Source organism: Crinia signifera, chromosome 4 (genome assembly GCF_055691185.1).
Source record: "Crinia signifera chromosome 4, ASM5569118v1, whole genome shotgun sequence".
In the NCBI taxonomy this organism is placed as follows: Eukaryota; Metazoa; Chordata; class Amphibia; order Anura; family Myobatrachidae; genus Crinia; species Crinia signifera.
This window is the reverse complement of record NC_139220.1, coordinates 51,548,431-51,692,609: the sequence shown is the minus strand read 5'-3', so window position 1 is coordinate 51,692,609 and position 144,179 is coordinate 51,548,431. Positions and strand designations below refer to the sequence as shown.

Genomic DNA, 144,179 nt, shown 5'->3' with positions numbered 1-144,179 from the left:
CCGGGAACCAGAGATACCGCCAGGCAAACCTGGAACGTTGTCCCCATAGGATAACATGGGACCCGCTAATTCCGACCTCCACCCGGTTCCAACGGCTGTCAGTTCCCACTCCGGCATTACAGAAGCTCGAGGTTGATCTCAGTCGAACCCAAATCGCTGGGCCTTCAATCTGATACCTGGTCCATATGGGTTCATTGGTTCTAGAGATATTGTGGGTAAATCAATTTTTTTTTTCATTTCTAAAATGAAATTTCATGGCTGTTCATGTTGTTTGAGGTCAGAATTCTCTGGAACCAAACGGCCCAGTTTCACGGGACCAAAATACTTTGAAGCCTACATTTAAATGGGTCAGTTGGTTCCGAAGATATAGCTGTTTGTTTAAAGGGGGCGGCAGTGGTTTTCTCTCCCCCTCACACCAGAAAATGCAGGGATTAGGCTGGTGTAAAAGGGGCCAGTCCAAGAATGTCCTTGCATGATCCTGGGATCATATTCCCGGGTAAGTCCCTGCATTTTCTGGTGTGAAAAGGGTATTATTTCAAATAGCCGGGACATGCAGTGCTCTGAATACAGCCGGGCAGCCCCCTGCTCTCTGCCCGGCTGTCAATCGGTGCCAGATTAAGCCTTCGGGGGGCCCGGGGCACTTTAGACAGGGGGACCCCCTTGCACTTGTCATTACTGGCCACAAAGTGCATGAGAGAATATTATACTGTCAAAACACAGAGTAAAGACAGTATAAACTTGGTCAATGGGTAACTGCTTACTCTGTAGGACTGTAGGAGACCTCACAGTGGCCCTTATTCTGGTTGGTGCGGCCAGAGCCGCACACGGGGCTCCGGCCGCACAAACCAATCCCCGCCCACGAGACGGATCGCCACGGCCGTCCGTACACGGACGGCTGGCGATCCGCATAAAAATGGTGGGGCGTACGCCTCCACCATGGTGGGAGCTGCCCCCTGCATTCGATGGTCGTCGACCATCGAAGGCAGGGCCGCACGCCACAGCAGCTCCCGCAAGCTGAGACCACACGGACAATCGTCCGTGTGATAGCTTGTATGGGGGCTGAGAGCTGACATCCGGCGACGTCAGCTTTCCGCCCCCATCAGTGGCGTCATAGCCTCATTACCATGCATACGCCCCGCGTTTGCATGGGAACGCCCATGAAACGCGGGGCGTATACATAGGGAAATGAGGGTATGAAGCCCCTCACGCCCCTATACGCCCCCTTTGCGGCGGACGAAATACGTCTGCGGCGAATGGGGCTGCACATGCGCAGATTGACCTCTGCGCATGTGCAGACTAAAAACATCGGCGGTACGGCCGCACGCGGGCCGTACCGCACGATGCAGAATAAGGGCCAGTGTCAGTGCCTCTGATTAAAAACCCTCCCATGACTAGGCTGCTGCTGCTGTCCTCCATAGGCCTGAGAAGCATGTAATGAGCTCCACCAATTAGAGCTCAGCATAAACCTCTCAGCCTCTGCCTTCTTGTACAAAGTGTCATGGGACTTAGTCAACTCCCAGTAATGCACTGCACACTTGTGCAGTCAGTGTGCCTTGGCTCCCGATGCTCAGCACCATTAATCAATGTCACATTGGCAGATAGGTGAAGCTGCAGCACTACCCCACTCCCATGCACAAAACCTTTAGCTAAAAAAAATAATAATAATGTTTTTGTTAAAAATACATGCCAACCACAGGGGGCCCCTAGCTAGAGGGGGCCCATGGGTACTGACCCCTTTTGCCCCTGCTTTAATCTGGCCCTGCTGTCAATGGCTGTCATTTCTGCCCCGCGGTGGCTGTCCCCCAGTTACCGCGAGCATGTATTCCCCCTTGGCAATGAGCATGTAATCCCACATGGCAACGAGCATGGAACCCCTGGCAATGAGCATCGAACCCCTGGCAATGAACATGTAGGTAAGCAACACTTATGTAGCATCATTTTTAATAGGCATTATGGTGTTTGGCATAATACCTAATGGACATTATGGTGTGTGGCTTAACATGTAATGGGCATTATGGTGTCAATTTTTAATGCGCGCCAAATGCCCCTGTTTATGGAGCATATTGTGCATTTTTGCTCAATCTGTTTGGTATAGTGCAGGCATGTCCAAACTATGGCCCTCTAGCTGTTGTGAAACTACAAGTCCCACCATGCATTTCCACAGTTTTGCTATTAGGGAATGCTAAAACTATGTCAAGGCATGCTGGGACGTGTAGTTTCACAACAGCAGGAGGGCCACTGTTTGGACATGCCTGGTATAGTGTGCATTTTGGCTCAATCCATGTGGCAAAATGTGAATTTTGCCTTAATCTGTGTGGCATAACGTGAATTTTGACTCAATCTGTTTGCCAGTGTGAATTTTGGCTCAATCGGTGTGAATTTTGGCTCATTCCATATGTCATAATATGTAAGAGGCAAGTACAGTATAAGGGGGTTACTATTGTGTTACATGATTTGTATAAGGGGTATACGGTGTGGTAACTTTAGGTGACCACATAAAAGGTGCTGAAATGTTGTCTACCAAGTTTCGGCTTTCAGTATTTTTGTTATGACTGCAGTGCCGCCTCACCCCACAAGTATCTTAGGACATTGGCATCCTGCGGGTGCACCTTTGGAGAGCACCTGCCAATATATCTCCATGCATTTTTCTTATGCCAGCCCCCTGCCTTTTCCAGGCATATATAATTAGTTGAAAGCATTTACACAAATAAAGACAAACCCATGAGCAGACCACCCAACCAGAACACTGGTCACACCCCCCACATTATTGCGCATAATAGGCCCTTGATCATTTTCAGCTCCAGGCCCATCTAGACCTTAATCTGGCTCTGTGTATGCTCATCATCATTCTGCACCCCACCAGGTCCTTGCCGCCAATACCACAGAGTACACACATCTGCTAGCGTGTACCCGGCTTTTTGACTCTTCGCTCTTCGTTTTATTCAGAAGTGACTTCATGTTCTAAGAACTATGTATTAGCTGGGGGTGAGATAAGGAAACTCTTTTGTCTAATACAATGATTCATTTCTTTGGTCTGGTCTGGGCCTACACAACACACTTGGACAAGGCTATGGGTCAGTTTTAAACAGAAGATGGGTTCCGGCCAGCTCGGTCCATGCCAGGAGTCTTTCAGCCTTCCTGCCAGCTTTCTACTTTCTCCGCGGTTGCTAGTATTGCAGCTTATTTGTTAGCAGTGAAGAACCATTTAAATGCAGACCAGACAGGATGGCAATTGCAGTACTGATGCGTTAGGTATTCTGCTCTGGGCAAATAGCCCTGGTTTCAGTTACATAGTTGATTAACTTTAAACAATTGGTTTTATTTCTGAAAGGTTCGGCACCATTGTGGCAGGATTAGACTTTGCATGGCTAAGCAAATAGATGGCTCTATAAAATTCATATTGACCAACATTTGGTGACTTATGAGGACACCTACACCTTATATAAAATCAAGTACTCTTGATTTAATTTAATGACATGTACAAGTATCTCAGATGCCTATGTATAATATGGCCCAATTCAGAGTCTGATATATAAATGACGATAATAATAATACCCTTTTATATAATGAAATATATATATATATATATATATATATATATATATATATATAATGAAGTGCTTGATATTGCTTTGATTTTAATACATTCAATCCCCCTGCCGCTATTTATTTTTCATAAAACAACCTGGTGAGTGGTAAAGCAAACTATATATTTGCCTTTTTAAACTGTTCAGTGTGTATACACTATATTGTTCATTCAAGGGGAATCGTTATCAATATCATTAGCTGCATTTGTCGCATAGTGTGTGTATATGCAGCTTTAGGCCAAGTGGAATTATTTTTAAACATTTTACCCAACTAATACCCCTTTTACACCAAAACACCGGATTTTTGAACCCAGCTTCAACCTGGGTGCGACCCAGCGTTTGTTACCTTTTACAGTGGCGTTTGCTACTGGAGGCTTTGCTGGTGGAGGGGGTTCCTGAGCCACCACTTGGAGATGACATCATCTCCAAGCGCTGGTACCACCAATCTTAAGCTGCTGGGCTGCCTCCAGCCCCCGGGCCCCAGCCCCCGTCTGCGAGGTGAATGGATGCCACACTCAGGCATCCATTCACCTCCTCCCTGCCTCCACTGCTGTCTACACAGTACAGGTTGTGTGCGCCACCTCCCACCATCCAATCTGCGGCCGCTGCGGTCCGGAGGTTGGGCTTCCCCCTTAGATGTAAACGGGAGCTGGGTCAGATCACCCGGCGTACCCATTTTCACTGCCCTCTACCCATGTCTTTCCCATGTTCCACCCTGGTCAGAACCTTTAAAGGGACACGGGTTAACCCCATTTACACCATCGCTGACCTAGGTCCAGGAGGGAAAAACACAGGTTTTTGTGGCGGTGTAAAAGGGGTATAATAGAGACTGTGAAATCAGACATTTCAGTAAACGGACAGTTTCTTGCACGACCAAACAGCGTAGAAGCAGTAAATGTACTACCTGGTCATAAATAAGCCCAAAATATTTCAAAATCTGATAACTTTTGGAGTATGCACATCAGATCCTCAATTCAAAAAGGACTCTCCATTGTTTTATATGTAAGAAGAAACTATAGGAATATTTATGATTTATTTCAGTCTACACTGTAAAGCAAGTGACAAAGTGCAGTTTCTGTGAATTAAAAATATAAAGAAGAGACATTTTTGAATCTTTTATTCTTTATGGAACCTCTGTTTCGATTAACTTACTCCAAATGGTTTAAACCAAAATCAACATTCCAGGTGATAACCCTCTAGTGCCCGGGTCAGACAGGACCTCACCCACAGCCAACTCTAAAATAATCTCCTCGGTCACATATCCAAACCCACCACCTGCCCAACCCCTGCATACCAGTCAGGGGTTAACCCCTTCATTGCTAGAGTTTCTATACAATACTTAGGGCGCTACTCTAGCAGGGAAGGGGTTAAAGTCCTGCTTTAACACTCGCATCCCATTTTTGGGTAGCCATGGAATAGAATGAGAGACTACGCAACAAGAGGGGTGAAAAGGAAAGCTTCTACCTTTTTTTATAGCTTGGAAGCTGGAGATTTAAGCCACTCTATTACATTTTTGTTGTTCTAGAAAGTGTGAAAGAAGTTGGAAGTCAGGAGTTGGACAGTTGGAGAAAGAAGAGAGCTAGACGTTTGAACTGGCCAAACAATGGATTTCCGAGCTAGTGGTGAAATGCGTTATCTCCTCCATCGCTAATGCGTCTTGCTGCGTTGCGTCTTGTTCTCCGCACCATTAATAGAATCTGTTCTAAGTTAGCACCTTTTTGTTTTTGTTTTGCCGCCCAACCCCGAGAGACAAACCTTACAAACTAGAATGTGAAAGAGGAGATACAAAATAAAATATTACACAAATAAATTCCGTTGAGACAAAAATCCACTGTGTTCACTTAGACGATCATGTTTTGGTCCACGTCCTCTGCAAAGAAAGAAAGAATAATAATATGTGTTAGTATCGTTTTATGATCTTAATAGTATGACTTGTAGCTTTCCAAATAGGCATGTTTAAACTTAGTATCCAAGTAGTTCTAGAGCCATAAGTGGCTCAACACCAAAAAAAAAAAAAAAAAAAACATTTTACAGAGTTGCAAAATCAAACCAAACCCAAAAGCTGTATAAGAGAGTAAATATGTATTATGACCTTTAATATTAACAAAAGACTAGTACGGTCAATTACAATCTTATGTACCACACCTCTAACCTTTCTCTGTGTAGATAGGACAACCTACATTCTTGGGGAGTGGTCCAGAATATCCAAGCATCCTGCAAGGTTAGTCTGACTGCTGGAAACCCATGGTTGTGTATCCTGTCTACTAGTGTATTTATAATGGGTGCAGTGTGTGCATCCAAGGTCCAGGGGGGCGCAAGCCACCCACCCTGCTCCCCTTTTTTCTAAAACTTACCCTCTGAAATCCTATGGCAGTAATGTTACAGAAATCCCCAGGAAAATGATGCGGCAGACATTTTTCCTGGTATTTTGTGCATGTGCAGTAAGACAATCACTGGAAAAATGTCTGCCTTGCAACTTTCCTGTAGACCCTCGTATGTACAGTAGACTCTTGGACAGCACTAGGGTCCTCTAGTGATGGGTGTTGGGGGTGGCCAATAGATGGGTGTTGGGGGTAACCCTATGCTTCAAAAGCATACAGTAGCTACTCCCTGGAGTGTGACTACACCCATTATGGTGCCATTAAACATAGCAACCAATCAGTTGTATGTACAAAATGTATGTATGTACAAAAATAATATTTATACATATATAGGAAATGGGCCTTGACAGTAGTCATTTTATGAAGTCATATCCATCTAATGATCTAATACTATGCACTACAACTTTGTTTAACTGACAGTAATCTCTACTTACGGTCCTTAATTCCAAAGCACTTGGCCCATTCGTCCAAGCCAATGTATTTGTCATTGTCGAAATCGCATTCCTCAAAGAAACGGGTTGTGCAGTGTTCCATGGGTATCAGAGGAGCACGGAGAGGAGACAGCTCAGTGTGGGAGAGGTATCTGTGGATAGAATATGTTACATAAAGATTCACTATATGTACAGAATACATATAACACAATCCAGACTGAAGACAGAACCTATGACTTTGAGTTTTTATTGCGTAATTTAATATTAATGCAATTATCATTGTGAGTCTTATGTTTATGGGCTTGGCCTTTAATGGGAGCTCTGCATATTTTTTAAAATTTTCACAACTCGATTTGATAGTAAGATGATTAACAAATTATTTTAATTAGCTTTTCTGCAGAACAATAAGTTTTCAAATCAATCATATAATCATTGGTTAAATTATATAGGTTGTAAACAGGACAGGCTTTAATGCTCAGCGAGATGCAAAAGCCAATCTGTGCCTGCTATAAACTAAATGCACTTCTTCTCTCTAACTTCTATTGGTCCCAAGGTTTTGTAGAGGTTCCTTATGGTCTATTATATGATAGCAAATTAAAAAATATATATGTAATTGATCTGTACTCAATAAACACATAAATGTTATTCAAATTAGCCATTTATTTAATATGATTTTTTTTTAAATCACTAAACTCCAGTATATAATATATGTCACATGCAAAGAAACACAGTTTCTTAATTTCACAAATTGTCATACCAAAATATCTGCAAATAAAATAGCTGTTCATAGATTATCTTGTTAAGTCACAGGCAACAAAGAGAACAAAAAATAAAATTCTGTATTATAATTCAATTTTATCTTGTATTATATTTTGACCCAAATTATTTTTTGGCTATAAAATTAATTTTGTAAAAAAATAAATAAATTGTTATATATATATATACACATTGCAGCCCTTGGCGATGGGCTGCAAGCTTAAATGCATTGATCAGTTCATGAACTAAAACCCCATTATTTATTTGATTAATTGTATACTAAGGTGAGTTAGTTCATTATGGAGAGTGTTGAGTCCCTGTATTTGTATATATATATATATATATATATATATATATATATACATATATATATATATATATATTCCAGGAGTCCAGATCAATATATAATCCAAACTGAAGGCACCCACCAATCAAGTCTCAAAGAAGCTTTTTAATACATCACCATCATATTCAAATGTTGACGTTTCGAACCAACAGGTCCTTTGTCAAGACAGAAATCCACACATCTATACATAGCTATCTTTCACGCTGATGTACAGATGTGTGGATTTCTCTCTCTCTCTCTCTCTCTCTCTCTCTCTCTCTCTATATATATATAAATGTATTATTATCATAATTATTATTTTTATTATTATTATTATTTTTTTGCTTAGGTAAAAGTTAGATTTTGTGTAACAAATGTTTTATTATCTTGTTTTAATTTTTATATCACATTCGCAAAATGAAAAGACTTTTGTGGTCCAACTGCAAGGTTTTGTACATTTAGCAAGTAATAAAGATATTTGAGTGTACAAAGCCTCATTTATGTAGCCTGCCAAATTATGTTTTGTACATATAATCAGTTCAGCAGATAAGTTTTGCCGGTACTTATGTATTATCTGGACTCCCATGTTAAATGCACCCCATTTTTTCATACCCCTACTATCCAACTACGCATGGAGTTGATTTTATATAGTGTGGCGAGCGCAGCGAGCCACCGTGCCGGAAGCGTGGCGAGGGGACGCGGTCTCATAAGAAAAACGGGAGCCCAGATATTACATAAGTACCGTTTTGCCCAATGCACATGCACAAACATTGTTTCACACAAACTACTGTACCTAGATAATGGGTGGTAATAACCAAGGTACCATAATTGACAGACCTAGAATTTAGAATTACCTCAAAAATATTGTACATACCCATCAATGGGATGCTGATCCAGTTGTCCAAACTGCCAGTGCACAGGGAAGATGTACATATTGTAATTCTTCTCAAAGTCGCGTGCCAGCAGCTCCATGGAGTGGTCTCCTGCTTCCAGGCGCTTCTCATTTTCGTGGATCTTCTTCACCTGGTATATAAAGATACATAATTTTGCAGGGGAGCTAAATTGTAGGATGAAATCTCACATGGGATATCTTGTTTACATTTTTTGGACGGCACCGTGTTCTACGGTTTTCTACGGGGTATTCAACGTGGATACTGGGGGTATGACGTGGATTGTGGGGATATTAACCATTGTGTAGCTTCAGGGCTCCAGAAGCACTTACGTAGTTTACGTAGGCAGCATAGTGCTGTATTGGTATTCTCAATACAGCACTACGTAAACTACGTAACTGCCGCCGTGAAACTAAACAAATTCCAAAGTAAATTTGCTTAACAACAAAAATACAGCAACACTTTCATGTTAGCAACATTGTACAAAATCTGTCTATACCTGTATGGGGGAGATTTAGCAAAGACTGGAGACATAAGTTATCAAACAATTAGCTTCTGTCCTTTTTCCAAGCAATGCGTGCAAATGACAGTTAAGAGCTAATTGGTTAGTACTTAATCTCTCTCCCCAATCCCTATAACTTAAACCTCTTTAGAGATGTTCATATTTCAGAGGGTTGAATTCACCCACTGGCAGCTATAGTTTATAATGTGGAAGTTAAGAATGGATTTTTTTGGTTCTTGGTTTATGAGTTAGAGGTAAGCACTTGGAACATAATGTTCACCTTGTGGCTTTGGTATCCAGCCAACCTGAATGCTTTGCTATGGAATAAGTCAAAAATATCCAGCTAGTCCTAGCACTATATGAACTACACGAAAGTTCCACCACATCTAGTGCATAGCAGGAGGACATTTATTTACTAAGAACCACTTATTATGTGGTCCATGGGCACATTACTAGTGAATTAAGCATTAATGAGGCATCTGGAGCATGGTTTGCCTCGTTCCCTTGTCAAATGTTTACATCCTCTTCCAACATAAAAAATATAAAAAAGCTGGCCCAGATTGGGTCCCTGCCATATTCCGCATTCTCATGATGTTTCAGGATACAAATGTTTCAGGATACAGTTTAGTTGGTGGCAGTTGATGAGTCCAAGAACATCTCCATCAAACTGCAGCAAGTGATCATGGAAGCATCATTGAACTGCATGTTTTGGGCAAATGACTAGTCAACTACTCTTACCCTCAGCTTCTGCTTCTCATTGAGTAAATTGTTGTTCTCATCGCGCTCATACAGACTGACCAGGACGTTCTTGAGCCAGTCACGCATACGTAGAGGGAACTCGTTGAGCTCAGCATCCACACAGGGTTCAATGACTGTAAGAAAAAACCACAGAAGAAGAATTTAAAATGTGGCTAAAGATGTATGCTAAGAAGTCACCTTAAGAAAGCTTTCCATTGTATATGAAATGTAACCCAAATGGACACCAATGACACCAAGAGTGGTGGAGTCTTAGTAGCTGGTTCTCGGCCAGATCCCATCCCTTTGTCCTCAAACATATCAAATAATGTCATCAAGATGGCCATTGAAGTAATACACTTTTGCACACATCCGTATTTGGCAATGTTTAGGTCCTCACAATCTCCCTGAAAGACAGATTTACAGGGCCGCCTTTGTTGCGGCAAAGTCTGTAGCCTGAGGTTCTGATACTTCACAGAGCTTTCTTTGTCCAAGAAGGAATGTCTATTATTCCCACTCTTGTTACTGACATACTAACAGGGGAAGAACCTCCTTTAAAACCGAGCTCTTGTTTCCCATCTGCACTTATGAAAGTGGGGTAGAGTATCAGGTTTTTTTAAGAATTAGACTGGTGTCCAATCAGAGGCTGAATGATGTAACATTGGGGAAAAAACTAACACAAGAGCTAACTTTTCTATACCTACTGAAGCTCTGTTAACAGTACAGATAAACTAGGCTCATACCTACAGTAGGCAGAATGGAACTGGTTTCCTGTTAAGTCTCTCTCTCTTACAATAAAACTCTGTGTGTGCATGTGTGTGTATGTATATACAGTATATATATATAAGGATTAAACTCACTTTTTGCTTTCACAAATCCGAGAGTGCCGCCTGATTCCTACACCCTGCATTGGGGCCGCAAGGTCCGTACTGGAAGGCACCGGGTCAGTATACGACTGGACCTATCATTGGCAGTGCCGGCCACCACGCAAAATATATATATATATATATATATATATATATATATAATGTCGACTACATGGAATGGTTTGGTCCAAAAAAGTAAGATTGTACCATGTTAATGGAATATTATTAAAGACGCATTGATTTACATTGGTGAGTACCCTCATTGGACCCTAATTAGGATCCTAGCTAACTTCTACATATAAATAAATATATATATATATATATATATATATATAAATATATATATATATATGGCAAACAGTTCAAAAACGGACGCACTCACCGGTCTTCTTTTTCTCTGCACTTTTAATCAACATGAATAATTCATCAAACCATGACAGTGGGTATGGTCAACGTTTCGCTGATGGAGACAGGAGAAGGGGTCTTGACAAAGGTCTGGGAGGGACCAAAACGTTGACCATACCCACTGTCATGGTTTGATGAATTATTCATGTTGATTAAAAGTGCAGAGAAAAAGAAGACCGGTGAGTGCGTCCGTTTTTGAACTGTTTGCCATATTATATGAAGCACCTATTGGATTAGGGCTTCTGGACTGACACCCCGGCTGGTGTGCTTAAAGGTGGAGAGTGCTATCCAAAACGGATGGATATATATATATATATATATATACAGTATATACGCATATATTATACAGCTGAGTGCCGCACCACCTTCTCTGTCTACCCTGCTTGTTGCAAGCTGTGAGGGCACCAGTGCCATTACAATCCATCAGCTTGGAGTGCCGGTCCCATCCAAAGATTATACACACATATATATATATATATATATTTTATTTTATTTTTGTCCCCCTTTTCACTTTTTGGGGGTTATTCTGGTTGATTCACAAGGCCCCCCCTTCCACCACAGGTTCGCACGCAAGGCATGCAAATGGATGTTTTACATGCAGACCAGGGTTAACCTCTACAAAGGTGCTCAAGAACAGTGTCTCGCACGGTGCACCATATTCCGGTAGTGTCAGCGTTATGAGGCGGGATGCGAACGCATCAAGGACTTGCCACGGCCCGGGCAGGCACACGTTGTCACCAACCCCACCAAAATTTCAGCTGTGGAGCATCTCCTCCATCAGAATTGTCGGGTCACCACATGTCGGATTACCAAGCACATTAACCTACTGTGATTAGATACAATGCCGCTACAGAAAGTTTCCTTTTCATCTGGGCACACCTTATATTATTCCTTTAATAGTAATATAAGGAATTAAATACTTGGCGCACATTTGCCAGATCCAAAGCAACAAGCAGAATGTTCTACTTTGCACTTTGCAGGCTCAGACACATCTATGTACTTTAGGAATTAATCCCTAAGGGAAGCCTTGGTTCTCATTGGCTCTAATGGTTATAGCGCTGAGCCAGCAGGAAACTGACAGCTGACTCCTTACAGTTGGATATCTTATCTTACCTCATGGGAGCTGAACACGCTCTAACTGGCAACCAAAAATACAATAGCCTGGGGCCCAGTTGAAAAATAGCAGTGGAAAATTGAGTATGGAGCTTAAGTCACTCAAACTATAAATTATACTTTATTCTTTTATTGCCATAATCAGAAAGCATGAGACTACCGATGTTGTACATTTTGTTTTATAGATAAGATAAGTGATGTCTCAGCTATGTTCCCAATAAAATAATCACCTTGTTTATTTGATCAGGTTTTTCTCTCTGTTAACATCTATGTAACTAGCTGATCAGTAGGTTTACACTAGATAAGGGGCATTAAGGCTAAACCATTGGCACGTGTGTCCAGACAAAATCATGTAGATATATCAGTACATCTAGGAAATAGATGGTGTAGACTGCCGTGCGCACCAGCTGCTAGGGAGAGCATATCAGTACATTTGCCTACCATGCTACTTCCTATTACTTAGAGCAGTGTTCCCCCATATCTAGAGATGCCCAAACCAGTTTACAGCCACCACCAGCTCAACTGTTATTTACTGGTCTCTTCTTTTCATGTAAAGGGCTAATGTTTTTATTTGTGTAACCTGTGGGGACCAGTGTGATTGTTTTTTTTATATGGGGGCCAATAAGTTTGTTTTTTTCCTGTGGGGGCCAATGTGTTTTGCCCTGTGGGGATCTCATGGTGTGCCTCGACATTTTAAAAATCTTATTTAGTGTGCCGCAAGGTAAAAAAGGTTGAAAATCACTGACTTAGAGCATAGCTACTGTAGGTAGCTTTGTTTAATAAATTGTTCATTTTTTTAGCCAAATAACTTTAAATACATTATAGGGGCCCCATAAAGAGTAACTGTCACTGACCAATCAAAATTACAATTTTGCCAAATGCATTTAGTTCCAATAAACGGTGTGAGGAAGTAGTTCAGGGACCACTGAACTAATCTATAGGCGAATGGTTAGATAATTCACTGGGTATATAATAACTCACATTTGCATGGTCCAATGTAGTCCAGATGCAGTTTGTGTCCCTTCTTGGTTCCTTCCAGGGTACATTTGGTGGCAAAGAAATGGCAGGAAGAGTCGTATGTCTTGTTGTCAGTACCACAGACCTTTAAGAGACACAGAAGCAGAAAGAAGTTACCCCATTTTATAGAAAAATGCTCTCTTTCTCTTGATTATGATATTTTCAAAGCAGAATCAAATATATTTTTTTAAATTTAAGTTTATGTCCTTTTTTAATAATAATAATAATAATAATAATAATAATAATAATAATAATAATAATAATAAGCAGCTATAATTTACTACTAAATTGTACCTGCAAAAGACCCATTTTATCTGTACAGTACCTACAGTATAGTGGGACTCAATCTGCATGTACCTACAACTGTACATATAACCAGACATAAGATTCCTGTATGAACAATCAGACATCAATTGCCTGTACCTTCAATGGGACCCAATCTGCCTGTACCTGTACCTGCAACCAGGCAAAACAAAACCAGCCTGTATCTACAAACAAACCCGATTTACCTGTACCTTCAAGCGAACACAACCAGCCTGTACCTAAGACCAAAACCAACTTACCTGCACCTGCATCCGAACAGTTAACCTTTAAACCTGCATCCATTTTTACATTGATTTGTTTGCCAAATCTAGCATAGCTTGTACTGCAATTCTCACCTACGGTAACTCTCCCGCCACAATTACTCTTACTAAGATACTGTACTATAGTTTGTAATATTTATGTCTTTCAAATATATCAAAAGGTTTAAAGCCACTCAAACCATTGTATTTACTCTGATCTCTGCTATTGTGATAGCCTAGCAACCAAGTACATTATTCTATTGATATTCAAACTATTTAAACTCTTGGCTGTAGTATCATAGATAGTATAATGTTTGTAATACAAATGGGTACCTATCTACGCAGAGTCCCTTTATTCTAATTGAAATCTTACCCCCCTCAATGTTTACTTTAACGAAAAGTGTCTGTGGACCCAAATTAGCAAGTTCTGAATTCTTTATCTGTTTTACTTTAAGTGGGACATAAAAGGAAATATGAGCACTAGACTTAATACTGTATATATTTGTCCAGTGCTAAGTATGGGGATTATTCAGTCCAGATTGCTGTGCGCGATTTAGTAGCACCCTGCAATCACACTTTCATACCTCCCAACTTTGGCAGTTCAGCAGGCGGGACGTTGCTGCTGCGCGCCAGAGTCGCGCCGAAATTTCAGGGGCGTGACCTAATTTGGGGGCGTGGCCTATACTCGTGGCTCTCCCGCGAGGCCACGCCCCCATTTTGCCGCTATGGGGGCAGGACCCAGAGGCTCTGTGAGCCTCTAGCCATGCCCCCAGCCCCCTGACTGCGGGAATAGACTCTGTGCGCATGCGCACAGCGTTTATTCCCCGCTGCTTAGCAGCTGACAGGGGGGACTCCCAACAGCCCCCCCACACCGTGGGACACTGCCGCCCGCGTGTGGGACAGCGGGACAGGCCCTGACAATCGGGACTGTCCCAATAAAATCGGGACTGTTGGGAGGTATGCACTTTAGATAGCCGTTGCCCAGTCTGATTAAAAGCCTGACCCGTGCAATCCTGTGAATTGCTTAGCAAGGCTTGTAAAATATAGCACATGCGCAGCCGGGTGATTAGGTCTGAATAATCCGCTATAAGAGGACTTTATATCCACCAAATGTCTCCATTTTTATGGGGCAGTCTTGATACCTTCCAGAGAAAAGGTTGCAGCCTACCTGTGTGTTGACATGGCTGCAACTTAGTTGGTTGCTAGTGTGCTAGTTGGGTTGGAAGTGGCCTTGATGCATCAGAGTCATGGCCTACTGTATACTGCCCCTTTATTATTTATATAGTATTGGGAGGAATAGGACAAACATGGAAATCAGTGTGAAGGAATAATGGGTTAAACACTAGACCGTGATTAGACTTTTTTATTTATTACTTGAATATTATTAGAAGGGTAAATTTATCAGAAGCCTTTCTAATAGCTCCGATAGTAGTGTCTAATTGTCATTGAGTGGAGTGGTTACATGGTTACATTCATGCCTGTGCAGAGCTTCTCTTACCTTCTCAAACTCTCCTACGCTCTCGGGGCAGGTGGATGGGTCTTGGCAGACACACATTGGAGTATTGCTTTCATCTACTTCACACACCTTCCCGTGTTTGCAGTGGTGGTTCAGGCAAGGATCTATGGAAAAACAGTGTTTTATGAGATAATGTTAGTGTAATGTTCTCCAACAGTGAGTCATTAAGTTATCAATTAATGACATAAATATAGGTTTAAAGAATTCGAAAGACCACAGAAGTCCAAGTCTGACACGTACAAGCTGTATGCCATATTTACCATCTTACCAGTTACCTTATGCACGACTAAAAGCTTTAGCTCAAACTTTGACCTCTCTAACAATTGTTTTTACAGAGAATAGTGGTGGAATTTGTGTGAAAGATGTGAAAGCAACCACAGTTATTATGAGCATTAAAAAAAAAGAATTAATTATATCCTTGTTAACTTTTGAAAACCAACAGTCAAGACAGGTATCCTTCAAGTAAACAAGACAGGTATCCTACAAGTAAACAACAAAGGTATCCTTCAAGTAAACAAGACAGGTGTCCTTCAAATAAACATTTTAACAGCTATTCAATCTGTTCAAGATGATGGAAGGAAGCTATTGGCCAGTGACTTAATGGGTCCCTCAAATGATCGGCTAGTTCATGACTTATGTCAAATCATTTTAGGTGGAGACAACTACAGTACACACTGCAACTCTTTCCTATTAAATGAACACACGCCGTTTTTGAAAATGACATTTAGAAATCATCTGAATGGTACTTTATCTTTCTCCATTTTATCGCTTGCCAAGCTAAATATATCTCCCCCTGGGGCACGTTGACAGCACTGGATGTGTGTAATGGGCCTAGGCAGGTGGGGTATTTTGTCTCTTGATTAATCATCTTCATCTTAAATTGATTGTCTTATGCATGTCTGCCAACACAAACTGATCTGTGGTCTGTTTGATCCTCAGGAAAGTGGTAAATGAAGTGTAACTTCAATAGAGAAAGAAATACATTGAATGTGGTATGCTTCTAAATATTCTTACAGTGGCAAACGCAGGATTTTTAGAGGGGGGTTTCCAAATGTAATCCACAATCTCGCACTCTTGGAGTAAGTACGGGAGTCTGGGGGAGGGTAACAGCCCTGAATATTGGTCTTTTTATACAGTGTATACTGTACTATTAATATTAGGAATTAATATTCAACTTTACAGATGGGCTGTTTCGAACATTTAAATAAGATAAGTGGTCAGGAAAAGTCTAAAAATATCATAAAAAATACACAAACAGAATAGAACCAGTACTGCACTTTCTAAATTCACAATATCCCACTTCATGGTCAGGCTCCTGTCTCTTCCTCCTGGCAGCTGCTCTCTGGTCCATTGCGATGTTTGATGGCACTGGTACGCACATACAGTAAATGTTCTTTGAAAAGCTGTTACACTAGGCATGTGCAGCAGTCTCTTAAACTGTATGATGTGGTGACAGCTCTACTGATCATATTATATACCAGTGCTATTGTTGTCATAATTTAAGGCACTTGCCAACCCCCCCCCCAACCCCCCCCCCCCCCCCCCGCCCGGGTTGGCCTATGCCTTGCAGAAGTAAGAGACACAGGGTGGGATGTTCTAACATCCGCTGCCCTGTATTGCCGGGAACCGCATTCTTAATAACCGCATATGCTCTAACATATGCGGTTATTAACGCAAGGGACAGCTCTTGCAATAAGAGCTGTCCCTTGTGATGCGGCAATGGCGCTGGACTTCCGTGTCTGAGACCCGGGCATGCGCAGTGCACGGCGCCGGCCGCGGGGGCATGCTGGGAGGGATCCATGATGTAGAGAGCCACCGTGCCCACAAGGGGCTTAGTTGCGTTCACCATGCTGTCTGGGTCCGGCCAGTCGGGATCCCGACGTCAGGCTAATGACTGAGTGTTAACCAGTACAGCAGGGCAGGCCAAAATGGTCCTGAAGGTCTACCAACAGTACATGTTTTCCAGACCACCTAGCTGCTGCACAGTTGTAGTGATTACTAACTTACATTTTCCAACTTGTGCTGCAGTGATTACTAACTGACATGTTCTACAGATCCACAGGTGGTCTGGAAAACATGAACTGTTGGTAGCTCTCGAGGACTGGTTTGGCCACCCTTGCAGTACAGTATAGTCACCTGGTTATATGCTGTTACATCATCATACCTGTGCATATGGGTCTTAAATATTTTATATGGCGGTTTTAGGAATTAACCATACTTACTCTCAGATGTGGCTTCCTCTTCCTCCTCTTCAATGGCTGGTTCATCAAACTCTCCAACCTCTACCTGCACTGGATTTGCTCCCACCACTGTCTCCTAAGAGGATATCAAATACAATTGTAACATACAGTAGTCCAAAGTGACGCTTGGTTAACAAAGAGAGAGATTGAATGAATGCAGTCTTACCTCTGTGACCACATCTTCTATTACCTCTTCCTCTTCTGGCAAAGCATCCTGTTGCTGATTAAAGATAGGAGAACTTGATTATTGAATCAGGAGATACTGTACCAGCACTATTACCTTTCATTACAGCAAAACAGCAACTTACAGGTGCAGCTAGTGCTTTACCGGCCAGGCAGAGGACGAAGAAGACCCAGACCCTCATTGTGTAGACAAACCTAGAGAAGGAAGAAACACAACTAAGTATATCTTGTAAGTACAGAAAACCAAAATCTGTCAGAGATCTCATTCTAGGGCTATTATTCCTCAATGAGGGCCAGTGTTTACATGAAGCTTTAGTGCCTTAGCTGGTGTGTCAAAAACTTACACTCGGCTTCGTCTCAATAAGAGCACATTGTAAAGAGCCATAAAAGGCGGTTAAAAAGCATTTACATTTCAGTTTCAAGTTCAGCATGATTCTGTATGGTACAAAGTGACTTCCTGTTTTGTCAGGGACCCATAGATAAAAAGTTGAACAACATTTAAACCAAGGTTAGCTACTTTTCAGCTGCACTCTCTAGGAGAGGACAGCCAGCTAGCTGAAGAAGGGGGTGGGGCCGATGGTCATGCCGTAAAGGGGGAGGGCCAGATGTGGGCTGAATATCTGTGCTATATTTGGGGAGTGGCCAGTGCAATCTTGTCATCGTGGCCACACCCCCCACATTGCAATGCCAGTATTTCAGGCATTGCAGAGGGGGGCCGAGGCTAAAATTATGCAATTTGGGTCATCGGGTCCCCGCGGACCCCTGCCGAGTGGGAATTGCAGGAGGCTTGGAGGATTCCGGGAGGCTTGCTCGCCTTCTCTTGGGGCTGGGAGGCGGACCCGATTTCCGGGAGCCTACCGGCCATTCCAGTAGGGTAGGCAACCCTGATTTAAACCATTGGTTTCCAAACTGTGGGGTAGATTTATTATATGGCGATCAGGGGAATCTGCGCTATCCCTGTGCGTTATAGCCCCTGATCTATCACACCCGCTGAGCGTTTACTCTAACGCCGGCGGTGTGGGCAGGAGGCATAGCGCAGGGGCGATATTTTGAACTGCCCTCTGCCTCCTGCCAGATTTATGAACGGTCAGCATCGCTGACCGTTCCACCGCCTGCAGCTGTCGACTTCCCCAGCTGCAGGTGGCGATGCCCTATACCTAACAGCAGGGACAGCTCTGTCCCTGCTGCTGGCGCTGAGCTGCGCTGGGATCTCGCAAGACTAGCGAGATCCCGCGCATGCGCAGTGAGCCGGCCGGGGGGAAAGGAGATGGCGCATCAGTATTAACTGATGCGCTGTCTCCAGGAGGGACATCGCCGGAGGGGGGAGTTAGCGCTCCCCCACTCCGGCGGCAAGATCTTGATAGATCTTGTCAGTGTCCCCTCCTGCTTCGCCTCGCTAATGAGGCGAAGCAGGAACTGTTATAGCGGCGCGATAGGCGCCGCTATAATAAATCTACCCCTGTGTGTCATAGCTCACTAGGGTTCCTCAGGTCACTTGCAGGGGTGCCATGGGTTGGTGGTCCAGGACCACTTCAAATAATGGTCAATGTAACAAGCAAAACTAGTGGACATAACAAAGTGAATCCTGTCCCTCACCACATAACTGAATCTTCTTGATTGAATACATTTATTAATAAAAAACTATTGGACTCGGGGTCCCGTGTAAAAAAAATCTCATACTCTGGGCTGGGCAATGGGCAGCGCTAAGCCGCTCGGTAGGCAGCAAACAACCACTGCTTAGCAAGCTGTACTAAATCAGATCCTTTGTCCTTTTTCTCTTTCATCTGAAAAATCTGTGACCTCAGGCAAATGGTAAAATATGAGTTTCGTTATACTCAGAGATTTTAATTAAATGAGCTGTGTGGCTGTCGAATTAACTGAATGGTGGATACCTGGATGCTAATGAATGGTGAATGTTCCAAGAGGCCGTAGTAGTATCCATCAATCACAGTATTGTACTTTTCTCAGTGATATAACAGAGCACACAGGGAACTGTATACATCTTATAACGCTTTCAGACCGGCACGGGACTTTGAAACGGTTCAGTCCCGGTGCGACCCTGCATGTGCAGTCTGTTAAGATCGCACAAGCAAACCACCAATATTGCCGGTTCGCTAACGTCATGTGGGGGCGCGTCAAAGTGTCATCGAGGCTGGGGGAGGAGGCAGCGCTTAGAGCTGGCGCTGCTCCAAGCACTGCCTCCTCCATAGTGTGAACTGGAAATGGTTAGCTCAACCCGTTTAACTCGTTCACACTGTACAGCAACAAGGCAATGAACCAGTAAGAAGTTAGAACCCTTCATTTGACCTGGTTCATATTGCCGTGGTGCTACCGGTTAGAGGTAACCCCTTTCACATCGCACAAATTACCATGTCGTACCGGCATGAACCGGGTCATTTTGCGCGATGTGAAAGGGGTATTAGTATTTCTTAGTAAGCACAATAACTAATAAGTACCTCGACTGCTGGTGTTAATTGTGTCACTGAGCACCAGATAGGGGGTTTATCTACTCTCCCCGGAGTTTGATACTCCCAGACATTCATGGAGAGTAGACAAGTATGATACTTACAGCTTACACAATAAATGTAGAAATTACATAAATAGGTGAATGTACTATGGCTGCAAAATAACATGTGCGAGCACGTGGGGATCACCCCTTAGATTTGCCTATGTTGGTGAGTATATATTAATAAATATCATTAAAAAGTGCAATTAGTACAACTTACCCCAAAACAATGGAAAATAGTCAGAGATGCAATTCCAAAATTAGGAGGGACCGTAGTGCAGAATATTGTTCAAGATTTCGATTTTTGCTGTTAGCAGGGGCACCAAGTAGAGGGGGGGGGGGGGATTTTCCCAAGCCCTGGTCTGGTGGAGGGGCCCGGAAGGGGCTCTGGTCCTACCCCATTACCTTTTTTTAATTTATTTATTTATTTATTAGTAGTTTCTTATACAGTAGCGCAGCATATTCCGTTTCGCTTTACAATAGGAGACACTGATACAACACACTGTGAATTTACAGTCAATAAGTAAGAGGGCCCTGCTCGCAATCTGAAGCAGGAACTGCTCTGTGCTGGGCTGCAGTGTGGCCAGGGAGGTGCCTTAAGAACTATTTTTTGTATTTTATTTAGGGTGTGAATGGCCATGCCTCTCATAATTAGTACACCCCCCAGATAAATACCTGGGCCAGGCCAGGCTCCCTACTGCACTTGCTGTTAGGAATGGTACAGGCCAAATAGGGCTTTCTGCAACAAACATATACTGTATATACAGTGTATATATATATATATATATAATCCAAAGAAGGGCACACAGTTGCTGTAACGTTGTAAGAGACGCTGTGGTGCACAGAAAGCAAAGGAGGTCATCCACTTGATATAACAGATGAGAGGTACAGGCACTCTGCGGGCTTGCAGAGTGCCTGTCTTCGAGCCTGAAGACGAGCAATAAATGCTTGAAACGTTGCTTTAAAACCAATGCTGACTTAAGTGTAATTTGTTAATAAGACTACTCAAGCCCGCAGAGTGCCTGTACTCTCATCTGTTTTATATATATATATATAAATCCCAATACTTCTCACGCGCTTATATGCTAATGTTACCATTCAATTCAATTTTAGGCTGCTGAACCACAAAGTTTCCTGAGGGCTAGGAAACGAAAAACAACAAATATCTCCCCAATAGTGGTATAGCGCCTGTTACTCTAAAATGTCCACAAGTTCCATATAGATCAACAAAATAAATGAAGGTACTTTTCCAAGAATACATTCTTCTTGGAAAAGTATCTTCATTTATTTTTTTGATCTATATGGAACTTGTGGACATTTTAGAGTAACAGGCGCTATACCACTATTGGGGAGATATATATATATATGGTACTTGTTTCCTAGCACGGCCACAACGATCATAATCGCGGTCATCGGGGGTAAAATCGGGGGTAAAATCGGGGCCATCGCGGGCATCGCATGCGCAAAAAAATTGGGTGCGATGTGCCAGACGCGATGCCCGCGATTTCCCCATAGAGAACAATGTTAAATGCCTCAATTTACCCGCGATGACCACGATTTCCCATAGGAAACAATGTGAAATGGCTCAATTTACCCAAATTATCATAGGAACAATGGGAAATGGGCCAAAAACACCCCTGAACATTGAAATGTCCCCCCAAAAGTAGTTTACGACACCACGTGATCAACGTGAACCCGAAGCGTGGCGAGCGCAGCGAGCCCGCGAGGGGCGGCGGTACGCGTCCACCGACCTTTTCATACTCCTACTATCCACTAGGGCGTGGAGTTGAGAATAGAATAGTGTGGCGAGCCCGAAGCGTGGCAAGCGCAGCGAGCCCCGCGAGGGGACGCGGATACCTGTGAAGCCCGCGAAGGGACGCGTTTACCTGTGAAGGTATCCGCGTCCCCTCGCGGGGCTCGCTGCGCTCGCCACACTTCGGGCTCGGTGGCTCGCTGCGCTCTCCACACTATTCGATTCTCACTCCACGCCCTAGTGGATAGTGTGGGTATGAAAAGGTCGGAGGACGCGTACCGCCGCCCCTCGCGGACTCGCTGCGCTCGCCACGCTTCGGGTTCACGTTCATCGCGGGGTGGCGTGAACTACTTTTGGGGGGACATTTCACTGGTCAGGGGGTTTTTTGGCCCATTTCCCATTGTTCCTATGATAATTTGGGTAAATTGAGCCATTTCACATTGTTTCCTATGGGAAATTGGGGTCATCGCGGGTAAATTGAGGCATTTAACATCGCAGGCCACTAAAATTACCCCCGATGGCCAAGATTTGTGGCCGTGCTAGGAAACAAGTACCATATATATATATATATATATATATATATATATAATTTACAGCCGATGCCCCATATATCCCAAGTGATCTGCAGATGTATGCTCTAGTGAGTACCCAGCTTTGCTCTTTTCAGAGGTGCATTGATTTGCACAAAAAAAATGTCCATCTTAAAGCAATCTTTATTTGTATACAATTGAATCCTGAGGAATATAGCAGTTTATTATTAAGTAATATAGGGGCAGATTTATCAACTCTTGGAGAGTGATAACGTGGAGAGAGATGAAGTACCAACCAATTAGCTCCAAGCTGTGATTTTTGAAACACGTCTTGTGGCAGTTAGGAGCTGAATGGTTGGTACTTTATCTCTTCCCCCAAGCTTTCTGCCCCATAATGTTCATCTATTCTCATGGACAAGTGGTCAGACATATACAGCCAGCAAACTTTCTTTCATGCTATTGACTCTGGCCCATGGCTTTTCCTTATGCTCTGTCTCAAGATGAGATGACTTCATTTTCTGTTTTCATGTTGTCTGGGTGGAAATTTCCTGCCACCACTGGCAACACTCTGTACCCTTCCCATCCCTCCCTTTTCCCTGACAGACTATGCACAGGCTGGGTCACCCTGTTTTATTTGGACACTTACTGGCACTAAATACATTTCACTGAGAGTACATTCCGTATGTCCACAGCTGCAGAATAAACACTTTAATCACATTTCAGATCAGAGCGTGAAAACAAGTTTACTGCCCAAAAGCAACAGCAAGTCAGGACTGACTGTGTTACCCCCCTATATATGCAAGCACCGTGTTGAAAGGCCCCTCTGCTAGTTCTACAAGCCTCTCCATGGGGGGGATTTATCAAAGCTACAAGAGAGATACAATTGTGAGAGATAAAGTACCAACCAACAAGCCCCTAACTGTCATTTTTCCAAACAGAGGGGCAGATATATTAAGCCTGGCGATAAAGAGGAGATAAAGTGAAAGGAGATAAAGCACCAGCCAATGAACTGTGTTTGAAAATGACAGTTGGGAGTTGACTGGCTGGTGCTTTGTCTCCTTTCACTTTATCTCCAGTTTATCTCAAGGTTATCTCTTCTTCAGGCTTAATACATCTGCCCCAGGGAGCTCCCAACTGTCATTTTTCAAACACAGCAGATTGGCTGGTGCTTTATCACCTTCCACTTTATCTCTTCACCAGGCTTAATACGACAGACCCAATGTTATCTCTCTCAAAGCATTGATACATAATCCAGAGCAGAAGTTATCCAACATATGTCTTTATTAAGTGCTGTCTATGTTTTAGCTTTATATATATATATATATTAATATTAATATTTTCTAAATTGTGTGTTCAAGTAGTGTTTTCCCAGTGTAACTGAAAAATTGCATTTTACATTGGCAGCACTGAAAGCCGGCCCACATATGCACATCTGCAGACTGGACAGGCCTGGCAAAGTGGTAAGGTAACCTTTACTGCTCTGTGCCAGTATTATTTGTGTATCTTATTATAAGAGCAGTATAGTGTTATTAACTTGTCCTTTTGTAATGGTTTCTTATGTAATTTCTGGATGGGCTCTTTAGTCTTGGTTGCCCCCAATGAACGGTTCTCGAGACAGATGTACTAAGCTTCAAAAGTGATAAAATAGAGAGTGATATACAGCCAGCCAATCAGCTCCTACCTGATGTCACAGACTGTGTTTGAAAAATGTCAGGCAGAAGCTGATTGGTCGGTTGTTTATCACTCTCCATTTTATCACTTTTGAAGCCTAGCGCATCTGGCCCACCATCTGTTAAATCCATTGACAGAACCTCAGCACAGGACTTTATGTGTTTTGGTTGGAGGACTGTGAAGAGAAACCATGTCCTGTTGCAAACAAACCTCAGCTCTTCGTGATCTCAGTGCAAGGAAAAAACAAGTTTATTTCAGAAGAGTAAACCCAATTTATGAAAAGAGACTTATTTTTTAGCCTAGTCTATGACTGGAAATATTTAACTTTGTAAACTTCTGAGAAATACACATTGGCCATATTCATCATGGAAGATGGAGCTAAGGTTCTCGTTAACCCGTTCAGTTAATTGGCTACTTGTGCCTTCACTTCAAAGGGTGGAGATGGATTTTTCTTGAAGAAAAACTTCTTGGCCATGAATATATGAGCTTGCTTTTGGAGCCTCGCTAACACAGACTTTCATCTAGGAATATCACACCTAGAACTTTGGTACTTACCGTATTGTATATAGCTCCACTTACTGGCACCGCCTCCTCTATCAATTGGAGGCTGGTTTCAGATTACCATACACAGTAAGTAGGTACTTATGTAGTATCTGGGCGTCCGATTTTGTGATTGTATGCCTTACCTTAAGGCATACAATGAGATGCGATGCGATGCGATTCGATGCGATTTTGCATAGGATTCAATGTTAAGAAGGTCCTGTTCACTTCCCCACTATCCAAGTGGGCATAGAGTTGATTTTATATAGCGTGGCGAGCGCAGCGAGCCACCGAGCCCGAAGCGTGGCGAGCGAAGCGAGCCCCGCGAGGGGACGCATATTTATTAAAAAGTATTCTGTGTCCCCTCGCGGGGCTCGCTACGCTCGCCACGCTTCGGGCTCGGTGGCTCGCTACGCTCGCCACAGGTTTATATCCAACTCCATGCCCACTTGGATAGTGGGGAAAGGAAAAGGACCCCTTTTTCCCATTGAATTCTATGTTAAAATGGACTCAGACCATTTTAACATTGAATCCTATGGAAAAATCTTGACCATCGCATCGCATACGATTTGGTCGCATGCGATGCGATGCGATCCGATTTCTAAATCGGACGCCCAGATACTACATAAGTACCCAGTAAGTATTTAATCCTCTCCCTATACTTACGTGACAAAGAATGTGACAGAGGTGGATATGTACTAAGCCCTGAAGAGTGATAGAGTGGAGAGAGATCAACTGGCAACTATTCAGATCATGTCATTTTTCAAACACAGCCTGTAACATGGCAGTTAGGAGCTCCACTTTATCAATCAGCAAGGCTTAGTCCATCTCCACCTCAGTCATATAAGTATAGGAAGAGGAATAAATAGTGGAAGGGACCCAAAAGAGCCACATGAGAAAACCTTATGGTCAAGAACCACAAGAACATGGCTGCTCAGAGTCCATTTTCTGAGAACCACTGAAAATGTTCCTCACACTGCAAAAATGCATAAATTACCAAACCAACCCAATCAGAGCTAAAGACCATGTTATGAATAATCATTTATTAGAAAAAAATCAATAAATAATAAATAGGCCCCATAAAGTACTAGAGTTTAATGGGCTCATATGACACCATCTTAATGGCAGTGAACAGAGGAAAGCTAAAAAGATAAACTGGCTGTTGTCTATTGGGGAAAAGGAATTTTTTTTACCCTTTTGAGTACCAAGTGAATTTGTCAAAATCGGTGTGAAAATTGTCAAGCAAGAATTTTTATTCATCACAATGACCTGTAATGTTTACCTTATATAAGAAATATAATTTTTTTTTTTACACATTTTTTATTTGAATTTATATAACAAATGTGAGCGATGCCAGCATTTTGAGCAGATCTTTTCATATCTGTAACAGAGATGCTGGCATTCAAAGGGTTAACTTTGCACACCTCCTCTGTGCCGCGCACTACACGAACCTTTAAAGCCAATGTTAGAATAATATAAGAATTGAAAGAATGATTTTACAAGAGCCTCCATTTTATCTGTTGTACCAGAGAAGTGCTAACTTTTCCTTGGTGAAAAACACCAAAAAATTCTCGAGCAAGGATTTAAGCTGCAGGAAATTTATTTTGGTCTGTGGCCCAAATAAATTCCACCTGTAAAAAAAAGCTGTGTGTGCTAAAGGCTCATCGCACTCACGTCATTGCTTGGTGTACAAGTCATAAAACAAGTCACATGGGAGAAATGACTGCGGACTGAGATTTTGGGAGAAGTACCACAGAAAAAAGTTATGTTTAGAGAAATGTCTTAAAGTAACGTCATTTATTTTTGCCATGTTAATTTGCCGCTTATCCACACTATCTGCCTGAACATAAGAAACAGGGCCAATTTCCTGTCACAGTTGCAGTTATGTTGTATGTAATTCTTATGTAACAGGACCTTGATGGTTATGTATGAAATATAAAATGGCCGCTCGCCAGTGTAAAAGCATCTTTAAAAATAACATGTCCTTCAGTTTGTCTAATTGCATCTTATTGCCACCATGGTGCAAATGTTTGAAAAGGAAAATAATTGTACTGGCCGAGTGAGTGACATTCTTTATGTAATTAAATACTTCACACACAGTGTTTTGCTCTCTATTTTAAAGGCCAGGGTTTGATGTGTAAAAATGGGCCTGGCATATATTGGCATGGATGTGGCATAACTTGCGACTTTATGATCTTGGAAATCAGGAAAATAATGTGTACAGTATGTATATATGAGAAGGGGGCAAGGTCAATCGCTAGTCTCCATCTCTATGGTCTGGCTCCACCCTTAAAAAAATACTGCGGTATAATAAGGGTACTTCTTATTGTACTGGACTCAGATATGAGCTCCTGATATGCAGAGACTTGGCTAGTCTATTGATGTTACTTGACTACATCATTATTTTTGGTTTTATTTAAAAATAAAATGTCAGGTTAATTTTAAACAAGTGCTGAATTACAACCATGTTTTTAAATATATAGCAAGAGGACACAGTGAATGTTGGGATTGTGGAAGACATCACTAAGCCCCGCCCCCAGGGCTAAAATTATGCGACTGAGCCATTTTCGCTCCACCCCCTCCTCTGAGACCCGCGGATTGCGGCATTTAAATCCGGGAGGGTTGCCCACCTTTCCGGGGGGGCGGGAGGGGGACCCGATTTTCGGGAGACTCACGGACATTACGGAGGGTAGGCAAGCCTTATTTAAATTCATAGTAAAGGAGCCTGTATAAGGCCTCTGTCAAAATCCCTGGATGTCCTGCTAATATAAGAGGTATTTTATTTAAAACAAGTCCATATTTCAAACAATGTGCTATATGCTTTGATAGAATAATGTTGTGGTGGTAATAATACATTAAAGAGTAAAATTAGATTTTAATTGTAGAGTAAAATCACTGTACTAATAAGTATTAGTACAACTATAAATGAGCATTTTTCTGAAGTTTATGAAAATGTGCTGCACAAGTCTGTCCCCGAATTGAGTATCCTGAATTGTCGCAGTATAACCCTCTATAATTATGCACATTGCAAGGCAGCAAAGGTTGTAATATTACATCTGTCAGCACAGAGTGACCCTTGTTCAATGTTATGGGCACAAAAGCAATCTATTTTAATAAACTGAATCCTCACTCTAATGTTCAAAGGTTCAAAGATTTCTACCTACTAAAGTGGTTCCTCCGTAAACTCAAGGAGGTGTGGCCTAATAACAAGATGCATGGTCACGCCCTCTTCAAAAAAAAGTTGATCATTGTGTGCGATCAGTGTGTCACAGCATCAGACAGAGGTTTAGCAGCACAGCGTGTACTGTGCCGACAGAATAAAAGCCCATGCTGTGTGTAGTGGACTAGGGCCCCCATCAGACCCCTCCATCAGGCCTGGGCCCTCTCCCCCTTCCTTTCAGTGACCATGATTGTACCTGACATCACATCTTGCGCTGTCAATCAACACTGGCTTGTGCATGGAGTGTATGGGCTGTTAATGAATAGCCTGCGCACATCACTATGCACCAATATACTTTTATACATATCAGCCGTTGGCTGTGCTAAACCGCCTACAAAATATTGGCCAGTGTGTACCCAGCTTAGGTTGCTACACAAAGGGTTAGATACATGCACTGCAGGTGGGGCAAAGTAGCATGTGCACACAGATTTAGACTTGGGTGCAGAGTAAATACTGTATGCTTTTGCATGAATCTCACAAATGCTGGACAATTTTAAATGATAAAATCCCTTCGGCGACATGAGGTGGCAATTAATAAAGCTATGGGGTACAATCCAGTTAGGTCAAGTTGGATCATGCACGCTATTCATATGGCGAGGTCGTACAGCGACTGTACTTGCAAACGAATTCCAAACATTCATTTTATTTTTAGAGGATCTAAAGTTTTTTTTTTATTTTCTTTTTCATTTTGTTTGAAAAAATTAAAAGTGGCCTCAAATCACCTCAAAATCAATTTTTTGCATTTTCATTTGATTGAAATTTAAAGGAAATGAATTTACTTTTTACCAATTTTTTTACTTTTACCAAAAAATACACAAATCTGCCATTTAAGAGTGTCCAGTATTTATGTTTATGCCCAACAGCCTTCTATATGATTCTGCTAATGTCTGGGAAGGTCTCCCCACTTTTTGATGCACTTCTCTCAGGTCGCACACCCTCAATGCGGCTATCCTGAATTGGATCTGGCGTTCATGGGATACGTGCATTTATGTAACGTTGCAAGTTTCATAAAACAGACTCACACCTAATAGGATTGGGCTTGGGACGGTTTAAGAGAGGAGGGGTCCCATGTGCACACTCTGAGCAGACCCCTCCTCTCTCCAGCACAGTAGACTGTGCATATGTGCAGGTCCCTGAAATAATGGTACCGCCATGTTCCCAGCAACTACTCTCTATTGCACTCATGCATTATATATGCTGCACTTGATCAAAACCCCGGAGATATGGCCAACACACCATTTTCCGAGTGATTTTTGTAGTGGGAGCACCAATGTGGGACTCCAGATAGGTACATAATTAAACATTGGTGTAGAATGTGCGTTGTGGGGCCCCCTGAACCAGGGGCCCTGGTGTACTGCACTTACTGCACCCATTACAGATATAGCTATGGACTGAGGGGTAGATGAATGAAGCAGTGATAAGGGAGGAGAAGTGATAAAGTGCCTGATAACTTTATCACCGGCCAATCAGCTCCTGACTGTTAAGTTACAGGCTGGGCTTAAAAAGGAACAGTTAGGAGCTGATTGGCCGGTGATAAAGTACCAGACACTTTGGGCCAGATGTGCTAAGCTTCAAAAGTGCTAAAATGGAGAGGGATAACCCACCAGCCAATCAGCTCCTGATTGCCATGCTACAGGCTGGGTTTGAAAAATGTCAGGCAGGAGCTGATTGGTTGGTGGTTTATCATTCTCCATTTTAGCACTTTTCAAGGCTTAGTACAGTACATCTCGCCCTCTATCACTTCTTCTCCCTTATCACTGCTTCATACATATACCTGTGAGTCCTATGACTGGACACTGCACAGCTGAGGCAATAGTAAACAGGAGAAAATGAAGTGCTTAGCTAATATGTGTTCCCTCTGACAGCTCATTTGTTGGGAACATCCCAGACAATGATGATGGGACTGTGAAGGAGGACCTGACTATGTTTCCCTAACAACCAGCATTCCTCTGTGCCTGAGTAATGTGAGAGGAGAGCCTGCCAGGGTGGAGCTGGGCTTACAGCAACTCCGAAAAGTTGTTCCTCTCTTCCACACAACATCACCCCCCCTCCTCCTTTCTTTTCTCACATCCCACCCATCCCCCCTTTTCTGCCTATGTGGCAGACAATGGCTGAATTAACCCTTCTCCTTCTCATAGCAGGACCTGCCACGCACTAACAATTAAAAGTATATTTCAATTGTGTGCTGTCTGTCACCCATATTGTTCTATTAAGAACGATAAATATATATTTGTCTTATATAGACTGTCACTGTCAGTATACATACCCATTGTTATGTACAGTTCAGGCAAACTCCCAAGATGAACAATTAAATGAAATATAAACAAATCAAGTACAATTATTGGTCATTCATTTATTATACACTATGATGTCAGATATACCAAGATCAATTTCTCTGATCAATATTTAGGTTTTTAGCTTTAACTAACATCTATATTTATTATTTTTCTAGTTCTATTATAGTAGTATATACACTGATTTTATATATATATATATATATATATATAGATAGATAGATAGATAGATAGATAGATAGATAGATAGATATAAATATAGATATCTATCTATATATGTGTATAAATATATATATATATATATATATATATATATATATATATACACATATACACATACACACACAAGCAAAAGTTATTTTTCTGCTATACTCTATTGACTTATTGTGCTGCAAGTGGATACTTAAAATACCTAATTGCATTCCTGAGATGAGATAAAATGGGATCTGCAGATTTACACCCCCCCCCCCCCCAACCTATTATCGAACACACAAGACATATAATTCCAATCCTCTCCCAATTGCACCCTTTGTAATTAATATGATACATATTTTTTCCCCACTTGCTTGGAACTGATACATTGTTTCAAATACACAGTTACAGTATGCATCAAAACATTCCAATAGCACATTTGTATTTTGCGTTAATTGTCCATTTCAAACACTCTTCAAAATAAATGGTTTAATGTACAATGACTAACTGCTGCTGTAACCTTGCAGGTAACAATGTAATACTTATTGTTAGGGTAGAGCTTGCGGAATCTCTGTCTCTGTCTGTCTGTCTGTCTGTGTCTCTCTCTCTCTCTCTCTCTCTCTCTCTCTCTCTCTCTCTCTAGAAGTCATATACAGTATAGCTGGCACAAAAGGGAAACTAACTCTGTTGCTATATAAGATATAACAGTACATATGCAATAATACTATTCAGCATCATATCAATGCTAATTGTTACACTCAGTTAATGAACAAAATGTTTTTAGAGTAAGTAGCGAATTTATATAAATTATATATATATATATATATATATATATATATATATATATATATGCATTTATTCTCTGAACTATAATTACTGCATAATCCTTAATACTTTACTGTTCAAATGTGTTCACCTGAAATCACACATAATCTTTTCATGCTAATAGTAAGATACAACAAGCTGCAACAATTTCCTATCTACTGTACCTGCTATACTTCTATTCCTGTGACAGGACCTTATCTTGCAGTGCTAGAGGACAGATAGGGAGCCCAATAGTAATACAGGTAAATGCAATCTGTGCAGTTAGTTATTCCATACCTTGGGACAAATGAGGAGAGTGCCTCAGTCTCTGGTACAGTCTGAAGTAATCTGAAGGGTGCAGGACAAGTTAGCAGAATGCAGAAATAGGGTGGGTGGGACTCTGCTGTCTGTCCCAGTTTCCCTGTTTTTTTTTTTTTTAATGGAAGGCTGTGCTAGCCCCATCCTGCCCCCCTTTCAGTCTTATTCTAAGGACACAGCCAAAAGTGCAAATAATAATAAAAAAATAAAACTTGTCCAGACCAGAGCAATCTGCAGAGACTCTAAACTTCAAGAGGAAGAGGCTGCTAAGCCTTATTCGTGTACAGTATCTGCCTGGACTGGTAGTAATAACATATCAGGGCGAAGAAACACCTTGTAAGGAAAGTTATTAAGAGTTAACAGATTACAAATATTGTGACGTCTTTTAAGTGAACAAAGAAAGGAGTAAGATAAGGGCCCTATTTATCATAAAGGCTGTGTTATGTATTGCTGCATATAGAAGCATACTATAGGGATACATAATGCAGTTGTGCAGGTATTTATCTGTAAGGTTCTCCTCGAAGCCATGATGATACTCTACTAAGTGATAAGAACATTCATTGTGCATGCATTGGAATGCGGCCATGAATTATATATAGCGCAATATATCGTTCGGTGTGTACAAGACGGACGATGTATTGCTACATCTCCCATCCCATTGGCTGGACACTTACATCGCTATGTGCTTAAAGCAGGATAAGTTATGGGGTGAACAGGGGCCATGTTGCATTCCGCAGTATGGGTTTTGCTAGCGATATCCTCCTCCTTTGCAGGGCCTGATTAACCAAAAGGCTGATAGGCTGCAGCCTAGGGCACCAGGAGAGGGCGAGCGCCTTGCAGGTGCCAGCTGAGGAATAAAATTATTCCATCCTTATTAGCGATCACCAGTCCCGATGAACCGTGGGGGGGGGGGGTAAAGTTCAAAAAGGGGACTGCCAGATGGCTGTTCCAATGTAACTTACTGATGGAACCATTACTTTAAATACATTGTGCTTCATTGCACAAGCATTAGATCATACATGACCAAATTATATTTTTGCACCTGGGCTCGCCACCCACAACTTCCGCCACTGGGTTACCCCCATACACGTGTGTTTACCAGCATGTGTATTAGCCTAGAGCACCATATACCTTTTATCAGGCCCTGGTCCTCACTCCTCTACTGGTGGGCTCGGCAAACTGGATTCTGAAGGGGCTGTACTGCTACTGCTGTGCTCGGCACACTTTACCATCCCTAATCGGAATCCACATAGATAGTAAAGCATGAAAAAGTCCCCCAAAATGTAAAATATTGTGTAAAACTCAAGTCAACTTTTCCATTTGTTGACCATTGCCATGTTGACATTTTGCTTGTGTCGACCTGTGTCGATGCCGACCTTGTGCATGTCGTTCTTTTAGGGTAAAGCTATTGACTGTTGACCTAGACATTGTCTGCCAGCCATCCAGATACCCTAATGAACTATGAACTCATCTCTTCAGAAACCACCCATTAAAGTTGTGGCTTATACCTGATACATATTTGCCCATTCTAAGGGCTTTGCAACCCATAAAATGGATTTATTTTCTTTTTTATTTGCCAATAATACTATTTAAACCATTATCATACTGCATAAGACCAAGGTGGAAGTTTTAAAGTTCTTGGTTTCATTTTGATATTCATTAATTAAAAGTAACATTTGAAAATGAATAATAGGTTGACATTCTTATTCATGAAACCCCATTTTTCAGAAACATACAAAAACATCAAAAGGTTAAGAAAGAGGGTACAAAGTACCATGGCCTGTGTTGAGGCCCAGGTTGCCAAGGAGGCTCATCCATGCCCCCCGATATTGTTGAAGATAAAATAAAATATATGTCACAAAATTCATAAGATAATTGCAAACAATGACAAATCATATGGTGGTAGCCCATTGTAGCCCATGGGCTACTTACTGCAGCTCTGGCCAGGCAACGAGGACTGAACGGTCAGGCAGGGGGTCAGCGCTGATTGCATATGCGCTGAACCCCCGGCAGCCAGTAAAGCAGATGGAAGGGATGGGTTCCTTTCAGAGCCCCTGTCCTTGTGTCTGCTGTCTCCCACCAATAATATCTTATATTGCAATGCGATCCTGGGTGGTAGATCACAGATCGCATTGTATATGTGATCTTATAGTAAATGGGCCCCTTAGAGTACTCGCCAGCAATCTTTCAGTACTTATCAGGCAGGTGACAGCCAAGGAATAAAATTAAGGACTAATTGATTTCATGCTTCTTAGCTATCACCTGTTCCGATGTACTGTGAGAGGTAAAGTTCTTACGGTGACTGCCAGGTGGCTGTACTAATGTAACTTACTGATGGTGCCATTACTTTATGCACATTGTGCTACAGCGCCAGCCGGGCAGCCTAAAGCCAAAGTCTCCTTCATAAAGCACAAGCATTAGATCCTACATGCAAGTTGTATACCGTTCGTTACATGCACATGGGCCATATGAATGACACATTAGCGGAACTTGCGAGTGGTTGGCCCCTCCTCCGCTCCAGACCAAGTTCACAATATACCACACAGCAGTGGGTGGCAGCAGTGGGCTCCTTAGTCCTTAAGGGCCCCAGTGCACTGCAACTGCTGCCCCAATGGTAGTTCTGCCTCTGGAATGGGCACCCACACACTGGTGTTTAGCAACATTACAAGGGGAGCTACGTTTGTATTAGCCTAGGGCACCTGGAACCTTAAATCAGGCCCTGGTCCACATCCTCTAAATACAAGGGTGCTATAGATCTCTCATACCCCTTTCACACCAACCACCCGGCAATTACCCAGCATTTTTGAGTGCTGGGTCATTTTGCCAGGTGCAGCCTGACCCCAGTTCACACCACCCACAAATTACCGGGTTCAAGCTTTTGAACCCGGGAATTTGCTGAAAAACCAGGGTTTTTCTGTGGTGTGAAAGGGTCAACACAGGTCTTAAATCCTGACTCACCGACCCTGGTCAAGAGCAGGGTTGGAGTGCCGGGAGTTAAGACCCATGCTGAACCTTTCACACCACAGAAAAACCCGGGTTTTTCAGCAAATTCCCAGGTTGAAAAGCTTTAACCCAATAATTTCCTTCTTGTGTGAAAGGGGCATTAGAGGCCTTACAAGAGTGTTCTTATGGCAAATGTACTTGTGACACATACTGTATACTGAATAGGTCAGTGTCTGATGGTTTGGTACTGGGTACATGGGATATTTTGTCACATTTTTCCAAATGGGCTTGTTTGTCGGAAAGTATGTTTTTGGGTTTGACTAATCAGGGGAATTCTCAGTTTAAGAAGCTTCATATTTTTAAAACTTTTTCAATTGCTTTTGATATGTTTTAAATGAATTATGAAAAAATTAAGTAGATATACATTTAGTTATCACACCATATAGGAGACGTATGGCATAATGGTTAGTATGGGTGCATTGGGGTTTCTGTACTGTAGAACTCTAAGTTTCTCTGGGTTTCCTCTGGGTACAACAATAGTCCAACAAGTCCAACAATAAAGATGCATGCACTGGTCGCAGATTCTCAAACCAGCGTAGAAAAATTGATTTTGAAGTACTTCTCCCTAGTGCCAAGCCCTTATAGATCAATTACCAGAGGCAATGGAGTCATCTACCGCGGGGCTCCTACTTCCAAGGGGGCACCTCTCCTCCCCTGCAAGTTTGAATCATTTCATTGAAAGCTGTCCTGGCGTAAGTTGATTCCGGGCAACTGGGAGGAACTACTTAAGACCACACTCACAAATAGATATGCACAGCACTTTTTAGCTACCTCAAATGGGAACACTTTGACCGAAGTCCGAAATATTAGTTTGCATACATCAGGTCAACCAAACAAAATTCACTCTAAGGATACTAAAAACATTGGAATAGCAAATTGTTTCCAAAACACTTTACAGTTTAAGGGTCATTTGTGTGCTGAACCATTGCTAACAAGAATGCAGTGAGTGAATTAATTAATTAGGAACCAGTGACATATCTCTGTGTATTATTTGTCGGGTGCCGGACAGTTTCCCAAAAGTCGGGATCCCGACAGTCAAAACCCCGACATCGGGATCCCGACAGTCAAAACCCCGACACTCAGGGTCCTGGCAGCCACCAGCTATTCTCCCTTGTGGGGGTCCATGACCCCCATAGAGGGAGAATAGAATAGGTGGCAAGCGTAGCGAGCCACCGTTCCCGCAGCATGGCGAGTGCAGCGAGCCCGCAAGGGGCTTTGTTGCGCTTGCCCCGCTGTCTGAGTCTGGCCAGTAGGGATCCCGACGTCGGGCTAATGACTGTCAGGATCCCGAATGTCGGGACCATATACCACACCCCATTTGTCAGTTATATTACAAAGACTAGAAAAGCGAGGCAAAAACTCGTCAGCGTCAGTGTAAGAGGGGTAGCTGAAAAACAAAAAGCCACATCCATTTCCTCACTAAACCTACCCCGGTCCTGACCAGAGTGGAACACGGGGAGGACCCAGGTGGGGGGAGGTGTAAATGGGTATGCCGGGTTATACGTCTTGTGGTCAATAAGGAGATTGGGAAGGTGGCGCACACAGCCTCCGCTGCTGCCTGCTGTAATGTGCAGAAAGGAGCGGAGGCAGGGAGGAGGTGAATGGATGTCTGTGTGTGGCACCCATTCACCTCGCAGACGAGGGCTAGGGGGGGTCACAGAGGCTGAGGGCAGGCCAGCAGCTTACCTTGGTGCTGGGCTTGCTCCCAGTGCGGTGGACCCGGCGCTTGGAGATGATAATGTTTATAAAATAGTATAAAATATGACTGCACTGATTACTCTAATTCTCTAGGAGCTATTCTTTCTATTGTGGTAACATAGACCACACCCTACTATTAAGAACACCACCTGTTATTGCTGATTGCGAGAAAATATTGTCTCCTTCAATAAGACCCATATAGGGGCTAAACCTTCCACCTCTGTGGTTACATTTACCACACCCAGCCATGATTGTGAGAAAATATTGTCTCCTTCAATATTATCCATATAGATTCCTACTACCCCTGATGTAGTCCATGTTTGGACGAAACGCAAAGGGTTTCTCTAATGAAATGAAGCCATACAGGTGTTGGATCTAAATTCTGTGAAAATAGAAAATTTTATTGTGCTGTAAAATGGAATAAATCATTTTTGTTTTATTTGTTTTCATTTTTATCTATTATTTTATTAATTATTATATTATATTTATATTATATTTTATTAATTATAATGTGGTAAACATTGTATAGAGCGCACTTCTATATATTTTTTATATATATATATATATATATATATATATATATATATATATATATATATATATATATATATATATATATAGACTTTGTTTGTATGCCGGGCACACCTCCGAGAATTAGTAGCTTTGCAGGTGCCTTCGTCCAAGGGTAGATATAGACTTCGAAATGACGCGGCACTCCAGACCATACAATCGGTGCAAACAGACTTTATTTTCAAGCAACGTTTCAATACGTGGGTATTTTCTTCAGGCTTAACACACAAGTGACTAGAACCATACTTATAGCAAACAGGTGTATCCTGCGTCAGTGGGACCACCCACCAGCGCAGCAACGTGCAGGTGAAACTCCACCTCTTCTCCCGCCTCAATGCGGCAGATTGGTTGGGGTCTCACCTGAAGGTGTCATACAAGCAATCAGTAGCAAAAAATACTATACAAAAATAAAGTGCTAACATAGACTAAATAATAAAAAAAGGAAAAACAAGAATACATTGTTATAAAATATCTGGAACAAATATCAAAGAATTTGTTTACTTATTATCTATCCATCACCCCTACCTGACAATTATTAAAAAAAATATATAAAAGGAAAAACATATATATATAATCATATGATATACATATAGATATGTATAATCTGGGGGTGTGTGGTAAACACATGGTGGTTTTGATGATGTCTGCATGCTCGGCAGACTAGTGTGAGTATAAAGAAGAGAGAAAAAAGGTTTATATATATATAAGGCTATACAAAAAAAGGGGGAACCTACAACCAAGTGAAAAGCAAAGAATGGAAAGATACTATTTATCAATATGACTAACTGCCATCTAGTCATAGGGTATTTCATTATTATACAATAAAAACGTTTTTTAGAAATCAAATACCTCACTCATTTATTTATAAAAGAACATTAATACCTGAATACTCATTAAGTCCACGTGGGGATACCGTGCCCAGTCTGGCTATCCAGCGTGCCTCACACTTCAATAATGATAGTCCCCTATTCCCACCTCGAATTGAGGCCGGAATATGGTCTATCATTCTATATTTCAGAGAGGACAGATTATGTTTTGCTTCAATAAAATGACGGGGGACCGGCTGGTCACTTGACCCTTTATTGAGTGCAATGCGTATCGATGATCGATGTGCTGTCATTCTTTCCTTAAAGGGTCTTTCAGTTTACCCTATATAAGAAAGCCCACAAGGGCAAATAATTTGATATACAGTGTGTGTGGTATTACATGTCAACAGATGTCGAATGGGTATCGCTTTCCCAGTTTGGGGATGATTGAATGAGGCTCCTGGAATCATAAAGCTGCATGTGGTGCAAGTGCATCGTATGCAGCCCAATTTGTTGGATGTTTTTTTTACACATTTGGGTGAAGCATCAGATTTTACTAAAATATCTCTAATATTTTTAGATCGTTTAAAGCTAGGCAACAAGGATGTCTCTTTAAGCCCCAATTGTGTGTCAGCCTGGAGTAATGGCCAATGTTGGCGCACTATTTTTACAGTTTCAGGACTATGATGGGTGTATGTGGTCACCCATGGTAACCGTTTTTTAATGTCAGGTCCCTCCTGTTTAGGATTTAATAAATCACTACGATTAATAGCCAACACCCTCTCTTTGGTCGCTTGTAATTCTACAGATGGATAGCCCCGTTCTGAAAACCGGCCAATCATCTCATCCATTTGTGTGTTAGTCATTATAGGGTCGGATACTATCCTCCTAACTCTCAAAAGCTGAGAGTAGGGGAGGCTCCTAATGGTGGATCTAGGATGACAGCTATTAAATGCCAACAGATTATTTCTATCTGTGGGTTTGGAATAAAGGCTAGTACAGATTTCACCTCCCTTGATAGTAATGCAAACATCCAAAAAGTGTATCACTTCTTTGCTAAAAGAGAAGGTGAATTTTACGGGACTCTCTCCTAGGTTATGGGACTCGATCAGTGATATCATATCTTCTGGTGCCCCCCGCCAAAAGATTAATAAATCATCGATGTATCGATTATATTGAACGATTCTTCCTGCAACTGAGGGGGTATCAAAAAATAAAGATTGTTCGAGCTCAAACATGTAAATGTTGGCATATGAGGGGGCTACCGCCGCCCCCATAGCCACGCCCATCAGCTGCAGGAAGAATCGCTCGCCATAGATAAAAAAAAATTTTGTAAGTATCATTGACATCAAATCAATTACTAGTCCGATGTTAGGACCCTGGTACAACGTATTGTTAGTTAGAAACCGTCTCAGTGCCGATAGTCCCATATCATGGGGAATAGACGTATATAATGCTGTTACGTCTATCGAAAACATCGATACATCGGACATATCACTTGGTAAATTCTGCAAATTCCTAAGAAGTGCGGTGGTATCAAGGAGATATCGGGGGTGTCCTCGAATACATGGTTGCAGTATACTATCGATAAAAATCGATGTAGGCTGCATCAGTGAATTCCTGGCCGCCACAATCGGCCTGCCAGGTGGATCCACTATCGCCTTATGAATTTTAGGGATGCAATAAAATTGAGGTATCAAGGGGTATTCAGGAAGTAAAGCTTTTTTTAAAGACTCCGAGATAGCTCCTGAATCCACCGCACTTTGCAAAATATTCTGTAATTCGATTCTAAACATGTTAGAAGGGTCACCTCTCAAGCAGCGATAAGTGGATACATCATCCAAATGTTGCATGACCTGTACATGGTATTTATCAATATCCATGATCACTAATGCCCCGCCCTTATCCGCAGGACGGAACACCAGTGATCTATCATTAGACAGAGACTTAAGTGCATTGCGTTCATTTTTACTCAGGTTAACGTGCACAGGAACATGTTCATTCACCATTTGACATACTTCAAAATTGGTCACAGTAGAAAAGGATTGTATTGACACATTCTGGGATTGGGGGTCAAAGTTCGATTTGGGCATGACTTTACGTAATTGTTTAGGAATATCACCAGTATGTAACTGGTCAGTACTCACAGTCTCATCAGGTTTATTACGAGGTTTGTTGAAGTATTCCTTTAAACGTAGCTGGCGTGACAAGCGATGCTGTTCGAGTGTCCATTCAAGTTCATTGTGACAAGTAGAAGGAATAAAGGAAAGTCCTTTGGAGAGAACTTGTGTTTCAATAGGCGATAATGTATGTGATGACAAATTCACAACTAAATTCGCCTGCCCTTCGGTGCTCGATTTCCCCTTCTGCCGCCGGCTTTGTCCTCTCCTCCTGGTGAAGCGTCTGAGCCTCCGAGTTGGGCCCGTGTTCTCACCGCTAAAGGGATTGGGGCTTTGCGATTTCTAGCGGTCTTAGGATTGTGTGCACCACTCTCACTGCTGGACGAGTTAAACTCCGTGGAGCTCTGTTGGTGTTCTATTCTGTTACGTCCTCGTCGGAAGAAGGGTTTTTGTTGAGCCCGATCACAATGGGGGCTGGTCCAATGATAGACTGTTTGGCGTTCATAGTCCTTCTCCACTTTGAACTTTTTCTCCTTCTTAAATTTTATAAGATCACGTTTGTATATTTGTATCTGGGTACTAAGTTTGTCGTACCATAATGTAGACGGATCATTAAGCAAGTTAGCTTTATGGACAGCTTCGAAAGCCACAATTTTCTCTTAACAGTCCTTGACCTCTTTTGATGAGTGGTCAATGATTAGTAACATCCAGTCCAATGCACATTTATTAGCGATGGCCACCCATTTTCTGCAAAAATCGGCATCATACTTGCCAATAGTAGGTGCGTTTTTTACCCGCAAACCGCGCGGTATCATTTTTGCACGGTGGTATTCGCTTAACGATAAGGCATGGTAAAAATAGTCAGTCTCACGTTTCTTTAGTCTCACCAGGTCACGGAAAGCGTCTTCCAGGGGCATAGCTTCTTCGAGCTCACATAGCTGGCTTTGTAGACGTATAGTCTCCGCCTCGGTATCAGTGTAGCTGAAGGTTTCACCTGTTGGATAGGTGATTCGGGAAAAACCCGTAGCAGCAGGTTGTGACATATTGCAGTATCTCACCAGTGCGGTGCAGGGGCTGTATTGTGCTGGAAACAGACGGCTTCTTTATATCAGCTGTGTAAGACAACAGGAACGTGAAACACCTGATTCTGTGTACAGATGAGGGTGCCAACAGCAGGAGTCGAGCGGGGTCAGCGATCTTCTCCAAATATAGACTTTGTTTGTATGCCGGGCACACCTCCGAGAATTAGTAGCTTTGCAGGTGCCTTCGTCCAAGGGTAGATATAGACTTCGAAATGACGCGGCACTCCAGACCATACAATCGGTGCAAACAGACTTTATTTTCAAGCAACGTTTCAATACGTGGGTATTTTCTTCAGGCTTAACACACAAGTGACTAGAACCATACTTATAGCAAACAGGTGTATCCTGCGTCAGTGGGACCACCCACCAACGCAGCAACGTGCAGGTGAAACTCCACCTCTTCTCCCGCCTCAATGCGGCAGATTGGTTGGGGTCTCACCTGAAGGTGTCATACAAGCAATCAGTAGCAAAAAATACTATACAAAAATAAAGTGCTAACATAGACTAAATAATAAAAAAAGGAAAAACAAGAATACATTGTTATAAAATATCTGGAACAAATATCAAAGAATTTGTTTACTTATTATCTATCCATCACCCCTACCTGACAATTATTTAAAAAAAATATATAAAAGGAAAAACATATATAATCATATGATATACATATAGATATGTATAATCTGGGGGTGTGTGGTAAACACATGGTGGTTTTGATGATGTCTGCATGCTCGGCAGACTAGTGTGAGTATAAAGAAGAGAGAAAAAAGGTTTATATATATAAGGCTATACAAAAAAAGGGGGAACCTACAACCAAGTGAAAAGCAAAGAATGGAAAGATACTATTTATCAATATGACTAACTGCCATCTAGTCATAGGGTATTTCATTATTATACAATAAAAACGTTTTTTAGAAATCAAATACCTCACTCATTTATTTATAAAAGAACATTAATACCTGAATACTCATTAAGTCCCCGTGGGGATACCGTGCCCAGTCTGGCTATCCAGCGTGCCTCACAGTGCGAGTGCAGCGAGCCCGCAAGGGGCTTTGTTGCGCTTGCCCCGCTGTCTGAGTCTGGCCAGTAGGGATCCCGACGTCGGGCTAATGACTGTCAGGATCCCGAATGTCGGGACCATATACCACACCCCATTTGTCAGTTATATTACAAAGACTAGAAAAGCGAGGCAAAAACTCGTCAGCGTCAGTGTAAGAGGGGTAGCTGAAAAACAAAAAGCCACATCCATTTTCTCACTAAACCTACCCCGGTCCTGACCAGAGTGGAACACGGGGAGGACCCAGGTGGGGGGAGGTGTAAATGGGTATGCCGGGTTATACGTCTTGTGGTCAATAAGGAGATTGGGAAGGTGGCGCACACAGCCTCCGCTGCTGCCTGCTGTAATGTGCAGAAAGGAGCGGAGGCAGGGAGGAGGTGAATGGATGTCTGTGTGTGGCAACCATTCACCTCGCAGACGAGGGCTAGGGGGGGTCACAGAGGCTGAGGGCAGGCCAGCAGCTTACCTTGGTGCTGGGCTTGCTCCCAGTGCGGTGGACCCGGCGCTTGGAGATGATAATGTTTATAAAATAGTATAAAATATGACTGCACTGATTACTCTAATTCTCTAGGAGCTATTCTTTCTATTGTGGTAACATAGACCACACCCTACTATTAAGAACACCACCTGTTATTGCTGATTGCGAGAAAATATTGTCTCCTTCAATAAGACCCATATAGGGGCTAAACCTTCCACCTCTGTGGTTACATTTACCACACCCAGCCATGATTGTGAGAAAATATTGTCTCCTTCAATATTATCCATATACTGTAGATTCCTACTACCCCTGATGTAGTCCATGTTTGGACGAAACGCAAAGGGTTTCTCTAATGAAATGAAGCCATACAGGTGTTGGATCTAAATTCTGTGAAAATAGAAAATTTTATTGTGCTGTAAAATGGAATAAATCATTTTTGTTTTATTTGTTTTCATTTTTATCTATTATTTTATTAATTATTATATTATATTTATATTATATTTTATTAATTATAATGTGGTAAACATTGTATAGAGCGCACTTCTATATATTTTTGTTATATATATATATATATATATATATATATATATATACCTCTAGGTATAGATAGATAGATAGATAGATAGATAGATAGATAGATAGATCTATCTGTTATTTTTTTTTTATTTTTTATGATCAATTCACATTGGTTCAACACTTCTGTCCAGGTAATGACATTACATGTGTATATTATGGTAATGAGAGTTCCCTATTGACACTTGCTTATAACAGCTGACAGCAGTATAACTGATATTTCCTGCCTGGCAGTGGAAAATATACAAACTTATATAGTAGTTTATTCACACATTTGGTTGGAAGCTTTACTATGAGCAAACATGCATCAGACCCTTATAAAACGTTAGGAACTCCTTTAGATTTTTATTCCTTTAATTCGTTTTTTTCCATTTTATGTACCGGAAAGTCATGACTGTAGAACTTTGTTCACCCAAAATAAATGAGAACACAGTTATACCATTTGTACAACATAGTTTTACCTAACACTGGGGCAGATGTATTAAGCCTTAACAAGAGATAAATGCAAGGGTGATAAGGAGAAATAAATGTCCAGCCAATCAGCTCCTTACTGACTTTTTTCAAACACAGCCTGTAACATGGCAATTAGCAGGTGATTGGCTGGACGTTTATCTCTCCTCATCACCCTTGAATTTATCTCTTGTTAAAGCTTAATACATCTGCCCCACTGTTTCTATTAATGTTATGTATGAGTTTATTAATTAGTTAATATAAAAGTATTAAGAATGTTAGGCACAAATAAATAGATATTTAGGATGCTCTCTGGGAGAAGCCTGGAGAGGAGACACTGCAGACTACTTCAGGGGCAATATGGCCGGGTGTCGCAGCGGTGTGACTGTTGGATGCAGTTGTTCTCAGCTGCCCGGATGACTCAGAGGAGCTCCCGTCCTCCTCAAATATATTTTTTGCAGCGGCAGCCCTGGTGAGTAATCTGCACAGATCACCCCCTTTTAATGTGGCCATACACACGCAGATTTATCTTCAGATCTGGCTGGTTGAAACAAAAACATGGTTATGGATGAGAGCAAATGACAGTTCACCATTTGCTTGGAAATACTGGAAACTGACAAACTGTCACTCATCCATAACCATGTTTTTGTTCCAACCAGCCAGATCTGAAGATAAATCTTACTAGTGTATGGGCAGCTTTACACTGTACTTATTGTCACCGGCCACAGGATTGGGGAGGAGACATCGCTGGGAAGAAGCTGGGGATGTTTGAGCCGGGCAGCAGCAGGGGCAGAGTCTACATAATCCCAGCACACAGTGCACGGCCCATTCCTCTCCTCAATATTGTCTCCACGTCAAAGTGCAGAAAAAGCGTGCAGTGGGTCCCTATTCTCTTTTATGGCCTCCTGATGGCTCCAGCTCCTGATGTCTGTCTCTATGCTGCCTCCACCTATTACCATGCCCTCATCAACCTGTCTCCATGCCCCCAATGCCTGTCTCCATGACCACCCTGCCTCTGTCTCCATGCTCTCTATGTCCCCTCTGCCTGTCTCCATGACCCCTCTGTCTCCATGACCCCTCTGTTTCCATGACTACTCTGTCTCCATGACCCCTCTGCCTTTCTTCATGCCACCCAGGGGCAGATTGGCTTGATGGGACACCATGCCAAATTCCGGTCAGCCTGTACTATTGCCACCTCAGAGGCCTCCCATCACTCCCTTGTCGGGCTGTTGCCATCATTGGTAGCGTTAATCGAGAGCTTCTGTGCATATCAGTCCAGGAAATATGGCCGCTTTTGGACCAACTGCACATACGCACATTAGGGTGTGTGGCATTATGTGTAATGGGCATTATGGTGTGTGGCATTATGTGTAATGGGCATTATGGTGTGTGGCATTATGTTTAATTGGCATTGTGGTGTTGGCTTTATGTGTAAGGGGCATTACAGGATATTACTACTAAGGGGGCGGGCAGTGGCGGAGATTGTGGGTTGAGGCCCCGGTGCAAATATATCATTTGGGATCTCCTCCATCCCAACCAAAGTTCACAATATGCAACAGTGGGTGACAGGGAGCGACAGGGGGAGGCAGAGTGTGACAGGGGGAGGCAATGTGTGACAGAGAGAGGCAGGGGGAAGCAGAGTGTGACAGGGAATGACAGGAAGAGTGACAGAGGCAGCAGTGGGCACCTTAGTCCTCAGGGGACCTGCTGCACTGCACCTGCTGCACTAATGGCAGTTTGTCTAGGAAGGTTCCCAGTTTTTTCTAGCGAAATGCATCAGCACAGACACCTCCTTCCTCAAAGAACCCATGTGGATTAAAAAAACGGATTCCTGCTCCAGTACCAGGAGCAGTCGTCGGTCCCACTCCAAAAGGGTTTTTTCCTTAAATCTGCAATTTAGCGCAGGACTCATTACCCAAAGTCATGAGTGGTATTACCATGAGTGGCCCTTTCTATCCAGCACAGTCCAATTATAGGAACAGGATCCTATCATGAGGAATACAGAGGTGTCCATCCCCTTACCCATAGCCAACAAAGCATGAAATAATCTCTATCATTGATTTATATATTGATTTTTCTTTTTAAAATTTCAATTGTTCATGTTCCTATGTCTATTGTATGTCATATAAAATTTTTCTATTAGACACGCTGGCGGGCCAAATTTAATAGGGTGAGAGTTTCAGAAAGTGAGACATTTTGGGAGAGTTTTCCCCTGTTTTTTAAAGCAGCAATCAATTACATGGCAACATCAACCTGGTTTTGCAGTGTAATTGATTGCTGCTTTAAAAAACATGGGAAAACTCTCCCAAAATCTCTCACTTTCTGAAACTCTCACCCTATTACATTTGGCCCACTGTGTGATATTAGCATCCACTCTGGATCCACTCACAGGAGCAGCCACCAATGAGCTCCCAATTCCTACTGCATCTACCTTCTGCCTCCTACACAGGACTTTGAAATTGACAACAAAAGTTGACATTTTCATGTGCAAACCTTTTTTCAATGTCTTTTGACTGACAAAATATTAACTGTCGACCATTCGGTGTCAACCTTTTTACTCTCTACTTATACATTTGAGGATATTCAGGCCTGATCACTGGGCTGCGGAATCCCAGCCTGGCCGATTATTGATCGACTGCGCAAGTATAGGGATCATAGTATGCATGCGCGAGGTAGCGTCATTGTAAGTTGATTGACAGGAAGCCGGCGTTTGGAGGGTGAACCGGACATATACTGGGAGTGTCAGGGAAGATGTAGGCGTGCCAAGGCGTTTTCAGAGAGGGTGTGTGACATCAGCTTCGCCCCCGATCACTCCGACCGAGTAGGTCCTGGGTCACGCACAGACTGTACACACTGGTAAAATCATTAAATGGTGAGTGAGTTGTGAATAGATTTCGATGATCTGCGATATTTTCACAAGCCATTTGCAGCCTTGCACAAGCCGTGATATCACTCTGGCGGGGATGTCACTATCTGATCACAGGGCTCTGCAAATAAGCAGAGAAGCGATCAGCTCTGAATAACCCCCATTGTCCGTGAACTAGGCCACATCCCAAGATTCAGGGCCTTGCTTGTACAGCAGAACAGCTGTTTTTTATAGAATACATCAGTAGCGCACGCAGGGGGGTTTCTGAGTACCCAGAAACCCCCCCCCCCGGAGTCTAAGGGCCCTAGGCTGAAAGCTGAGGGTCCACTCTTTCCATGGATATATGAATTTTAAAAATCGGCCCTTGGGAACAGGAGATATCTGACTTCAAAGCAGTGGTCCCCATCCAAGCCTGTTAATTGCTCTTCCCACTCAGATAGTTCAGGTTTTGTCTGACTTAGATTTTTTCTGAGGGTATATTCCAAAAGCTGGGACTCTCCCCTTTGATGGACACTAGTAGCTTGTCTCTACTGTTCCCAGAACCAGAGATATCAGCCTTCCAGCAGCTGGTTACTGCTCCAGCTCCACACACCTGGTATGTAGTTTTATATACTCATTGGCAGATTGCTCTGCCTCCTAAACTGTGATCCCTAGTCCCCAATACCAGATGGTAGGTGGGATTCTCTAGTTTATAATTCCATTAGAATCGGAGAAATCTATTTCCGGGAACTGGAGATATCTGCAGTCAAGCAAGCTGTCCTCCCACCTGAAAATTATGAATAATAAGCCCACTCCACTATACACCCCTCCTCTGTGTATTAATCATCCTCTACCACCCTGGAAGTTATGTATCAGGGCCCCTTCATTCAGCCCAATGCCCCCTTCTCCCACCCCATCTCCCACCATCTGTGCAGTAAAGGGGTAATTAGTGGAAATTACTGATCCAGGCCCTACATGCTGAGCGGTTGATATAATACCCCCTACCACCCGCGGGACATCAAAGCTTCCCCCACCCCTACCGCTGGAGGATCGGTAGGGGCCTACACTGCTCTTGACGCCCCTGTATGTATGTATGTATGTATGTGTGTGTGTGTGTGTGTGTGTGTGTATGTATGTATGTATATATATATATATATATATATATATATATATATATATATATATATATATATATATATATATAAGACCAAAGAACCCAACCGCGCCTCACGAAGAGAAGGCAGGCACCTCTGAGGGGCCCCCTGTTAGACAGGACCCAAAGGTTTAGAGATGGAGAAAAAGGAGTTTCAGAGTGCGCCAATTCATTTGCATATACAACAAATTTGTTAAACCAACAATATAATAGTCCGAAAGAGATTTATATAAAAGTTTATTCAGGAATCTTCCAAATGATGATAAAGGCCTTTATCACCATTTGGAAGATTCCTGAATAAACTTTTATATAAATCTCTTTCGGACTATTATATTGTTGGTTTAACAAATTTGTTGTATATGCAAATGAATTGGCGCACTCTGAAACTCCTTTTTCTCCATATATATATATATATATATATATACACATACAGGGCTATTTTTGTGCAGGCTCCAGCAGGAACTGTGGCCCTTATTCTAGATCACTCTTTCTGACAAAATATTTCTTAGATGGACAAAACCATGTGCACTGCAGGTGAGACAGGTGTTACTTGTGCAGAGATAATTAGATTTGGGTAGGGTTTTACACCTGCCTCACCTGCAGTGCACATCACCCACCGGGTTCCTGGCCGCATCTGGCCTGCCCTGTAAGTAATAATGAAGGGCATTTTTTTTTTAGGGAAGCCAATCCCGGGAATCCCGGGATTGAGCATTTTTAAATTCCGAATCCCGGGATTGAAAAAATGCTCCGGGATTGGCTTCCCTAGCCACTATAGAGGGTGCTGCAGCTTACTTTTCTAATTGCCGGGCGCTCGCTGAGATTGTGTTACCAGCGGGTGCCCGGCGGTTTCATCATCCTGCAATGTAGCAGGATGCGCAGAGAAGTGCTCCTCCCCAGCAGTCAGCACAGAGGAGGATGGACAGTGACTGTCGGCACAACTCCTCCCGATGTAAGGCTGACAGGATGGCTCCCACACCCAGACAGGTAAAAGAATGGGGGTGGGGGCAGATGCTGCTACTTTCCCCTAATCCTCACCACTGGGCTGCCTGTGACCCCCCTCCCCCAGACAAGTGTCAGGCCTGCCTCTTTGCTTGCTTCCTCCTATGTGTGTCTGACAACCCCCCCCCAAGTGACTGCAGGCACTTCCCATGCTCTCCTGTGTGTGCCTGCGATCTCCCCACCTGAAGGTGACAGCCTGCCCCCCCTGCTCAAATCTGTGTGTGTCTGCGAACCCCCCTGCAGCTGGCAGCTTGCCCCCCTGCTCAGTGGCGTAACTATAAATTTTGCTCCCCCCTGCCAAAAAACTTTCTGGCGCCCCCCCCCAAATAGTGCACCTACACTATATGCGACTTACCTTAGGACCCCCTTTCACAATATGACACAATGTGTAACGACATCTAACGTATGTGTGTATATATATATATATATATATATATATCACACACACACACACACAACATGTGTGTTATGTAAATTGTGCTTACCTGCCATAATTCTTGTTTCTGTTGGTCACTTTTAATGGCAGCCACCAGCCATGGATGGGGGAGGCGCAGGCACACATGAGGATGAGGAGGTAGCAGATGTACAGATGAGGAAGGACGAGTGGGGAGAGGGGTGCCTAGAGGGACAAATGTAGATTGTGGCAGAGGTAAAGAAATGAAAGAGGCATGGATATACAGATGGAGCCCCTGCCATCCTTGGCCGGGGCTCGCCAGACCCTCCCCGCTGTGGGAGCGCTGGCGGCAGGGGCTACACTGAACTGGGACGTGCGTGCGTTTCACACGCGCACACGTCCCAGTCTCTCGGCGGGGACACTGCATGTCCCTGCCCCTCTCCACTTCAGGGAGATGGGCAGGGTTAGGGGGACGCTCCGGGTGGGGGGTTTGAGGGCAACGGGGGCGGGGACCGAAGGCAGGCTCCGTTGCCCATCTGTAGAAAGTACCAAAGACCTTACAAAATATATTGAAAGTCTTGCATGCTCATCAACTTCTCATCCATGCACACACCCTGCCTATTCAATTTTCCTTCACGGCCCACTACTACATTTTTCATTTAATTTCCCTATTCCCACATTTTTCTTCACATGTCTCCCCTGCCCATCACAATTATCCTCAATTGCCCCCACCATTCAAATTTTTCTTCACATGCCCCCTTCTCATGATATTTGTGTTACCTGTCCATATTTTTAATAACATGCCCCCACCTCCCACCATTCACATTTTTCATCATAATGTTAGCACATTTCCTCCTTGCCAATCATTTGTCATCAGAATTTTATGACATTCCATTTCCCACCCCTCTTAGCCATTATACCTACAATATCTTATTCACTCTTTACATGATGCACACCCTGCACACAAGTCCCCCCCCCCCCCCCTTTATTCCCACTACATACCTCAGTTTCTGCTGTGTCTACTCTTTACTAACTGTAGCTGCTGTGTAAATATATGTATGACTGCAGCTTCAGCTTCCATTACTGCTAGTAGTGCAAATGGTCTGAGGGGAGAGCAGGGGCATTCACACACATAGCACACATTCACACACATAGCATACATTCACACACATACTGTAGCATACACACACACACACACACACACACACACACTCACACCATGTACAGACACCAACATAACATAGATACACACACACATCAGATACACACACACACACACACACACACAAGCACAGCATAACTTCAAACACATAGCATACACACAAAAAAGATACACAGCATGTACAGAAGACACACATAGCAAACATACACACAGAATACATAGTCACACACACACATAGAATACATACACACATGCATACAAGCACACACACAGCATATACACACAAACATACCACCTCCAAGTCCTCCCCCACTCCCTCAAACTTCAGCAAAGTGTACCACTACCTACAGTAGTACTGTACCTACTCAGCTGCTGGCCACAAGATTCCAGGGCAGGCCATCTCTCGTACAGGACAGGACACGCTGGAGGCTGGAGCTTAGAGGATCTGCACACTAGCTCCCTCTATCTGCAGCCAGCGGCAGCCTGTCTCTATGACACTCGGAGCTTAGCTGCCGTCAGAGGGGAGAGAGAGAGAGTTCCTGCTGCCGGCGCTGCTGACTGACAGCGCGTCCCGACCCAGTCCCTGCACTGCACCGTGGGGTATGAGGGTGCAGGCGCCCCCGCTGCCCCCGCTCCCCCAAGCGGCCGCGGGGGTTGCCTCACGCTAGTTACGCCCCTGCCCCCTGCTCCAATCTGTGGGCCTTATTTTGGTTCATTCTTTCTGACAAAATCCTTCTTAGATGGGCAAATCCATGTGCACTGCAGGTGGGGCAGATGTAACATGTGCAGAGAGAATTAGATTTGGGTGGGGTTTTACTTCAAAGTGAGATCTATATTGCAGTGTAAAAATAAAGCAGTCAGTATTTTCCCTGCACAGAAACAAAATTACTCACCCAAATCTAATTCTCTCTGCACATGTTACATCTGCCCCCCTGCAGTGCACATGGTTTTGTCCATCTAAGAAGGATTTTGTCAGAAAGAATGAACCAAAATAAGGCCCTGTGTGTGCCTGCGAACCCTCCCCCTTGCTGGAGACAATCTGCCCCCTTCTGTGTGTCCCCCTCTTTCTACCACCTGTACTTAAGTACAATCCACATGTGCTTAAAAACAATCCCACCTGTACTTAGGGCCACTACTACAGTTTATTTGGTCCTGCTTACTGTACATGAGGCCACTTTCATCGTTTTTTGTCCCAGGCCACTTTAAGTTCACAATCTGCTGGATACATGGATACATGTATTGCCCATCTATGCTCCTTCTCCTTACCTCTATCTATGCCCTGCCTGTCCGCCCAATTAATCTATGCACCCATATATCGCTCTGTCTGTCAGTACCCTTCCCCAGTCAGTCTGTCAGTGTAATTCTATGTCAATTCTACCTGTCCTGTTAATGTCTCTCCTGCTCACTTTCCCTCCCTCATTTTCTCCCTCTCTTTCCCTCACACACACTCTCTCTCCCATGCTCTCTGACACTTTCTTTCTCTCCCTCTCCTTGACACTCACTCTCTATCACTCTTAATGACACACAATCTCCCCTGACAGTCTTTCTCCCTGACATTCTCTCTCTTGTTCCCTTCTATACACTGTCTTTCACTAATGCACACACCCATTTTCCCTGTTGCTCCTCCCACTCTCTCTCTGACACCATCTACAGTATCTATAATTCCATCTATCTTCTTCATATGCATTTCCCTCTAACTCCCTGACACCCTCTCTGTCTCTCTCCCTCCTTTATTTCATTCCCTTTTTTCCAGAAAGCAGTCTCTCCCTGACACCCTCTTTGTCTATCACTCTTCTGTACCCGTAAGAGGCATTGTAGTGACAATGACAGGGGGCCCTATCAGGATTTTGCTATGGGGCCCACAAGGTCCAAGTTACGCCTCTGCCACCACCCTTGGTACGTGATCTTATCCCCACTTTGTGTGCTTTTATTGTTTACCAATAAAATTGTCAACTTTTACCCGCACTATGGAGTGCCTGTTCTTATTCTACCAATAGATTTACTACACCTGTACCTGGACACAGGAGAACAGAGCTGCCGGATCAAGTGCAAGATCTGAGTGCATAAGAACTACACAACAATTGTGAACTGTGATAGAGAACTGAGCTACTGAAGCTAGTGGGGACGGTAAAACCACCCATCTCTTATATTGGATCACTGGTTGCGCACTGTTTAGTTTGTCTATATATATATATATATCATTAACAAAGATGAGCGTCACTCCAGGTACATGTAAAAGTTTTTTTACTGTATGGTGTCTACAGTGTTTCAGGCATAGCCCGTCTTCAGGAAAAGTACATTATATATATATATATATATATATATATATATATATATATATATATATATTATTTATATACATTTATATATTTATATACATTTGGTCTATCTATAATACTTTAACTGACCGGGCATATACTGGGTCACCTCTCCGTGTCCATCTCCGTGCTTTGCTCCGCCCCTCTGGAAACCCCCATCTGAAAATCCTGTATTTGCCCCTGTACATATGCAGCAGCAGTTCCCTAAACCAGTGGTCAGGGAACAGGGGTAAATTACCCCAAATGGGGTAATGGACAGTCACGCTGCCCAAGCACAGTCGGGCATGCATATGAATCTATATGCATGCCCGACTGTCTCAGCAACGCGAACGTCCATTACCCCGAGGAATTTATTTAATTGCATATAGAATCTATATATAGGCCCTCATTCTGATTCACACAGGGGAGCAATGGATAGAAACTGCCCATGCGCATAAACTTTTATGCGCATGTGCAGCTGCTTTGTGCGAACGAGCAAGGTGAATTGCATATTTTCCAGTCTGTTCGCACCTAGAAGTGTGGGCAGGGGGCGTGGGGCGGCGGCGAGGGGTAGCACCCATGGGAATGGCCAGTGTTTCATGGACGTCCCCATGAAAATGCTGGGTACATGCTAGCTACCCCTCACCGCCACCCCACACTGATAGGTGAAAATGGACCGGCAAATAACCAATTCACCGCACCCGCTCGCACATACTGGCTGCACATGCGAATAATGCGGGTGCGGGGGGCAGGCAGCTGACGTCAGCGGATTATATGATTTCCTTCCTTTCAAATCAAGAAGGTATCGTTGGCGTATCTAAATATATTTTGGGGTAAAAGGTAAAAAGTTCGCTGACCCCTGCTCTAAACAATAGCAAAATGTACTTCTCCCTTGGGTTTGGTGGGAGCTGTATCTGAGATCGATTATTACAGTCTTTTCCATGTACTAGCTTGATTACAGCTATCCTAGCAGCAGCTGCTCGTTCAGTACAAGTCAGTACAAGACAAAAAACATCTGGGCTGAAGCTCACTCATACAACAGATAGTACAGAGCTGATTGGATTGAGGACGTGGCAGAAGAGAAAGCCTCCCATTCTTGGCCCAAAGCTCACCGCTTAACATTAAGCAGAACCAAATGGCAGACAGGTCGATGGGATGTTTGCTGTGTACGTGGCATCTTTGCCACAAAATTGCTGTTTATTTAACTGTATAAGAAATTATAAAATTGTGAACACTCATCCTTATTAAAGGCTGTGTCTACAATTCTACCTCATATATGTTTCACTTGCTGGAGAAGGGGGGGTTAAAGTTTTGATTCCTAGCTTCCAGCAACCGCTTGCTTTAAAACCGATTATTTTTATAGTTATACTGAAGAATCTTTTTATAGTCAGTAAAACCAGATGAGAAAATAGAAAAAGAAGTAAGCAAGTCGTTCCTAGGGTAAAGCCAGTAATGTTCCAGGTGTATTTTGGTGTATACTAGCTTGTGGTTTACACGCAGGCAATATAAATACTATCATTTTCAAACTGTCATATACTTGGTTGCTGGCTATGATGCCAGGCATTGCAGGTGTTTTCCCCTGTCACCCCCCAGCTTCTCATCTCTGTGTTCCCTTCCCTGACTGTCCCCCCTTTGGTCTTGCATATTTCTGTCCACACTTTCTCTCTTTCTCCTCTCTGTCTTTCCCTCCTTCCCTATCTGACTCTCTCCAATCTTTGTCCACCCAGGGCCGGCGCCACCACTAGGCAGCTTTAGGCATCTGCCTGGGGCGCCGGTCACTGGAGGGCGGCAGGAGGGAGCAGGTCCCCACCCTGGATGGAGGTGAGCAACTCCCCCCCCCTCTGGCCGCAACTCCCCCTGTGGAGCGACTCTGCATCACCCGGCACCACGCTGCATCACCTGGAACCCAGCCCCTCCCCCCGACCGCAACTCTCCTCCCCGCCCTGTGGAGTGACTCTGCATCACCCGGCACCACACCACATCACCCGGCACACACCACCACCCCCCTCCCCTGTGGAGCGACGCGGCTCCCTGTGCCGCATCACACACCCCGCCTCGGTGAAGCAGGTGAGCGCCGGGTTGCCCACCCTGCTCCAGTGCCCTGTGTCCACCTCTCCAGTCCCTCCCTCTTTCTTATCTCTGCCCACCCCTAGTCTATGTCCCATCCACAACCCCAGTCTTTCTCTCATCTCTGTTTTCCGCTTTCTCCTTTATCTCACCTATCTGTCCCCCTTCCCATTTTATCTCTCTCTAGCATCTGATTTTATCATTGGGCGGGATGTAATAAAGAAGAAATGCAGTAAAACCCCTGTTTTTCGGGTTGTTACCACAGTCCCGAATGCAGTAAAGCTTCCTCTGGTGAAGCATAACGCTAGCTATAGCTGGTGCTACCGCATAGAAGACTAAGGGCTTCTCTCTGGGGCCACCATAATTACTCTGCGAATTCGCAGAGGGACTCCGGCTTCACATACGCTGTACCGGGACCACTTTTTTGCTCCCAGCAACGGACTTGAAATGGCGTCGGGCAGCAAGGTGGAAGCACTATTTCAAATTTGGCACCAGACTGGCAGCCAGTAGGAATTTCCACCATGGCCTTTTGAATATAGGGCACTCCGTGAGCCAATGAAAAGCAGTCAGAGATTGCCCTGCCACTGGCATCTGACATCTGACATGCCAGGAGAAAGAGAAGAAAGAAGTTGAGGAGCCGGCAGAGGACACTGACAGAAGAGCCCCAGAAGACAAGGAAGAAACCAGAAAATGACACGCTCAAGAGGGAAGAGGGAAGACAATGGCTGGAAAAAGAAATGAAGAGATGGCACAGAGAGCCAGCAGAAGAAGAACGTGGCTGAGGACCGGGGAGTGCTGCAGTGTGTGGGAAGTGAAAGAACTAACTCTTCACTTCAGCCTTTCCCCAACGGTACATAAAGGCTCAGAGGCAGATTTTGCGCGGCTAACGTGTGACATAACATCACATGGACCTGCTCTCACTCCCAAAGTCCCTTTAATGTTCGTTGATAAAAAATATTTGGATACACAAAATTGTTTCATCCACTGTATGTGGACACAGTGACACAGGTATTAAGCCAGCAATGCTGATGTTCACACAGCTGTGCATTTATCCATAGACTGTGCAATCGCCAAGGTCCTCTATCGATGCCGCTCTCAGTCAGCAGCAAAAAGTGCTATGGATTGGTGGAGGGCCCCAAACCTGTACCTTGCCTAGGGCATCATAAAGTCTATATCCGCCTCTAGGAAGGTCCTTGGTGAGGCCTCCCTGTCCCTGTCTAACTCCTCCTTCCCACCCCTCCCCTAGACTATCAGGGCAGTCAGGCACTAAGCCCATGGGAACAATCATTCTAAGACCAGTGGAGCATGATGGGTGGGCATTAGGCCCGGGGGCATGAGTCAGGCCTTATTCCTGTGGGCTCAGTAGGGGGCACTGGGCTCTATTAGTTGAAGTGTGCCCTCAGGTGAATAAGAGTGATCTAGGCTATAGGCCCAGGTCACTCAACTGGTATAGCCCCAAGTAAGCAAGCCAAAAGGGCCTGAGCCTCATTTTAAAATAAGGTGATCTGGTTATTAGACCCAGGTCACTGTTGTGTCCTTCAGCTAGGCCGGTCCAAAACGGGCAGGGCCTCATTATATAAATAAACTTCACCATCCATGTTGGCATAGAGGGAGAATACAATAGAGTGCCGAGCATAGCGAGGAACCGAGCCCGAAGTATGGCGAGGGTATGCCTTACACTAATGGGGGTTCAGGTCAACAATTGTTACCATTGACACCAAAACAATGCAAAACTCATGTCAACCTTTTACATGGCGACATTTTGACTCTGTCAACATAATGACCCTGTCAAAAGCTGACCTTTCCATATCGAACTTTTGACCATGTTTACCTTTTGACCTATTGCATGTCGACCTTTTGGGGTAGACCTATTTACTGTCTATCTAGACACTGTCTATCTAATATTCCACACCCCAAGCCCTAACCCTAACTCCTCTACTTACCTTCAGGAGTCATCAGGAGTCTAACTGTTGGGATCCTGACCACATCTCTTTCATACATTTGCTTAGGGACAAGAAGTAATAACTGCGCTCCTTGTGTGCATAGATTTCAATGAAACAATGATGCAACACGGTGGTGGCTGTAACTGTGCCTCTCTGTACACATCCACCACCGCACCGCACATATACATTGGTGTGAAATAAATTTAGATTGTAATACGTGGCTGAAGCTTTTAGCTCATGGACAATTCCATTCTACGGCATGTGTCATTTGCAAGGAATGTATTGAATGAATGTTTTGGTCCAGTATTTTTAACTCTCCACATTTATTTTATTTTAGCATTTACAGCACTTCTGTAAGTTTTAAAAACAAGTATATAACATGGGGAGGAACACGGCACTCGCCCATTAACCTGTGCGAGTGCCGCTAGTACAGGGATGGGGAACCTTTGGCCCTCCACCACATAGCAAAACTGTAACAAGGCATGCTTGGATGTGTACTTTCACAACACCTGGAGGGCCGAAGGTTCCCCATCCCTGCGCTAGTATATATATATATATATATATATATATATATATATATATATATATAGTGCTATTTTTCAGCAGGAACCAGCAGGAACTCAGTTCCTGAACCTCTAATTAAATATGACCTCATCAGGAACTGGGTTCCTGAATTCGTTCCGGCCTTTCCATAAGATAAGCTTTATTTTAAAGTCCCCTGTGAGGGCCTTTGTTTCTAAATATAAAATATACATCTATTTCTTTATTTTTCTTTTTTCTTTTTTCTCTTTCACTTTTTTATTTAATCGATCCACCCCCAGACCCGGAGGTCCTGGACCTATTTTTCCAGAAAAATAGCACTATATATATATATATATATATATATATATATATATATATATATATATATAAATATATGTATACTCGTAGGTTTGGGGCTGAGGACGGGGCTGATACCCCGAAACGTCCCCCATGTACCTGTATTCTCAATACACTTAATTTTGCACTTAACAAGACTCCGTGAGTGCAGTTCATTCCCATCTTGGAGTCACTTCGAGTGCCGGCAGCATTGGATTGCTATATATATATATATATATATATATATATATATATATATATATATATATATAGATAGATAGATAGATAGATAGAGAGAGAGAGAGGAAAGAAGAAACAGCGGCACTCAGGCCCTTATTCTGATCGGTGCGGCCGGATCCGAATATGCGGCCAGCACCGTGCGTCCTAAACCCTGCCTTCCATACGGATCGCCAACTCCGTCCGTACGCGGTAAGAAGCTGTCCGAATGGACCGCACGTGTATTTCTCAAGAATACACCTCCTCCATCTCAGGGAACCTCCCCCATCATTCGATGGTCGCAGACCATCGAATGCAGGACCGAATGGCCAGGCAGCTCCCGCAACCTCAGACCACACGGGCATTTCTCCGTGCAAAAGCAGGGATCCGGGCGGGCAGCTGACATCCGGCAATGTCATATGTCCGCCCCCCACACGTGCGTCACGGCCGCATTACCATACGTACGCCCAGCGTTTGCATGGGAACGCCCATGAAACGCGGGGTGTAAACATATGGTAATGAGCCCAAACAGCACTTCACACCCCTCTCCACCCCCTGTTCGTAGTGAACACATTTCATGTGGAATGTGGCCGTTCGTCCCGCTCGCCCCGCTCGCACATGCGGTCACATAAAAAGCCAACGTTTTTCAGGGTGCAGAAGCTCTTTGACAAGGTGTGTGCAGAAGGGTTCTTCACCCTACAACGTTGGTCTCTTATGTGACACCATTTGAATACAAGTGATTCCACCAAGACTCAGAGTGCCGCTGTTTCTACTTTCATGTAGATCACAGATAATGATAATTTCTTGCTTCCTTTCTGCTTTCCTTCAACTTTTACCATTGTACGTTGCTTTCACTTTCTTGGTCCTTAACTTTTTTTATTCAAAAGTGCATTTATATAATCCAGGCAAAGTTGTTCATTTTAATTACATGTGGCCTCAATAAAGAAGTCTCTGTGGATACAGGTCTGTCCAATACAAAGAGCACAGTGAGTGTCATATTTCTAGGAACAATGCTACCTGGATAACAGAAATATCATTGAATGTTCAGTAGGTCATGTACAAGCCAATTATTTAGGGTATGAGTAAAAACCGGACCAGGACAAGACCGCCGGACCTCTGCATTTTGTAGCTTGTAGCATCCAGTCCGGGGGGGCAGCTGTCACCAGGTACTTCACACCCCTCTCCACCCCCTGTTTGTAGTGTACACATTTCATGCGGAATGTGGCCGTTCGTCCCGCTCGCAATAAAGACTCCCTGTATGGTCCGCTATGCTGCAAAAACCTGAACGGTCCGGACCACACGGGGAGGCTGTAATCTCCCCTTCCCCAAGTCCCTGGTGATAGCTATCCCAGGATATCGCAGGGATACAGTATGTAGTTAGTAATTCATTGCTCCTCTCTGAGCCCCAATGTAAACCCTGCTCCTTTGTCAGAATTGTGCCAGCCAGAGCTCCAGTCATACACACATGCACAGCCAGCATAGTTGTTGGAGGAATGGGTCATTGGGTCAACCCACTTTAAGTCGTTCATTGAAGGATGGCTAAGGTCGATAGGGTTGGAAGGCTGATACAAGCATTAGGTTGACAATGGAAAGGTAGACAGTCAAATGGTGGACAGTTATGAGTTGCAATTATTTGCAGTGATATTTGCAGTGATATTAGATGATAATAAATAAGATGCCTATGCAATAATTCCAAGTGCAAATCGCATCATATTGTACAGTATATTTCTCTGATTTCCTTTTTATCCCCCAAAAAGGTAACAGCAGCATAATGTGGGTTAGGAGAAATCAGGGAGTAAGGCTTAAATAAATTCACATTGTCTATATGTCAGATGGTCCCATTGGTCAATGGCAGAAGTTATGAGAGTATTAGAACATAGCAATTGGCCAGGGTGCAGTCAGTGCTGACACAACTATACTGGGAGCACACGTACTGTACATGCATTTACTGCAGGCTATGACTTGGCTGCCAGCTGTGCGATATCTCCACTGTACAGCCTGGCTTCTGGCTCCTTCACTGATGTGACACGTTGCTGAGCAGACATCACTTTCCCAGCCAGAAGCTGAAATAACACCACCCCTGCAGCCAAAGCAACCAGTCAATGCAAACCTTCCCAGCAACGCCAGCAAGAGGATGTCAGGGAACTAATTTAGCTCCGTAACAAGTTTAAACGCCACCGGAATATTCTAGTAGCAGCCAGAACTCAAGTCACTGTGCTCACACCTGGTAGGAATGGCCGTAATATTGGACAGCTAGGATATGTAAGGAGCATAATACACTGAGTTATTGTCAATTAGACATTAAAGGGGAAATTAATTTAAATATACTTCTTGGTTGGTAATATTATCTACCCAATATTTTCCCTGTAATACATTAGACCTACACATTTGGAAGGTACTGCCGATTCATTACAGAGTATTGTTCCAGAGGAGTTGAGTGCCGCTTCCTACAGCTCTATATACAGTATATATATATATATATATATATATATATACACTGTATATATATATATATATATATATATATATATATATATATATATATATATATATATATATATACGTATCCAAATTCCGCACCTATGCAAACTGAGTCACCATGGTGGTGCTCACTCCAAGTACTGATCCAAATCACAAGAAGGAACAAAAAGAGGCCAATTGTTGAATAAACGTGAAGAAAAGTTTTAATGTTGCTCACATGACACGGCTAACGTTTCGGTATATATATATATGGGAAGTGAATGGGTACCCCAAATTTGCTCACTCTACTAAAATAGAGCAGCACCTCTGAAGGGTCCCCTGTTAGACGGGACCAAGGGTTTAGAAATGCAGAAAAGAGTTCAGAGGGCGCTCTCCAATAAAGCAACTGTTTTAAAAAAAACATACATTTAATAACAATTAATTATTCTGTTTCAATTGTTATTAAATTTATGTTTTTTTAAAAACTGTTGTTTTATTGGAGAGCGCCCTCTGAACTCTTTTCTGTATATATATATATATATATATATATATATATATATACATATACACTTAACATCGGCACTCACCTTTCCTAGTTTTGGGGTGCCCTATGGCTTGTGACCACATTGTTTAAACAGACATTGGATGGGCTCTGCACACACTAAATTAACTGATAATAAATATTGGAGATTTGGTTCATGAATTGATCAATGCATTTAAGCCTGCAGCCCCCGTCAAGGGACCCCACTGTTCTGCAGGTCCTACCACTATCGCTGAAAATGGCTGCAATACACATAGCTATCACATCAATGTTTGATACCAGGCATGCTATCAGGTCTGAAGCTCACAGCAGACTTTGCTTTTATAGGTGAGCAGCTACCAACACACCTGTCACTAATCATCTAGGGAAATGGCTAACATAAGCTATGGAATCTTAGTTAAAAACAGGGTGCATGAGAGAATGTGACCACAATAAGACTAATTAAAAAAATTAATCTAATAAACAATATATACACTTAACATCGGCACTCACCTTTCCTAGTTTTGGGGTGCCCTATGGCTTGTGACCACATTGTTTAAACAGACATTGGATGGGCTCTGCACACACTAAATTAACTGATAATAAATAGTGGAGATTTGGTTCATGAATTGATCAATGCATTTAAGCCTGCAGCCCCCGTCAAGGGACCCCACTGTTCTGCAGGTCCTACCACTATCGCTGAAAATGGCTGCAATACACATAGCTATCACATCAATGTTTGATACCAGGCATGCTATCAGGTCTGAAGCTCACAGCAGACTTTGCTTTTATAGGTGAGCAGCTACCAACACACCTGTCACTAATCATCTAGGGAAATGGCTAACATAAGCTATGGAATCTTAGTTAAAAACAGGGTGCATGAGAGAATGTGACCACAATAAGACTAATTAAAAAAATTAATCTAATAAACAATATATACACTTAACATCGGCACTCACCTTTCCTAGTTTTGGGGTGCCCTATGGCTTGTGACCACATTGTTTAAACAGACATTGGATGGGCTCTGCACACACTAAATTAACTGATAATAAATAGAGGAGATTTGGTTCATGAATTGATCAATGCATTTAAGCCTGCAGCCCCCGTCAAGGGACCCCACTGTTCATTAGATTGTTTATTAGATTAATTTTTTTAATTAGTCTTATTGTGGTCACATTCTCTCATGCACCCTGTTTTTAACTAAGATTCCATAGCTTATGTTAGCCATTTCCCTAGATGATTAGTGACAGGTGTGTTGGTAGCTGCTCACCTATAAAAGCAAAGTCTGCTGTGAGCTTCAGACCTGATAGCATGCCTGGTATCAAACATTGATGTGATAGCTATGTGTATTGCAGCCATTTTCAGCGATAGCGGTAGGACCTGCAGAACAGTGGGGTCCCTTGACGGGGGCTGCAGGCTTAAATGCATTGATCAATTCATGAACCAAATCTCCACTATTTATTATCAGTTAATTTAGTGTGTGCAGAGCCCATCCAATGTCTGTTTAAACAATGTGGTCACAAGCCATAGGGCACCCCAAAACTAGGAAAGGTGAGTGCCGATGTTAAGTGTATATATTGTTTATTAGATTAATTTTTTTTAATTAGTCTTATTGTGGTCACATTCTCTCATGCACCCTGTTTTTAACTAAGATTCCATAGCTTATGTTAGCCATTTCCCTAGATGATTAGTGACAGGTGTGTTGGTAGCTGCTCACCTATAAAAGCAAAGTCTGCTGTGAGCTTCAGACCTGATAGCATGCCTGGTATCAAACATTGATGTGATAGCTATGTGTATTGCAGCCATTTTCAGCGATAGTGGTAGGACCTGCAGAACAGTGGGGTCCCTTGACGGGGCCTGCAGGCTTAAATGCATTGATCAATTCATGAACCAAATCTCCACTATTTATTATCAGTTAATTTAGTGTGTGCAGAGCCCATCCAATGTCTGTTTAAACAATGTGGTCACAAGCCATAGGGCACCCCAAAACTAGGAAAGGTGAGTGCCGATGTTAAGTGTATATATTGTTTATTAGATTAATTTTTTTTAATTAGTCTTATTGTGGTCACATTCTCTCATGCACCCTGTTTTTAACTAAGATTCCATAGCTTGTGTTAGCCATTTCCCTAGATGATTAGTGACAGGTGTGTTGGTAGCTGCTCACCTATAAAAGCAAAGTCTGCTGTGAGCTTCAGACCTGATAGCATGCCTGGTATCAAACATTGATGTGACAGCTATGTGTATTGCAGCCATTTTCATCGATAGTGGTAGGACCTGCAGAACAGTGGGGTCCCTTGACGGGGGCTGCAGGCTTAAATGCATTGATCAATTCATGAACCAAATCTCCACTATTTATTATCAGTTAATTTAGTGTGTGCAGAGCCCATCCAATGTCTGTTTAAACAATGTGGTCACAAGCCATAGGGCACCCCAAAACTAGGAAAGGTGAGTGCCGATGTTAAGTGTATATATTGTTTATTAGATTAATTTTTTTAATTAGTCTTATTGTGGTCACATTCTCTCATGCACCCTGTTTTTAACTAAGATTCCATAGCTTATGTTAGCCATTTCCCTAGATGATTAGTGACAGGTGTGTTGGTAGCTGCTCACCTATAAAAGCAAAGTCTGCTGTGAGCTTCAGACCTGATAGCATGCCTGGTATCAAACATTGATGTGATAGCTATGTGTATTGCAGCCATTTTCAGCGATAGTGGTAGGACCTGCAGAACAGTGGGGTCCCTTGACGGGGGCTGCAGGCTTAAATGCATTGATCAATTCATGAACCAAATCTCCACTATTTATTATCAGTTAATTTAGTGTGTGCAGAGCCCATCCAATGTCTGTTTAAACAATGTGGTCACAAGCCATAGGGCACCCCAAAACTAGGAAAGGTGAGTGCCGATGTTAAGTGTATATATTGTTTATTAGATTAATTTTTTTAATTAGTCTTATTGTGGTCACATTCTCTCATGCACCCTGTTTTTAACCAAGATTCCATAGCTTATGTTAGCCATTTCCCTAGATGATTAGTGACAGGTGTGTTGGTAGCTGCTCACCTATAAAAGCAAAGTCTGCTGTGAGCTTCAGACCTGATAGCATGCCTGGTATCAAACATTGATGTGATAGCTATGTGTATTGCAGCCATTTTCAGCGATAGTGGTAGGACCTGCAGAACAGTGGGGTCCCTTGACGGGGGCTGCAGGCTTAAATGCATTGATCAATTCATGAACCAAATCTCCACTATTTATTATCAGTTAATTTAGTGTGTGCAGAGCCCATCCAATGTCTATATATATATATATATATATATATATATATATATATATATATATATATATATATATATTTATTTATTTACAGTTTATTATATAGCACAGCAGATTGCGTTGTGCTTTACAATTGTAAACAGAGATAAAACAAACTGGGTAACAACAGACAGACTTGGAGGTAGGAGAGTCCTGCTGCAAGCTTACAATCTATAGGGATAAAGGAGGGAAACACAAGGACAGGCACCAGTATAGATACAGTATATATAGATATAGATAGAGATATAGAGATATAGAGATATAGAGATATAGAGATATAGAGATATAGAGATATAGAGATATAGAGATATAGAGATATAGAGATATAGAGATATAGAGATATAGAGATATAGAGATATAGAGATATAGAGATATAGAGATATAGAGATATAGAGATATAGAGATATAGAGATATAGAGATATAGAGATATAGAGATATAGAGATATAGAGATATAGAGATATAGAGATATAGAGATATAGAGATATAGAGATATAGAGATATAGAGATATAGAGATATAGAGATACTGTATATATATAAATATATATATCTATAGTATACATAGTATACTATAGATATATATACATATATAGTCTAAGATAAGCATATGTGGAGAGGGGTAAGGGTCATAGGGTCGACAGCACTAAGGTAGACATGCATTGGGTCAACCATTGAAGGTTGACATGGGCCAAGATCGACACCTGAAAATGTCGACATGGACTTAGATCGACAGGTCATTAGGTCTACACAAGCATTAGGTCAACATGGGCAAGGTCGACAGTCAAAAGGTTGACATGGGGTTTTTCACTTTCACTTAAGTGGTCGATCCAATGCATTTCAAACTTAGTGGTTTCAACCTAGTGACCATAGAGAGGGCCCTGTTTGTGATTGCATTCATTGTAAAGGGGAGGGGCTGACAGACAGGTGTGTCAAAGAATATTCCCAGTTTCATTACAACAAATGATCACACTTACCTTCCTCGAGTCTAGAGTAGGACCCTACAAGTGCTCCCCAGACACAAAAGTGACAACCGCTCCACTCAGATTTTACACCACCATCCACCCTGCTTCACAAGTTATGCAATGTTGGGTGAAAATGCTGGTTCCATCTTTGAATGTATATTCAGTATCTCCAATTACTTTTTTTCCCCCTAAAAATGTAACAGCGGCCTAATGTGTGTTAGGGGAAAATCAGGAATATTGCTATACTCTTCAGGGAGTCAGGGAGATCACTGCTATTTCAGGGAGTCTCCTGCAGAATGCAGGAGGGTAGACAACTATGCTTGTAGCACATCCTCCTACATAAATAGCAGCTGTATAAATAACAGACATTCTTAATTCCCATTGAGACCTGAAACAATTCCTGTCCTCAACTCTGAAAAGAAGAGACCGCAGCTTGGGAAGAGCCAACATGGGGCCTGAGGGAGTGAATAAACAGAGCTGGCAATAAATATTTGGGTACTTGTTTCCTAGCACGGCCACAACGATCGTGGGCATCATGAGGAAAAATCGGGGGCATCGCGGCCATCGCATGCACTAAAAAATCGGGTGCAATGGTACCGACGCGATGCCCGCGATTTCCTATAGGGAACAATGTTAAATGCCTCAATTTACCCGCGATGTCCCCGATTTCCCATAGGAAACAATGTTAAAAGGCTCAATTGACCCAAATCATCATAGGGAACAATGGTAAATGGGCCAGAAACCCCCCAAAACACCCCTGAACAGTGAAATGTCCCCCCAAAAGTAGTTTACGCCACCCCACGATCAACGCGAACCCAAAGCGTGGCGAGCGCAGCGGTACGCGTCCTCCGACCTTTTCATACCCCCACTATCCACGTCGGCGTGGAGTTGAGAATAGAATAGTGTGGCGAGCGCAGCGAGCCACCGAGCCCGAAGCGTGGCGAGCCCCGCGCGGGGACGCGGATACCTGTGAAGCCCGCGAAGGGACGCGTTTACCTGTGAAGGTATCCGCGTCCCCTTGCGGGGCTCGCTGCGCTCGCCACGCTTGGGGCTCGGTGGCTTGCTGCGCTCGCCACACTATTCTATTCTCAACTCCACGCCGACGTGGATAGTGGGGGTATGAAAAGGTCGGAGGACGCGTACCGCCGCCCCTCGCGGGCTCGCTGCGCTCGCCACGCTTCGGGTTCGCGTTGATCGTGGGGTGACGTAAACTACTTTTGGGGGGACATTTCACTGTTCAGGGGTGTTTTTGGGGGTTTCTGGCCCATTTACCATTGTTCCCTATGATGATTTGGTGAAATTGAGGCATTTAACATTGTTTCCTATGGGAAATCGGGGGCATCGCGGGTAAATTGAGGCATTTAACATTGTTTCCTATGGGAAATCGGGGGCATCGCGTCTGGACCATTTAAGCCTTTTTTAGCCGCATACGACGCGACCGACGCGATTTTGACTTTTTTTCAATGGGAAAATCGGGGGCATCGCGTCGGTCGCGTCGCAGACCACTAAAAATTACACCCGATGCCCGCGATTGTGGCCGTGCTAGGAAACAAGTACCAATATTTGTACACGTTATAACACAGCTCAGATACTCACGGTTACTTATGGCTTAGCACAGATATTAAAATGGTATTAAACAGAAGTTATGCCAACAAGGCCTAAATCTTCTTGTTAAGAACCGAAATGGCACTACTGCTATCCCTTACAGTGGCAAACGCAGGATCTTTAGATGGTTGACCGTTGGGTTGACATACTGCAAGGCCGTCGACCCAACGGGTTATGTATAGATAGCATAAGAAAGCAGGGCTTTGATTGCAAGGGGACTGCGAAAAAGTAATCTCTGATTTTTATGATATTTGGCCATGCGCAAAAGCAACTGCAGTTTACCAGGGTACTTTGGAGATGCGATGAGAAGGTGGTGACAGGGTGGCGACTGAGCATTTGTGGTGCAGGACTGAGCATTTTGTGGGTGCGGTCCAGACAGGTGTGTTGGGACCATTCAGGGCGGGCGTGGGGGCTTGTGTGATGTCAGAGGAAGCCTCTACAACCCGAAACATGACTTGCCTGCACCTGGCTTCAAAGCTAGGGGGCAGCCGGTAATGTGCGAGCAGTTTCCTATAATGTGATGCACAAGAAAACTATTGCGGGCACATTGTGGGGACCAGGCATGCGGGGTGGCATTGTTCTGTGCTGGGCAGCTACTGCAGCCTACCACCACTGGTTGCGGTTTTGAGAATCCTCACAAAACTGCAACCCAAGCTGAATTAGGCCCACAATGAGGTAATAATAATCACCAAATTTTGGTTCTGATACATTAGTACTAAACAGTGTGCCGCTGCTCATAGAAGGAATAAAATCTGTTCACATCCTTATAGTAATTCTGGTAAATACAGAACATATGCCTATTATCTAGAGTGAGGAATACTTGCTAATCCTGCAGTGTACTACATATAATGGAAAATAGTAATCCCTGATGAGATCATATAATTCATATGAGTAATGTCTTATTCCAAACTTCCCACACACTTGAGCCAAGTTTAAAATAAAAGTGACTGTCACGCAGCAGTGCATACTACACTAAACTACACTACACTACACTACCCTACATTACACTACACTACACTAGACTATACCACTTAAATTGCATGTGGATGTTACTGCATAGGCCTCACATTTATTATAACATATAATATGCTGAGTTAGAAGAAAATAAGTATCACTCCAGCCAATGGGCCCACTAAGACAGGAGGCATTGACACCCTGGGCCCCCCCCCCCCCCCCTTAATCTGACTCTGGTCCATACATGGAGCCAGACACGCCTTTTGGGTGGTGCATGACACGCCCCCTCAATGGGGAACCATGCAAAATTTTAATACCAACTATAATGTCCCTGAAACTAGTTTTAAAAAGTAGGAAAGTACAGTATGTACTATACTATACCATTCCTCTTCAACATCCTGCTAGCTGCAGGAGGGACCTCAGTCTGTGCTAAAGGTGTGCGCCCAGCATTTGGGGACATCACATGGTCATCATCCTCTGTTATACTGTAGTACAGCCTGCTCACTCGGCTGTCAGTGCAGCTATCACTGCTGAGTGAGCAGCGGAAGAGACTGGACAGCGCTGGAAGCAGGTAAGTATGTACAGTGTGTACAGTGTAAAAGTGGTGTTTAATAAAGTTATACATTTCTGGGTCTGTGTTTCCTTATTTACACAATCTTTTTACAGGTGAACTACAAGCCCCAGCAGGCATGCTGGGTCTTGTAGTTCTCCTGTATAAAGCAATGTTTTTTTTCTGTTTTTTTTTTTACATACATTAGCCCAGAGGGATGCAGTTTAAATCCCGGTGGTCGGGATCCCGGCGTTCAAAATCCCGACGCCGGAATCCCGAACGCCGAAATCCCGACACTTTCTCCCCCCAGGGGTGTCCACGACACCCTTGGAGGGAGAATAAATTAGTGTGCCGTGTGTAGCAAGGCACTGGGCTCGCTGCGTGGCGAGCGCAGCGAGCCCGCAAGGGGGGGCGATCCACGTCCCCCCTTGTCGGGATTTAGGCGTTCGGGATTTTGAACGCCAGGATCCCGACCGCCGGGATTTCATGCCGAATCCAGCCCAGAGTCCACCGTCCCTGGACGCCGGGGACAGCACTGGACTTTAGCCCTGGACGGGGAACCCAGCATAAAGTCCAGGGTTGACCAGCCACGGTGCTCATGGTACGGCAGGGGACCTTGTATAAAAAGTGTCGCCTGGCTGTGGCATGACAACGCTGGGTGTTGGAGCCTGGGGCTGTTTGGAATCAGGACTGGTCCAAGAGCCGGGACTGGTTTAAGGAATACGGAAGACCCCTACTCTTTTTGTCCCCCATATTTTTGGAACCAGGACTGGCTCAATGAGCCCGAGGCTGGTTATGCTCAGGAGGAGGGACCTCGCGCCGTTTTTTTATTTTTTTATTTTCACTTTACCGCTAAATAAATTTGCTATTCTTTAAAAAATTGCAAATTCGTCCATCCATTTTTTTGACCAAAATTTGCTAAAGTGAGAAATATTGCACCCTATTACATTTCGCCTAGACAGTTAAAAAGTCTACCCAAAAGGGTCAAAATCCAATAGGTTTACAGGGTCAAAAGGTTAACATTGGAAAGGTCGACATGGTCAAAATGTCGACATGAAAAAGGTAGACATATGAAAAGGTAGACTTGTTTTTTTCACTGTCACTCCCAATTAGTGTAACACGTACCGTTGCATGGCTTCAGGCCCGGTGCACACTATTATATTCTCGCTCCATGCTGACATGGATAGTAAAGTAAGAAAAACTGATGTTGACCCTGTCGACCTATTGCATGTTGACATTTTGACCCTGTCCACCTCTTGCATGATTACCTTTGGGTAGACCAATTGACTGTCTATCTAGAACCTGTAGATCTAGTAACCACTATACTGTATTTATTACCAGTTATTTATATAGCGCATACATATTCCACTTAGGTGGCATCGAGAAATGAGTTCCCCCACCTCTGCATGACCACTTTAATCCTTGTGAGAAACTGTAAATAACATAAATAATAACCCATGACATCAGTGCTCTATAAATTGCTGCCTATAGATGGTAAGCGTGCAAGCAGGGCCCTCCGTAACTACCCAGTTTGTTTTCTCCCTATTTCTAATTATAAAGCACAACGGAACTTGCTGCGCTGTATAAGAAACTGTTAATAAATAATACTATGCTATACAGCAGTACTACATACACTGTGAAACAAAACATCTTCACTAGGTCTTCCAGCAAATACTAGAAGCTGGCATAACTCAGTACACATTCCCCTACATACACAGCAGCTGTTTAAATAACATACATTCTTTGTTCCCAGTGAGCCCTTACACAATTGCAGCCCTACAGTATGAAACCGAACTATACTACATATATTATACTATATTGTGCTATGGCTGATATTCACTTAGTGGCCAAATTATTATAACCACCCCCTCAATACAATGTTGGACCACCTTTTGCCCTTAAAACTGCATGGATTCTTCTTGGCATGGACTCTATGAGATGTTGGTAGGTGGTATGAGGAATTTGAGACCATGGCCCTTATTCTGATCGGTGCGGAAATTCCCGCATGCGGACGGACCGCCGATGTTGATCGTCTGCGCATGTGCAGAGGTCACTCTGCGCATGTGCAGGCGATTTCGCCGCACGGATTCTTTATACGCCGCACAGGGGGCGTAGAGGGGCGTGAGGGGCTACTTAGCCTCATTACCCTATGCATACGCCCCGCGTTTCATGGGCGTTCCCATGCAAACGCGGGGCGTATGCATGGTAATGAGGCCGTGACGCGTGGGTACGGGGCGGGCATCTGACATCGCCGGATGTCAGCTGCCCGCCCCCATACATGATTTCACACGGACAAGTGTCCGTGTGGTCTTGTGTTGCGGGACCTGGTGGAGCGTGCGGCCCTGCATTCGATGTTCGGCGACCATCGAATGCAGGGGCTGCTCCCAAGACGGAGGAGGCGTATCCCCGTCCAATTTCATGCGGTTCGCCACATATCCGCATACGGACGGCAGGTGGCGATCCGTATGGAAGGCGGGGATTCGCCTGCACGGTTGCGGCCGCATATTCTGATCGGGCCGCACCGATCAGAATAAGGGCCCATATCCGATGAACTGCACTTTCCAATCCCTTAAGATTTGATGGTACTGGATTCAGCTGCCTGATGGCCCGTTCGATCTCATCCCACAGATTCTCAGTTGGATTGTGATCTGGTGATTGTGCAGGCCAACTAAGCAAGGTAAAGTCTGTGCCATGCACTTCAAACCATCTGCGGCAGCGGCGTAACTATAGCACCGCAGCCCCCGCCACCGCGCGGGGGGGGGTCGCTGTGCATGTGGGGGCGCCGGGGGCTGAGGTGCTATAATTAAACCCCCCCTCAATCCCCTGCAGACTTACCTATCGCGCTGGTCCCGGCGGTTCCGTTCTTCTGCTGAGGACCACCACAAAATGGCCGCCCCTATATAGCGCACAGCCTATATAGCGCACAGTTCTCTGAAACTGTCTGCTGTATGGGGGCGGCCATTTTCTGGTGGTCCTCAGCAGAAGAACGGAGCCGCCGGGACCAGCGCGATAGGTAAGGCTGTCACTGTGGGGGATTGAGGGGGGGTTTGCATGGGCGGCGGGGCAGGGGTGCTTGGCGGGGCAGCGACGGGGGGCGCCCCCCCCTAACGGCGAGGGGGCGCCCAAAACGTAGCTACGCCACTGATCTGCGGACAATGCCAGCTTTATGACAGCGAGCATTGTCCTGCTGGAAGTATCCATCCCCGGCAGGGTACACCATTAACATAACAGGATGTACTTGATCTGCGATAACACTCAAATACACTTGGCCATTCAGACGTTGTCCCACAGGAATCAAAATAACCCATACAATGCCAAGAAAACATCCCCCAAACCATAATATTGCCTCCACCAGCTTGAGGTGTTGTGGCAATGCAGTTGGGGTCCATGCTTTTGCGCTGTTTTCTCCATATTCGCACACTGCCATCTGCATGGTGTTATTGAAAATGCGATTCATCAGACCACATGACACTTTTCCAGTCATGTACTGTCCAAACCTTGTGCTCCTTTGTGAACTGGAGACGTCTGCTCTTGTTCAAGGCAGGCAGTAGAGGCTTTCAAACAGATCATCGGCTTCCATAGCCTATACAGTGTAATGTGCGCAAACAGTTCATTCAGAGACCTTCGCAGTTGCTCCTTGATTAAGATTCCCTGCAATTTGACGTACTGTTGCTCTTCTGTTGGACTGGACAACTCTGGCAAGTCTCCTTTCAGATCGAGCATTCAGTAGCCTGTGACAACCACAAGCCTGATGTTGAGACCTGGTTTTCTGCTTGGTAGTCTACTCTCTGTAAACATTAATAACTGCTGCTCTCGAACACTTCACAAGTGCAGCCGTTTTGCTTATACTGGTGCAGACGGTTCGAGCGCCTACAATCATCCTGCGTTCATTGTTTATATTTATCACATGAATATATTTTGATTTAGATGCAGGTGATGCATTTCAGTATTACTTGCAGCGTTATCCACACTGAAATATTCACATATTTGCTATGCCGCAGTTTAAGTTCACGTTTTCTTTGTTCATTTGATGTAAATGCAGTGTCACTGTTTTGTAGGGACAGCGGCATATCCCTTTTTTGCAGAAGTGTTGTTACATTAAGTCCCTATTATATATGTCGCTACACAATCATGATAGAAAATCATTTCCTGATTACACAGGTTGCTGCGGCAACCAGCCCTTCTCTATGACGTCACTAGTCGAGGTCCCGCCGGTCAGACCGGATGTTCACGCTGTCCCCGCACAAACAGATGACCCTGCACAGCTTTAAAGATGAGTGTGATTCAATGTTATTTTATGTAAAACTGTTTTGATAAAAGCCCAATAAAGGGCTGAAACGTTAACTAAGGACAATGCTGTACCATAGATATCCAGATGAACAGAATTGCCATACTAACTGTGCTAGATACTGACACTCAAGCTATGACCATCCAGCGAGCGAAATTCTGGCAACATTGGGAAGAAGGAGACATGACTCTGCACAAACTTGATCTGTTGATGAGAGCATATGATAACTAATCTGGTCATTTCAGGACCCAACAGACTGAGGTCAGCCTGAGGAAAATATTCTTCTGGAATGGAATGTGTAGATGTTGACAAAAAGTTCATAGACTATCACTTGCCCCAAATGGAATTATGTACAGCAAAGCCAGAAGAGTCCACTACATCCAATTGTGAGCAGTCATCCATAAGAAATAGCCATTAACCATATGATGTTGAAACATGCCAAATTTGTTATCAGTAATCACTATAGCAAGTCCATGGTTGCAGTGAGAGACTTGACTGTCAAGACAATAGCTGAAGTCCTCTGGAGCATATTGGTATATTGAGAAGATACTGAGTGACATCGTTGTGGTTTGCCTCTTCTCTCTCTTTGCACATAGTTTGAAATTCATCAACATAACGAGGGTGCATATACTGTACACCAGTGTATACTTCTGTCCAATTCTGCATGGCCTAAAATTCTGTTGGTTACAGGCATATATGTATAGCGCTGCATCAGCCTTAAGGTGTCTGGTAGGGTGGCGCCACTACTCAGACAACCTGCTGCCACAATTGTTGGACTGGGGCAAGAAAGGAGCACCAGGGAATACAGTGGTAGGGGTACAAGCATATGGGTTGTGGCCAGCCACCAGAGGGGGTGTGGCCAGCCACCACTGAGGGACTTGGACAACTGTCAGATAGGACATAGCCTGCAAAGAACAGAGCCCATTTATAATGGAAAGAACAAAGGGTGTGCCAAGGCTCAATTTCATACATGATCTTGCTTCACAAAAGTAGAAAAACAATGCATAATTTAAGGTCTGCAACCTGACCCCTAGAAAAGGGGCCCATTGGGGATTTTACTGGTACACCTGTGAGCTAGTCTATCCCCGGCTGCCACTAATGACTACTAGGGTGAGAGAAAATGGTGCATTGCTTTCTTAAGTCCAACCTGCATGGCCAGCAAATCCTAAAGTTTTCATATGAGGTCCAGCATGCAGGCACTTTCTTCCAATCACCTGATAATGTGGTATTGTGGGAGCGAAGGCAAATACAAAGATATGTATACAAGAAGGTTTCATTTCTTGTACAGGATTGAATATGACCCAACGAGTCAAGTAACTTGTACCAATGTTTTCTCTAAAGTCTATTTAAGAGGGTTTCCTGTGCTTTGTAGAGATAGGTCACAGCAGCTGCTGAATTGCTGGGTGTTGTACCAGCCTATAAATAGCGATCAGCGGTTGCCAGCATTCTTATAGAGGTTGATTACTGTATGTGTCTCATTGTCCAGAAGGGTGGAGAGCTCTCCATGTTATATTCTCTCTGTATCTGCACTGCTTTCCAAAGCTCTGAGGTCTAGAACTTAGTTATATGTTGCAATATATTTCTGTTCCTTATTGATGTATTTAACTAAATACAAACATGGTTCTTTAGTTTTTGGAAATGTTTTTTTAATTAGTTATTGAAGCTTTAGATGTATTTTTTGGGGTTTGCAATTCAAGCAATGGGTCTAATAAATCCTTGATCATTGTCAATGGTGCAGAGAGAGAGAGAGAGAGAGGAGGGTACTAATTACCCAAGCCAAGGTTTGATGAAGGGGCCCAGTGGGGTCCCCATTACCTGGCATCAACAGCAGCTCTGCTGTGTCTGGGCTGCAGTTGGCCAGGGTGATGCTTAAAGTGATATTTATTCTGTATTTTATTTTAAGAGTGCATGACCATGCCTCCCACAAGTAGACCACGCCCCCAGGAAAAAGTACCTGGGCTTCGAAAAACAACTGCTCATAATATGATCACAGATGACTCTGAAATGATGCACATCCACAATCCATAAGCCAATGTTAATATAGCAAAAATATATTATACTGTATTGTATCAATATATACAATAAAAAAACACCAATGATCCAGTGGCTTCTGCTGCCTATCCATGTGTGAAAACACAGTGAATTTTTGATGAGAGAGTCGGCTGGCTGGCATTAAGGGGGAACAAAGCAGCACAGCCGCCAAACTCTGAGGCTATTACATTTTGCCCTAGGTATTCTTTTTCGAAGAAGTGGGCATTTGCTAGGTGCACAGATTTCCCCCGTGGTATGCTGATGCTGAACCAATATGTTGGCAAGAAAAATAGTATCATAATAATTATGTTATTTATGATGGAACTGGTGGTGCACCCAAGAGTAATATATACAGGAAATTAATAAAGGGGAAAAAGAGAACCATTTTTGTGGGGCACTCTTGTCATGGTAGAAAATTTCACGTTTAACCATACACAATAAAATAATTCACAAACCACACAGATGGTAACTAATAAATTAAATGTCAATAATACTTAAATCAGTGGTCAGGGAACAGGGGTAAATTACCCCAAATGGGGTAAAAATCGAATTCCTGGGGGAAATGTAAGGTCGCTCTGCCGAGACACAGCTGGGCATGCAAATGAAACAATATGCATGCCCGACTGTGTCTCGGCAGTGCGACTGTCCATTACCCTCAGGAATTAAATTTCATTGCATATAGAATCTATATATAGATTCTACATGCATGCCCGGCTGTGTGTGTTACAGTGCCGTAGTGTGTGTTACAGTGCTGTAGTGACGCAGTGCAGTGCGTCAGGCCCTTGTGTATAACACGCTTCCCTGTGTGATGCCCCGGGCCCGCCTCCAAGTATGCCCGCTTCTTCAGTAGAGTCAACTAGTTGCTGCACCATCTCACCAGCGCGCAGTCTGTACTGCCGCTGCGGCACAGAGTTTCTTTGCCTGCTGTCAAGGTATACCCATCTCTAGTCTAAGGAAACAATTTCCCCAGACTGTAAGTATATAAGCTTGAAATACTGACACTAATAGTTGCCTGAACGTCACATTATCAATGGCTATACCACACACTGACAGCCATTGATGATGATGATGATGATTACCATGTATGGCTGTGTGTGGTACAACTTTTGTACCACACACAGCCATACATGGTAATCATCATCATCATCAATGGCTGCCAGGCTGTGTACCGTACTAGCAGGATAATTTCTGTGGGTACAGTGTGTATTACAATTATATGATTTTCTTCCTTTCAAATCAAGGGGGTAATGTCGGCGTAACTAAATATATTTTGGGTAAAAGGTAATGACCCCTGACTTAAATAATTAAAGGTCAATTACTTACAGGTATTATTGACCTTTAATTGTTTAATTACCATCCCCATTTTTTTGTTTTGAGGTTTGTGAATTGTTTTAGAACGTATCATTAGAAGTTACGTTTTGCACTAGTACTAGAGTGCCGCAATAAATCTTTTTCTCCTTTAGTAATCTTCTGTAAATTAGTTAGGATCTCACTGATGTAAGTTATCAGTCGTGGAATAATGATCAGCAGAAAAAGAAACACGATGGAAAGCTATTGGTCAATTCCCTCCAGGCCCAAAACACAGCAGATGTTTTTGATATATCTAAAAAAAAATAAGATAAAATGTAGCCCTCTGGGAAATATAAATCTGAACGGAATATGTATCTATCAAACATGAGAGCAGCTGCATTCTCAAATCTGATTCTAAGGAAACTCGAATCCCTCCTCCCCATCCATTTCTGAGAAGGTATTATTTGTCTATTGGGTTTTTTATTTTTTATTATTTTGAGCAATACAGGTTTTTTTTTTTTATCCTTTTTGGAGGAGTCCATTGCAGCATTCTTAATATTGTTGCAATGTGCCAAGATTCATCTTTCATTTCCTAGTTGTAAAGCCGCCCATGCACGTCCCGATACGGGCGTGCGTTCAGTGCTTAACTATCACGCATCACATCGCATTGCATTGCCTGTGCATGCGTTGTGCATGCAATGCGATGCAATGTGATGAAAACCGGCACCCATGAGGTGCCTCGGGAGCGCGCACCTGAAAGCACATAACGCACAGCCCGCATCGCAGCGTGTATGGGCTGCTTCAGTATTTACAGCAGATTTCATGAGTAGTTAATTCCATACCTCCCAACATGACCCTCTCCAGGAGGGACAGAGTACTCTATCCCTGGACTTCCCTGATAATGTATGATTGCCATCACCTGTGTGGAAACACCTTTCTTATCAATTAACCTGTTCAAAACAGGTGATGGCAATCATATATTAAGAGGCAAGTCCAGGAACAGAGCATTTTGTCCCTCCTGGACATGGTCATGTTGTGATGTATTTAATTGTGAGATGGCGGTAGCCTATTGTAGCTCATGGGCCGGCCAGGAGCGCCCCAGGCAAGTCGGAGTCGGGGCGCCCCGTGCCGGGGGGCGGGCAGGCGGCATCCCTGCCAGGGTTGTCCCTGCAGTGCAGTGCAGGAGCGGTTAGGGGTGTCCGTGCGGCAGTGGTACCTGCGGTCAGGGGTGTCCGTGCGGCAGTGGTACCTGCGGCGCCGTCATGTGTATAAAGCTGGCTGCGGCTGCCGCCGCGCGCATAGCGCTAGTTATTCTCTATTCACTGCAGGGACCCCGCCGGCCGCAGCCAGCTTTATACACATGACGGCGCCACAGGTACCACTGCTGCACGGACACCCCTGACCGCAGGTACCACTGCCGCACGGACACCCCTGACCGCTGCAGCAAGTTTTTTCCACAGCTATCTGGGGGTGAGGGGGGAACTGCCGCCCTCCAGGTGCCGGCCGCCCTAGGCAAATGCCTAGAGCTGCCTAGTGGTGGCGCCGGCCCTGGGGCCGGGAATGATAATCCCGCATGCGCAGATCCCCCGGAACCCAGCAAAGCAGATTGCAGGGATTGGAGCCCCTGTACCTGCATCTGCAGAGACATACATTCAGCAGAAAGGATTGCATATTGCTATGTGATCCTGGGTGGTACATCCTACCCAGATTGCATTGCATATGCCATCCAATAGTAAATTATTCACTGTGTCTCTATTTTACATGGTCCAAAGGTCTCTATTTGACCAAAGCACCTAAATGTGGGACTAATATCAGGCGGAAATTTAACATTAACTATGTATGTGTACCTGATGTTCATTACAGTGCATAATTTTATGCTCAATTGAGCAGATCTATTTTCATTTATTTGATATTTATTTTTATTATTATTATTATTTTTTCTTTATATATATATATATATATATATATATATATATTTATATAAAAAACAGAGAGTGACCCAAAAATGCGCCCAATGTAATACAGCAGCTACTCCACAGATCCCCCCTGTTAGTGGGAGATAGAGTAAAACAAAGAGAAAGAGAGAGAGTGGAGAACGCTAGAGGTTTACAACCACCTGGAAGTATACATAGTGCAATAATACAAAATAAGGTTAAATTGACTTTTATTAAAATTTCGATGTTCACATCAGGATTTCATCTTTAGGATGCAGTTTCAATAACCCAACGCGTTTCGTCTTGAAAAAGACTTCATCAGGGGTTTTTATACATGCACAAAGGATTGGAAATCAACACTACTGCTGAAACAAATGTCCTTTAAAACGGATGGTGGTTCTGAGAGGTGATAATCTTTAATGTGGTATGGTGTCACGACCTTCTCATGAAGGTGAATTTTTGGCTGAGGATAAATCTAAGTAGGATTATTGGTCCACACTTATATCCAAAAGGTGGATGTACTGTAAGAATCTTTAATACCGGATGGTGACAGGGAATGAGCCTGTGTTTCTTTTTTTTTTTTTTTATATAATTTTTATTATTTGCAAAACATAAATATAACATATAAAGCATATAAAACAGCAGCATAAGTCGATACGCTCTATACATAACTGTAGACGTAGTAATTTACACAATCAATTTCTGCTGCAACATTTCTTTAACATACATAACAAAACATATAGAGTAGCGGCCAGAGAGACAATTTATCAGTGGAGTATCGCAACTGCGTGTAGGGGATGGCTAAGGGAAGATCTAAGCCAACATGGCGATGTGTATGTATGTCTATACTGGCAAATCTAGGACCCATTCTCTATTATTCGTATCTGTTCCCTTTTAATACGCATCTTATACTATATTTGTGATCAAAAAAAAAAAAAAAAAAAAAAAAAAAATACATATATATATAAATCATCCCTCTAAGTGATCAGACTCTAATCCTTAAAACATTTCCTTCTCCTCTTTTTCCTTTCTTTTTTCTTCTCCTTCTCTTTTTTTTTAAGCATCGTTTGCAATATTTTACTCAACATAGTGAATTAGTGAAAGAAAATTTACAACACCAAGAAATCATAAGAAACAATAAGAAACAATAACAATACTCGAGCCTGTGTTTCAACATACAAGGTGACCTGATGTTCAACGGTCCACCTCAGGTTAGGGATTCGTGATCCAATGATCAACAGATTGTTAACCCAATGGGGTAGAGTATCTGTTGAGTAGTGACACGCAAGTATCCTGATAGTGAGAGGATAGCTTATTGCTATCCCTTATGACTCAAGTGGGGATATGAATCTGTAATGTATGACTCTGAATCACCTAGATACGTGTAGATTCAGCAGCGGAATGAGAAAACTTACAATGCCCATTGTAGACTTGTGCGCAACTGCACTAATCTGTATGAGGGACTGGGTGGCAAGCCAACACCTCCAAGTAAGGTGCTGATGTGACATACATACATACATACATAGAGGACCAGGTCATGCACAACAAGGCATGGCCACACTTACATACACATGGCCATGCCCCCTCAGTATTGGAGATTGATAATGCACAATGGAATTTACTGGCACTACATAAACAATTGTGAATGATTAAATAAACAGAATACATTTACCGGCAGCTCTGCGTTCACATGTTCGGACAGCAGTGGAATTTTTTCAAAAAAGTTGCCTGTACAAAGTATTCTCGGCAACAGCAACAAAAACCATAGCATTTGCTATATATCAGGTATTATTGAATTTACATCGGGAACAATTTAGAAAACACAGATTATTTTAATCAAATGAATCCCAGAGGAATAAAGATATTTTTCAAGGAACAGAATATATTTGTAGCTGGATAGATCTTTCTACAAACCCATGCTGTACGCCTTAGCTCTCCCACAGTCCTGGAACTATAGATCTCAGCAGGCTCTGTTACAACAGCTGAAGAGCCAGCCTGTGCTGTAAAAACAGCTTTTAATGTTTTAACTTACATAGTAGTTACACAAGTAATATATGAGCGCCACCTGCTGGTCACTTATGCATATTACTAGGTGATTCATCGCGCCCTACGGGCGCTCTTCACACCGTCGTAAGGGGCTGCGCCCCCTTAATTTGTGAACATTTGTATATGAGAAATATGGTTAGAATTGTATGAAAGATGGCCTGTATTGCAACTTGAGTTATAGGTGAAATGTGTTAAATAGAGAGCATATGATGTGGAAGGGGGTGTGTATTGTTTTGTTTAATTAAAAAGTGGTTACAGAGTAAGATGTACATTGATAGTGTGGAGGGTACAGTGACATTTGTGGGTGTGGGGGGGTGTGTGCGTGTTGTTTAGGTGTGTGTGTGCAATAGTATAGTAGGGTGTTTCTGAGTCAGCGGCTCCCCACTGGCGGAGGTCACGACACAGGAAAACAGGAGGCTGGGTAGTGATAGGGGTGTGTGGGCATAAGGGGGACTAAAGAGGAGGGTGGGAGATACTGTGCAGCTTCTGCCAGTGGGTGAGGGTCCATCGTGGCAGTACAGGATGGTGGCCCTTAGTCAGTGTCTCCTCCTACTGGGTGGGAGTTCGGGTGCATGAGAGCAGGAGGCTGGGCTATGAGGCATGATAGGGGCATGTGGGCAAAACAGCGTCAGCGACTCCCCAGTGGTGGAAGTTACGGTTCAGGAGAGCAGGAAGCTGGGTAGTGATAGGGGTGTGTGAGTATACGGGGGACTAAAGAGGGGCTTAGGGGTGCCGTGAATTGCGGGAGGGGCGCGGGGGGTGCCGTGAATCAAGGGAGGGTGGGGGTGCAGTTGTCGGCGAATCGCGGGAGAGGGCAGGGGTCCGCAAAGCGTGGGAGGGGGCGTGAATTGCGCGAGGGGGGGTTGCGAATCGCGGGAGGGGGGTGCGCGGGGGGTCCGTGAATTGCGGTAGGGGGGGGCACGGGGCGCGATGAATCACCTAGTTGGTTATATATTCTTGTAGATGGATGGTAGGATGTTGCTGTCATTCAGAATGCATTTACATAAACAGTAATAGTAGTAGTAAAAGGTCTGACGTAAAACACCTACAGTAAAACAGAACAGGTGTTATATATTATACAAAGAATTGGTTGATGATGTGTAGGTTGACATGCACATAGTTCATAGTTGTCACTGGAAAAGAATTGCTACACGAAAAAATCAACACAGAAAGTTCAACACATGTAAATGTTGACATAAGTGTGGCACTTCATCGGTGTCCATGTCGACACATGAGAATGAATATGAAAACATTCAAAAAAGGAAAAATAAATCTTCAAAAACTCATGTCAACCTTTTTCATTGTCGACCATAGCCGTGCCAGTGTTTTGCATGTGCCATTTAATACTGGGGTTGCCGTGAATCGCGTGCGGGGGTGGGAGGGAGGAGGTGAGGGGTGTCCGCGAATCACGGGAGGAGGGGTCGTGGGTGGATGCCGTGAATTGCGGGAGGGGGGGTCGCGGGGGGGGTGTGTGGGTGTCGCGAATTGTGGGAGTCACCGGGGGTGCCGCGAATTGCGGGAGGTGTGCTGCAAATCGCGCGGGGGGGGGGGGGGTGTCGCGGGGGGTGCCGCGAATCGCCACAAGAAAAAATCAACACATGTAAATGTTGACATAAGTGTGGCACTTCATTGGTGTCCATGTCGACACATGAGAATGAATATGAAAAAGTGAAAAATAAATCTTGTCAACCGTTTTCATTGTCGACCATAGCCATGTCAGTGTTTTGCATGTGCCATTTAATCGTGGGGATGCCGTGAATGGGGGGGGGGGGGGGGGTAAGGGAGGTGCATACCTTCCAACATGACCCTCTCCAGGAGGGACACATTGCTCTGTTTCTGGACTTTCTTCTTAATTTATGGATTACCATCACTTGTGCTTAAACACCTTTCTTATCAATTACCCTGTTTAAAACAGGTGATGACAATCATAAATTAAGATGGAAGTCCACAACCCAGCGTTACAGCTCCAGACACACTTTGAGTGACAGATGTAGCCAAATATATAAGAGATGTAACAAAATGGGTAGTAAGCTTTAACATTGTTTTGCGGATCTAGCTGACTCCTAGTTTTACTTTGGGATTGTTCTCCCAAAATGGCTATTTGAAATATTGGGGCAGATGTATATTGCCTGGAAAAGTCATAAAGTGGTGATAAAGCACCAGCCAATCAACTCCGGTCATTTATCAAATATACTGTAGCTGATTGGCTGGCTGGTGCATTATCACCTTCCATGTACACTGTAAGAGGCTTAATACATCTGCCCCATTGTGAGTAATAACCAATAATTTATGGTCTGAACCATATAATGTATGCATGATACACTATTTAATGTAAAAAAAATTGGCCTACGGCATTAAAAATCAGCTAAGATATAGACGTGAAATTAGAAACATATAGGAATGGCTACCCTTGTGCCGCAAGCTAAGCACTACAAGCCAATGTATTCATATTCCGTGGGAGGCATTCACTTTTCTGCGATGTGCGTGAATGAAAATATTCAACATTAGATGCCGAGGGTTGCAGGTGGACCAATCCGAATGCTGGAAACTCATGGCTATCACAAAAATTTGAGGAATCTGTATGACTTATCCTGCTTGCTTCAAACAAACGTTGTGCAGTTTGTCCATACATGTGGGTTAGATGTAACAGTCAGGATAAGCAGCTATATCGGTTGTCGATGTAACAACATCGGTTGTTGCGGTTGGAAGATGGCCAACTGCCCAATATTGGGTGTGATACTGCATTGACTGTGGCAAGATTCAAGGAGAACAATCAGTTGCTAATTAGCCATTGATTAAATTGATTTAAAAAATATATAATTCAGCTTATAGAAAACCAAACACCATAATTTAAGATAGAGAGAAAATTAAATGAATGGCCTGTTAGTGCACACTGCAGCTCCATATGGTGCAGAGAAAGTCCCAATGAAGATAACCAATCCCCTCCAGCACGGAGCTGGTGTGTAAATCTATTTTGTACAGAGAAAAATAATGTACGTCGGTCCAAGGACCACTTATATACATTCACATGCGTCACCACTTATATCTATCTCACACTGGAAAGGAAGGTCCGACTCCGAACAGGCCTCAAATATGATCTGAACAACTAAACTGGCCAACCAGAGCTGCATGTGCATGTGCATTTCCACAATATGATCAAGCATTTGCTTTTTACTAGCAATCTGGTTGCTGCTTCTCACAGATGAAATACTTCCTGATCCACAACGTGGGTTTTGCCCATACAGTGGTAAAATCCATGTGATTATTCCCAACGGGGATCTTAAAGACAGGGACCTGGACACAGGCACTCTACATGGTATATACTAATTTCACCTAAGTTTTTGTCCGCTGCAGCACCCATTATCAGGCAGTACGAAAAATCCTCTGCTATAAAGGTTATAGTCTGTTTAGAAAAAACAGATTAGGTAGAAGGGGAGGGGGGTATGTTTATATGTTAAACCATCCTTAAAAACATACATAGGGGAAGACATATATACGAGAGCACAATGGAATCAGTAGAATCAGTATGGGTAGAAATCACAGGTAATATTAAAAGGAGCTAAAAACTTATAGCAGGAACAGGTTATAAACCACCCAACATAAATACAGAGGAGGAAAAGATGGCTAAATTAGAGACTGAATGTAAAATAGCTGCACATAGCAAATCTAATCCCCATAAATTGTAGGTATATAAACGGGAAACAGTTAAGGAAGGAAAATATTGACCCACTAAAAAATAAGCAGGGTAGAAGGAAAAGAGAAAGTGAAATTATTCAATTAATTTTTTTGCTTTGGTATTTACAAGGGAGGAATCTTCAGAAGATCTCCCACAGATTAAATGCTCGGCTCTTGATTGCTCCCAAACTGTGTGTTTGAGTGAGGAAATAGTCAAAAATAGATTACAGAATCTAAATCGTAACAAATCTCCTGGCCCAGACGAAATACACCCCAGGATACTAAAAGAATTGAGTTCTGTAATAGCACTACCATTATACAGTATCTGATATTCGAAGAATCAATATACTCGGGACCGGTACCAAGGGACTGGCGCAAAGCTAACGTAGTACTAATATGGAAGAAAGGTAGCAAAACTAACCCTAAAAATTATCGACCGGTCAGCCTTACATCCATTGTGGGGAAAATATTAGAAGGAATAATAAGAGATAGTATCCAATATTTCATAGAACAGGAGAAAGTAATAAGTAATGCGCAGCATGGGTTCGACAAAAATAGATAGTGTCAGACTAATTTAATTAGCTTCTATGAGGTCAGTAGGGCTGGACGTAGGGAAATCTGTTGATGTAATACTGCTTGATTTCGCTAAAACTTTTGACATGGTGCATCAAAAAAGGTTATTAATGAAACTAGGTACTTTAGGGGTAGGAGATAAAATTTGTAATTGGATTAAAAACTGGTTGCACAATCAGGGACAGAGAGTGGTGGTAAATGGCATACTTTCCAGCTGGAGTAAGGTCCAAATTGGAGACACTCAAGGTCCAATATTGGCACCCACCTTGTTTAATATATTCATTATTGATATTAGAAGTGACATAGTGAGTAAAATTGCAATATTTGCAGATGACACAAAATTGAGGGGCAGATTTATTAAGCTTGGAGAAGAGATAAAGCGGAGAAAAGGTAAAAGGCGATAAAGCACCAGCCAATCAGCTGTGTTTGAAAAAGACAGTTGGGAGTTGATTGGCTGGTGCTTTATCACCTTTTGGGCGGGATGTATTACATCGCCGCCCTTCGCCACCCCCCCGCCGCGATGCTGCCGCATATGTACTAACATTGCGGTGCGGTGACGGAGGTGACGGAGGCCCCCCGCGATACCTGTACACTGGTGTGCGGGGGGTCTCCGTCACCTCCCTGCCGCCACGCTCTCCCCTCACGCCGGGGACAGCTATGCATACTGTCCCCGGCGCTTCCTCCTCCCCCCTGCAGCCGGAAGGATGTCCGGCTGCTTCACTAGGGGGAGGCTGGGCTTACCTTCCGGGTCCAGGAGGACCCTTCAGGAAGGTAAGCCAGAGGGGGGGTCGGAGAGGTGGCGGGTTTGCATCGGCATCAGCGGGCGGCGAAAAGAAGCCCATAGGCTTCTATAGGGTATCGCCACCAAAAGGTGGCGATACCCTTCAGTGCGGTATCATTTTTGATACATTGGAAAATGCGGAAAAACCGGGGTTTTACCGCATTTTCCATTTGATACATCTCGCCCTTTACCTTTTCTCCGCTTTATCTCCAGTTTATCTCTTCTCCAAGCTTAATAAATCTGCCCCTCAGTAAGGCTATTAGGATGTGGAAACACTACAAAGTGATTTAAATAAAACTGAAAAGGTGGGCGGAAAGGTGGAAAATGCAGTTTAGCGTTGAAAAATGGCAATTCATTATGGGAACAAAAATGATCAAGCTATTTATAGGCTAAATTGAGTTATTATAGGGAATTCTGCTGTAGAGAAGGACTTGCGGATCATTTGAAAAGTTGGGCAACAGTACACACTGCTCAAGTGCAGCAGCAAAAGCAAACCGGACTCTGGCATGCATTAAAAGGGGTATTGATTCAAGTGATGCCAATGTGATAATGCCTCCTTACAAGGCATTGGTGAGACCATACTTGGAATATTGTGTTCAGTTCTGGGCACCGCACCTTAAAAAGGACATAAATGAATTGGAACAGGTACAGAGAAGGGCGGCTAAGCTAGTAAAAGGTCTTGAATCACTAGAATACAAAGATAGAGTAACCAGGCTGAATAGGTTTTCACTGGGTAAACGGAGGTTGAGAGGTGATATGATTAGTATGTAAGGTTTGGGAATCATATGGAACTGGGAGATGATTTGTTCACTAACAGGCCTATACTTAGGACACGCGGGCATGTACTGAGGCTCGAGGAAAATAAATTACGTACTGAATTAAGAAGAGGATTCTTTACCAATAGAGCAGTAAAATTCCGGGACTCATTGCCGGTGGGGGTGATTACAGCAACTACTGTTAATGAATTTTAATCAAAACTGGATGCATTTTTGGCCACTAAGGGAATCCTATAGATATGACTTACTGAAGTCAGTAGTGACAAGTCAGATAGGTTGAACTCGATGGACTAACGTCTTTTTTCAGCCTTAATTACTATGTTACTATGTACAATAACTATAAATGGACATGAATGTAGCCACAGTTGTATAAGGACTGCCGCTCTCTAGGAGGAAACTAGGGGTAAATAAAAAGGTACAATGTGACCACGGTTTCTGTTTATTACCTTTAGAGCAGACATTTTCTATTTGCTATCCCCAAATAATGTCACTGAGAGGATGCCTGATACATAGATGACAGCGTTATTGTAGCACACAAACACACAGACATACAATGTGTCTTGGATTCCTTTATTAGAACATATGACCTCTATCTACATTAGTTACCCTATCCTCTGACCTTTTAGTCAATGTGAGACTTTTATCAAAAAACAAACAAAGTGAGGCACTTCCATATACAAAATACATATGCAATGTTCTCTTCCCCATCCCGCTGTTACAATCAGTATATATATTTCTGTTTTGAGACAACAAATTGAGATACAGGGATCGTGCTCCAATGTATCCTCAGGACAGCTGGTAGATAAAGTCCTCAGAGAAATCCTCTATGTCACCGGTAAGCCCATCCATCTCCATCCTGGAAGAAACAGAACATATATTATTAATTTACACTGTTAGAGGGAATATTAGATTAAAAACCAGAAGACATTAGCAAAACTTAAACATAAAATAAGATATGTCCTATTTCCTGTGCCCGTTCTGACTAATTGTAAACGGGATGGGTACTATATGGCAACAGCAATAATGTTGATATATCAAGGGGTATTCAATGTGGCCGGCGAGGGGGGTTTGTGCGGCGAGGATGGCTTATCCTCCCCAAAAAACAAGCCATCCTAGCCACCAAACTCTGTCCCCCTTAGGGACAAATGGCCACCCTTGCCGTTTCCACCTCACTTCAGGGAACAGGCGAGGAGGAAACAGCGAGTAGAGGGTAGGGAGTTGAATACAGATGGCGAGCTATAAACGCTTCTCCCCTACAATAGCTCGCCATCAGGGGAATTGAATATACCCCACAGTCCCTGGTGACCCAGCAGTGACATACAGCCGCCTCCTGGTGGTGTTCCAGTACTGCACCTAACCCTGAATATGGTCTCTAGGTCGACATGCACTGGGACAACAGGGCTTATGTCTACACCTGAAATAGGTCGACATGGCTAAGGTTAACAGAGTTGGTCAACAATGTGAAGGTCAGCAGTCAAAAAGGTTGACAAGATTTTTAAAAAAAAATGTAGCCAACATGTGCCGAATATTTCATGCCCTACCATCCACTACGGTGTGGTGGGAGAATAAAAAAGTGCGTCGAGCGTAGCGAGGAACCATGCCCGAAGCATAACGAGCACAGCGAATGTCGACATGGACACTTTTATGGTGTCCATGTCGACATTCGGGGAAAAAAAAAAAAAAAACAGTGAAAAACTCATGTTGGCCTTTTAACTGTTCGACTTTCTCATTGTCGACCTTTCAACCTGGTTGGACTATTTCAGGTGTCAACCTAAGCCCTGTCAATCTTCAGTGGTCGACCCGATGCATGTCAACCTAAACCTAAAACACACTCCGAAGAGAAAACAAGCATTTCATCATTCCACAATTTTGTGCCATCATTCCTTCACTGCGGCTTAAACATGAATGATTTCCAAGAGTGAAAAAATACATTGGGAAGTCAAATGCACAAATTGGGACTTTCTTTATGCGCAGTGGTTTTGTTTTTGTCACACATAACCATCTTCTACAATGAGGATGCTATTTGTGACAATCAGACTCGCTAGGATTTGTGAAAAATAACAGTTAAACACAGATTATCCTAAGTGCCGTGAAATGTATTCTATTCATATGAAGAGGTATGACAAGATTCAAAAAGATTATAGAAAAAATATGCAAAAAAAAAAAAAAAGTGTACATTTGACTCCAGAGACAAAAAGTAATGGTATTCTAGGTGCAATAGGTATTCTAGGTACCTTTACAAAAGCCCAAAATTAGTGCCATCTGGTGGTTATTTGTAAACATAAAAAAAAGAAAGCTTAAAGCTAATATTTAAAAATAATTAAGGAGAATGTTTATCAAATCTCCTAGAGCAAAAGGATAAATTATCGAACTTGTCCGGTTACAGGATATGTTTGAAATAATCCTCCTTATACATACTGTGCAATAAAATGTGATAAAGTTTAGTGAACCAGTTTAGTGTTTAATATGCACCAGCTGAATAGACACACCGCAGAGGCGGACTCACCAAAGACGCAGACTAATGCAGGGTACACACCTACAGATTTATCTGTCCAATCTTTTTGGTGGGAACAAAAATCTGGTAATGTGTGGGAGTGTATAAGTACCAAACATTTGCCCCCAAACACTGGAAAACAGACAATGGTCATTCAGACAAATTAGTTAAAGCCATTTGATTTAAACTAATCCAAACAATAGTTTTTGTAAATTTTCCAGCATTTGGGAGAGAATGGGCTGATTGTCCTTTGCTCCTATACATTGCCAGATTTTTATTCCCACCAGCCAAATTGGACAGATAAATCTGTAGGTGTGTATCTAGCTTTAGGAATCAATCCAATTTGATGCGAGTTAGGTGCAAGTTGCAAGAGATGTGTGGCACGGTTTTCTCTGCAAATATGAAATTTGCAATCCAATTAGAAATTTGCACTGAACCAAAGTAAAACCGCATTTTTCTATTCGCACCTCCCGGAGGGTGAGAGATGGTAGAGAAAATCCTTATGTTAATGATAAAATGTCATGACACCATGTGCAAAACCCTTTGGACACCCTCCCTAGTGACTAATTAGGCATCTGTAAGTTCTCAATTAGCTTAATTAGGAAATAATTACAAATTAGTTTTAGGGGTACTTGTGTATTATCAGGGCGCCCGTAGGCTAAGCTGCGTTGGTGGTGTGGTTTATACTTACCCTCCTCCATCCCAGGCACCATGTCCATCCCCGCGATCCACGGTGACTCCGCGGCAGTCGCATTCAGTCCCCCTGCTCCGGCACTCACATCGGACGCTGTACGTAATTCAGCGTAGTGCCGCTGGCGGCGCATCACATGGTTTCCCTGCTCCCCCAGCGGCACTACGCTAATTGCATACAGCCTCTGTGGTGAGTGCCGGAGCAGGGGGACTGAATGCGTCTGCCGGGGAGTCAGCGGGGATCGACGCGGTGCCTGGGCCGGAGGAGGGTAAGTATAGAACAGCCATTTTACCCCCACTAACCACGTCATACCCCCACTATCCATTGTCGGTGTGGAATTGATTTTATAAAGTGTGGTGAGCGCAACGAGCCACCGAGCCCGAATCCGCGTCCGCTCGCCACTCTTCAGCATAGTGCTGTATTGGTATTCTAAATACACCACTACGTAAACTACGTAATGGGCACCCTGATAATACACAAGTACCCTTTTAGGTGCCTCAAAATCAACTGCTTAATTCTATTATGCACCGCTGATTTAATGAAAGTGTTTATTTTGGATAATTTTTTACCCTTTTTCTTTGACTTTAAAATGGACGCAAATTACCCCATTCCTTTATAATTAAACGGGATTTATAAGCTTTAGAACAGTGGTTCCCAACCCTGGTCCTCAAGTACCCCCAAAAGTGAACATTTTCCAGGTCACCCGGCAGGTGCACTCATTATTTAGACACATTTTAAAAGATCCACAGGTGGAGCTAATTATGTCACTTGTGATTCTGTGTGGAGACCTGGAAAACATGCACTGTTGGGGGTACTTGAGGACCAGGGTTGGGAACCACTGCTTTAGAATAAAAAGCACAAATCAGCCAGAAAGACTTCCCTACTTTTTCATGCACTTCGCTCATATCGCATTAGGCTGCCAATTCACACCCACTGCTGATAGTACAGTGAATAGACATCTTAATTGGATTAGAGAATTTGTGTGAATGTCTGCGAGTCTAGAGAAATACCGTATTTTCCGGCGTATAAGACGACTTTTTTCCCCATAAAAAAATGCCCCCAAGTGGGGGGTCGTCTTATACGCCGGGTGCACTTTGGGATCAGGGGTTAAAGTGAGCCCGGAACGGTTCCGCCTCCGTCCGGTCACCTTGCCCCGTTGTGTCAGTGTCCCTGCCTGCAGCTTTGCTATAAGAGACTGCCGGGCAGAGCGATGCAAACCTGGGTGTCTTTATGATCTAACCCTACCCGCGACTATGCAGCACGGCGTGGCTATTTAAAATGACGCGCCGGGCCCGGCAGCCAATCAGGCAGCTCGTGACTCTCAAGCCAATCAGAGCGGCTTGCCTTGATTGGCTGCTACGCCGTAAGCCGGGCCCGGCGCGTCATTTTAAATAGCCGCTCCGTGCTGCATAGTCGCGGGTAGGGATAGATAATAAAGACACCCAGTTTTGCATCGCTCTGCCCGGCAGTCTCTTCTAGCAACGCTGCAGGCAGGGACAGACAGCAGCAATGGCGGGCGGGCTGGGCTGGGGGGCAGGGTGCCAACTCCCCCCCCCCAGGCCACTACAATAACCCATCAGTAGGGTCACCGCAGCCTGTCACCTTCATGGTGTCTGCTGCACAGTGTTTGGCACAGAGCAAGAAACCCCTGGCACAGAGCAAGAAACCCCTGGCATCAAGCAAGAAAACCCTAGTAATGAGCATGTAGGTAAGCAGCACTTATGTGGCATACTATGTAAGGGGCATTACCGTGTGTGTGGCATATTGTGTAATGGGGAATATGTTGTGTTGCATAATGTATAATGTGTGTTTGATTTGGTGTGTGGAAGGTGTGCGGAAGAGGGGGTAGTCTAATCTGGCGAGTATGTAACAAACTCTATACTTTGAGTGGAAATGTTGGGGGGTCGTCTTATACACCCAGTCGTCTTATACGCCGGCATATACGGTAACTCACAACTCGCAGCTAATTGGGCTGTCTCCATATTGTCATTATGAGAAAGCAGCATTCAATTCAAATTCATTGGAGCTAGGGACTACAATTTATTTAGCCAACAACATGGCTGCCTATACTCTGTGAAGCTGACAGGCATAACTTACAGTATTTGTTATAATATACAATATATAGGAGAATTATGCATTTTCAAAACAGGAACATTAAATATAATGTGTATCATTTTTATTTTAATAAGTCTTTTACAAGTGGTCTCAAAATAAGCCTGAATTAACATGGTGGATTTGGGGGGCTCTTTAAATTGAACTTATATAATGGTAGCATTGATGCTAATATTTACCATTCAACTGTTCCTCACACTCCTCACATTATTTAGTACATAAGTGTTTGGTTTCTTTTCCAGTCTTCTTCAGGGTCTCCAGTAATTGGTCCACAGAATAATTACCGGATTGTATCATCACTTTCTTGTTTGGCAAATCGATTTCATACTGAACATCTGAAACCGCAAGAATAAGAACAGATATAATATATATTCCTTTATTTCACTGATGTCTTCATAATATGGACTAGTGTTTGATCATGTACTATGTACTATCCAAAATGCTTAATGCATGAGGGGAGATGTAGCAGACTTTGGGAAGAAATATTGTACATCCAATCACCAAGTTCCCTGTGTTCTGGAACCTTGTGGATAATACTGTAGATGAACAATGTATTGCCCATTCAGATGCATGGCTGTACACAGTGGCACAACTAGCTATTTGTAGGTCCAATAAAAAATGTTTGTAAGGGCCCCTATGTATCACCCAATGGTGAAGAATGTATAAAGCACGTTATACCCCTTTCACACTTGCAAGCGCTTGTAAGCTGGGTCGCAAGCCAGGAACAAAATCCCAGCTGCGAATTGGCTTGCAAGCGATTTCACACTAGCCACCCGGCAGCACCTGTCAGCATCTTCCAGCGATGCCTTTACACTGCAGTGAATGGGACCCGGGTTGCTTTGACCCAGTATATCCGTTCACACTGCGCCTGGACCCTGTGTCAAGACCTAGGTAGAAATCCAAGAATGCTGGACCCGGCATCATCTACCAGGACCCTTTCCTGGGGGATGAGAGGGAGAGAGAGGGAGAGGTTGGGAGAGAGGGAGGGGAGGGAGAGACTGCATCTAAAGCTCATTTATAACTTCTCTACTGTTACTGAATAAAATGTTGCAACAGTCCCACATGTATTTATTTACAGCGTCATTGTAAACAAACAAATTGTAAGAACACAAAGAACAATAGACATGTATCCACATATCAGGGACACTTGTAACAGTTGCTCAATTAAACTTTACAGTAGGCAAAAAAAATTAAAACATTGAAAAACAACGGTATAATGAGTCCTGCAGGGACTCTGTTTCAGCTGTATATTTATTTATACCTCACACTTGTTTATGCTGATTAATTACCGGGAACAAAACTGTTTCATGGCTCGGAAACGGTGTTACAATGCCAGGGTTATTCAGAGAGACGGGAACAGAGACAAAAGCAGAGTGAGAACATTCTACAGAAGATGTTCAGTGATCCGAACTGCACCTTCATCTTCAGTCAGAAGGGGCCACACAGCTTTGGACTGCACCCCGATTTTAAGGCCCCCCCAGGTTCCCCATTATTGCCAGACAGAGCAGGCTTTCAACAATCCCAACCCCGCCCATCTCAGTGTAGCAAAATGTAGTCAATATGTAGACAATACAAATGTCAACATTCAAAATGTCAACAGGAAAAAATGAAACATGCTGACACTCCCAGAATGTTGACAGGAAAAATTTACAACGGTCTCACCAGGGACGACTGGTCGACATTCTAACATGTCATCACTGCAAAATGAAATAATAGCAATCAATTTAGTAATAACAAAAGCAGGATTTACAAGAGGTGGTTTCCAGAGAGGGGTGGAGCCAAACACACACACACACACACACACACAATATAAGAGGATCAGACAGTGGGCTTTAATGATGGAAAACAGCAGCCATTGGAGGGACGGAGGCGAAGTCTGAATTTTCAACAGTTGTCACAGCAAGGACAAGTGCACAACCCTCAATTCACAGATCTTTGAAAGGGGTTGGGGTCAAGTGCCGGATGGGTTGGGGCTTACATAGCAGTTCGCAGCACCAGCTCTTTTACAGAAAAATAAATAATTAGGTCTGACAGCCTGCACTAGTGAAATCCACTGACAATAATGCTGGGTTATTAAAATCATTATTATGGGTAATACAGATTTCATATTTGAAACAGGGCTCCTGTATGAAGTCACCTCACAAGAACTCAAAAATACATTGCTGCTGACAAATAGAGTGTGAATAAATGAGCTTCAAACTTTCCTCAGTTTCCATGGAAACAAACTATGGTCTCCATGATGTTGCTTCTAATTGTCAGTTATGCTCTGAGGCTGAATTAAAAAGTAATGCCTCCATGTCTGTAAGTTTATTTGTGAACACATTTGAACACTTTTTGTGCATAACTCAGTGTATCCTCTATGTAATGCAATATTCACTTTTCAACGTAGTCCCCATCCCTTTCCACGCATGTGCGCCAACGCTTGAGGTGGGGTAAAACTGAAATGAGCAGATTACGGTTGGGGATGGACAGTCCTAGCTTCATTCTAAAGTTCAGTATTAAAACAAAGCAAGCAGTATAGTATTGTCCCTGCATGAACATTTTTTTTACATTTGTCCCGTTATAAAGGAATATGCACAGTCCAGGAGAAATGACTTCTGCTTACTCTACAGAAGCCCCATTATGTGATCACTGGAATTTCCTGAACTTCCTTGTACAGAGAGTTGGCAGGACAAATGTTCAATTAATAATCATTCAAATGAAGTAGGAACCAGCAGCACAGCTCTCTACCTTTCACACGCATACTGTACATACACAAACACACACACACACACACAATATGTACATAATGCTTACTGTCCAGGCGAGACAGGACACGGGTCACAGCATTCGAGCAGCCTTCACAGGTCATGTCCACAAAAAATTCTTCTGTCTGAAATAAAAAAAACAGTCCAATAAAGCACTGATTACACGTGACCATTACTAGAATATTTTAAACATACCATACAACACATAGATGCGGGGTTGTTCTTAACCTTAAGGAAAACATTACTATATGTATGCACTAGGTCAGGCATGTCCCAACTATGGCCCTCCAGCTGTTGAGAAACTACAAATCCCATCATGCCTTGCCACAGTTTTGCTATTAGGGAACGCTAAATCTATGGCAAGGCATGCTGGGATGTGTAGTTTTACCACAGCTGGAGGGCCACAGTTTGAACATGCCTGCACTAGGTTGTATATAGCAAGGCGCCAAAACCCCTTCTTTCCAAAATTATGGCTGAGAATAAGTAGCATTTTTTGTGTCCCGTGCTCTGTATATGAATTCAATGCAGCTCCAATCGGGTTTAAAATATGTTAGATTAGAATGAATAAAGGTCATCACTGTTTCACCCTACTTCGCAACAGGCAAATCAATGATTAGCACTGTGTTGTGGTCCCATAGCCTACTGCGAGTTGGGTCATACATTCCTCCTCCAAGATGGTCTTCACTGTGCATGCAGAATGCATAGAGGGGCTTTACACTCAGCTTACACCAGGCCTGTCCAAACTGTGGCCCTCCAGCTGTTGTGAAACTACACATCCCAGCATGCCTTGCCATAGATTTAGCATTCCCTAATAGCAAAACTGTGGCAAGGCATGATGGGACTTGTAGTTTCACAACAGCTGGAGGGCCATAGTTTGGACATGCCTGGCTTACACTGATTACAGAAGGTATACCTGCACTACGCAACAACTCTCATGCAGGTTTCACAGTGATAAATTGTGGCGGTGCAACATTCTGTGCAGCTGCGCAATTACGAATGCAAAGCACAGCCGCGACAGACAATATTAGTAAATAGATGTTGAAAGATGGGCATTTATATCATTTATTGTATTTATTTCATTGTGTAAACAGCACAAAAAGTTATTATTTTCTAAGCGATACGTTTTAATTAGATTTATTTATTTTTAAAAATTATTATTTATACAGCTTTAAAATTGTGGAGAAACATTTCAATAAAACAAGACTGGGAGGAGTATCCATCATCAAATACTTGTGGCATCATTAAATATCATTAATTGCAGCATACCCCAGTTTTCAGGGTATACCCACAAATGTTATGGATTCCCAAAATGTATGAAGGTGGGATATCTCCCATATCTTCTACGCCACTATATTTCCAAAGCAGCCACAGACCCTTTGTTTTCTACAGTATGTGAAGCAGTCAGATTTACGTAGCTTATCCCTGGTTGCAAAATGCCATCTTTAGATGGCATTGCTCGATAGTTAGGAAAACATGGCACTGGGCATTCTCTGTAAAGCGCTGCGGAATCTGTGTGCGCTATATAAGAAACTGTTAATAAATAAATAAATTAACATGGAGACAAACAGATATGTTGTCAAAACTCATCCAATGGATTTTCACTTCATAAGTTTAATCAGAAAGACCAAAAATATATTTTCATTACAGCGTAAGACAGTTAAAAAAAACCCCACTAGGTTAAAAAAAAAAACACGTTACATTTGAAATGAAGCTGGTAATGAGTACTTAATGAGTGCTGCAAGCCACAACGTACTTTTCTCTTAATGGGTATTTAATGCAAGTAACTGCTGACAAGTAGCTATTATGAACACTGATACTAGAAGTACTAGCATAATCATAATGGCAAGCTAGAGGTTAATGAAATAAACCAAACACTAAGCTCCTAGCATACAGTAGCTGTGAACTGGCTGGAATAATAGGAAAACATACACTGAACTGACCCTGGGCACTGAGCCAACAGTCAAGTTCTAAATTATAGTTACATTGTACCAATTGGATGGATACAAAGAACACTTATGAAGAGGTCTGAATAAAGGTCCATACACACTGGGCGACTGAGGTGAAAGCTGCTCAAAACAGCATGTTTGAGCGGCTTTCAGCTCAAAGCCGCCCAGTGTGTATGCCCCGGCAATGAGCGCTGCTGCGCACTCCTGAATCATTTCCGGGAAAGCTGCTCATCTGCTGGTATTACCAGCAGATGAGCGGCTTTGAGGACAGCTTTGCATAGACCTGCGCTATGCAAAGCCGTCCTCTCCCCGCTGACGGCGCCGGGCAGGGGGAAAAGCGACCCAGTGTGTATGCATTGAGCGGCTTTCCCTCCAGCGATGATAGCGATCATCGCTGTCCATACATGCTGGGCATAGTCGCCCAGCGTGTATGGACCTGAACATGAGAAAATAAATCCTATTTCACCATATAGAAATATAGGATGAGAGATTCAGAAAGTGAGAGATTTTGTGAGAAATCTCCAGTTTTTTTTTAAAGCGGCAATCATTTACAAAGCAAATTCAAACTGGTTTAGCAGTGTAAATGATTGCCGCTTTAAAAAAAACTTTCTTACCAAATCTCTCGTCCTATTAAATCTCACTCATAGGATTTACCAATCTGCCACAGAAGGGACCAATATAGGTCTAATAAATAGAGCGCTGGGACCTAGTAATAAATCCTTATATACAAAGGATCAATAATCTATCTATATTAAATTAACCCCTGGGAGACCAGCAGGCACCCAACAGGTAACATCGGTCCCGATGTACTGATGGGTACTACACAAATTAAACCTACTGAGTGACATGCAAGAGAAATAAATAACATACACAAAGACAACTACACACCGCCTTATTTTAATATCACACTTTATTTTCATGCACCATTCTCCACTTTAATATATTTCACTGAAGTAAAAAACCTTTTATGGGAATATATTAAGTCATTTTTTTTTTATATTCTTTTCTTGTGTGCCAAAATCAGACACTTTTTTGCAGTGGTGTAGCTATAGCACCGCAGCCCCCGCGGTCGCGGGGTGGGGGGGCGCTGTGCATATGGGGGCGCCGGGGGGCTGCGGTGCTATAGTAATCCCCCCGCCCCCCATCCCCCGCAGGCTTACCTGTCCACGCGTCCCGGCTCCCCTCCTGGCTTCAATCAATGCTATGGAGAGGGACCACGATAAAATGGCCGCCCCATAAAGCAGACTGTTCTCTGAAACTGTCTGCGGTATGGGGGTGGCCATTTTATCGTGGTCCGTCTGCATAGAATTAATTGAAGCCAGGAGGGGAGCCGGGACGCGCGGACAGGTAAGCCTGCGGCAATGGGGGGAGGGGGCACGGGCAGCTGGGGGGGGGGGGGGGGGGGGGCGCCAAACAAAGCTACGCCACTGCTTTTTTGCTCTTCTTTTGTGTACCAAGTAGCTATGCATCAATTCTTACAAGTGACTATACAAAGACTGATCTGGCCACTTATGTTGACCATCGAGATATGGATCACTAATCATGTATAGTCATATTAGTCCACTGGGCAGGCTGGGTAGCCACTCTCTCCAGAACACTTAAAGAACTCTATGGGCATAACAACTGGTCTGAACAGACTCTTCTCCCTCCAATCAAGTAACGTATGCCCTCTATTGAATGTCATAATGCTGTGGCAAATACTAAAGTGTAACCTCCACCTGCAAATGCCAAAGACAGTTTCTGCAATAAGTGCTAATCTCAAACCTAGGAATTTAAGGGGGATATTCATCCCGGGTCATGACTGTTGATCCGTCCCGACAGCCGTGACCCTAGCCAGTTTTTGTTTTGCTCTACAGCATATTGCCAGACAGGATTCAATGTCCCGCTTCACTATCAGGGAAAAGGGGTCGTGTCTACATAAGCGGACGTGGATTGTCGAAATTCGGCCAGGATTGCGAAAATTCATGGGCATAATCAACAAAACGGACCAGACAGCTTTCAAAGTCGGGCCCGTTCTGTCGGACAAGACAGCATTGAATAGGTGCCCTTCGCTTTTTTTCCCGTTGGAAATAGCGGCAAGGATTGAATACCCCCCCCTAAGACTTATGACTTCCCACTTTGTGCCTCATGCCCAGTTAGGTCATTAATTCCAAGAGAACCAACAGCCACAACTTAGCTCAGCCATTGTAGGACTCTGTTCCACATCAAGTAGCTTATGAGTGGCATTGTGGCAAGAGGTTGGCATTATGTCCTCACACAGCTGTGGTCATGGGAACTTCTAGACTGGTGCATATACTGATGTGAAATAATAAAATGAGAAATGTGTACAGCTCCATATTTCACGGAGATCGTTTAAACAAGAACACAAGTTACAAGTGATAATATGTTTAAACAAAAATAAAATATGTATTTTGATGATTTTTATTTTGACAAACATTTCTAATATTTTTCTAGCACAGACTTATAAGCATAAACTATAATCAGAGCAAGGGGGCTGGCAATCAAATGAATGATGTTTGTTAGTTCTCCATTACCTTTCACATTGATAATATGTGTGTGCATTTATTTGCACAGTGTGTATTTTTTGATTGGTCTAAAGTTCAGTGATTTCCAGTCAATTAATTAGATACAAAGTACAGTATTGTAATGTTATAAATCAAGCTAGGTGATGGTAACTGTGTGACCCAGGGGAAACATATTTCGACCGCACACTTCGTGGTTTTGACTCCACTTTCCCTTCCCCACTTTGGTAAATGTGTATTTAAATTGTTGTGAGTCATAGAGAGATTAAGCGGTACCTGACCGGACTCAGTCAGCCATACCAACACGTGCGGCTGCTGGATACGCGGTGTGTGACGTCTGCACTGCGATCCTTCAGCAGAGACACGGTGATTGACCGAGCTGCATTCACTGCCGGCTACCTCGGTCATCCACGGAGCTGTCAGTCTGGCTGGCGTCTGGCAATTCGCCCGGTCTGTGAATGCGTGCTGATAGCATCAGACGCAGCACCCTAACACAGTGAGATACCACTTGCCAAGGTGCAGTGGTTGTTTGGCGCACTAAACATCATTTAATGGTACAATATCCTTCTGTTTGAGTGGAGGAACTTGGGTCTCCATTAGATTTAGCTGTCATATAGCAATCTGACCTACCGAACAGACGATTGGCCACTTACGAATTCAAACAGATACCACAACTCTCATACTTACTACGAATAAACTGCAACAATTAAAACACATTATATTTACACTATTATAGTGAGAAATATTTAAACCCCAACAAGTGGAATAGTGGAGTCCCACTTCGTGAGGATAGTGATATCCTTTTTATTTTTACATGTTTAACGTTTGTATCCGTATGTATCTTGTCTTTTATTTCGCTACTGCTTTTACCAATGAATTAATAAAGGTTATATTTTATTAAAATTTCTCTTGGTGCACCACACAGTGATACTCCTTTTTCTCTGCATACTCTATTTCGACTCTCTCCTGCCCCCCTATGGTTGCATTATATGTAGTACTTCTCTGCTTTTCATATATTTAAACTGATTGTCCAATCAATTCAATCCAGTGACTTGTGCTATAGAATAATTTACAGAATGCTTCACCTTTGTGCTAGAGTAGGACTGAAGCAATTTAAGGTTTAGCTATGGTAGAGTAGGCAGAGAAGGACATTGGCTGTGTTCCTATCCAATCAGGAAACACGTCAGGATACACCTCCCACCCACAGGGGATTGGAATGCCTGCTCTAACTAGTCTTCTTTTGCTCTATTGAAAACAGTATTGGGTTTCTACTATGTGCATATATTTAATTTCATTTAAAATTCAGAGAAAGTAGTGCTCAATTTGCAAATTTGGATGAAGAGTTAAAAGCATACTTGCCTACCTGCCCCTCTCCATGAGGGAGAAAATGCTCTATTCCTGGACATTCCCTGGTAATGTATGATTACAATCATCTGTGGTGACACACCTATTTTTATCAATTACCCAGCTCCCCACAGGTGATGGCAATCATACATTACCAGGGAAGTCCAGGAACAAAGCATTTTCTCCCTGAAGGAGAGGGGCAGGTAGAAAAGTATGGTTAATAGGCGCACATAAAAAAGGTGTAAAATAAAACAGCATGATGCAGATTGAGCGGCCCATCACTGATATCAGCAGACAACCACTACTGGCGGTTACATTCTGAAGACACTAATAGGCCAACATGTGACCCAGCCCTTAGGCCTTTCCACACACTGGATGTGCTTGTCCATTGTGGATGTCAGAAATGGAACAGGCAAGAGCTTGGATCAGTAGGTGTCTGCCTAGTTACAGTCTTGTGTTTTTTTGCTTTTTTTTTTTTTATGATTGACAGTGTTCTGTACCACAGATGATGGGGCCCAACATGTGTATTAGAAGGGAAATCTATCCGAATTGTGCAAACTGCTTGGGATGTATGTGCAGCAACTTCTGGGCAGAGCAGACATCCAGAGAAATTATACACAGTTTACGACTGTTATTCTCGCCTGCTCATAAAAGAATAAACTCGTTTTTATAAGACTTTTCTTAAGACTACAAGCTATGTATCATTAGGGCTGTGGTGTGGGAAATCAGGGTGAATTCTCTAGTTCCAAAAAGGAAAACACCCCCCACCCTCAAAACAAAAACAAAAAAAACCTCTTCTCCACTTCAAATTAATATTTTGTTAGTTATAGGGTAAAAGCAAATACGGACCATCCGGACTATACAAGTTGAGAGTATGCTTCTATGCTTGAATCTTTCCAGATTGTAAGCTTGCAGCAGGGCCCTGCTACCGCCAAGGCTGTCTGTCGTTACCCAGTTTGTTTTATCACTGTCTACAATTGTAAAGCGCAACTGAATCTGCTGTAAGTAACTTAATAAATAAATAATATTTAAACACTGTATGCAATAAAGTTTATACTTGCTCCCCCATTTTGGTCATCTCTTATTAACCTTTTTTTCAGGATTTGTGCGACTCCCAGCATCCTGGCTGTACAGGTGGAGAGCAGTCTGCTGTGATATCACTGCTCTCTGTGGCCGTACCCTCACATGCATTATTATATGATCGATTTCCTCGACATCTGCATCACCCAGATTACCCGTAGACACTAGAGCAATGTTAATGAAAGACAGAACAATCACTGTTCGATACACACTGAGCAATATGCACAATACGCTGGTGTAATCACCACATTCTCCACCCCCATCTATTATTTTGATGGTCAAATACCAGCATTTGCGGGTGTACACGGAGGAGGCGGGGCTAAAATTATGCAAATTACATAATTTAGCTCCGCCCCCTCCAATCACAATATTTCCTGCAATGGAGTGGGGCTTGAGGATGCAAAGCTTCTTCCCTTCCCCCCTGAGCGTAACTTCTCCCGAGAGGAGACATGAAATGTTGGCAAGAATGAAATACATTCATTCGGACTTAAATTCAATTCAAACCAACTTATTTGAATGTTTATATATGAATTTTTATATGCAAATAATGAGCAGCATACTACTCTACGGAATATGATAATATAAGGGAAAGGCATATTGAAAACGGTCGGTGGTTCCATAGAGGTTCATAGTATAATCAATGATCTTGGGTAACTGTAATATGTGAATCAGCACATTGTGAGCCAACATCACAGACTTTTGAATTGACCCCATAAGTGTTAACTTTTATATCACTCACTTTCCTACTGCAATAATCTGAGCAAAATTAGTTACCAAGATTAATGGCACTCAATGATTTTTGAGGATTGATTAGATTAAAGGTGCTCATACACTGGTGCGATGTCTCGCAGCAGTGTACGGACACCTGATACCCAATTTAACGGCCCGATTGGTCGCAATGGCCAAAATCGGACCAAATCGGCTCAGTGTATGGAGGTCTTTCTTTTTATCATTGATTCTAAAACTCCAGGGTGTTCAAGGGAAACTGTAACGATCATGTTGAAGGAGCAAATCGCAGTGTGTTCCAAGCTGTATTAGAGGCTATTGTAATCATAGATTATTAGGGGAATTTATAAAATGTATATGCAAATAGGCGCTCAGTAGTGTGCCATACCAAATAGCAGTGTTCTGGAATATGTATTTAAAGCTGGCCATACACTAGGTGATTTACATGCAAATTGGGCTCTTTTCATGTGAATGGGGCGATCAATCGCGTGAAAAGCAGCCAAATCACATGGGATTGACAGCAGGTTCGATGCGATACACGGCCCCGTGGGCATTCCACCAAAGCCTGCGAGTCGCAATGGCCGTAGAAACAATCTGTTGGATCCCATCCGAACCAGTCAGGCTTGGCTGGAATTGCATGCATACACGTTACAATTATTGTATACAATATTGTATACAATATCACATCTCATCGGATATCGGTTTTGCGATGAGATCTAGTACAAAAAGTATGTGCCGCACATACATTTTGTACTAGATCTCATCTCATCTTATCGCAAAACCGAGATGAGATGAGATGCGACATTGTATACAATAATTGTAACGTGTATGGGCACCTTAAGGACCACTTGCGATCATGCTGCTCAAGGGGGAGGGGGGGAGGGGGGGAGGGGGAATTGCGAGTGATTCTCCACTCAGAAAAGTCACCCTAGTGAATGGGGGCCTTTATAGTGCCCTGGTACACAAAACAAGCAAACTTAATTGGAAAACAGTCCTATCAGCACAACCACTGTGCGATGTAGATAAGAAGTGTAGTAGTAATGGTGTCACAACAACAAAAGCTTGTCCTGTGCCAAGTCAGACGTGGCATACTATTAATCACATTGAGGAAGAGGGCACTGCCTGCTAATTTTTATTTATTTAAGAATACTGTACATGCAGGTATTTTACAGTATACCAAAACTGCAGATTTATAGTATACCCAGGGTTCACATACAGTAATTGCCATTGTTTATATCCCGAACACCCCAACAAACTACATAATGATGGAGATAATAAATAATTATTAAAAATATCACAAGAAACAGGAACTGAAGTGTGTGAAATGTAATCATTCAAAAGAGATTGTGCAGTATGAGGTCTACTGGACATAATACAATGTATCACTGTCCTGATAGCAAGCTGTGCATGTCAGAGGGTCTGCAGAGCCTCATCCACTTCTTCCAGCCATCTAGTCCGCCCCGCTAAGACTACACACACATCTAAAGGCATATAGAGTCACTTACCGGCATGTTCAGCAGCAGTCAGTGGTGGAGCAGGATGTATATGGTGTGACAGCTCAGCGCGCTCTCTCTCAGCTGCTGGAAGGGAAACAGTGCACAGGCCCAGCCCAGCTTCCTGTCTTATGATACATAGGCGGAGCATATCGGAATCGCTCTAGTCCAGCAGTGCTGGAGTGAAGTGCTCTCTCTCTCCCCTGGAAAACACATAGGACATGATGCTGCTGCCATCTTCTGGTTTGCATGGTCAAAGTGAGGAGAATACAGTAATCATCATGGGAGACCCCAATACAAAGTATGTACACACTGTTCCTCTCTCTCCTAGGCTAAGGGGGATAAGGCTGCTGATACTTGCTGCATGCAGCAGCTATGTGTGTGTGGCTGGGCCCTGTGGGAGCTGGAACTCACTGATAAGTTCGCTGGTGTTGTCTTCTTCCTGTTTTCCAACTTGTTGGGACTTGCAGAGTAATGCACATGCACAACGCTTGGCATGGCTCCTGTAATAAGTGCCAAGTGGCATAAGCACATTATAAGGACTATTACAGTATGTAGGTGTTACTGGTAGCCTGGCATTTCAGGATCTAAAGTGACCTTTGCAAGCTCTTGTTGACAACTTATTCTAATGCTCATTAACCACTTTGCATGAACACCAGTAACCCACACCCTAGACAGAAACGTCTCAGAGGGCCTGATTCTCAGCAATCTGCAATGTACAGGGATCTTGTAGATTTCAGCACACATCATTGGTGTATATATAATGGGTCTTCTACCACACAGGCTGCACCTATGTTTACTGCATCCCTCTACTGCAGGGGTGGGGAACCTTTTTTGTGCCAAGGGCCGTTTGTGTGGGGGAAAAATGTAAATATGCCATATGTAAAAATTTCTCAAAAAAATTGTCCTGAATAGGACTTACAGTCTCCGGCTGCTGTTGATTAGGAATCTTGCGAGAACTACCGACCTCTCATGAAAATACCCCTGTACTTGACTACCGGCAAAGCCGCCAGGTGGGTGGGAGGGCCACTCAGAACGGCTACGGCCCCCGGGCCTGATGTCCCCACCCCTGCTCTACTGGGTCCAGCGCTGATTCTAGGACTCTGGGGAGGTAAGTATGGTACTTATGTATTATCTGGACTCCCATGTTAAATGCACCCCATTTTTTCATACCCCTACTATCCAACTACGCATGGAGTCAATTTTATATAGTGTGGCGAGTGCAGCGAGCCACCGTGCCCGAAGCGTGGCGAGGGGACGCGGTCTCATAAGAAAACTGGGAGCCCAGATATTACATAAGTACCGTAAGTATTAAACATGGGTGCTGGGCACAATAGTCAGTTTTTCAGAGATTTGCTCATGCACAGTAGGGTAACATGGCCTGGGTGCCATATTTCCAGAGACCTGCGAATGTGTAGTAGGGCTGTAGTACAATGCCAGAGTGTACTGTGCCACAGAGAGGAGGGCCGGAGTGTGCACATGGGCACCCTTCTTAATACAACGCTGGGTGATACCGGTCGTTCAATTGAACGGCTGATATATCGATGCACTATTGGTCAGTGTGTGCCATCATTATATCCGTGAATGATGATATTCGTAGATGTATCGCGTCGGCTGTGCAACACAGCCGATGCCTGATATGCGCATCTTGGTGTGTGTACGTGTGATCTGCCGTACAACCGTGCCAGGAGCTGCCGGTGATTGACAGCTCAGTTGGCGGGCACATGCAAATGCAGCTATCATTTTAGGATGTGAGTCCCGACAGATTGGGCAGTGTGTATGGAGAACACGCTGCCCGATGCTTCTGTAGATAAATCTGATATATCTATTAATGTGTACCCAGATGGAGTATGTGGATTGATCTGTCTGTGAAATAGGCATCACTGCATGGAACTATTGGGATACGGTCGTATTGTCGACAGCACTTAGGTCAACACCGTTGGGTCGACATGGGACAATGTCGACATGGGTTTTTTCACTGTTTTTTGAGCCGACGTGCTGACAGGCGGTATTTCATGCCCTATCACCCACTAGGGCGTGGTGTGAGAATAAAATAGTGTGCCGAGCGCAGCGAGTGTCCATGTCGACATTCGGGTAAAAAAACAGTGAAAAACCCATGTCGACCTAATGCATGTGTCGACTTAAACCAATTTTGACCTTGTCCCATGTCGACCTAGAACCCTGTCGACCTTGCCACCTGTCGACCCAACGGTGTTGACCTAATGGCTGTCGACCTAAGTGTGGTCGATAAAACGACCCACATCCAGAACTATTGTGTCTCGTGGGAGAGTTGGGGGTTACAGGGTTTCGTGTTGGATTGTAGTGTGCCTATCCGCACACCTGCGGGACACTTTCACCCAGCATAGATTTGGTGCATGTCCAGATACTAATTACTATGGCTGCAGATGTAGAAACAGTGGGCAGGATAGGTGTCTACCTGCAGATGCATTGATATTGGTCATAAAGAGCCAGATTCTCCATTAGCAAATGGAAGTCGGCTTTTTTTTTTTTTTTTTAAATGGGAGTTGTGGCTGGAGCGGGGCTGGTTAGTTAATAGTCCGGCGGCTGCATTTTGTACCAGCTGCAAGCGGTGCAATTCTTTTGCTGGAAGACCCAGGTAGAGAGCATTGCAGTAGTCTAGTCGTGATGATATAAAGGCCAGGACAGGGCGGTGCTGTGTGGGGGCAGCGTGAAGGGAGCGGACCACCAATGTCACCATTGTGGGCGGGCCCGGGCCACTGACTGCAGCCGATGCCGACAGGCCCGACCCGCCGCCTTTGGTGACTTCACCAAAGGGGGCGGGCTGAACCCTGCTGGGCTTCCCCGTGCGCACCGGTGGGGACAGGCAGCAGGCTGTTCTAGCAGGTCGCCTGGCGTGAACACTTTTTCTCTCTCCCATGCTTAGTACATAGTCCCCTGTGTATATGAGTTATGTCTTCTGTGATTAATTCTCTCCAATGTAGAAAGTATTTCAAGAGCGTGTCCTGTGATGACTGTATGTTGTTGCATTTCTTACTATTTAACTGTTTGATTTGGGCTCTATACTTTTAAAGCACTTTAGTTCAATTATCTGCTGGGCTTGCCACTAGACTGGGATATCATCAGGCTTTAATGCTATTCAGTTTTATGCATGTTTCCATTGGTAAGCAAATGTCTAATACCCCTTTCACACAGCACCTCAGACCCAGGTAATTGCAGGGTCATTGACCTGTGGACCCAGGTTGAGGTGCGATGTGAAAGCACAAAAGCTTATAACCCAGGTCGACCACCCCGGCAATTCGAATTTTGAATGTGAAAGTGATGAAGATCCTGGGTCCAACCCGGCATTGTGGTGTGAAAGGGGTATAAGTGGGGTTCAGTGCCCACAACTATGGATTAATGCACTCACGGAAGCCGAATTAAGGGCAAGAGGCCCTACTTTCTGTGGATTTCTATTTGTACTTCTGCAAACAGAAACCCATGGTAAATGAAGCCTGCATACGTTAGAGGCGGGCTGCAAATGAATAGCCCAGGGCACTGCAACACAATCCTGCAGCTGATTGATTGATTTTATTTATTAAGAAAGAGTATTGAAAACAGGGTACATGTATTGTAATAAAACTATGTCCCATTATTAGTAATCGCTGTAGAAAATGATAAACAAACTGGTAATAATGGTTGCCGCCGTCATTGAATGCTGCATGGGGTTGTGCTATAGTTAATGAAGTCTAAGTTAATCAAGATTCATCTTTTGACAACGCATATGGTCGTTTTGGATGCTGTTCACAGTTGGACGAAATTTGCATCTAAGTGCAAACCTAAAATGCAGAACAGAGGAGAACCTGTGGGCTTAGTAGTGTTATGGCTATAGATGTAAGCTGCTATTCTCTATAATCACATTTGCAATGATTACACCGCCCAAATGTATGACGTGGCACACACGTGGTCAGGGCCCTTGAAAGGGGATGCAGTTTAAATCCCGGCGGTCGGGATCCCGGCGCTGGAATCCCGACCGCCGAAATCCCGACACTTTCTCCCTCCGTGGGTGTCCACGACACCCCTGGAGGGAGAATAAATTAGTGTGCCGAGCGTAGCGAGGCACCGTGCCCGCTGCGTGGCGAGCGCAGCGAGCCCGCAAGGGGGGGCGATCCACGTCCTGCCCTTGTCGGGATTTCGGCGGTCGGGATTTTGAACGCCGGGATTTCATACTGAATCCCTTGAAAGGAGCCTGTACCTGAGATGCCTTCACTTCAGTACCAGGAGTCCTGCGCCTGCACTGACTTAACATTTGTGGCAGCCATTCCTGGGGAGGGTGTTGGCACTTTTTGACAATTGTCATCCATAGGCTACAACAGGCTAATGCCATAGAAACCTATGCTGTCTGCGGCTTCTGGCAGAAGTGGAAGGATATATCTGCTGCATTTCCCCTTCATACAGTGGCCCGCATTCAATGAGGCCGGCGGGGGGGGGGTGTTTACAGGCGGCGATTGCAGAAAACAAGCTATCCTCGCTGTTTAACCCCTCGCCAGCCGCTCACCCTATTCAACGCAGTGGGGAAACCCTCGCTGTCCAAGGACAGAAAGGATTCCCCCAAACAGAGAGGCTCGTGACTAATGCAGGAACCCCGCTGCATTTAGCCGTGAGTCTCACTGTTTTAGAGGACGCATACGCCGTTTCCCCCTTGCTCCAAAAACGAAGCGAGGGGGGGGGGGTCCGTTGAATACTGACCCTGCGAGCTGTGACAGCTCGCCAGCAGCATTGAATACACATGATAGAGTAGTCAGCTACTGGAATAATAATCTAGGGAAAACATTCTATCAGATTGCTGATGATATATAAAGCTGGGTACATGTAATGCATGCCAGCACACCATCGGCCAATATATTTCATCCTGACTTCGCAGCTGTGTTGGTGGTCCCTGCAGCAAGTGTACTGGCCGGTGAGTGGACCTCCCGTACGCACAGCCAATACGCAGAGCTGGCCAAATAAACTGCTTTTCCAATGAACCAATTGGCTTAAAAAACAAAAACAACTGTCAAATGCAACAATGTAGATATAATTGATGCTGCTACAGTGATGCAGTTACTGTGATGTAAAGGTAAATTAAATGTGTTGTGTGTGGCCACTGGGAAGTGGTGTTTGAACAATGATTAACAGTTACAACTGAAATATAATTTACGGGAAAATGGTATCTGCAGTCTGCTGTACCACCCTCAATAAGTGGTGGCCCTAAGCATGTGCCTCACGTGCCTAGAGGGAAATCCACCACTGGCCCCTTAACATACAGTAGCTGCATTGCTAAACTTTGCACATAACAGCCAGATACAGTATTTCCAACATGGCAAGTTATCCTGCAGATATCTATATGGATGGCTGCAATGTTCTGTATTGGACACTGTGCCCATCATACTAAATTTACTCCGATGCCAAAGGGGATGATTTATTTACCCCAGGTGCAATGCAGGCATGCGTGTATATGTGCCATATATACAGTATGTGTGTGTGCTGGCAGATATACATGCTCTTACAGAGAAATTTACATGTTGCTCAATTGGGAACGGGGACCCACCGACGCACACATTAATGTTTTGATGTTCCATCATTCAGAATAAAGATGCTGGCATTCCTGATGGGTCTGGTAAGTATACCGTGATTTTTAATGATTCAACCACAAATATTATTTAAATAATTATTAATAAAGTGAATGATAAAAATGTAATTTAAAAACAGAATATCATATAGCATACAGGGACCTGTCACCAGTTGTAAAATATATATATATAACCTGCTCTGCCTGGATGGGACTTGTCTTCAGAACCAACTGACCCATTTACATGAGACCAGTATCATATTGAATAACTTTTCAGTGGGCTTCAAATGATTTTGGTCCCATGAAACTGGGCCATTGCCCTCAAAGAACATGAACAGCCATGAAATTACATTTCAGAAATAAAAAAATGGTTTACCCGCAATATCTCTGGAACCAATTAACCCATATGAACCAGCCTGGTATCAGATTGAAGGTCCAGCGATTTGGGTTTGAATGAGAGCTTCTGTAATGCCAGGGGGGGGGGGGGGGGGGGGGAACTGGCAGCCGCCGTAACTGTGTAGGAAAACGTTCCAGCTTTGGCCGGCGGTATCTCCGGTTCCGGGGGGCTAGTGACGCAGGGCTGGGCTCGTTGGAAAGCTCCAGTCCTCTTCTACAAAAGGGGCCTATTTGGAGAGTAAGCCTGGAGCTGGAGCTCCATCAGGCCCATTGTTAATCTGGCCCTGACTTCAAGGACCGCTTTTTCAAGGTCCACCTTGAAAAAGCGGTCCTTGAAGTAAAAGCGAAACGCATTGTTGATGCACAGGGACCTGCCTTGACCATTTTGCCTATCCCTACAAACCTACAAGTCCCATCCAGGACTGGGACACCTCCAGCGGCCACCTTTGGGAACACAAACACTGGACTCCAACAATCCTTTGGTCCCAATCCTCCTTTATGCTGGTAATTTACTGACCAGAGCAGGTTATATATATATATTACAACTGTTGACAGGTCCCTGTATGCTATATGATATTATGTTTTTAAATATTTATCAACCACTTTATTATTAAAAAAATTTTTTTTAAATAATAATTGTGGTTGAATCATTAAAAATCACGAGCGCTGCAATATTCTCTTTGTTTCTATTTGCCATTTCCAAGGAAGGGGCCTGACTAGTCCCTCTTGCAGCAGCTCATTTGAGTAACCAGCCTTGACAAGCGCTCTAAACAGTTTTTTTGTATTTTCGTCTGGTAAGTATACCTGCCTTCCCCCTGCCCCCCTTGCCCTAACCCTACCTCACACAGCCTAACACAGCTGGGTCACCGACATCACAAAGGGGTGGGGCGGAATGGCGGCATGACATCGGGGGTGGGGGAGGAGGCAGCGTGTGGAGCTGATGCTGCCTCCTCCCTATAGTGTGAACGGAACCCTGGTAACTCGACCCGGGATACCAGTTTACACTGCCCAGCAACCTTGGTAAAACCCTTCTTGTAACCCATGTTGGATTGCTGGGTTGCTAGACGTGGGATTTTTCAAAAGGCCATTTCACACTGCAGTGACCCAGGTTATTTATGCAGCGTGAAAGGGGTTTATTCCTCCCCACTAGTGCCGAACCATTGTACCCCACATCCTAATCCAATGCCCCCCCCCCCCATACTGCCTATACCTAACCCCCCTGACTACATCTTCTGAAAATAACCTTATTTGAATGCTTGTTTTCTTCTGTCAGTGACGAAACATCAGGAAATAGGGTAACATTGTAGTTTCGAAATTTGCTCTGTTTAAAGATTTTTTATTTTTTTTTGCTGTTCGTCAACAAATTATGTTACCTCAGGAGATATAAGCAACTAAATTCAAATTTATATCGTATGACTATTACATATTGTGGTTTAAAACTTTTCCAAAGTTAAGCTCAGTAGATATAGGGAGCCCCCCTGCTGAGCAAAACCAAACCATTTGAGTGCCAAATTAATTTGTCAAAATAGGTGTGAATATTGGCAATCAAACATTTTTATTCATCATAAGGACCTGTAATGTTTACTTTTTTTTAATTTGAATTTATATAAACAAATGTGAGCGACACTGGCATGTTTAGCGAATATTTTGAACATCTCTCACAGATGTTGGCTCTTAAAGGATTAAGCACACAAATGCGATGCACCAGCGATGTGTGCTGAGCGATTTGTGTTGGCCAGTGTTATCTGGTGGGAACAATGGCGATCTGACTAGATTTTGACTGCATGTGGTCAATATCAAGTCCGGCAATGGCGACACACAGGACCGCACATCACTATCACTGACGCGTATACACATGGGGCAATTTGTGCTTAATTTCTAAGCGTTGTAGTCAGCTCGCTTAGAAATAGGGCTGAAATCGCCCCATGTGTATGCCCCTTTAGTCTGATTTTTATATATGCCAAACAAATTTTGATTAAAATAGTAGAGGGATGGGGTGGGCAGCACTGAACAGGAAACAATGTTAAACAAGCCTGGTTTATACCCCTTTTCCATTTGCAAGTTTGGTCGCACCCGGATTTTGTACCCGGCTACAACCTGGGTGCGACCCGGCTTGCAAACCCATTCACACTAGAGTCCCCACCCGGCATAATGTTGGGTGGGTGACGTCATCAGGAGGTGGGGTTGGGGAGGCGCTGGGAGATGAAAGCATCTCCCAGCGCCAGCTTTTGCACTGTAGTGAACTGGACCCAGGTCACATCGACCCCGGTTACCCACTACACCGTGACCCAGGTGAACCCGTGTTCAACCCTGGTCGCTACCTGGATAGAAATGCTAAGTCTCACGACCTGGGTTATTTCTACAGGGAGCGTTTCCACCTGCCTAAAATCCTGGGTTTTGCGCGCTCCCGTGCAAAAACCCAGGATATTTAGGCTAGTGGAAAAGGGGTATTACTATTGATTCTTGTTTTCATCTCAAATTGGTTAAAGTCGCTGATTGGCCCCATTAACCTCCTAGCAGCCCCCATCCATCCCAGGAACCCTTATACTACTTTCACATCACAAACCCTGCTCTAACCTGGTATTTGAAAACGTTTATGAAATGTGTCTGAGCAAGCTAAACCCCTTCCACATTGCATTGTGGAGCCAGTTTATTACTGGGTTATTACCATTTGGCGCCTTTCAAACTGAACCCAGTTCACCCATAGAAAACCGTGTAATGTCATTTGTAATGGACTTTTATGGCTCACATATTTGTATTATATTTAAAAATATAACAGTTTGATGTTTTATGTAATGTACCAATTACAAATGTTTTTATATATTATACCCCTTTCCCACTGCAGCCTTTACACAGTAATTTGCCATTTTTTTAGGCTTTTTAAACGGGTACAGCTGCAGTGGGAAAGCTCCAGGTTGCTGTACCTGTTTATAAAATACAGTGTTTTTTTTAAACGTGTAAAAAGCAGTGTTTTACCTGCTTAAAAGCCGTTTTTCTGCAGTGGGAAAGGGGTAGCCCTTTTACCCGTTAAAAAAAAAACGGCATGGGGTCCCCCCCACTCGCCACGCTTCGGGTTGCCGTCTATCATGGGGTGGGGTTTATGTTGTAAAATTTGGGGGTCTAGGGAATATTTTACATTGAATCCAATGTAAAATCGGGTCCCAGGGACCCTATTAACATTTGATTCAATTAAAAAATCGGGTCGGTCGCGTCGATCGCATCGCATGCGACCAAATCGCATGCGATGCGATCGACGCAATTTTTCCGACACGACAACCCCGATGGAAATCGGTGTGGCCGTGCTAGGAAACAAGTACCAATCAGGGAACCCCTATTTGCCGGGTTTCCTGATTTTTCTTTTTTATTACCAGCCCCGGCTCTTTCAGCCTGGTGCTGGTTACGGCAGTGGGGGGGACCCCACGCCATTTTTTTTTTAAATCCCCCCCCCATCTTTACACTGCTTAAACGGGTTTTTAAACGGGTAAGTGTGAATGTGACAAACAGCTTTTAAACGGTAAATTACCGTTTAAAAGCTGCAGTGGGAAAGGGTCTTTATGGCTCTTACCCGTTTAAAGACCCGTTTAAAAAAAATGGGTCATTACCCGTGTAGGCAGTGGGAAAGCAGCATTAGAGAATCCGTTACAGTGCCCGTGATTTGCATGGCAATTTCTGCCTCCCCCTCTTATCTAAATCTCCCTCCCCTCCTCATCAGTCCATGTTGCTATAACTGTATGCTCTGTAGTGTAGTAATATGCCAGCAATGCTTCTCCACTACTTCCAATGCTATTTCTCTGGTTTCCTAATTCAGGATTGTGTGATCAGGCAGGGAGACAGCCTATCACCTTCTGTGGCACAGTCATGTGTTCAAAATACCGGGTCTGAGGCTTTCACACTGCAAAATGGATTTGCTTTGAAACGTGTAGGATCCTTCTTTTAATACAGTTTGAATTCCTGTTTTTTGTTGGAGCTTTCACACTGTACCTAGAACCAGGTTGACATGATTAAAAATCTGCAATATACCTGCTGCAGTGTGAAAGGGGTATGCATTAGTTTTGTTTCCTATTTACATTGCTTAAAAGCCTGCAGCCACTTTTTATAATTGGATACTGTGGCATAGGGTGTACAGTTGCAAGAAAAAGTTGGATCCCTTGGATTTAATAACTGGTTGACCCTCCATTGGCAGCAATAACCTCAACTAAATGTTTCCTATAGTTGCATATCAGATGTGCACATTGGTCAGGAGGAATTTTGGACCATTCCACTTTACAAAACTGTTTCAGGTCAGCAATATTCTTGGAATGTCTGGTGTGAATCGCTCTCTTGAGGTCATGCCATAGCATCTCAATTGTTTTGAGGTCAGGACTTTGACTAGGCCACTCCAGGAGGTGTATTTTCTTCTGTGGAAGTCATTCTGTTGTTGATCTACTTCTGTGGTTTGGGTCGTTGTCCTGTTGCATCTTCTATTGAGCTTCAGTTGGTGGACAGATGACCTTAAGTTCTCCTGCAAAATGTCCTGATTAACTTGGGAATTAATTTTTCCATTGATGATACCAATCTGTCCAGGTCCTGAGGTAGCAAAGCAGTCCCACCGTTGGTATGAGGTTTTGATGTTGGTGTGCTGTGCCTTTATTTCTCCACACATAGGCCCTTATTCAGATCTGATTGCAATACAAATTTGGGTACTTGTGTATTATCACGGCGCCCACGAAATCGGCCGCAAATCGCATGGAAAAATCAGATGCGATTTCGCGGCCGATTTTCGACCGATTTTTCATACCCCACTATCCACGTCGGCGTGGAGTTGATTTTAGATAGTGTGGCGAGCCACCGAGCCCGAAGCGTGGCGAGGGGACACGGAATACATGTAAAGTAATCCGCGTCCGCACGCCACGCTTCGGGCTCGGTGGCTCGCTGCGCTCGCCACACTATCTAAAATCAACTCCACGCCGACGTGGATAGTGGGGGTATGAGAAGGTCGGAGGACGCGTACCGCCACCCCTCGCGGGCTCGCTGCGCTCGCCACGCTTTGGGTTGGCGTTGATAGTGGGGGTGGTGTTAACAATGGGGGTGCATTTAACATTGCGAATCACATCGCATCGCATGCCACTTGCTGGCATGTGTTGCTATGCGATATTTAATTGTACAATCAGGGGCATTTTCCCGAAAATCACATCGCATACCATCGCATAGTACCTGGGGGTGTGCAAGGATGGAATAACATGCAAATCATCAGGAAATGGCCGAAAATCGGACGCAAATCGGCCGCAAATCGGACACAATCGCAGCGCAGATTAAATCGGCCAAAAATCAGCCGATAAATCGGATGCGATTTAGATTAAATCGAGCGCTGTGATAATACACAAGTACCCAAATTTGTTTGGGAAATGGGCAAAACCATGTGCACTGCAGGTGGGACAGATGTAACGTGCAGAGAGAGGTGGGGTGTGTTGAAACTGAAATCTAAATTGCAGTGTAAAAATAATGCAGCCAGTATTTACCCTGCACAGAAACACAATAACTCACACAAATCTAACTCTCTGTGCACGTTACATCTACCCCCCTGCAGTGCACATGGTTTTGCCCATTTTCCAAACAAATTTGTACTGCGATCAGATCTGAATAAAGGCCATAGTGTTGCGTGTACCTTCCAAACAACTCCACTTTGGTTTCATCTGTCCACAGAATATTTTGCTAGTAGTGCTGGGGAACATCCAGGTGCTCTTTTGCAAACTTCAAACATGCAGCAATGTCTTTTTGTGGACAGCAGTGGCTTCCTCCCATGAACTCCATTCTTGTTTAGTGTTTTACGTATTGTAGATTCATCAACCGAGATATTAGAATGTGCCAGAGATTTCTGTTAGTCTTTAGCTGACACTCTAGGATTCTTCTTCACCTCATTGAGCATTCTGTGCTGTGCTCTTGCAGTTATTTTTACAGGACGACCACTTCTAGGGAGAGTAGCAACAATGCTGAACTTTCTTCATTTACAGACCATTTGTCTTACCATGGGCTGATGAACATCAAGGCTTTTACAGATACACCTTTCCAGCTTTACGCAAGTCAACAATTCCTAATCGTAGGTCTTCAGAGAGCTCTGTTGTGCGAGTCATGGTTCACATAAGGCAATGCTTCTTGAGAATACCAAACTCAAAACTGGTGTGTGTGTGTGTGTGTGTTTTTTTTATAGGGCAGGGCAGCTTTAACCAACCTCCAATCTCTTCTCATTGATTGGACTCCAGGTTGGCTGACTCCTTACTCCAATTAGCTCTTGGAGGTCATTAGCCTAGGGGTTCACATATAGTACTTTGTCCACCATATAATTGTTTGTGTGGTATTCGTTTAAGCAGACTTTGTTTGTCTATTGTGACATACATGAAGATCAGAACATATTTTATGACCAGTTTATGTAGAAATCCAGGTAATTCCAAAGGGTTCACATACTTTTTATTTCAACTGTATGCATACACATCGTAATCGTAAAAATTGGGGTCCATGGTGTTTTTTTATAGGTAAAATTGCCTCCTGATAATTCCATTTAATATCCCTTGGCCTTCTGTTTACAAAAACCATGGAGATCGCTGCTATTTTGGCAGCAGTCAGCTATTTATTGAAACAGTCAGACTGAATGAAGTGGCCGTTGGGTTAATAATATTATCATCTTGGCAAGTGCTGCCTTAAATACTTCCATAGATACTATTTTTAAGTTGGGAAAGGGAAATATTTGCTGCCACCTCCTACACTTCCCTGGACAGATTCGTGCTGATTTACAGCTTGGCAGCTTGGCTGAAGCTCTCCTATAAATAGCAGAATTAGAATGTCTATTAATACAAGGCTTGTAGCTTACCTGGATGAGTAAATCAATGGGGATCTATTGAAGAGATGCAAGGGAAATAAAATGTAAGCAGCAATAGAGATATTCTAATATATATATATATATATATATATATATATATATATATATATATATATATATATATACACAGGTCGAGTATCCCGTATCCGAGTATCCGTTATCCGAATTATTCCGAAATACGGACATTCCAGAAAGTGAAAAAAAAATTTTTTTTTGCTAAAAACTCACTGGGGACATTTGTAACAGCATCACTGGGGACATGATATGCAACTGGCACTATATATGTGCAAGACAATGATTGCTTGGCATTCAAATTCAGTGCTGAGATAGTACACACATTTTGTTTTACGTTTTGAAACCTTGTTTTTTGAACAATTAAAATATATTTGTGTGTATTTTATGTGGTAATAAAATATATTTGTGTGTATATTATGTGTTTATACAGCATACATGCAAGATACTTCAAAATACATAATTGAAATATTAAAATATTCCGAAATACGGAATAATCCGTTATCCAAAATTCTCCTGGTCCCGAGCATTTTGGATACGGGATACTCAACCTGTGTGTGTGTGTATGTGTATATATATATTATATATATATATATATATATATATATATATATATATATATATATTCGCCCAACTGTCCTGCTTTTCTCAAGACAGTCACGTTTTTTTTGTGACAGTCCCATGGGCAGCAGTGTCCCGTGGTGGTGATGGGGGCAGTTGGGAGTCCCTATGTCACTCTGTGAGCATGCATACGTCATCTATTCAAGGAGACAGAGGGACTGGGGGCATCGCCAGCAGCTCATAGGGCATTGTGGTCACCAATTCACTTGCAAAGCCATACGCAATTCCTGAAACATCAAACAGTTTCTGCCGTCTGTGTAATTTGTGATTAACTCCGAAACGTCCACTATTTTGCAACTAAGACAGGCTGGAAGTGGTTTTCACCCCTTAAAAGACAGCTTCCTGTCTGTCAAATTGCGAGCAGATTCTGTTTAACATATGCATGCGTAGTTAATCAACAATCGCTGGATTTGCAAATGATCTAATTAGCGGTCCATTTTGGATCAGGCCTTAAATGTGATACTAAAACCCCTGCCCACTTATTTTAGCTCTACTTTTTGCCATACCATCTAGAGCTGATGGACAAAGTATGGGACTGAATAACAATTCCATGTGCTCATGGTTTCAAATAACTGGTTTAGTACATTCTTGAAAACTTGTATAGTCAAAATTTGAATGGAGGACCAATAAATCATTCTGTGGTAGTCATGCAGATTTTCATTAGAGTGCATATTGGTATATTTCCACGTGTGTCAATCCCAGCAGCCATATGTCAAGATATGAACTTCGAGCCTCTTGTCTGTCATCATGGCTATACACGATGTTTCTTCTTTCAGAGTGCAGTAAGCATTTCAGGCATTCTAAGCATCAACGGCACTTAAGTACTTTTGGCGTAGGTACGGAGTCCTGGATAAACTCAATGAAGTGCCTTGGTCCATTTTTAATTGAGCTGCTGCTCATTATTTTTAACTACATTGGAACATAAAGTAAGTACTTTGTTATAGTCTTTTAGATGTACAGTGTCTAGGTCTACAATCAAAAGGTTGACCAGGTCAAAAGATCGACATGGAAAAGGTCGACATGAGTATTTTTGGTCATGTGAGATTTTCATGTTGATTTTGGTGTCTATGTTGGCAGAGACCTATTACTCACTAAAGTGGGCAACCAAGCTGGTCTTCCAATCATCAGCTGATACCCCTTTCCCTCTTGTGTCGACAAAGGTGCAGTCACAACCTATGACTAAAGCTCCTCTGTACCTTTTTCTGGAATCAAAAATTCATGGGTGCTGTCACAGATGTATCTTGCATTCCCTGATTTTGGTACTACATGACTCTGTATTTGGATGCAGGCTCAGATATAATGGAATGGAAATTGAAGATTCTGTGATATTAGACTGACCTCTTTAAGCACAAAAGGAGCTATCATTGCTGTAGCTCTGATACTCGCACCATGGGCCTTATTCAGATTTCATCGGTACTGCGCGCATTCGCACGCAGTACCAATGTTGTGCGTCTGCGCAGGCGTGTTTCTGTGCAGGCGCATGGTGCGTGCACCCATGGCAGGGAGGGGGGGGTGGAGATGGGCGGGGAGCGCCGGGCTGCCCCATTACCATATGGGAACGCCCAGCGTTCCATGGGTGTTTCCATGAGAACGCTGGGCGTTCTCATGGTAATGAGGCAGTGACGCGAGTGTGTGGGCCGGGTAGCTGACATCACCGGATGTCAGCTGCCCGCCCATATCACGCCAGCGTGCACGCTAAACTAAGTAACTCAAAAGTCACTTATATAAGCGTGCGCGCTAAACATCATTCGATGGTCACCGACCATCGAATGATGTGGGCGGACACTCTAGCATAGCGAATGGATGTTTATGCAAAACATCCATTCGCTGCTGTGCGGGCGAAGCTGGGGGGGCGGGGTTTGGTGGACTCGCAAGGCTGCGAATTCGCAGCCTTGCGAATCAACCTGAATTACCCCCCAAATCTTTGGTAGGTAAGAGCTATCTCCTTTAAATTAACACACATTTAAGTCATGCAAGACTTCCTCCTTTAAGACTTAATGATGGTAACTACGACTGGTCACTAGCGGACTATTTACTTTCCAAATGTACTTTCTCTGTCAAGTCCATTGATAAAGATTTGGAGCATAGAAACTCCTCCTCTTCCACACTTGGCTTCTCTTTGGAGTACATCCTTGCCACAAAATTATTTTTTTGAGAAGTTTCTCATTTTCCCCCCGATCCAGAAGGAAAGTCTACTCCTTCTAAGGAACTTCCCGATTCTTCGGACAAGTGAAAGGGAAGCGAATGCTCCAGCTCTCCTAAACAGGATTCACTGCACATGCCGAAAAAGGGAATTGAGTACTGCTCATTGTTGTAAATCCTTTGCAGTAAAATACAGCCTAAAGTCTGGAAAGCATAGACCTCACCAGACGCTGGGTTTCATCCCTTGTGATGCTCTGCCAGGCCTCTACTGCAAATGTCTTCAGTTCTTGGGGCATTTTCCCTTCAGTTTTATCTTCATCAAGTGAAATGCATGCTCAATCGGACTCAGGTCAGGTGATTGACGTGGCCATTGCATAACATTCCACTTATTTGCCTTAAAAAACTCTTTGGTTTATTTTGTGGTATGCTTCGGGTCATTGTCCAGCTGCACTGTGAAGCGCCGTCCAAAGAGTTCTGAAGCATTTTACTAAATATGAGGAGATAATATTGCCCTAAACACTTCAGAATTCATTCTGCTGCTTTTGTCAGCAGTCACATTATCAATAAATACAAGGGAACCAGTTCCGTTGGCAGCCATATATTCCCAAACCATGACACTACCACCACCATGCTTCACTTATGAGGTGGTATGTTTTGGATCATGAGCAGTTCCTTTCCTTCGCCATACTCTTCTCTTCCCATGACACAAGTTGATCTTTGTCTCATCTGTCCATAGGATGTTGTTCCAGAACTGTAAAGGCTTTTTTAGATGATGTTTTGCAAACTCTAATCTGGTCTTCTTACTTTTGAGGCTCACCAATAGTTTACATCATGTGGTGAACCCTCTATATTCACTCTTGTGAAGTCTTCTCTTGATTATTGACTTTGACACACATACACCTACCTCCTGGAGAGTCTTGCTGATCTGGCCAACTGTTGTGAAAGGGTTTATCATCACCAGAGAAGTAATTTTTCATCCACCACAGTTTTCCATGGTCTTATGGGTCTTTTGGTGTTGCTGAGCTCTCCGGGGCGTTCTTTCTTTTTGAGAATGGTCCAAACAGTTGATTTGACCATACCTAATGTTTTTGCTATATCTCTGATGGGTTTGTTTTGATTTTTCAGCCTAATGATGGCTTACCTTACTGATAGTATGGATCTCACATTGAGAGTCGATAGCAACAGATTCCAAATGCAAATGTCACACCTGGAATCAAATTCAGACCCTTTACCTGCTTAATTGATGATGAAATAACGAGGGAATAGTCCACACCAATCCATGAAATAGCGGTTGAGTCGATTGTCCCATTACTTTTAAAAGTTGGAGGCACATATAGAAACTGTTGTAATTCCTACATGGTACACCTGATTTGGAGGTAAATAACCTCAAATTAAAGCTGAAAGTCTGCAGTTAAAGCATATCTTGTTTGGCTAATTTTAACCAATTGTGGTGGTGTATAGAGCCCAAAATATGAGAATTATGTCGATGTCCCAATATTTATGGAGCTGACTGGCAAGTGTTCCATTCACTTAATGTCAATGTTGTCATTACCTGCAATGTTAAAAAATGTTACCAGTTGAAAGAATATAATGAAGCTAATATGGGAGTGCTCATTCAGTACATGGGGCCCTATAGGGAAGATGAGAGAACATTCTTTGAACGCTATGCAGAAATGTAAGGTTTGACCTTGGTTTTCCTTTTGAAGCTTTGTTTACTTTGCACTAATAACATTCACAGGACCTTATTCTGGTCCACACGCAACGCTTTGCATGTGGATGAACCCCCGCCCCCTCGCTCGCCAAGTTCCCCTGCACGGCTGGGAATGGATGTTTAGCATAAACATCCATTCGCAGCCTTGGATGCAGGTGCCAAATCATATGATGATTGGCAACCATCGAATGATTTGGAAGGTGCACGCAGATGTAAGACACCTCCCTGGTGTCTTATATATTTATGCTCCCTGTACAGGAAGTGGACACGCAGTTGACGCCAGCTGCCCGCCACCCCCGCATCACGGGCACATTTACATGGGAATGCCCAGCGTTTTCATGGGAACGCCCATGAAACCCCCCCCCCCCCCCTGCTCGCCCGCACTGCTAGGTGCGAACTGGAAGGTAATGCAATGGTATCCCCTATAAATCACAGATATAATTGCCCATACAGTTCTTATGATGGTTCTATCAGACAGGTGAAAATGGTAGGACATTTCTAGCAGAGAAGACGGAGCTTGATTCAGATGTGGTCACAAATACAAATGCAGCAGTTATCCTTTCCAGATACGGAATGGTGAGGCATCACAAGTGTATCAGCTGCCCACAAGTGAAGAAACACTCATGAAGCCATTGCAACATTCCTAGTAACTGCATGATGTGAGGAACATAGACAATCTCCATGACATGATAGACAATGGATACTATCCGCAGGAGCAGTGATGCTGGAGACATGTTTTATGCATGCTGTCACGGATCTGCTTATTTAAGCTTACATGACTTGTGATTCTGCTGTTTCTCAGTCTCAGTCTGAATCAGTTCTGTCTGCATTCATGCTGCCAGTCAGTCTATGCATTGCTGGCTCCTTGATTGTGCAGCTGCGTAGAATCCAGTCTAAAACTGAAATCACCTGTAACCCTTTGCTGTCCTGTTCCCTGTTGCTCACCTGTTAAATTCACACTGAAAGCTCCTGGATTCCTGCCTCAGTTTGCAGAATGCCCTCTGTCCTTTCCTCCAATCAATGCAAGGCAGGGGGGGTTAAATATCCTGCTCACAGACCCAGAAACTGCCTTCAGCAACTTGTCTTCCTGCTGCATGTGCTGGATGCTCTGTGCAGTTCAAGCCTGCTTCCTGGAATCCCTGCATGAGTCTTCAGCGTTCAGCTCCCAGAGGCTCTGCTTGTCCGGCTGGTCCAGCGCTCCCGGTCTGGTCCACAAATTGTCCTATTCCTGCTCCAGTTCCTGCTCATCTAGTTCCTGTGTTTATCCTCGGTTTTCTTCAGTTATTTGTTATATGCCAAGTCGGCCATTTCTGTTCAGTTATTCCCGTGACCTGTTCCTGTAGTAAAGCCAAGTCGGCCTTTGGTTTCCATTATACAGTCGGAGTGTCAACACCAAGTCGGCAAGTTCAGTTGCTTTATTTCCTGTGTTCATTCTACGGAGGTCTACCCGGTCATCCCAGTCATACTCCAGCCTGTCGCAGCCAGTCAGACTTTTATTCGTCCCACTTGCCTTCCGACTAGAAACTCCTAAATCAAGTCCGCAACTGCGCAACCTCTCACCGTCAGTAAGCACTTCTAGGGAGGGGACGCGACCTGCTGTCCAGACGCAGCGAAATCCAAACCTCCTTGCGGGGGTCCCTGGCGAAGACCGCTGGGCAGTTACACTCCGCGCCCTCATCAAGAAGTTCAGCCTAGTCTCACATCCAGGGGGTTTATGCGCAGGTCCTATATCCAACCCGCTACACTTCCAGCTCCCCAAACACAGCCCGTCCCGATACCGCAGCATGTGACTGATCCACAATAGCCATCCAGTGTGACCGTTTGCACCAGCCACCAGACCACCACGGGTCACGACTGAGTCCACAAACTCCTAGTCGTGACACATGCAAGATGCATTTTGGTACTTATTTCCTAGCACGGCCAAAATCGCGGGCATCGGGTGTAATTTTTAGTGGTCTGCGACGCAACCGACACGATGCCCCCGATTTTCCCATTGAAATGCATTGAAAAAAGTCAAAATCGCGTCGTATGCGGCTAAAAAAGGCTTAAATGGTCCAGACGCGATGCCCCCGATTTCCCATAGGAAACCATGTTAAATGCCTCAATTTCACCAAATCATCATAGGGAACAATTGTAAATGGGCCAGAAACCCCCCAAAACACCCCTGAACAGTGAAATGTCCCCACAAAAGTAGTTTACGCCACCCCACGATCAACGCGAACCCGAAGCGTGGCGAGCGCAGCGGTACGCGTCCTCCGACCTTTTCATACCCCCACTATCCACGTCGGCGTGGAGTTGAGAATAGAATAGTGTGGCGAGCGCAGCGAGGCGAGCGCACGCGGATACCTTCACAGGTAAACGCGTCCCTTCGCGGGCTTCACAGGTATCTGCGTCCGCTCGCCACGCTTCGGGCTCGCTGCGCTCGCCACACTATTCTATTCTCAACTCTACGCCGACGTGGATAGTGGGGGTATGAAAAGGTTGCAGGACGCGTACCGCCGCCCCTCGCGGGCTCGCTGCGCTCGCCACGCTTTGGGTTCGCGTTGATCGTGGGGTGGCGTAAACTACTTTTGGGGGGACATTTCACTGTTCAGGGGTGTTTTGGGGGTTTTCTGGCCCATTTACCATTGTTCCCTATGATGATTTGGGTAAATTGAGCCATTTAACATTGTTTCCTATGGGAAATCGGGGGCATCGCGGGTAAATTGAGGCATTTAACATTGTTCCCTATGGGAAATCGCGGGCATCGCGTCGGTACCATCGCACCCGATTTTTTTAGTGCATGCGATGGCCGCGATGCCCCTGATTTTTACTCACGATGCCCACGATCATGATCGTTGTGGCCGTACTAGGAAACAAGTACCTGCATTTTTGCAGACCCTACCCATTACCATCCCCAAACAGCCCATTCCTGTCAATTGTTTTGTGACTGAATCCTCCCTGCGAGCGGCATTGCAATGGTACCTTGGTGCGCACTATGCCAATAATTGCTTACTCAAGGCACCATTGAAGTTGTGACTGCATCTGAATCTGGCCCGGGGAAGGAAGATTTGCATTACATTTCAAAACTGTTTTATTACTATAGCTACAATTTACTACAGAATTGAAAATGGCCTGCTTTTTTCAAGATTCCCAAAATAGGTTTACAGTATTCCCTTGGATATGTAGTTGGAAAGCCTTTTGTAGATTAGAGCACTACTGTACCAGGAATCCTGCTACCAACCATATAAAATGTCATATTTAACTACAATTAATTGACTTCAGAGACTTTTGCTGGCAATAACTAAAGTGATTCATGTTCCTGGACTAAGACCCTGACATTTTTAGCATATATTTTGCACATCTCACGCTGTGTACACACAGGGGCGATAGGGGCTGGAATCACTGGGAAAATGGTCGCTGGCGACCATATTGCCAGTGATGGGAGTGTAAATCGCCATTTTCAGCCCCATTCTAATCGCTGGTCACAGGAGCTTGCTCCTGCGACCAGCTGATTACCTCTGCGGCACCGTCCGGCGCACCTTTTAGATTTGAGTGATCTATTTTGTTTCTGTGCATGGTAAATACTGGTTGCTTTATTTATTGATACTTTGTTGCCAAGCACTGAAAAACAGACCAAAAAATGGTCTGTGGACTAATCGATACAATTGACCATTTTCCGGCATATCAGAGCAAATCGTCGACATTTGCTCCCATATGTTACCAGATTTTTGTTCCAATCAAACAGATTGGGCAATAAACCTTTTGTGTATGGCCAGCTTTAAGCTAGGGATGGCCATCGTTGCCATTGCCATCAATGGTAATTCTGCAACAGGCCATCGATAGTGCTAAACTATGCAATGGATGACCATCGATATTTTTACATATCGATGGTCATCCATTGTGTTTGATTGATTGGCCTGTGGGCCAATCAAAACACGGGGGCGGGGCTTCGCGAGTGTCAGGGGGCTATGCTCAGTGTCCCGGCACTTTGAAAAAAAAAAACAGCAAAACATTGTTTTGCTGTTCCATTGATGGAGGGAAACCATCTGGTTCTCCCCCATCGATGGCAAAAGTATTCGACATCGGCCATGAACCATCGATGATTTTGAATCGTCGATGGCCATCCCTACTTTAAGCCCCATACACAGTAGCTGATGTGAACTAGAGTATATTAATATCATTGAGCTCCCAGCAAACAATAGAGTGCGTACCCATTAAATTATACTGTTCAGTGTAGTCACATGCCCCTACCGCTAACATGAATCGTTGATGTCATTGAATCAACATATCAGATGGGGGAGTCATTATTAATGCATGGGAGTGCATCATTAATGATATTGAGAGCACACACTAGACTATATGAACAATGTATCATCTTGTGTGTATGGGGCTTTAGGGAACAATTGTCATCTGTGTTTCAGCATGGATATATCTATAAAACATGAACTGTTAGGGTGCTTTAAGGACTGCATTTGAGAAACACCATATATTAGGTCTCGCTACACTAAGGGGGGTATTCAATCCCGGATCACGACTTTTGTTCCATCGCAACAGTTGTGACCTTGGCCCGTTTTCGTTTTGCTCGACTGCATATCGCCAGGCTGGATTCAATGTCCCACCTGGGTTGGGTGAAAAGGGGGTGTGTCTGTGTAAATGGCCATGGATTGTCGAGATTATTTATTTATTTATTAACAGTTTCTTATATAGCGCACACAAATTACGCAGCGCTTTACAGAGCATAGTTATAATCAAAAACACATAAATTACAGTACAAGACAGTTTAGGACAAGTACATGGTTAATATGGATAGTTGCATCAGGGGACAGGACACTGAAGCAATCATCAGGGTGGCATTCTAAGAAAGGCACATTAGGAGAGAGGGCCCTGCTCGTGAGAGCTTACATTCTAAAGGGGAGGGTTAGACAGACAGGGGTGACACAGAAGGGAAAGAAGTGGGCATAAACAGTAGGTTAGGATGAGAGATGGTCAGGTTTTATGCAGGAGGGTGGGAAGGGGTCAGCTTAGTCTTTGAAATTTTAAGTCTAAAAAAGCGCTGGGTCATCCAAGAGTAGACAGCAGAGAGACAGTTGGAGATATGAGGGAGAGAGATCAGGAGAGGAGAGGTAGATATCAGTGTTATCAGCATAGATGTAATAGTGGAAGTCGAGTGAGCACATAAGCTCACCCAGAGAGGACGTATAGAGAAAGAGAAGAAGAGGGCCAAGAATAAAATGTCCGGGGACACCTACTATCAATGGAAGAGCAGGAGAGGTGAGGTCATTAGAGGTACAGCTGGTCATTTTCAAAACTGACAGTGCAAGTACAAGCTTTAACAGTGATAGTAAAAGAGTTGTTAGCAGATGTGAAATAATGATATTATGGTTGAATTGCCAGATTAAGCAGCCAGGAGTAGTATGTTGTGTGAATGAATTTAACGCACTCAAAGCAGACTTTGGTTTTCTCAGTTGTTGTTTTGTCCTTCAGTCTCACTTTGGTGTAACGCTGGTATAACGCTGTAGTTATGAATCAGTTTTTCCACTTTAATAACGGCCCACTTCAATCTAGGCCCACAGATAAACTCTGGCCACAGCCGTATGCAATGACTACTAAAGTACTCAAGAGATTTGGCCGTAATCATGACAATTCAATCAACTCAAACACTGGTCATTTTTATTATGCACTTGTGTCTTCACAATACATAGAATTAGTGAATGTGAAATTGCATTGGGTTAACAGTGGGTTTTAGATTTATTTCTATATGATACACTGATTGGCATTTTTGTGTTCTTTATTAACCTTTCATTTATATAGTGTCAGCGTATTCCATGTATCTTTATAATTGGATACAAAACCGAAAAAATATGTGACTTAGTTATAACAGAGAGGTAATGCCCCTTTCAGACCGCACTTTAAAAACGGTATATTGCCGTTTTTTTACCGTTTTAAAACGGTAATGTGTGCGGTCTGAAAGGTGCAGGACCACTTAACCGGTTAGAAAAAAATGTTTTTTCTAACCGGTTAAAATGCAGGGTCCTACCCGTTTCAGAACCGGTATTTTAGGCTAAAAATCGGTTCTGAAACGGTATTTAGGACCCAGCCAATGAGCTGGGTCCTAAATGTAGCACAGTGAATACTTAATGAGCGCTCATTAAGTATTCACAGCACTGGAGCCCCCCCCCGCGCGCGCGTCGACACCCCCCGCTCGCGTGTCGACCCCCCCCCGCGCGTGTCGGGGGGGGGCGTTGACATGCGCGGGGGGGCGTCGACACGCTCTCGGTCGACACGCGCGAGGGGGGGGAGGAGGGGGGAGCTGCACGGAGGGGAGGGCTGAAGGCTGCACTGGCTTTGACCCTGTATTTGGAAAGTTTCCAAAAACGGGTCTGCCAGTGTCAAAAAATCGGCACTTAAACGGTAATATACCGTTTAAGTGCTGCGGTGTGAAAGGGGTTTTATCTGGCAGACCCGTTTTTGGAAACGTTTCCAAATACAGGGTCAAAGCCAGAGATGCGGTCTGAAAGCAGCATAAGAGAGCTCTGCAAGCAAGCTTGCAATCTATAGGAAATTGTGCATTTGATACACCAGTTTAGTGACTCATGAGATTTGCCATTCACCAGTGTCTTATCTCACAGCCCAGCAGCTGTGGCTGGTGCACCATTGCTGAGCAGTAACAGGTGAAAGCCACCCTGATCCCTATTGCAGGTGTTAGCAGGGCTACATGTACAGAGGCAATAAAATATGCAGAATGTGTGCAACAGAGTTTTATTGGAAGAATAGCGGACACACTTGGATCCCGCTGTGAACCAAACAGATGATACTGTACTTGCAGGTGCCTCCTCATGGTTTGGAGCCATGGGGAAGGTGACGCCATTGCCTATGGGAATTACACCCCAGTGTAAAGTTATGTGTGGGAAGGGCCGTTGAGAGCTTCGGTGGGTTGGTTTAGGCAAAATCAGGGAGATATGGCCACATCCATCATCCAAAAATGGAAATACAAAGGCCCAGTTGTAAAGTATTTTTTTTTCTTTATGTCCACTACAGCTTAGCCACATCTGTATAGCAATTTGCTTAAGCCAAAAAAAAAAAAAACTGCAGGGTAGTGGTTCAGGATGAGAGATCTCATTCTGTACACACACTCAGAGATTTGCTAAGCAATTTGACTAGATTTTGACTGCATGCACTGACTTAAAAGGCATACACACGGAGCGATTTTATGCTCTTTTCTAAGCAATCTCACTAGATTGCTTAGAAATTAAACACAGATCTCTAGTGATTAACTATCTGCTAAGTCAGTGCATGCAGTCAAAATCTAGTGAAATTTCTTAACAGGTGACTGCAAATCTGTGTGTACAGAATGAGAGATTGTGGCCCTGCCTTTTTTTTGCTTAGGCAAAATTACTTAGCAAAATCACTTCGCACAAATCACTGCATGTGTATGCTCCCCATAGGAGATCTGGATATGGGGAAATCGCCTACCTTAAATAGTTTAGCAAAATTGCTTAGCACATATCTCCACGTGTGTATGACCCTTTAGTAAGCAGGTGATAGCGACGTGCGGGACCGCGCTTCATAATCGCTCGGGGCATACACACTGAGATCTGTGATTCATTTCTAGTCAGATTGCTTAGAAAAGCACAATCGCTCCGTGTGTATGATGTTTTCTAGCAATATGGGATTGCCAGGTCTCTGTTCAATGCAGCAAATGAGCATCCTCATCATACTGCTCTTGCCCAGCCATGTTATCCTTCGTAGGGAGGGTAGGTTTTCTAGCAGCATGATGCCAATTGTGTAATACATGCCAGAGGTAGGGCTGGACATTGATGTTACCTCGACCATCAGTGTTTTCGTTTTGTACTTTTACAATTTGATGGCAGCATTCTGATGCTAGCTTCCATCCAATGACAAGCACTTGATGGTGTTGCGATGGTCCCATCCCCAGCCAGCCACTCTGCGGTGGTTCTGCACCTGATGAAAATGTTATGGCCAGTTACCATCGCATCAAAGATTCAATGGGGTGTATCCAATGTTTTCTGCGAGAGCGAGCAGTGCTGACTGCTCGCAGGGTCAGTATTCAACTGACCCCCTGCACACACCGTTTCCCCCTTGCTAGGTTTTTGGATTAAGAGGGAAATGGCGTATGCGGCCGCTAAAACAGCGAGGATTGCGGCTAAATGCAGCGGGCTCCCTGCATTAGCTGCGAGCCTTGCTGTTTGGGGGAATCCTCATTGTCCTCGCGAGGATTACCCCAGCGCCTTGAATTAGGGTAAGTGGCCAGGGAGGGGGTTAAATGGCAATCCCCGCTGTTTACCCCCTCGCAGGCCGCATTGAATACACCCTGTTGTCTGGTGCTCAACCATCACCCGACCTAGCCAGAGGTGGCTTTTCCTTTGTTACAGGGTTTTCTCTGCGGGAACAAGTCACTGTTACTGGGGTACTTGTGCAGGATGAGCAGGGTATGATCTGGGCATGTCCTGATAGGTAGCTAATGTAGGGGTAAATTCTCCTCTCTCCCGCTAGCAGGTGGTGGTAACACTGAGGGGGCAAGACTGCGCAGTATGACCATGTATGAGCTGGTTGAATGGGACAATTTATCTTTAAGAACCCTTCATAGCTCCTGTCAGTCATCCGTAGTCCGACTCTCTGATTCGCTTCGACATCCGCTTTCCGCCCTTCTTTATGACCGTTTGGGGTTTCCCGTCCGATTTTACAGGGGCATGCATTTCCTCACAACCACACTAGCTTGGAGCGGAGAACGCTTCGCCAACCACAGCCGAGCTCTCTCCAGTGCCGCAGAGTTCGTTGCTAATCCCGCCCTCCGCGATGAGTGCTGCATCTCTATAGGCTCTCCATCTCGGAGTCGATGGCCCCAAGAGCAGCTTCGCAGTCTTTATTGGTTGGTAAAGCCATCCATCACTAGAAGGGAATCGCCCATTTAGTTCTGTAAAGCCAATCGGCTTCCGAAGATCTTGAGTCGATCTTTGCGATTGGCTGTAGTGCCCCAGCGGGTTAGGCTGCGCTCACACTATATGTAGCCGGCAGCTGAGCACGCCGTTGCTTGTGTGAGGTAAACCAAGACTGATCCGGAGCACAGTGCCCGCCCCAAGCCGGATCCCTAGCAGGTAAGGAAGGATTAGGACTGGCCTTGGCTCCCCGCAGGAGACTGGTGCTCGGATGCGTTATTCCCTGGGAACGGGAGTACTGTAGTCGCGGCGCTGTAAAGCGGGTTACCATCACCTTGGTGCGCCCTGCGGCCTACACCGCCCGCTCCGGCTCCCTGCTTTCGGTAATCGCATAGTGCTGGGGATCATACTAAGGCAGTGGCCGATGCGGCGTCTTCTAGTGTATAGAAAGGAGGCAGTTAGAGGGTATGTGTTACTATGTACAGGACATGCCTAATTATAGGTACCTCCTAGAGAGGGCAGGGGGCCTGGGCCCCCACACTTATATGGGAATTGGGGTCCTATAGAGAGCACAGGGTGACTAGTACCCAGTGCTATATAGCATTTGGGGTCCTATAAAGCGCACAGGGTGAATGATCCCCAGCACTATATGGCATTTGGGATCCTATGGAGAGCACAGGGTGACTGGTCCTCAGCACTATATAACATTTGGGGTCCTATAGAGTGCACAGGGGGACTGGATCCCCAGCACTATATGGGATTTAGGGTCCTATAGAGGGCACAGTATGACTGGTTCCTAGTGCTATATAGCATTTGGGGTCCTATAGAGAGCACAGGGGTACCGGGTCCCCAGCGATGTATGGCAATTGGGGTCCTATAGAGGACAGGGGCTGCGGGATCCTGTAGCAAAGATGGGGTGACTGATCCAGGGTCATTACATAGTGTGCCCCTAAGGAGAGGGCAGGTTGACCAGTTGCTGTTCTTATATAGGGAATGGGCTCTATGTATTGGACAGGTTGATCAGTCCTCTCTATAGAAGCATGAGCTATACAGGAGAGGCAGGCCAGTCCCTGGCATTCTGTGCTTAATTGCCAGTGACTAGTTTGCCTGGTGCCCGCGCATGTACGGCAGTCAGATCTTGTTCAAAAGTGTTTGCCCTATGTAGAGTAGTGAGAACTTGATTTTCCCCATAAACCTGGGGATCTCTTGACAACGTGATTTATTAGGGAACAGAAGAGCTCATTCATTTTTTATTTAATTTTATTGTGCACCCAACAAAGCTCTTTCGCAGGTCACGTGTGTATTGCTTGTGCGCCCAAATGTTCTGGGTTTAGATACATAATGCGGTAAAACCTGTGTAAAGTGATGGGCATCCTGCTGAAATGACAGATTTATTTTGCCACTTCCAGCATGATGTGAGCAGAAATAATTCAGTCTTGCCTGATTGGCACTACAATTGAGTAGCTCAGTTGGGTGCTCAAAACAAATTAATTTCCTGCAGTGTATTAGAACAACTGAAATAGTGTATGGGCTTCTCTAGAGAGGATGAAGTGACTGACCATTGGGGTTACATATGGTATGGGCTCCTATAGAAAGGACAGTGACCAGTCCATTGTGTATATAGGGTATGGTCCTCCTATAACCGTCTGGATGATTGGCCCCTGTGGTTCAATAGGATATGGCCATCTTTCTCACACTTGGTCAAGGCACCCTAAAAGGGCCTACACTAAAGGGGAACTGAGCTCATCGCACAGTGCTTCACAGCGATGTGATGCTGAGCGATCTGTCAGGGCCAGAACACTGGCCCTAACACCGGCAATTTTATTCTACATGCTGGATATTAATTGCCGGGTGATAGTGTCCCGCACATTGCTATGCCCCTACACACGGAGCACCTCAGTTTGATTGTCCTCTCTGCTCCAGCGTGGATATCGTTTAAAACCTGCACTGTAAAGGTGCATAGACTCTAAACTATGTATGCACTGAAAGACATTGGTGAACAATTTCACTCAAACTTCCCCAGAGTCCTGGACGAAAGATGTGGTACATACACACTGAATGATTTGATGTTAGAGGAACGAACTAGCTATAGTCTATAAGGTTGTTGTGTGTTGTTGTGTTTTTTTTTTTTTTGCCATCCAAATTGAGCTGCCTGTGCAGTCGAGTAACAACCTTTATGAATGACTCCCAGGACTGCGTATAGTCATTCGTAGCATACACACTGAACAATATTTTGACCAGTATTGTTCAGACAAACTAAAATGAACGATATTGGATGGAAAGTGGTATTGTGTGCACGCACCTTTTTATGGTAGCTTGATGACAGGTTTTTGGGTATGGGCTTCTGTAGACAGACATGGTGACAAGCCCCTTGGTTCTATATGAAGCATCTGGAGAGAGCACAGGGTGATTGGTCTTTGGTGTTACCTCTCTATAGCTGAAACATTGTCTATCAGCAGCTTTGTTCCAACTGACCTATCAGGTGCTAGGACACAGATGCTCCTCTTATGGGCAGGATGTGGCCTTGTGGGACTCCTTTCTGACCCTCAACTTCATGCCTAGCCTCAAAAGCTACCTACAGATCTGTTTCTAACAATTTGTCAACCAGAGTCTAGTGTAATAAATATGCATCTCAATGCTCTGCAAAGCATCAATAACTAGTGAGCTGGTGTCAGGGGGAGAAGTTTGCATTGGCTGTGAAGTAATGGCAATTCCATTTTTTATTTCAAGAATTCAGTGGTCTGGCACAGGGAACGCTGAGACTTGTAGTCTCAGGTCTATGTTCTGAATATGGATACCACCGCTCAGTCACTGTATATAATGGTATGATCTGGTGAAATGTATGGTCAGGTGCTTTTGAATATGGATACCAATCATTTATTGGTTATGTCAGTGGTTCTCAAACTCTGTCTTCAGGACCCCCACACAGTTGACGTTTTCCAGGTCACCTGAAAGGTTCGCTAATTACGGACTGATACAATTTAAAAGATCCACAGGTGGAACTAAATATTTCACTTGATTCTGTGAGGAGACCTGCAAAACATGCACTGTGTGGGATCCTGACTTTGAGAACCTGTGGTTTATATTATTGGTTCCCAAATGCTGTTCTCAACATTACAGGTGACTTGATTCATACCAAAGTCAGATGATTCCATTTGTGTACAGCAGGGATATCCCCAACCCCTGGCCTGTTGGGTGTTTCTTGAAGACTGTGTTTGAGTACCACTGGGTTATCTAAATGCATTTTGAGTAGAGACCCTGCATGCAGTAATACATGCTCTGTGCAAAGAGAGCTTGAAGGCTCAGACTTGGCATGATGGATTTGTTTGACCTGTATGCTGTGTATACATTAATAATACATGGTTCCCAACCAAGGCTTTTGTTTAATCCATGTACCTAGTGTGTTTAAATTGGCTATTAAGGTGTCTTTTGGGTTTTGTCTTTATCTATTGGGACTTTGCGGTGTGTTTCTCGTGGCTTGCTGTGAGTAACGTAACAGCTCTAAGAAATGTGAGTACGAGTTATTTCACGTTGCCATAAATAGCAGGTCCTGCTGTGGATATCCTTTCACGTGTAGCCTGCTACTCACTGAATGCCACATGCTTTTAAGGAATAGAATAATTAAAGACTAATGCTGTGTTTAAGTGGTTATTTTATTTTTTTAGGTTAAATAAATGGCCTATTTTACACTTTATCCAATTACTTCCATCTACACGTGTGTGTGTGGCACTTGCTGGACTTGAGACTTCTGTGGATTTCAAGGGCCTGACCTTAGTGAGACATCTGTTTGGCCTGATTGCTTCCACTGTGTGACAATTCAGCTGTCTTAAGAGTTGAAGAAAATTCACACTTTGATTATAATGCAGCTTTGTTCACATAGAAAGTGTGGTGTAGCATTCAATTGGGGTGTCCACACTTGCAGGATCTTCGAGGAGATGAACGGCTGTATTCCCTAGTAGTGTGTATTTATCGGGAATGTGCTCTGTGTATTCCTAGACAGGTTTTGTAGAGCTATACCAGATACACACACTGTATACAGCCTAGTGTGGCAGCGGATTTACTTTTCTGGGTTACCTTGCAAATGTGGCATTTTTGTTCTGCTATTTGCAGATCTTTTAACATGTAAAAATTCACTTTAGTGGCCACATATGTGCTTTTAAGCGTTTGTGTATGATTGGTCCTTTTAAAAATGTATGCAGGCCACACATCAGACCAACTTTAATCCAACCATCCATCTAGTTGGTTGGATGAAATAAAAATCTGTTAATGGATGGGAGAAAATGTAATTTGCGCCGAAAATCTGGAAACTGACAAAACCTGTCACTCAGACAAAGCAATGTAGTTGTATCTTTTTGATTTAAATAATTTCACTGAATGTTTTTGTCCATTTTCCTGGGTTTGTGAGGAATTTGCTCTGTGTCATTTGCTACTATCCAGTACCAGATTTTTATCGCATCCAACCAACTACTTGGATGGTTAGATGAATGTTCGTCTTATGTGTGGCCAGCAAACAATCGGAAATTTTACAACTTGTAACCCATGCCAAAACAAAATATACTCTCCTTCCACTCATGCTGATGTTCCTAGCATTGGAATACCCAGCCAGTCACTTGCTGTTTGTGAAAGGTAAACTGTTGCTTGGTAACTACTGTTTACGGCAACTGTGAGTGTGTAAGAGCTGTACCTGCAAGCAACTTTTTTCTTTCATTGTGGAGTTTCTATTTGCCAAATGACAGTTTTGCAGTTGGTAACACAAAATTGGTTATTTTACTAGACTCCTTTTTTCGGATTGAGCTGTGCCAGCTCTCCAGATAGGAACATATGGCAAGTGGCAGAGTAGCAGCAGCTGTGTCCTTCTAACAGACTGGGTTTTGGAAGGCAGGACATAGAACACGAAGATTTAGTACCGCAAGGTGTACCTTGGCTAGGCAATTTATGATATTTATGGGTATGGTTGGTTTCATCTGTTGTAGATTTTTCTGGGAATAGCCCAAGGTGATGGCAGCTTTCAAGTGACATTTTTTGGCTGGATAATTTTAGTAAATCGCTGCTGAAACGGCTCCATGATAACATTGTGGTCATGGTTGGCTGCTGGAGCAGTTGCTATTTTGTTGGCATCTTCCAAGCAGCAGCAGCAGTGTACGAGAACTGGTTATCTACAGATCAGAAAGACCATTTTCTAGAACAAAGATATTCATTTCTGTCTGCAGGCAGCTACTGAACCAGTTTTAAGCTTTAGTTTATTCCCGCCAAAAATCTACATAATAACCAGATTGCCTTGCTCTGTATCTGTTTATAATGTGGTAACGGTGCTGTGTGAGCTTGAGAAGATGGGGTGTCCTATTACTACTTACAACGCAAAGCCGGGTAGGCCACGCAATCTTGATCCCAAGTGTGAACCTTTCACACTAAACTTGGTTTGCCAAGTTACAAAGGGCGACTCGGGCTTACCCTTCTTATATCCTGGGTCAAGTTGCCGGGTTGGTCGACCTAAGATATAAGGTTTGGTGCTTTCACACCGCACCTCGACCCGGCAACCCTGGAAAACTGAGTAAGGGCTTCCATTGACTGGTAATGTCTCCAACAGTGGATTTACTTGTTGTAATGAGTGCACGGTCAAACCTTTATTTTCAATACCTCTACCTCTGAGCTTTTATTTTACATAGCTTCCCTATAGATAACCTCAAATAACATACATAATTCAAATTAGCATTTTAGGTAGAATTTTGTTACCCTATAGCAGCTCAATATCTCCTCCAAAATCCATTGGGCAATGTGACATTTTGTATTTTACAAAGCCTTGAGGGGAGGTAACTTTATAAGTTTCTAAACTCGTTGTCATAATCAGTGCAAAAGGCATTAGATATTTACTTAAAACACTGTGGGGGGACAGTTCTTTTGTTTTTGCGCACCCATTCCTAAAGGGACGGGAGTACAATTGTTTTTTTAACGCTCTGATCGCACCCAGACATGGTTCAGCTGCAATGCAACAAGTGCCATTTGGGCACCAAGACGGGCTACGTTCACCACGTTTCTGCTAGCACAGGTGGTTGTGAGCAGAAATATTGGCACAATAAACATGTGCACCCATATGAATGGTTTTTGTGGTGCAAATGAAGAGTTTTGACTAAGGTGATGTGCTTTTCCTGTACTTTGTTCCTTTGGTTTGCTTACACATCACTTTTTGGACAAATGCTTTATTCACCTTGTTTCCCCTTTTTTTTTTTTTTAGAATTCATTTGACCAAAGAAATGGTGATGGAGAAGCCAAGTCCCCTGCTTGTCGGGCGGGAGTTCGTGAGGCAGTATTATACACTGCTTAACCAAGCACCAGACTTTCTGCATAGGTATGAGCTTTTCAGAGTGTGTGTAGACTGATGAGATTCTGTGCCAGTCCATCTGCATAAAAAGGGCAAATTGCAACAACAAAAAAGCATGAAGTAGTGATTGCTTAAGTGCAGGACTCTGGAAATAACCGGAAATTGGTTGCCCCTACATCAGGGCTTGACAAAACCCGGGGGCCAGGTCGCCACGGATTTATTTTGCAGGGAGGGTGGAAGCAGAATCTGGTCAGATCAGCGGCACCCGGCCCCCGTCTCCACCTCCTGTCACACCAGCACCGCAGTGCCTGACCCTCACCTCCCCCTCCTATCCACTAACGGCTGAGCGGCTGGGCACAGTTTCCCCCTACTGTCAGTCACCATACGCCTGCAGTATCTGACCACCGCCTCCCCCTACTGTCAGAGCAGCGACAGTGCAGCCAGGCACAGTCTTCCCCTCCTGTCACACCAGCCGCCCGGTGTTCCCGCTAAGCTTCCCATGCAGGGCACAGTGCCCTGCCTGGACTTTAAACTTCTAAACACGCCCTGCCCCTCCGCTGCCCCCTTCCGTGCTGACATGCCGCTCAGCAACCAAGGTGCTGAAAGCTGCTGCAGCCTGCCGCAGCGGACACAGCGCCACCGGCCAGATTAGTTACACAGCAGCAGTGAATACAGTGCTGCCTGCTCTGTGAATGCAAGTGGCTCCTCCCCCTGTGCATGTGTAATGAGAGGCTGACCGGGATCTCAAGACACCACTCATTACATCATGCGCAATGTGTGCTGTGGCAGGACGATGGCTGCCACCACAGTGTGGTGGGCATCTGGTGTCACAGGCGGTCCGCTCTACCACTGCATGCATCTGAGAGGGGAGCCTATTACTTATGCAGTGGTGTGGGAAAGGGCAGAGGCGGGAGCCACAGCAGTGAGAACTCGTGGCGAAAGACTGTCTCCTATATTGGTGAGCGTGTCGAATATATAGTGGCTCATTATCTATGACAACTTTGTGTGTCTGTGTGCCCGTAGTTCAAATAAGTATGCACTTTAACTGTTGGATGTAATTACCCTCTGCTTCCAGCCAATGGGGGTGTTTGAATAATGTGCCCTGCTTGGTGTTGGGGGGGGGGGGGGGTCAGCACCCTGCGCTAAAAAAACTCCTAGAGTGAGCACGGCAGCCCACATTTCCTGACCTATGCCTCCCCCTCCTGTCAGAGCAGCGGCAGCGTGATGCCAGATACCCGCCTCCCCCTCCTGTCACACCAGTGGCAGTGCGGCTTGGCACAGTCTACCCCTGCTGTCACGCCAGCAACCCACGATACATGACCCCTGTCTTCCCCCCTCCTGTCAGACTAGTGGCTGCCTACTTTTCATGCAGGGGCTTAGCACCCTCCACCACCTGCCAAAAGTCCCCCATCGGGATGCAGGTCTTTCCCCTGGCCCTGCAGCCGCATCTCTACTTGTCTGGGGCACTGCTGAACCCCACCAGTACCACCGTTAGGGGAAATAATTGAATCCTCATCATGGGGCTTAGAGGCAAAGGGGTGAAATAAGTTTGAAGATAGAGGGGAGGGGTGGCCAAAATAGTAAATGAGCAGTTTTGGGTGGGTATATGATAAAGGGAACAATTATAACTTTATATCCAGTGACTGACAGCAAAGAAGGGTTGGAAAACAGATTTTATGGATGGATATGGCGGAGTTGCTGGTACTTGTGTATTATAGCGGCGCCCCCGATTTCCATCGCGTGATGTTTTAATCGCATCGTATTCCATGCACCCGATGGCATGCGATGCGACGCGATTTTTGCCCCCTATACGATGAAAGATTGGGTGCTTACAATGTTAAATGCACACCACCCCCCCCCCCCCACTATGAACGTGAACCCGAAGCGTGACGAGCGCAGCGAGCCCGCGAGGGGAGGCGGTACGCGTCCTCCGACCTTTTCATACCCCCACTATCCACGTCGGCGTGGAGTTGAGAATAGAAAGTGTGGCGAGCCACCGAGCCCGAAGCGTGGCGAGGGGATGCGGATACCTTCACATGTATCGGAGTCCCCTCACGGCCTTCACAGGTATCCGCGTCCCCTCGCGGGGCTTGCTGCGCTCGCCACGCTTCGGGCTCGGTGTCTCGCTGCGCTCGCCACACTTTCTATTCTCAACTCCACGCCGACGTGGATAGTGGGGGTATGAAAAGGTCGGAGGACGCGTACCGCCACGCTTCGGGTTCACGTTTATAGTGGGGGGGTGGCGGGGGGGTGCATTTAACATTGTAAGCACCCATAAGGGTGCTTATACAATGTTTAATCGCATCGCATTGTATGCCATATACAATGTCATACAATTTTAAAATTGTATGGCATTGTACAATATCGCGTCGCATCGCATGCCATCGTATGCGATGCGATGGGCGCCGCCAAAATACACAAGTACAGAGTTGCTTGTTGGAAGATGTGGCACACTCATGGGTAGCTGATTGAGTTAAAGGTAATAGAACTGTAACTTAAAGGACTGGGATGTAATGAGATTTGGAGAGGGTCAGTGCGTTGTTATAAAAGGAGAGCATACATTTTTTTTCAGTGTAGCTAGTCACTTACAGAATTAGTTATTTAGTGCATTTAAATGTCAAGGTTCAGGGAAAAGGGAAGAGGTGCTGTTTTAGAGGGCAATGTCATGGTCCATGCAGGATTGGGTGAAAATGGGTGTATAGGGAGGAGGAGTAAAGCTGGGTACACACCTAAAAATGAATCTGGTAATGTGTACGGAAAAAAAAAATCAACAGTTTGCTCCCAAACTGTAGGAAACAGACAAAAATGATTTGCTGGATAAACTTAAATCAAATGGTTTAAATCGATGTGAGGAACCATTTTCCAGGACGGTGGAGTAGGCAGGTGAGACTGAAAGATGGCATGTAGCTAATAGGAATACTACAGTATCTCTGTAGAAGAGAGGCCGTGCCTGTAAGTGGGGAAGCCATGTGGCAGTTATCACTGGAATTTGGGTCCCAGACCAGGGAGGTGACAGAGGACTGGTGAATGAATGGTGTCATCCTAAAACAAATATGTATAGCTTGTAATTCTATGTATGTGCTTGGTCTTTGTCCCTTATGCCCTGGTCCTCAAGTACCCCCAACAGTGCATGTTTTGCAGGTCTCCACACAGAATCAGTGCTATAATTAGCTCCACCTGTGGATCTTTTAAAATGTGCCTGAATAATGAGTGCACCTGCCGGGTGACCTTGAAAACGTGCACTGTTGGGGGCACTTGAGGACCAGGGTTGGGAACCAATGCCTTATGCCCTGGTAAGCCTTTAGTGCATGTTTGTAGATTCCCTGCCATGCCTCATAATACTTAGCCCCGCCATATCTATATTGACATAATGTTTCAGCATAACAAATCAGTAAATGTATATATTTTTTAAAAGTAAATGGCTCTCAATGGTCTGGTGTTTGTAGGAACATATCCTGTATGATTTCATCCTTACCTCCAGAATCCAGAGTTAAACCCTGCTGGAACGTGCTGTACATATGTGAATAGAATGGTTTTGTGTGTAAAGTGCAATCTCTGACAATACATACATGACTTGACAAACTTTTTTTGCTCATTATTTTCTTTTAGGTTCTATGGAAAGAGTTCATCATATGTTCACGGTGGCTTGGACACGAATGGGAAACCTGCAGATGCTGTGTACGGACAAACTGTAAGTTTTGTGTTTTTATATTTTTCTATTAGTATGTGGAAGTTGTTCCGTTTTATTTACTGAACGATGTGTAATTGTGTTTCCACAGGACATCCATAAAAAAGTAATGTCCTTGAATTTCAAGGACTGCCGTACAAAGATCCGCCACGTTGATGCTCATGCCACTCTAAATGATGGGGTTGTGGTACAAGTAATGGGGGAGTTGTCCAACAACAGGCAGCCAATGCGGCGGTTTATGCAGACCTTTGTGTTGGCACCAGAGGTAAGCCTGCCACCTAATGGGAGTCCAATACTCACGTGCAAATGTGCTTATGGATATGTTTTATTGTGGAAGAGGTTAAGCCAGTCAGTCCAATGTTCCAATAGAGCTATGCTATCTGACCTGTGATCTGTGCAATGTCCTGACCTTTCTGTTCCTTTTTAGGGGTCTGTGGCGAACAAGTTTTATGTCCATAACGACATATTCCGTTACCAAGATGAAGTTTTTGGTGACTCTGACACAGAGCCTCCCGAAGGTTTGTAAGCAACATTCTAATTGATCCCTTTCACCGTATTGAATGTCCAGTAGAGAGGTTAATTTATAACTGTATTCACATGGGCCTACTCTACCAAATCTCAGAGTTCTCACAGACTCTTTAAAACAAGCATGGCCAAACGTTGACCATCCAGCTGTTGTGCAACAATGCATCCCAGCATGCCTTGCCATAGTTTTAGAATTCCCTAATAGCAAAACTGGTGAGGCATGATGGTACTTGTAGTTTCACAACAGCAGGAGGGCCATAGATTGGCCATGACTGCTGCAGAAAGTAGGCCTGCCTCTTGCTTCTCAAGTGAAGGGGCTGTCCGGGCTTAGTGTGGCTTTGCGATTCACAGCAGTGGCTGGACCCAGGATCAATGTTAACACTTTATCAATATTGTTACACTACTGTAGCTATAAATCTAAAAACTCAGATGTTGTAGCTATTAGGCAACATTATACCAACCATTACCAACTGGAGTACTGCAGCCATGAGGAAAAAATAATTTGTTTCAAGTAGGAAGGCAATGTGATTTAAGGGTTAATGGTGTCATCCTGGCCCCACCCCTGTGTACAATGCAACAAATCACAACACCATCCACTTACACCTCCTACCTGGTTGCCCTTCTGGATTTCTCTCTGAGCACTTTTATAAATCAAAGCCTATAAAGATCCTATTCTATTTTGTCTAGAACATAGTTTATTATAAATGAAGAGTAAAAAAAAAAAAAAAAAAAAAAAAAAAAAAAGTGTAAAAAAAAACAAACTTCTAGGTCACTGGTTCCCAGAGTTTGTTCGTAGGGGCTCTTCAAGGGGTGCCTTGGGTTGGTGGTCCAGGACCAATTCAGATTATTTAGGGTTAAACTGATGGGCAAAACAAGTGGCTGCCAATCAGAAGCACACTCATAACTAAACCTGAGGATGACAGTAAAGGCACCATTTACTATTCATGGTTAGATATGGAATACAATATTAAATTATTTCATCCTTTGGGTGCAGTGAAAAATTCTGATACACTAGGCTGCTGTGATTCAAGGAAGTTTGGGAACTACTAGTAATGTACTTACTACAGAGCTAATTATATTTGTTTTTTGTTGTAGAATCCGATGAGGAAGTAGATGAGCCGGAGGAGAGGCAGCAAACTCCAGAAGTAGTTGCCACAGATGATGGTGCATACTATGATCAGTCTGGAAGGTATTTATTTAGCATTTTAATTATTATTATTTTTTTTTTGTGTTTGTTGTACCAATTTTTATGACTTTCTTATTCAAAAAATCCTAAACTTCTATTTGTGAGTTTTCCCTGGCTCTGTAATGTCCCTGCTCACCTTTTTTTAATGGACCTTCTATTAATCCGGTATCAAATTATAGTGTTCCCTCTAGAAATGAGGGCGGGCAGGGCACCGCTGCAGGGGGGCGGACCGGGCACGCCGACAGCACAATTGTGGGCGGCCCCGGGCCGCGACGTCACAAAAAGGGGAGGGCCCGGCACCGCCGAAGTTACCGTGCTGCCGGGGAAGCGCTGGGAATCGCCGTCTAAGGCAGCGCTGCGCTTCCCCGTGCACACAGCCAGGGCAGGCACCACGCTGTTTTAGCAGGGCGCTGCTAGCAGGGCAGGGCGCATTTTGCCCTGTAAAAATCGGGCAGGGCGCAGCGCCCTGCTAAAACAGCCTAGCGGGAACACTAAATTATCTGTTCTGTCTTGGATGTAATATGGTCTGATTTTTGATTTCCAGTAATAATGACTTGGATGAGGCTCTGGAGGAGCAGATTGTGGAACCTGAACCCGAGCCAGAGCCTGAACCAGAGCAAGATCCAGAACCAGAGGCAGTTGAAGAAAAGTGCGAACCTGTGTCTGAGGAATTGGCCCCAGAAGAGGAAGATGTGGTTGAAAAGAGCCCATCCCCTCTTCCAGCAGACCCCACACCAGTAGTACAAGAGGACTCAAGGGTAAATGTTAGGTGTTTCCCCGCAGACACTGGTGCTACTGCGACATGAGTTGTAGGAAGTCTTTATTCTTAAATCCATTCTATTTATCTCTTAGGCATTCTCATGGGCATCTGTAACCAGCAAAAATCTTCCACCCAGCGGAGCTGTGCCAGTGTCTGGAATCCCACCTCATGTCGTCAAAGTCCAACCATCACAAGTAAGATCACTCGTGCTGACTTCTGTTTTGGCCTTCATTTGCTCTTGCATCACTACCAATTAGGAACTTTCTTGATCTATGAATCCCCTGCCAAGTATGCCCCAGAAAGTGACCAATTCAGTCATTGATCCTATGGTGAACTGGTGCAGTTTCTAGCAATACAATGTGCTTTTGGTGTTCTTCATGTACATAAGGAATGTTTCTCATTCCTTTACTATCTGTAGAGGTTAGCTGTTGTATCCTGCTGCTCTGTGAGTACTAGAGTATGGTGGTGTAAGCCACTATAATGCATGTGATCTTTTTTTTTTTTTTTTCTCACAGGTCATATAAAAAAATCAGTTTCTTTAATATTAAACTTTTAAATATCGTTCCATTTTAGCCTCGGCCAGACACTAAACCTGAAAACCAAACATCAGCACAGAGACCACCACAGAGAGACCCGCGAATCCGAGAACAGAGGACTGCAGCACCTCCACCACGAGGCGGGCCCAGACCTGGTCAGGATATAAAATGTATGGGCTACATGCACTACAGTCAGTTGTGTGATAGTCTGTTGCACCGATTATAATCGTGTTATCTGTAGTACTCCATATCAGCTCAAACTAATCTTTTATTATCCTTGTGTTCATATTGTTGCAGCTTGTACCTTCTACATGCTTGGTACTTAAGCCCACTATGACCATGTGATCTTGCACTTCGCTAAAGCCCCATAATCACTAGATGATGTTGGTCACAATATTGTTCAGAAAGGATTTTCTGAGCGATTTATTGTGGACAAAATAGCCCCGTGTGTATGCTCCCTGTTAACTATGCACACTCCATTAACGACCCCTTCCCTCATCCAAGCATGTTTGGACAATGGAGTGCATCGTTACTGACTTATGCTGCACGACCTTCGCTGATCTTGGAGCAGCCATTGGCAAGTGTGTAAGCACTTGCCAATTCCCAGATACTGCTAATATCAGTGGCAGGGGGCAGCATTTAGGATGTATGGACCTTTACAGATTTTTTTTTTTCTACATGTTGGAAAACATGCACAGCAGTTCTTTACTATGCTACTGCTGCTTCATAGTACTCGAGCCAGGTCATCTATGGCCCTGTATGCTTGCTTGGCTCCAGTTCTCTCCCCCCAAATATTGGTAGCTTAAATTACTTCTAGAAAGAGTAACAGGTGTGGCATAGCATGTAAGATTCCAAGAAAGAAACTGTTAAATTGCCATAAAAATATTTTGGGCGTAGAACTTTGGACTAAACTTGTAACTTTTCGCCTCCTTAGTTCGAGAGGGTGAGCCAGGAGAGATGGAAACGCGGCGTATCAACAGGTATCCAGATAGCCACCAGCTTTTTGTGGGCAATCTGCCGCATGATGTTGACAAGATTGAGCTCAAGGAGTTCTTCCAGAGTAAGTGTGTCATCGATGACATGGTAGAATTTAGTAGTAGTAGTAAAACTTGCATGCTTGTAGCAGGCAGTTGTCTTATTATACAGTCATATATACCTTTTGATGGATTAAAGGCTTACAATTTTGGCAACCTGTATTCCAGCTTATGGCACAGTCGTTGAGCTTCGTATAAACAGCGGCGGAAAACTTCCCAACTTTGGCTTTGTGGTTTTTGACGATGCTGAGCCGGTTCAGAAAATCCTGGGCAGTCGGGTAAGTGGAGTCTGTGTGTGTGTGTGTGTGTCTTCCCTCTCAGAATGTTATCCTAACCAGTTTCTTACAACCAAGTGGGCTACACACATTATTTGAAATTCAAACTGTTATTTGATATTAAGATTGAAGTGTGGATTGTATTGTTTCCCTCATTCGTTTACCAGATGTAATATATTTGTGAATTTAAAATGGTACAATTGAATGTAGCATATGCAGCCTGGACTGGATTTCAGTTGCTAATCTGGACTGCCACTCCTTGGGTGGTTAAAAAAAAAAACCTTCAAAAAAGATATATATTTTTTCTTTTTACAGCCTATCATGTTCCGCGGAGAGGTACGTCTAAATGTTGAAGAAAAGAAAACCCGTGCTGCAAGAGAGGGTGACCGTCGAGGTGACAGACCACGTGGCATTGGACCACGTGGCGGTCTTGGAGGGGGTCTGAGAGGACCACCACGTGGCGCAATGTCACAGAAGCCTGGTTTTGGGGTTGGAAGGGGCGTTCAAGGTCCACGCCAGTGATGTCTTCCGTCTTGGTTTTATTCATTTTTTTTCCCCCCTTCTTTTGGAGTGGCTAACATCAATGGGGTGTAGCCCCATTTGTCCTGCAGCCTCCTGAATCATGGATTTTTGGCATATTGTCCCAACCCGATGGACTGCTACACTTCACCTTTCCCATCCCAACCCTTTGTGTTGCAATTTTACAGATTTTTTTTCTTTTCTTTCTCCTTTTCCCAGAATCCAGCATTTGTTGGACAAGGTCTTTTTAGTGGGGATGATTTCAATAATAAAAACAAACCCTACTTTCAGGAGTCAGAAAAAATTGAACATTTTCCTGAATTCATGGAAGTCCACCAGTATGTTTGGGAATGCTGGTGTAGGCTCTTGGTTATTGACTGACTGACAGACTATTATTCCGACACTTTACTCAAAGCCCTCTGTGTAGGAAAGACTAGTCATTGGCACAGTATTCGCGTCTCGATAGTGTATATCCATTGAAGCTGTGAGTAGTGATGAAGAAGGAAGCGGCTAAGCGCAGCTGCTAAAAATCTCCATCCATGCTGTTTTACTGCAAAATAATGAGGTGTTCATTGGAGTTTCTATACTAACACTTTTTATACAGCACCATCAAGGCATTTGAAAAACAAAAATATGAACATTTACCACTCAAATTTTGGATTTTGGGACAGGTTTTAAATGTCTAGCTACTTTTGACTTTAAAACATATGATTTTTTTTTTTTTTTAATAGGGATTTTTTTTTTTTTTTTTCCTTTTGTGGTTTTTAGTTTGTATTTGTAAAAAACAAAAATGATTTAAAAAAAAAAAATGAAAGAGAGCAAAATTGTTGTGCCTTCTATTTATCTCTCATTCCAGTTTGGGCAAGTTCAAAATAAAACGCATAAAAAATTGAGGTCTGGCTTCAGAATCCTAACTTTCTAGCTCCCATACAAACTAGAAGTACAGTAGTAATCTGGCTTCACACCCTGACGACTGGTTGACAACCAATGATCTTGATACATGAAGCCTACCAATCATCAGAGTAGGGCTCTTGGGCATCATTAGAATTCCGTTTGTAGTCTACAATCGCTTCTGCTATTATAGGTCCTTGACAGGTAAACTTGTGTACTTATAAGGAGCTGGGAGTAGACTTCAGCATAGGA

The 144,179-nt window shown here is 43.8% G+C and overlaps 3 protein-coding genes across 6 annotated transcripts; 1 reads left to right on the top strand and 2 right to left on the bottom strand.

Annotated features, from left to right (window-relative positions):
* Nucleotides 1-4,689: 4,689 nt before the first annotated feature.
* On the bottom strand, nucleotides 4,690-50,190 carry SPARC (secreted protein acidic and cysteine rich). 2 transcript variants are annotated; one of them, XM_083181749.1, is made up of 11 exons: nucleotides 50,087-50,190; nucleotides 48,655-48,788; nucleotides 17,636-17,705; nucleotides 17,494-17,547; nucleotides 17,310-17,403; nucleotides 15,070-15,191; nucleotides 12,973-13,093; nucleotides 9,611-9,744; nucleotides 8,355-8,503; nucleotides 6,403-6,551; nucleotides 4,690-5,457 (listed from the first exon to the last, which is right to left on the bottom strand). In XM_083181749.1, the coding sequence occupies exons 2-11, from the start codon at nucleotides 48,729-48,731 to the stop codon at nucleotides 5,429-5,431; spliced, it is 999 nt and encodes a 332-aa protein (XP_083037875.1). In that variant the 5' UTR covers nucleotides 48,732-48,788; nucleotides 50,087-50,190; the 3' UTR covers nucleotides 4,690-5,428. The 2 variants fall into 2 exon arrangements, with proteins under 2 accessions (XP_083037875.1, XP_083037876.1); XM_083181750.1 differs by lacking the exons at nucleotides 48,655-48,788; nucleotides 50,087-50,190 and adding an exon at nucleotides 31,318-31,457.
* Nucleotides 50,191-85,412: 35,222 nt separating this feature from the next.
* ATOX1 (antioxidant 1 copper chaperone) lies at nucleotides 85,413-102,196 on the bottom strand. 2 transcript variants are annotated; one of them, XM_083181747.1, is made up of 5 exons: nucleotides 102,024-102,196; nucleotides 99,802-99,956; nucleotides 92,950-93,025; nucleotides 90,333-90,488; nucleotides 85,413-85,712 (listed from the first exon to the last, which is right to left on the bottom strand). In XM_083181747.1, the coding sequence occupies exons 1-4, from the start codon at nucleotides 102,160-102,162 to the stop codon at nucleotides 90,361-90,363; spliced, it is 498 nt and encodes a 165-aa protein (XP_083037873.1). In that variant the 5' UTR covers nucleotides 102,163-102,196; the 3' UTR covers nucleotides 85,413-85,712; nucleotides 90,333-90,360. The 2 variants fall into 2 exon arrangements, with proteins under 2 accessions (XP_083037873.1, XP_083037874.1); XM_083181748.1 differs by lacking the exon at nucleotides 99,802-99,956 and having other exon boundaries at nucleotides 102,024-102,158.
* G3BP1 (G3BP stress granule assembly factor 1) lies at nucleotides 102,158-143,929 on the top strand. 2 transcript variants are annotated; one of them, XM_083181745.1, is made up of 12 exons: nucleotides 102,158-102,312; nucleotides 134,427-134,540; nucleotides 138,123-138,204; nucleotides 138,293-138,466; nucleotides 138,629-138,719; nucleotides 139,822-139,915; nucleotides 140,457-140,670; nucleotides 140,765-140,866; nucleotides 141,246-141,378; nucleotides 142,143-142,268; nucleotides 142,411-142,520; nucleotides 142,833-143,929. In XM_083181745.1, exons 1-12 carry the CDS (start codon nucleotides 102,233-102,235, stop codon nucleotides 143,037-143,039), a joined length of 1,527 nt encoding a protein of 508 aa, XP_083037871.1. In that variant the 5' UTR covers nucleotides 102,158-102,232; the 3' UTR covers nucleotides 143,040-143,929. The 2 variants fall into 2 exon arrangements, with proteins under 2 accessions (XP_083037871.1, XP_083037872.1); XM_083181746.1 differs by lacking the exon at nucleotides 102,158-102,312 and adding an exon at nucleotides 128,242-128,413.
* Nucleotides 143,930-144,179: the final 250 nt, after the last annotated feature.

Coding starts and splice junctions, on each gene's coding strand:
- SPARC (XM_083181749.1), bottom strand. CDS start 48,731: ATGTGTGCCTGCGCCTCCCCCATCCATGGCTGGTGGCTGCCATTAAAA. Junction 17,706..48,654: donor AGAAACAAGAATTATGGCAG/GTAAGCACAATT, acceptor TTCCTTCTCTAG/GTTTGTCTACACAATGAGGG. Junction 6,552..8,354: donor GATCAGCATCCCATTGATGG/GTATGTACAATA, acceptor TTCTATCCACAG/ATACCTCTCCCACACTGAGC.
- ATOX1 (XM_083181747.1), bottom strand. CDS start 102,162: ATGCTCCGCCTATGTATCATAAGACAGGAAGCTGGGCTGGGCCTGTGC. Junction 99,957..102,023: donor GACTGCTGCTGAACATGCCG/GTAAGTGACTCT, acceptor ACATTGCTCTAG/TGTCTACGGGTAATCTGGGT. Junction 90,489..92,949: donor TGTCCTGTCTCGCCTGGACA/GTAAGCATTATG, acceptor TTGCGGTTTCAG/ATGTTCAGTATGAAATCGAT.
- G3BP1 (XM_083181745.1), top strand. CDS start 102,233: ATGATGCTGCTGCCATCTTCTGGTTTGCATGGTCAAAGTGAGGAGAAT. Junction 134,541..138,122: donor GCACCAGACTTTCTGCATAG/GTATGAGCTTTT, acceptor ATTTTCTTTTAG/GTTCTATGGAAAGAGTTCAT. Junction 138,205..138,292: donor ATGCTGTGTACGGACAAACT/GTAAGTTTTGTG, acceptor GTGTTTCCACAG/GACATCCATAAAAAAGTAAT.